General features: G+C 44.3%; 13 protein-coding genes across 25 annotated transcripts; 5 read left to right on the forward strand and 8 right to left on the reverse strand.

Moving 5' to 3' along the window:
• Positions 1 to 33,757: 33,757 nt before the first annotated feature.
• On the reverse strand, positions 33,758 to 44,646 carry znfx1 (zinc finger, NFX1-type containing 1). Its single transcript, XM_047037316.1, has 15 exons — positions 44,556 to 44,646; positions 43,345 to 44,372; positions 43,017 to 43,196; positions 42,694 to 42,800; positions 42,248 to 42,486; positions 41,993 to 42,124; positions 41,595 to 41,743; positions 41,302 to 41,445; positions 40,816 to 40,930; positions 40,383 to 40,609; positions 39,576 to 39,715; positions 38,898 to 39,198; positions 37,078 to 37,188; positions 36,881 to 36,976; positions 33,758 to 36,746 (listed from the first exon to the last, which is right to left on the reverse strand). Exons 1-15 carry the CDS (start codon positions 44,644 to 44,646, stop codon positions 34,305 to 34,307), a joined length of 5,502 nt encoding a protein of 1,833 aa, XP_046893272.1. The 3' UTR covers positions 33,758 to 34,304.
• Positions 44,647 to 45,600: 954 nt separating this feature from the next.
• ddx27 (DEAD (Asp-Glu-Ala-Asp) box polypeptide 27) lies at positions 45,601 to 57,216 on the reverse strand. 2 transcript variants are annotated; one of them, XM_047037126.1, is made up of 21 exons: positions 56,881 to 57,216; positions 56,449 to 56,601; positions 56,115 to 56,174; positions 55,759 to 55,984; positions 55,580 to 55,632; positions 55,400 to 55,486; positions 54,985 to 55,090; positions 54,707 to 54,880; positions 54,390 to 54,540; positions 49,932 to 50,031; positions 49,510 to 49,651; positions 49,017 to 49,170; positions 48,830 to 48,911; positions 47,974 to 48,151; positions 47,721 to 47,827; positions 47,484 to 47,580; positions 47,299 to 47,390; positions 46,785 to 46,905; positions 46,591 to 46,687; positions 46,397 to 46,471; positions 45,601 to 46,021 (listed from the first exon to the last, which is right to left on the reverse strand). In XM_047037126.1, exons 1-21 carry the CDS (start codon positions 56,983 to 56,985, stop codon positions 46,006 to 46,008), a joined length of 2,376 nt encoding a protein of 791 aa, XP_046893082.1. In that variant the 5' UTR covers positions 56,986 to 57,216; the 3' UTR covers positions 45,601 to 46,005. The 2 variants fall into 2 exon arrangements, with proteins under 2 accessions (XP_046893082.1, XP_046893083.1); XM_047037127.1 differs by lacking the exon at positions 45,601 to 46,021 and having other exon boundaries at positions 46,393 to 46,471.
• A 434-nt stretch (positions 57,217 to 57,650) lies between these two features.
• Positions 57,651 to 60,140, reverse strand: snrpb (small nuclear ribonucleoprotein polypeptides B and B1). Its single transcript, XM_047037197.1, has 7 exons — positions 60,014 to 60,140; positions 59,289 to 59,440; positions 59,016 to 59,127; positions 58,711 to 58,863; positions 58,288 to 58,417; positions 57,921 to 58,046; positions 57,651 to 57,818 (listed from the first exon to the last, which is right to left on the reverse strand). Exons 1-7 carry the CDS (start codon positions 60,014 to 60,016, stop codon positions 57,781 to 57,783), a joined length of 714 nt encoding a protein of 237 aa, XP_046893153.1. The 5' UTR covers positions 60,017 to 60,140; the 3' UTR covers positions 57,651 to 57,780.
• Positions 60,141 to 60,693: 553 nt separating this feature from the next.
• LOC124478766 (E3 ubiquitin-protein ligase RNF182) lies at positions 60,694 to 68,380 on the forward strand. 3 transcript variants are annotated; one of them, XM_047037196.1, is made up of 4 exons: positions 60,694 to 61,293; positions 62,702 to 62,815; positions 65,702 to 66,215; positions 66,567 to 68,380. In XM_047037196.1, exon 4 carries the CDS (start codon positions 66,568 to 66,570, stop codon positions 67,357 to 67,359), a length of 792 nt encoding a protein of 263 aa, XP_046893152.1. In that variant the 5' UTR covers positions 60,694 to 61,293; positions 62,702 to 62,815; positions 65,702 to 66,215; position 66,567; the 3' UTR covers positions 67,360 to 68,380. The 3 variants fall into 3 exon arrangements, with proteins under 3 accessions (XP_046893152.1, XP_046893151.1, XP_046893150.1); XM_047037195.1 differs by having other exon boundaries at positions 60,695 to 61,293; positions 66,406 to 68,380; XM_047037194.1 differs by lacking the exon at positions 62,702 to 62,815 and having other exon boundaries at positions 60,695 to 61,293; positions 65,702 to 68,380.
• A 997-nt stretch (positions 68,381 to 69,377) lies between these two features.
• On the forward strand, positions 69,378 to 71,480 carry zgc:109913 (regulator of G-protein signaling 9-binding protein). The gene is made up of 3 exons (XM_047037205.1): positions 69,378 to 69,439; positions 69,854 to 70,061; positions 70,918 to 71,480. Exons 2-3 carry the CDS (start codon positions 69,860 to 69,862, stop codon positions 71,445 to 71,447), a joined length of 732 nt encoding a protein of 243 aa, XP_046893161.1. The 5' UTR covers positions 69,378 to 69,439; positions 69,854 to 69,859; the 3' UTR covers positions 71,448 to 71,480.
• A 175-nt stretch (positions 71,481 to 71,655) lies between these two features.
• Positions 71,656 to 73,645, reverse strand: ube2c (ubiquitin-conjugating enzyme E2C). The gene is made up of 7 exons (XM_047037121.1): positions 73,548 to 73,645; positions 72,840 to 72,971; positions 72,692 to 72,719; positions 72,506 to 72,592; positions 72,127 to 72,331; positions 71,964 to 72,023; positions 71,656 to 71,857 (listed from the first exon to the last, which is right to left on the reverse strand). Exons 2-7 carry the CDS (start codon positions 72,938 to 72,940, stop codon positions 71,820 to 71,822), a joined length of 519 nt encoding a protein of 172 aa, XP_046893077.1. The 5' UTR covers positions 72,941 to 72,971; positions 73,548 to 73,645; the 3' UTR covers positions 71,656 to 71,819.
• Positions 73,646 to 73,943: 298 nt separating this feature from the next.
• Positions 73,944 to 78,276, reverse strand: LOC124478721 (deoxynucleotidyltransferase terminal-interacting protein 1). 7 transcript variants are annotated; one of them, XM_047037115.1, is made up of 15 exons: positions 78,187 to 78,276; positions 77,990 to 78,068; positions 77,768 to 77,858; positions 77,340 to 77,410; positions 76,903 to 76,999; positions 76,565 to 76,663; positions 76,395 to 76,460; positions 76,139 to 76,195; positions 75,964 to 76,025; positions 75,753 to 75,798; positions 75,543 to 75,601; positions 75,383 to 75,443; positions 75,198 to 75,269; positions 75,064 to 75,119; positions 73,944 to 74,887 (listed from the first exon to the last, which is right to left on the reverse strand). In XM_047037115.1, exons 3-15 carry the CDS (start codon positions 77,840 to 77,842, stop codon positions 74,779 to 74,781), a joined length of 930 nt encoding a protein of 309 aa, XP_046893071.1. In that variant the 5' UTR covers positions 77,843 to 77,858; positions 77,990 to 78,068; positions 78,187 to 78,276; the 3' UTR covers positions 73,944 to 74,778. The 7 variants fall into 7 exon arrangements, with proteins under 7 accessions (XP_046893071.1, XP_046893070.1, XP_046893074.1 ...); XM_047037114.1 differs by lacking the exon at positions 77,990 to 78,068; XM_047037118.1 differs by lacking the exon at positions 75,964 to 76,025 and having other exon boundaries at positions 75,753 to 75,800.
• A 312-nt stretch (positions 78,277 to 78,588) lies between these two features.
• pcif1 (phosphorylated CTD interacting factor 1) lies at positions 78,589 to 90,805 on the reverse strand. 2 transcript variants are annotated; one of them, XM_047036778.1, is made up of 16 exons: positions 90,406 to 90,805; positions 89,055 to 89,196; positions 88,750 to 88,874; positions 88,317 to 88,463; positions 88,032 to 88,180; positions 87,781 to 87,935; positions 87,539 to 87,686; positions 87,202 to 87,285; positions 86,758 to 86,857; positions 86,411 to 86,573; positions 82,733 to 82,899; positions 82,247 to 82,333; positions 81,965 to 82,149; positions 81,732 to 81,825; positions 81,211 to 81,386; positions 78,589 to 81,104 (listed from the first exon to the last, which is right to left on the reverse strand). In XM_047036778.1, the coding sequence occupies exons 2-16, from the start codon at positions 89,176 to 89,178 to the stop codon at positions 80,765 to 80,767; spliced, it is 2,244 nt and encodes a 747-aa protein (XP_046892734.1). In that variant the 5' UTR covers positions 89,179 to 89,196; positions 90,406 to 90,805; the 3' UTR covers positions 78,589 to 80,764. The 2 variants fall into 2 exon arrangements, with proteins under 2 accessions (XP_046892734.1, XP_046892733.1); XM_047036777.1 differs by having other exon boundaries at positions 89,055 to 89,201; positions 90,406 to 90,804.
• On the forward strand, positions 89,230 to 99,008 carry LOC124478524 (phospholipid transfer protein). Of its 3 annotated transcripts, XM_047036780.1 has the most exons (16): positions 89,230 to 90,069; positions 92,064 to 92,295; positions 94,959 to 95,085; positions 95,204 to 95,303; positions 95,590 to 95,718; positions 95,939 to 96,094; positions 96,196 to 96,259; positions 96,344 to 96,407; positions 96,498 to 96,589; positions 96,699 to 96,875; positions 96,959 to 97,018; positions 97,121 to 97,285; positions 97,493 to 97,603; positions 97,685 to 97,748; positions 97,864 to 97,940; positions 98,580 to 99,008. In XM_047036780.1, exons 3-16 carry the CDS (start codon positions 94,974 to 94,976, stop codon positions 98,673 to 98,675), a joined length of 1,467 nt encoding a protein of 488 aa, XP_046892736.1. In that variant the 5' UTR covers positions 89,230 to 90,069; positions 92,064 to 92,295; positions 94,959 to 94,973; the 3' UTR covers positions 98,676 to 99,008. The 3 variants fall into 3 exon arrangements, with proteins under 3 accessions (XP_046892736.1, XP_046892735.1, XP_046892738.1); XM_047036779.1 differs by lacking the exons at positions 89,230 to 90,069; positions 92,064 to 92,295 and adding an exon at positions 92,384 to 92,485; XM_047036782.1 differs by lacking the exons at positions 89,230 to 90,069; positions 92,064 to 92,295 and adding an exon at positions 94,275 to 94,435.
• ctsa (cathepsin A) lies at positions 99,009 to 103,918 on the reverse strand. Its single transcript, XM_047036783.1, has 15 exons — positions 103,808 to 103,918; positions 103,437 to 103,597; positions 102,944 to 103,055; positions 102,673 to 102,723; positions 102,465 to 102,551; positions 102,200 to 102,355; positions 101,993 to 102,084; positions 101,470 to 101,554; positions 101,221 to 101,312; positions 101,004 to 101,082; positions 100,671 to 100,819; positions 100,448 to 100,523; positions 100,233 to 100,322; positions 99,989 to 100,090; positions 99,009 to 99,698 (listed from the first exon to the last, which is right to left on the reverse strand). The coding sequence occupies exons 2-15, from the start codon at positions 103,595 to 103,597 to the stop codon at positions 99,615 to 99,617; spliced, it is 1,416 nt and encodes a 471-aa protein (XP_046892739.1). The 5' UTR covers positions 103,808 to 103,918; the 3' UTR covers positions 99,009 to 99,614.
• Positions 103,919 to 104,232: 314 nt separating this feature from the next.
• Positions 104,233 to 107,285, forward strand: LOC124478594 (cytochrome c1, heme protein, mitochondrial). The gene is made up of 7 exons (XM_047036909.1): positions 104,233 to 104,343; positions 105,251 to 105,441; positions 105,536 to 105,662; positions 106,198 to 106,355; positions 106,460 to 106,620; positions 106,744 to 106,844; positions 106,956 to 107,285. The coding sequence occupies exons 1-7, from the start codon at positions 104,260 to 104,262 to the stop codon at positions 107,058 to 107,060; spliced, it is 927 nt and encodes a 308-aa protein (XP_046892865.1). The 5' UTR covers positions 104,233 to 104,259; the 3' UTR covers positions 107,061 to 107,285.
• A 796-nt stretch (positions 107,286 to 108,081) lies between these two features.
• Positions 108,082 to 118,282, forward strand: ergic3 (ERGIC and golgi 3). The gene is given in 17 exon segments (XM_047037026.1): positions 108,082 to 108,235; positions 110,610 to 110,680; positions 111,216 to 111,303; positions 111,410 to 111,438; positions 111,440 to 111,530; positions 111,652 to 111,748; positions 111,963 to 112,128; positions 112,244 to 112,301; positions 113,275 to 113,289; positions 113,665 to 113,696; positions 113,815 to 113,868; positions 113,871 to 113,913; positions 116,382 to 116,446; positions 116,539 to 116,622; positions 116,624 to 116,676; positions 116,978 to 117,033; positions 117,242 to 118,282. Coding segments are annotated over 17 exon segments (1,170 nt in total). The 5' UTR covers positions 108,082 to 108,147; the 3' UTR covers positions 117,322 to 118,282.
• On the reverse strand, positions 113,958 to 114,550 carry romo1 (reactive oxygen species modulator 1). Its single transcript, XM_047037027.1, is given in 5 exon segments — positions 113,958 to 114,234; positions 114,236 to 114,323; positions 114,412 to 114,431; positions 114,433 to 114,513; positions 114,515 to 114,550. Coding segments are annotated over 5 exon segments (246 nt in total). The 3' UTR covers positions 113,958 to 114,213.
• Positions 118,283 to 121,896: the final 3,614 nt, after the last annotated feature.

Raw genomic sequence — 121,896 nt, forward strand, 5'->3', positions numbered from 1 at the left:
GCTGAAATGAAATCCCATTTCACTATCTCTGACTTGAAACCGAGTCCAGTGTTTCGTTGAAAAGTTCATGGCCATGCGGGGGCATTTCTGAAAGCGTATCTACTGACACCTAGAACACATACATTCCACCTAGTGTGTCACATTGCTGCAATAATCTCTGGCCAGATTCCATTACTGAGCCCAGCCAACAGACACTGTGTGAAAGCTGTCTCTGCCACCCTGTGTCTATCAGTCCCCACCTGTCAATAAGCAGCAGCCAGTAGATCAAAGGCTACGCGGTGCTCTGTGTGCTGTCAGATAGAGAGGGGCTCCTCCACCCTGACTGGGAGGTGGAGCTCGCCAGCGCTACTACAGGTACCTCTGCTTATTCAGCTGTACAGGTAGTCCTCCAACTGTCTGATTCACCAGAGCACCAACTCTGAGAAGATCCTGTTACTGCAGTGCAGCAAGCAAGCCAGCTTGAATGAGCCTCATTCGTCTGTTATAATGAAGCCCTCCCCCTCCCCCATCGTGCAGCCTATCAAACAACAGCCTCTGTTGAATTATTCACAGCAACAGTGAAGAGCCACAGGCGACTGGCCCAGTCAGCCAACAGTGGCCAGTGAATGAACATGTTTACCCCCGTGCATTATGTCTAAATTAATGAAAATGCTAGTGGTTACATTGGCTCGATTTTGGCTCCAGTAGCTTGGAAACGGCAGAATTCAGTCAACCTGCTGTATATTTTGCTTATTTGTCTAGAGGCAATCGCAGAAAATGAATCGTGAATTATTTTACATCACCAGGCAGCTCAGATATGTACCATGTGGTGACATCTTAATAATTTGGATTCAACTGTACTATGAACAAGTGTGATAATACATATTATGCTGTCTGTATAATACTAAGAATAAACTTTTAATAAGGCATGGAATTTTTTATGTGTCTGCATCACCAAGTCTGAGGCATAGTCTCAATTAAAAGTAAACTTTAATATGAATGTACTTTTATTTGAGAGAAACAATAATTGGCAAGTATTATACTTATGGTTATATATGTATGTATATATATATATATATGTCCAATATTACAACTGTAAAGGCTTGGTTGGTGATGTGTAAAAATTATCAAACTTTATAATAAATACATTTTAGTAGGATGTGACAAAAGCAGTAATTTTCTTTCTGTTTCAAAATGATCTAAATATTTCATTTGATATTATCTTAAAAGTCAGAGCCTTAGAAGCTAAAATCTGCATTATTGTTTGTGAGTTCCTCCTTTTACAAATTAAACTAGTACAGTTATAGCTCAAATAGGCTTCAGGGTGAATATCTCAAGGTCATCACCAACTAAATCAAAAATCTAAATTTGATACAATACGTCTATCAAACAGAATTGTTTCTCAGTAATCCAGACGTGAATGACCGAGGATGGGTACTACTTTTTGACCAGCGAGGGATCTGTGGGAAAGCTGTCTAAACATATCCAGACTCTCATCAAAGTTCAGACCTACATAATTGCCTTTCATGAAAAAGGGATGACCCCGTCACTCCAGCCTTTCTCCGAACAATTAAATCCAAAAAAGGACCCTATTGCTCAAAGAATCACCGGAATAATGACGCCCGTAATTATTTTCAATTATTTTAATGCTCTAATTGAAGGGAGGGAAGCAGCGTGCAGCTCCCTGGCAGGTCTTTTAGGAGAGGCAGGGAGGCCTGTCGCCTCGATTGCTTCTCAGAATGCTCGCTGCTTTAATTAACTGTGGCGTGGATCTTTGGTGCTCCAACCCCAGCACTCAGTCAGCGGCACCCTTCTCTCTGACCTTGCTTTGCTGAGGCAATGTCCTTATCTTCTGCCATCCTCCATCCTATAAGACTCCAGATGGGTCTAACAACTTACGCTGGTGGCATATAAGACTGCCTAAACTTATTAGTCACGAGAACTTTTAAATCCAATTCTATTTTTCAGGAGCTGGTTGTATGATCTGGTGGAGTCCAGATGGATCATTTTATGTCTACCTCTTTCAGGCAAAATATTGCAAAAGTGCCAACCTTTCGGTTGATTTTATGAATCCCCAGGAAAGCAGTCATCAACAACTATACAATGGGAAACCAAAAGTGAATTGGGATGGTTCCCATTTCACTCCAGTAACAACATCACTTTCAGTCTTACATGTGATATATATGTATAGTAATTACCGTGTCAATACAACGTTTGATTTAAAACAATCATGGCGAGACCGTTGCCAAGATCTGGGATTGAGTTGGTGCCACGCCCCCGTCTGGGCACCAGCGGGGCTGCATGCTTAACCTGGACATTCCCAGTGGTGATACAAAGGCATCTTTACTAGAGTAATTCTAACAAACCTCAAACACAGGCTACATTTAGAGAATCATTAAAGGTGGCAGCGACCAACACCTAATTATTTATGAAGGTATTTCACAAGAAGCAAGTCGATCCTGCCGTGGAGTAGTTTAATGTGTGCTGTTGGTCTTATATCTGGGTCTCAATTATTCAGCAGCCAGCCCTCAGAGAGGAGAGCGCACATCGGGCTTTACATTACCTTTCAGCTGGGGAGCTGTGAGATGGCCACTGTTCACCTGAGCATCTGTGTTGGAGCTGGTTAAAAATGTGGCGAGGCGTCGGGCCCCTAATGACATCATCCATTTCTGGCCTCCTGATAGATGATTATGACTCAGATTGTATCCGTGTCTGCTGTTTGCTTTCTGTGTTGCTGCGAACCTTTAGCAGGCGACCGTAGGTTCCATAATTCATAAGGCTATAAACCACTGGATGAAAAGCACCTTTTGTGAATAGTGCATTTTCCCAACTAAAAGCACATATATGTTTAATTTTTTTTCTCCAACATCAGTCAGGTGCATCCAATATATAAACAGGTCTAAACCACCTTAGTCTGGTTCCTTTCTATGACATATCATGAACCAGGTGTGTTCGACTGACCCAGCTGAGCCAGGGCCATTCTAAACTAAAAGACATGCATGAGATGACCTTCATGTCAATTCTAACATACAATCCAGGGTTTCAATCTGTCTAGATAACATGCATTTGTTTTTCAAGATATCTTTTTTGGGGGCATTGTCCATGCTGTATTGGATGGTTTGTAAGTGTAACAGAAAACGCTTAGAGAGAAAGAAGGGAAGGATTTGAACCTAGGCCGCTACAGTAAGTCCTTTGCCTACATGATGCGTGCACTTATCCGGAGAGCTACCGGGGAAACCGGTAACATGCATTTGTGGCACTGTATCAACCCTCAAAGCACCTGACTCACAATACCATTAAGTCACATCCAAATTGACAGCAGATAGTGCGCTAGTCAAGACGTTCCTCCAAAAGGCAGTTCTAATCAAGACAGCCGTATGTGTGTGTGCGTGTGTGTGCGTGTGTGTGTGTGTGTATGGCTCCAAAATGGCGCTGCAGAGTCATTTGCATGTTGTTGACGGCAGTTGTGGAGTTCACCTTGGGTGACCTCTGCTGTACAGACTAGGGTGGGCCCCGCATCAAGTCTAACGCACAACACACACACACTGGCTCTCGTCCGAGACACCAGGGCCAGTTGGTCGATTTCAATAATCTCCATATCTTTCTCAACACTGGCCAGCTACAGTGCATTACAGTAGGACTGAGTGATGTGTACAGACTTCTGTGGTGCAGAACTAATTTATATTTTCATATTGCGAAGTGGAATGTGAAGGCACCAAGCCTGGGGGTTTAGCAATGAATACCAAATTCATCTGAGGATGTACCTCATTCTGTACACTTATTTCTACTCCCTTATCGCCCTGGCTGGAACTGATTGGTTAAACGGGCGTGCTGACTATACGTTTGGGAAAAGCTGTTTACGGCATGCAGGGAAGCGGCAGGCTCATTTCATTCTCCCCAGACACTCTGGAAGAACACAAGGTTAGAAATGTAACACATGGCCCAGATGAACAACACTAAATGGATAAAGATATTATCAGACATGTGAGTCACACCCAACCTGTCCGTAAGCATTTATCAGCATTCAAGAAGGAGATTGTTTGAAGGATATCCAGGGGATATGGGCAATCATTTTTAAACATTTATTCTACAGCCAGCAATGTCAGGCTGTGTCAGTACAGGACTGTAGGGATTGTTTCACCCTGTTTTAGTCAGCATATAAAGGACCACTTTTGTATCTCCTGAATTATTCTAATAAGAGAGTCATTGTTCAACTCTAAATTGTAGAGGAGGACAGAATTGCGATGACATCACTGCAACACTGTTTCATGTATTCTCTACAAAGTGGCCCTGCCAGGCTACAAAATCTAAAGTTAGGAGATGGATAGCACAGTTCCTCTCAGCCCAGAGTACATGTGTGTACTGTAAGTGTGTGTGTGTGTGTGTGTGCGTGTGTGTGTCAGTAACGGCTGCACACTTCAAAGAGCAGTGGTGGGGCTCAGCAGGGAAATGACTCAGACTCCACAGAGACTGCAGGAGGAAATCAAACAGGCTGGCATTTCCTGTCCAGCCACCCGTACCAGAGGTTGCTTCCCTCTCTCTCCTCAGCCTTGTGGCACCAGTCCCAAACCGAGCATGGCAGATTATCTCCTCAGCAGGGCCCTGTGGAAAATAAACACACCCAACCAGCGGTGAGCTCCAGAGTTTCACATCACAGTAAAAATGGAGGTTAAAAATCATTAGATGCTGTCCTGAAGTCTTCCCTCTGACCTCCCATCAACCCACGAGGGGCTATGCAGCAAGTGATCTTCATCCTGTATAAACCTTCCGGGTTGTTCTGTCATCAATTCCCCATCTGTTTCACTGTATATAACGATGATGATGCTCTCCTCCAGTCGACTTTGACCGCACGCATCCAGCGGAGAAGAGCACAACCCCTCCGTAGATTTCGGCTCCATAGGGGAGGCTCAGGTCGCGCGGCTTTCATCCAGTCTGCTGTGTTTTCGTCAACTAAGATTGGATGAGTCCCAACTAGCTCATTAAAATGCACAGGCATGGCATGCACTGGGAGGTATTCCATTTGAGGAGCTAAATCATTTCTAGCCTTTAATGTCTGGGAACAGGCAGTGCTGTGCCTTTGATCATTGTAAGTGGGACCATGCGTAAATGCCAGCAATAAATGAGGTAAAATTATTTTCTCAAAACATGTATTACATGTCACACAAACTATCCAGGCCTATCTTGTGCCTCGGATATAAATTATTAAGGAGGACTCCTTCAAACATTTAACCTGAACTAAAATATGCATAACTCAAGTGTTCCTTTCATCTTAAAATCGCCAATGGAAAGAACTTTGCTCAGTTGTCTCGTAGAAATAATCAACTCTCTCTCTCTTCTTGGATGTCTCTCTCTTCTTGGATCTCTCTCCCTTTCTCTCTCTCTCTCTCCTCTACCTTGCCTTACATTTTCTATTCTACCTCTCCATTTTGCCAGCCTCTGAACACCTGCCCCATTCTGCCAAAGAGGGCAAAAAAGGATGCACTGGAATTATCTCCGTCAAGCAGATACAATTAGTATTGATAAGAAATATCCACCTGCAGCCCCGGAGTCTCTATTATCCTCAGTTCTCGACGCTCCCTGGTTGTCCCTGTCCTGTCAGAGGCACACAAGGAGTGTGACACGCTGATTGGCCAAATGAAGATAAAAGCCCCGGCAATCATGGAGGGACATTAAAACCTTTTATGGATTTTTAGCATTTTAGTCATATCTGATGGGGGGGGGGGGGGGGGGGGGGGGGGGAGGGGGAAAGGGGGTATCTGAATGGGGGGTGATTACCTCTGTCAGAGCTTGGGAAGCAGAGCTTTTCTTTTTTTTTACTGCATTCAATTGGATAATTTCTCTGTCCTGTGTAGGGTGTCTGTCCCTTCTGTCTCTTGAGGTGAATACTCCAGATACCCAGACAATACTTACACTGACGCCACAGAGCCTGTTTGCTCTCCATTGCTCTAGTAATCCACGAGTAAGTCTGGAGAAAAGCAAACAGAAGTCAGCGCATGAGTAGATTGACTATATTAGAGGTCTCCTGCGAGGCAAATTATTATTCAATTGCACGTTGCCATGGTAGCCATCCCGACACATTTCAAGGATTTTATAATTAGTGGCTTTGAAGAAAAATGTGCTCCCAGGTATAATGAATATAGACAGTATACATATAAATACAGAGTAAATGTTTTTAATGTTTTTATATATATCTCACCCTTTAATTTACCTTTACCTTTCATTTGACAAGCTTGTTCCTTGTAAACCCTGAATTTGAATTTAATTCAAACATGCTGTACTTTATACGTGGATGTTGTGGTAAAAATGAAGGCTGTCTGTGGTGCTGAAATGGGCAGACCATTCAGAATAAGGCAATTGTGTGGTCCGAGTCACTGGACTGAAGCAAAGAACACACTGAGGGGGAATCTAACGGTAGCATCAATAACAGTCAGACTCAGTCACACATCAATGAATGAAATGCCTTTTTGAACTTCAGTGAAAAAATTCTAGGGGGAGGGGTGATTAGGGCACAATTATACTGATTGAGTCTACAATTTTACTCGGAAAAGCAAAGGAAAACACAGCCTTTGACAAGTGACGCGTTCCTTATGCCAGAGCGCCATGTTTCAGTCTTGACATTCCTTTTAAGGCTGGTTGACTAAGATCAAAGTTGTGCTCCTTCTACTCCTGCTCCTTCAGATTCCCAGTCACACAGAGCACAGACAGTCAAGAGACTCCGACAGAACCAAGCTAAGTAGCCGGTCAAACATATTCACAGGCACACAGTCACTCCCTATTACATTATTAACTCCAGAAGATGCATCTTGATGAGATGAGATGAGGGTATTTTTTCCCCCAACAACAAGGTAGTCATGATGAGAATACATGAATTGAATAATAAGAATGCGCTTTCAATGTCAGTAAATTCATTAAACATTCCTCTCCATTGGGTGCTGTCGACATTCCTTTTTCTGCTGTCTCATTCTGTCTCATTAAAGCTGTCAGAATCCCTCATATGTTATCCAGCACTTCAAGTGAAAACCCTGTCTGGATCCCTGTTCAGTGTTACTCTTCTACCTTCTCACCCCCTCTGTGCGCAGACGGCACAGGTTCAACTCTCAGACGGGGGCGTTCTAGACAGAACTCCACCATGCTCCCTCCTCTCTCCCCCTCCTCCCTCCTCCCATTCCTTCTCCCTCTCCAGCCTTGCCCCTCCCTCCCCTCCGCAGTGGGCCCCAACCCACTGATCCATGAGCTGTAATTCCATACGGTTCCTCCATATACATAATCCTCACGCTCCCAAGAGCCCATTCAGGAGGACTGGGGGGGAGACGGAGCTGTAATCTGCGCTGAATGAGCGGGGCTCCTGTGTGTGAAATCCTCAGACACCTCGCGAGCACAAGGGCTCTCTTTATCTCCACCGCAGGGGATCCGACCGCCCGCCGATGCCAGCCAGCCCTTATCAGTGCCTCCTGAGACCTGAGGTCAGCGCCTGACGGTGTCCATCCCCAGATCCACTGGAGGGTTAGGGTTCCAAATGTCACCTATCTGTCAACAGCAGCGTGTCCATTACCACGGTCCTTTCCTTGGCCCTCCATGCCGAGCACCAAGGAGGACGTTCAGGCTGGTGAGGCTGTGGCAGGGGTACCTAAACCCGGGACTGTGCGTCCAAAGCAACTTCGTTCCATTTGGACATGCCAGTGCTTCATTGTGATTTTGATAGCCTCGTTGACTTCACACGGGAAAGATTCACGTCTGTACTTCACCTCATTTACAAGGGAAAAGTTTCCAAAAGTGTAATATCACACAACGCCATAACCTTCTGCAGAATCTGTCTGCTGTGTCTCGGTTTTTAAATGTTTATTGTGTGTCTGACAAAAGGGTTTGTACACCAAAGTAATCTGGGGGGTGTGGAGGGCAGGGTGATGCCATGGTTACGAAACTCTCACATGCGTGGCCCCATGACGCTCCCCAGAGAAGGAACTACTTAGAAGCCATTCGGAGGAAAAAGTTTTAAAACAGTTTTCTTTCCTCTCTCCCACTGAACTCTTTCATTGAAAGTTTACAGGTCACAGACGGAAGGTGAAGAGGTGTGGCGCTGGGTGTGCTGAAGCATATTGCAGACAAATTAGAAAGAGCGGGGTGCTTTTTTTTTTCAAAATAAGGGCGTGAATAGCAACCCACTGCCGAGAAAATATCATTACTTAGATGAGACATTCCTTACCGTCTGTTATCTGACTGCAGCTGAGTATCTGGTAGACACTGGCGTGCGAGCAAGTCGACGTGAGATGATCAGGACTGTCGTACCCCTCCCTCTTAGCCGTCTGAGGGGAATGCACATCACCAGTCGCCCTTTTTTAACACGTTGGGTTCCAGTGGAGCATGCAGAGGGCTCCGGTATCTGGCCAGAGTTTAACCTTTCCATTGTGTGCCCTGGGGCCCACGAACCTGGAGGCACACACACACACACGCATGCACACGTACAGACACAACACACACAGGCTTGCACATACATTCACACGCTCTCTCACAGACACACACCTCAAGGGGGAATACACAGTCACTACAAAGTGATTTTTTGAACCTTGCGAGTGTGTGCAGCCTAAACTGCATAGCCTGGTGTGTGTAGTGGTTCCAACAGTCCCACACGAGGCAGGAAGCCTTCAAAGGCAGCTTCCTGGGAGGATTGGGAAACCCTGTGTACTGCCCAATATCCTTACTTCACATTTCGGCCCACGAAGCTGCAGTTCATTCCAGGCTAAAAGCAAAGCCACTGTGACTCCTTCACTGTGTCGTGTGGCCTGGGACACAGAGCCGAGGGAAATGAAAGGAGTGAATTCTGTCATCTTCCGAGAGATCATCGTCAAACGGAATCTTTATTCATTTGATAAGAATATCCCTCAAGATGGTAACAGTTAGTGAGTAACAGAGTTTCTTTTCTTGTCATGGTAAAGTTTCGAAGGCATCTTCTAGTGACAACTCCTTCTGCTTAAGTTACAGCACACACAACAGAAAAGATTGCCTCCAAGAAGGTTTTGGAGCGAAACATACATTACGACAGAAGCCAGCACTAAGTGAGTTCAACAAGGGTGGAGAATGATATAATTGATCATATTATTAGCTAGACCTCCTGCCATTTCACTCCGATCCATACATCCCGTTCACTGGAAGGTTTTAGACAAATCAATATGAACGATATGCATTTGGACTTCTCAAGGCAGCGAAGCGCCTTGTTTTTTATCGTCAGCATCTCCTCAAGGAGAGCAGGTAGAAAGATCATTCGTTAGCCCTCAATTGCACAGCCAGACAGCCAGTGGAGGGTGGAGGAAGGGGGAGGAAGGGTTAAAGTGGGGATGAGGTATGACGAAGGAAGAGCTTTTAATATCCACACCGTCTGTTGAGAGCTCCCAAGCATACGACGACTCCTAAGATGGATGTTGTTTTCCAGAGATTCAGCTAAATGTGAACAGGCCGCCACCCACCCACCCACCCACCCACTTACTCTCTCGCTCTCTCTTTTTCTTTTTTCTCTCTCTCTCTCTCTCTCTCTCTCTCTCTCTCTCTTCTCTCTCTTTCTCTCTCTTTCTCTCTCTTTCTCTCTCTTTCTCTTTCTCTCGCTCTCGCTCTCGCTCTCGCTCTCGCTCTCTCTCTCTCTCTCTCTCTCTCTCTCTCTCTCTCACCAGGAAGTGATCAGGAGGTCTCATGACGTCCCTCAAACTTTCCGCACCCTCTACAGTACAACAGACAACAGCAAATCTTGATTCTTCCATTGGACATAAAGTAACCTATTGTGAACTTTTGTTTATGTTTGTCTACTGGTGAGTTGTGATAGTTTGGAGTAAAAAAAACTGAGCAGTTCTGTTTGGGTCTAGTTCTGAATGGGGTTAAGATTGACAGATTGACCAGAAATCAAATCAACATTTGATTATATCATATAATCAAATGTTTCTGTTTTCACCTCCAACCACATCCTGTAACTTGACTGCATTTAATAACTGTACAGACCCGCTCTTCAGCTTTTAATCTCACTGAGGCTTGATATTCAAAACACCTGACAATTTAAAGAGTTACAATTTCAGTTTGAAATGACTAACATTTGCCTTCACTGTCTGAGATTGACTATACAGTCCGGTAAATTGGTATGTAAACACTTCAGTATAACAGCAAAGAACTGCTACAGAAGTCTTTAATGCCAGTGAGTGATAATACTGACACGTGAAATAAAGTGACAAATGAGCTGAGTGGCCTTCAGTCAAGCGAGAAGGCAGGTCACAGTTCAAGTGAGGTGAAACACCAACATCAGACATACAGTACAACACACACACACACTCATCCTCATGGACATCTTGTGTAGTTATTACTCTTTAATGCTTTTCAAATGGATGGGATTCTGTTTCTCCCCCTCCAGTCGACACTTCTGTGCTGCATCTCCAATATGTTATAGTGACTCGTAGGAACGAAATAAAATGTCTTACAATGAGTAATGGGAATCCAAAACAAGCAACAAACAATTCGGTGGTGAGTCATTTCTCAGGCCTGGGTTTAAAAGCCTCCATCCGGCCCAGGACACGGCTCTGTCACCTGCAGTTTAATCAGACCTGCAGAGGCGCGCCAAGAGAGAATTCAGACAAATGTCTCAGTTTAGCATGATTGCGAGGAAATCTGCCAGCATCTTTGTCTCAGAGCAACTTCACCTTGTTTCGCTGTTCCGAGGATTAATTAGATGCCCCGTACAAAAGTGAAAGGGAAACGCTGCGATATAAATTACAATCATCCTCTTGCACATCTTGTCATTTATCTTTTCCTTTCAGGGTAAAGCCAGTGCCTGGAGACTCAGTCTGTCCGCGGTGTACCTCAGAAGAACGGCACATGAACACACACGCACACTGTATTTTGTTACTGTATTTGTGCAGTTCATAGTATATACACACATACATACACAGACGCACAATATGTCATCTTCACGCTACATTATTTATTCAATAGAATGAAAAATGTACATGTTATGATTTGGAGTCATGAATATTAGCTCTGGGTGAAAGGAAGCCCCATGAGTGATCAGCATCTACGCTCTCCATAAAGTACTTAAGAGAAGTGCTTAAGAGAAGCATCTCAGGGCATCTATCATTTGGTACTCATCCCCACTGGTTAATTAACAAGATGTAGTCTGATTTACACATACACACTACCATGCACACATAGAGTAAGAACAGTTGGCTGCATGGAAGGATGACTAGTGTTGGCTGTCAAAGCTGCATTGTGACTTTATCCCATACGATATATCAACTCTTCCTGCCTCTCCATCTCCCAACCTGGCCTACTGTGACTAACTCCAGAATCACAGATCTCCTTGGACGACAGAGAACAGATGAACTGTCTCTCGGTGCCCTGCAGACAAACTAGCTTCTGCCACAGCGCTAAGCAGCTCAAAAGCATCTGACTGGCCTTTGTAAAAAAAAAATAACACAAACAAACAAATGCACAACTAACTGGCCCTGCTTTCCTAAGCACATGAGTGCCAACTGCCTCCAGGAGAGGAGGACTGAGGGATTCCCTGGTTGCTGTCAAAGACATCCATCAAGTCTATTTTTAAGGGACTTAGAGCTGAATCTGGGGGGGCCTGAGGGGTTTCCAACAGACAAAGTAAGCAGGGGCAAGAGCACATTGGCAAAGCAGCAAGGAAATGTGAAATGTGTGGCTTTTTGCATTTAGTCTTGCTTTCTTCACCTCTAAGTTAGTTTACTCCCTGTGTATATCTGCTTCAGCTCTACAGTCCCACCCCGAACCCAGACATGTTGTGGTAAAACCAAAGTAATGCCAGACAATACATAAGCAATCTTTGTACAGTATGAATGGTATATTATGATCTCATTTGAGCATAGAAATGTTTACTACCTGTAATGACATACAAATGCTGACCCATGAGCAAAACAATGGAATAATGGAGAGGCATCAAGGCTATACTTCAACCCTGCACATATGTTTTCTAAGCCCGCGGCGACACTTTCTTTTGAGAGCCCTCTATAGAGCAACTGTAGATGCTCAGGTCATCACCAAGTGTGAACAAAATGTCAACTACTGCTCTACTGGTACTCAACAACACGTTAGTGATGGGATTAGTTGATAGTCATTTACTGTTAATTCATAGTTTCTAAAGGATATTTTGTGAAATTTTGGATCATCAACAAATCAACTGAAAGGAATTGTACGGACAAAGTAGTTCTGTTGGAAACGTGCATGGATCTGAGCTACGTTAGACAGGGCCTCTTGATCCATCACTCCATCTGGACAAGTGAGCAGCTTCAAAGAAGGACAGGGTGTCACATCAAAGTTGCCTTCATCTTCTTGAGGTTTGCTCTTCCTTGTATGGTCCGTGGTAAAAGTGTATGTTTTAATCTACAGCCCTGAAATTCTCCATGCTAAGTTCTGGCTAATTAAGGGACTTTTGTGTTTCATTCATTGATATGATGTTCAATCAGAGATTTCATCAAAAAGACCGTTCCCATTTTGACAAGAAACCAAGCATGCACAGTTCTTAGAAATGAGAATCCACATCTGATTAGATAATAATATGAATCTAGGTGTAAATACTACCCCCTGTCCTTCTTGGTTGAATTGGAAGTCATGTCTGTCCTTTGGCAATGTAATTATTTCTGATTTGCATATTAGTGATTATGGAAGAACACGTACTTGTCGAATTGGCTTGTGAAATGAAATATTCAAATAGAATTTACGATGGATAGAACCTGGTTGAAATCCTTTATTGTATTGTCCTGAATAACAAAATAAAAATGCATTTACAAAGCAATTGTAGCAATTCACCCCCAAAAAAGATTGCGAACTAAAACAACAGAGAAAGACATTTACAGCCAATATACATGATAGCACTACGCTAATTCATGCTTAGTTAATGCTTATTTAAACTAATTTGTCATTTGTAATGGTGAACGGTTAAAAGCTTCAAATAAAGCTGAGCGGACAGTCCATGCAATTGCATACAAATTGTGTCCAGATAGCTGAATAGAGACAGTATGTGGATAGACATAAAAGATTCCACCTCCCCTGTATCAAGCAGCCTAAACCACATACTGCTTCTGATAGAATAAGCCTCTCACACAGGCTAAGCATGTTCTTATTTTATCGGTGATTTGGAAAGAAGGCAATCTATGATTTGATAAAGGATGGAAAGTATTCATGTGTATAGCCTACAGATAAGGGGATCAGTATTGTGTTCATAAACGCTAGTTTCCTTTACCACATTACGTCCATGTTTGAGACCTTGAGCGGGCAGGCAATACACATTTAGTTCCTAAATATCTGGTGTCAGAACCTTTTCTTTAATACATAGCAGTTGCAGACAGGGAATAAATCAAACAATAAATTGAACATACTGGTGTCAGGCCATGAACTCATTTTAACACAGATCCAGGTAGATTAGAATTCAACCAGTAAACAAAGAAAACCATGAAGCCACAGTTCCGCAAACAGACTTGACATGTTTACAATAGCTGTTTGTTTCTGTCAAATATTGTGAAGCAACAGCTGGCTGAAGTATTACTGACTGCTAGCTCTCAGGGGAAGTGTCATCCTCTCTTTCCAACATCAAACCAGGAAAAAAAAGATACCATCCGTGGTTGCAGATGGACTAACTGTTCCTTGCGTGGCAAACTTGGATGAACAACAATAGCAAGATGGCTAACTTTACACACAAGTGTAATTGTGTGGCCAAGTATGCCTGCTGTGTCGTACAGTAGGTCTGTCTAACTAGTATGACTGTCCAGTGAAAGGTCTGATCCCGGTGAAGCCTCCCACACTGTAGCAGGACCTAGAGGACTTAGGATCCATACAGGTCTGGCATCCAGTGTTCCCTCAGCTGTCGTACTGGAGGGTATAATACTCCATTATTTCCATTTGAACGCTTGCTTTAAGATGCAGACTCATTAACAGACCCACAGGAGGAAGTCCCTCTGCTTTATATTTGTATTAATATTCAAGAGGCTTTTTACAGGCTCTGCTTGGGTGAACGTGCCAGATAGTCCCTCTCTCCCACTATGAGCCGTACAAAAGAGACATTAATTAATGGAATAAACAAGCTTTTATGGCAGGATATGGCAAAAATAACATTATCTCTATGGGAACAGGCCATATTTTATTATGTTACTGTAGGGGGGAGAGAATGTTTAAAATGAGTGTTCATGAGGTGAACAGTATCGAATGCATGAACGTATACTAATTGATGTATTTAATTTCCAATGTTTTTAGATGTTCATAGACCACTTGATGGGCTATATCAAGTGTCGAGCACATCAAAATTGCATTTCTCCAATCGGCTGAGATCAGCAACATATTCTCATTTGCTTTCTTATACCATAACATATTCTCTGATATGAGCCCTCACCCTCAATGCAGGGCACTTGCATTAGGGAAGCAATATGTGGATATTGCATGAAGACCGGAGGATCGGCACAACCCACTCCAGGCAACAACACACACCATGGGCCCCACCCTCTCCGTAGTGCCAAACCGTTATTACTCCAAGATTCTCTGGGGCCTAAGTGATTTCTGCAGTGTTTGTCATTTCATTGACATGAAATGTCAACACTCTTCACAGTCCTTCTCCGTTCTCCCAGCTCTCCACTGCCGCGTCCCACCCCCCTCACAAGGTCACAGCTCATCCAGTCATCCAGGAGGAAGGAACAGCAGAGTGTGCCCTGGTAAGCAGCCAATCCAGTTAGAGACCCCCTTGTCTTCCAAGCAATTTACCTCTGATTAAGCAATTCATCTCCGGGACCATTTCTGAGCTGTGTATCCCTCCCTGTTCTGCCATTCCAGAGGGGAGGGGGGAGGGGGGGTGGTTAAGTCCTGTTGCCATGAGTAGCTCTCCAGAGAGGTGTTACAGAGAGAGACAGGGAGCCTACCTGGGGAGAAAGGCCCGATTTGGGGGCTTATCTCTGCTCTCCTCCTTCTCCTGGCGGGAGGGAGACAAGCACAACATCCTTGTGCTTGTCTCCACAAGGATGAAACATCCCTCAGCTGTATGGACGATTAGAACTCCAAGTCTCAATCAATTTGCTTCGTCTCCGAGAGACAAAACTTGCGGAAATACCAGTTTCCTCCTCGTGGAACAGTTGCAACTTCCTCTCTCCCTCAGATCTTCTTGGTTGTTTGGGGCAGCTTTTTCCACTTGCAATACATTGCCTATTCACAGCATGACTGTGTCAGTTGTACAAATACTGTTATTTACCTTTTTATGACTTTTGAATTGGGAGTTAATGTTGTGGAGTGTTTTGTGACCCATAAATAAGAATCAGAACAGCTTGAAGATATCATACCAAGACAAGTTAGTGGACTTATATCCCAATAGTATCTTTGCAAGCTGTTCAATAAAACCGGAGTAAAACAAACCAATATTGGAGTAACACTGTGTAGTTATTATAAGAAGATTACCAATATTGGTTCTTTACAGACACTGAACTGTTTCCTGCTGGGAGTGTGGCTTGATACCACATGTGTTGGCTAAGTGGCACACTGTACACATCAACCAGCTGCTAGTCTGCCAAATCCAATCGCTTAGACGAGCCACGGGGAGGCTGAGTGCACAACAAATGTGGACTCGTCCTGCAGCTCCACCGTGTTACCAGCCCTCAGAGAGGAGCCGCAGAATGTCCAAAATGAGGTCGGTATTCTGAACTGTTTTGCGTCTCAGACAACGAAACCAGTCTAAAAACTGTTTTGCAGCTGTAAAAACAAGTGAAAGGAAGTGTACAACAAATTGAACACATCAAATGACTAACAGGGTATTTTTGTTTGCAAACTATTAAGGTTTTTTGGTCAGACAACACTGAACCAAATTGCGTTCTTTTCCTACTCCAGAACGATGGCGCTCTGTACAAGAGGACTTCATCCCCATTTAACAGTTTGATCCTGTGCGTTCAGAGAAGCATGGCCTCGGCTATAAAGAAGCTACCTAAACCCGCGGATCACAGCCAATTCACGAGGGTGGCTTTAAGAAAGCAAACACGTTTAGGTGCATTGACAGCCACTTGTTGGTTTGGGGCGTGCTGTTCTCTCTGGCTGCAGGGCCCACGCGGGACACTGATGAGCTCAACGCTAATTTTCCAATTATGAAAGCAATATCTTAAAAGCTGCTGAGCTCCGTTTAGAAAATCAATACAATGCACTTCCATAGCAGTGTGCCTCACATCACGTCTCACAGTGCTACCCTCGGCAGGAGTCCGTGGTATGTCGGGTAGAGCAGTGAGGGTTGTACGGCTGGTAGGGAGTCCACCGAGTAAGCTATGAGCGCTAGTTGTTGACACTAGACACTGTACTTTGATTTTGAAACAATGTGATACCCCACAACCTGAAGCAAAACGCTAAAGGTTTTCTCTCCAGAGTTGATCACTTTTCAAAAACACCAGCTTAGCCAACCACACTGACAGCTAGTCCTTCATTCATTCATTCATTTCTATTATTATTAATATTGTGTATTGTGGTGTAGTCAGTATGCTGTGGAGCGTGTTTTACTACAGCTTTACATTGTCAGTATTAATGCATGCATCTCTAAACTCATAACTCACATTTAACAATTCATCCATCAATCTATCTATTCATCCGTCCATCTGTAAGGCCAGGTGCTGATTGGTCAGACAACTGCTCATGGTGCCACCATGGCTATAAAGGAAGAATTACTTGAACTGACAAAAAGACAGCAAAAGTAAAACCAAACATTTAAGAATTTCCAGCATCCATCCTTCCGTCCTAACTTTCTTTCATCCATGAACTAATCCATCATCCATCCATGCATCCATCCTTTCATCCATCCATCCATTCCTGAAGAAAAGCATGACCATGATGGGGATAAACCAAACTGTTGAAAACGTGTACATATAGACTTGCCTACAGAAAGGGAATGGATTATACTGGACGGCTTTCGAGGTTTGTTCTGTCCTACTGAGACCGCAGAGCAGTATGGATGGCATTGTCAATACAACCCACTCTTTGTTATATTGCCATAACATCTTCTCATCCATCCTTTGCTAGCAGGTTATTGATCACCATAGAAACAAACTCAACCACATGTGAATGAGCCCTCCTTCAACAGATTGTGTGGAACTATTGGTGGATATCTATTCTGCAAGCCCCAACCACAGTACAGACATATCCAAAGACAGATTGAATATTGATGCACTACAATAATTTAACACGTGTATTTATCCTCTCTGGACCTTTCATACTGAAAGTGTATTTTCTGTCCACTTTTGGGGACTGGTTTGATTATACAGGAGTCTAAAGCACGTGACCCCCCCCCCCCCCCCAAAAGATACTTTTTTCCATCTTTGAAAGCAGCATGTTATGGAGATCAGCTCCACACTGCAGTACAGTGCAGATTCAGCAGATTCAGCACAACAGCCTCAGTCACCTATAAATCACACACTAAGGCAGCTGGTTGTAGGGCCTCTACCAGGCTAGAAGAGAGTCACACACAGGGAGATATGCGCATGCATGCATACAATAAAACCCTGTAAAGTAACAGTCTTGGCTACATCTGTACACGGTGTTGGAACACTGGCTGGTGTGGCCCTCCAGATGGTTACTGTGCCCCAGAGAAACAGCTCGGGCAGGTAACTCAAACTTTTGTGTGTGTGTGTGTGTGTGTGTGAGCCGCGTCACTCAAGGGAACGTGGCGAGGCTGCCACCAAAGGGACCGAACCACCTGTGTGGGCGTGGCCAGGGGGATCCACAGTGATGCGCATGTTGAGATGCACGGCACAACGAATGGGGAATGTTGGCCAAAGCCTCAAACCGAAACAGTGAGAAAACTGCAAAATGTACTGTATGCTTATAATGTATACATATCATATTTGGGGATGGTAACTCTTTCTGTTTGGAGGTGTCATAAATAATGCAACATTCTGGTAAGATTATCTTTTTTTTTTTTTTTACATCTTTATGGATGTGAACAGGATTTCAATTGGTTTGTTATGAGGCCTAATCAGCTCCAAATGAGTGGAGAAACAGAGATAAAACCCAGCACAGAATCAATACACAGTTAATGTTTCAATTAAACTGCAACTATTTGCACACACTACAGGAAGTGAACACAGATGGGTTTTGATAGCTAGGTTTATACAGCTCCTCATCTGAGAATCACACCATGCTCTGTCAGGGAGGAGGAGTGGAAGTTTGGCTTCATTTCAATCCTTCAGTCCACATAGACCTCAGTCCACATAGACCAGCACAAAGAAGGTTCTGTCGTCCTCCTCATCCTCTGCACAAAAAATCACTGAAAGAAAAACGTTCACAGTCAAGGCCCTCTCTTCCTTTCCTCCTTCTCATTCCTTTTCTTGTTTCTCTCTCTCTCACACTTTTCTCTCTCCTTCATTTGTTCGGATAAATGGGGCAGATTAGGGCTACGCTCTGCAAATGTAAATCCGCTGGTAGGGAGATCAAACGTTGAGAGTTGATTTTGCCCTTCGGTCCACACCACTTGCCTCATATCAGAAATGAAATTGTTACAGTTATTCCTCGGTAAACCTCAGGAGAATAAGAAGTGGAGTTGGCTGGAACTCAGAAATCCTAGGGCAGCTATGGTACACTCTTTCTCTCTCTATCTACTGGCAACCCGGCCTCTCTAACTTGAGAGAATGGTCAAAAGAAAAGGGAGGAGAGAGATGGAGAGATTTTGCTTACTTTTATCTGGTTCCCTTAAGTAAAGTATTCTGAACAGAGCGAGGTGAGTTTGTTTGTGCCAAATAGAGTTGGGGTCAAGCCTTCATTCAAAGGGGTAAAAAGTTTTTCGACAACACAAAATGTAGATCATTGTGTGTATAAACTTGCGTGTGTGTATGTGTGCGCATGTACACGTGTGGTTTATTTTGATCTCTCCAGTATGTTTATACTGTGGTTTTACTTTTCTTTTTGCTTCTTACTGTTGGGAGAATTTGATTTGCTGTATTTCTTCCACTGCCATGAGTAGACAACCAATCAATGTGCTCTGAACAGAAACCAGCAGGTGCTGGGCTCAAGCACAGGAGATGTAATGAAATGTGATGCATGGGAATAGAGAGAAATGTGTCATAGGCATGACCTCCATTTACCAGGAGTGTCTTTTTAACAGCATTAAGTGGGGAAAGTCACTAACTGCCAAAACAAATAATCATGAAATATGAAAAACAAGTGCCTCTTTTCATCAACATGAAAAGCATCGTTACTTATGGTTTGTGCAGAGAGATGGGAGAGATAGGTGTGGATGTCATGTGTCTAGGTGAGGTGACTGCCTAAGGAAGTTGCTTTGGCAGTTTTCCATAACTTGGTTGTTCAACAGTCGAGCTGCACCAACAATGGAAGATATTATATTTGAATTATTCTTTCGCCTGAGCAAGTTTTTCTCCGGTCCGGAGTTGCTGGCTTTTTTGTCAATTCAAATGCAGAGAGGGTTGTGAAACACAAAGGTTCAGGGGCCTGGGGGGTTGAATATACACGCACTTCTGCAGTCTGCTGCATTTTACTTTTTTTTTCTTTCGATTTAACTCGGCATGCTTCGGAGTTCTTTCTCTAAAGACCTCGCTCCCAGAGACATTGTGACAGTGGCAGCTTACAGACTTTAATTTAAAATACCTTCAAGGGAAAGTTTTGTCTCAAATTGGGGCTGTGTGTACTCTATTGGTTGAAGGTTGATGGAAGAGGAGAGTCTGCCTTGTGGGTTTTTAAACTGTAGGACCCCATGATAAGCAAATTAAAAGACAGCTGTTTATTTTTTAAACCTATAAACCATGATTTCAGGGGAATAGTGCTGACACAAAAGATCTTCCTTCCCAGCTGGTTACATCTGACTGGTTTACTTGTGCCTAAAACATATCTGACCATTCACAACCATGGCCTGTCTGAGGCCCGATCCCACAGCTGATTAAAACCAATGTGTCTCACCTACAGACGCTTATATTTTCAACATACTTGCACACACAATAAACAGATTGTCTTACGTTGTCCTTTGCTGACAGTGTGTTGTATGTTGGCTACACACAACACACCTGGTTCAGTGTGTAAAGGGCTTTGTCTGCATCATCAGGTGTACTAGCATTGAGATTAAGTACAAATACTAGTACTTGTGTAATCCTTGAAAGTCCTGTAGAGAGACAAGCAGATTTAAAATACTGGCTAACATAGTTCTCCACTGCCTGGGCTAAGTGTGACATTTGGTGCTCTATGGATGTCTGTCTGGTACCTTCTTGACAGGCCCATTAACCTCAGTGTCTTGGCTCGGATTCACTGCACACAGAAAATATGCCTCATGAGAATTACCCCCTTTGGACATTTCAATAATGAATGACCCTCCCCTCTCAACCTCTCCAGTGGGCCAGAAGAAAGCTGATGTATAGTGGCCCAGAGGGGACATATAGGGGGTGCGGCTGGGTTCTGTCCATATCCTTCAGAACATGGAACGGGAACGGATTCAATTCAGAGTAGAAAATCCTCCTCCTCCTCGTCTTTTCAGCACCCTGACATAAAAAGCACCGTTGTGAGCTGTTGTCAAATTTCCATCACACACCTTCCAGTCATTAGGCACTAGCTTTTCTCTGCAGAACAGAACATTTCCAAAGGGGTTTCGTGTAAGCAAGGGATAGGACTCCACTAACATATTTTCTCACTAACCTTTGGACAGCAGTGAAATGTTTCAGTAATCATTCATTACACTCCTCTGTATTGAATTCCTGTTATACTGTGCCTGCTTTGCATGGTGGAGGCCAATTAATCCAACTTGGCTATGGTCCTCTGAGATGCCCCGCTAATGCGATTAATAGGATTGTGGGTAAAGCTGAAGGGGAGTGTGGGTGACCATGTGCACACGGCTCACGCTGCCTCAGCCAGAGACTGCCTTATCTTTGTACTTCAAACCCAGCCCCAATGAGGTAGAAAGAGAGAGATGTTAAGTTGCTTTGAAGATGATCTTAAAACAGAGAGGGGCATAGAGGGCACCGCCATTTTGCTGTAGAAATTTGCAAGCCTTTTGCATGCTGATATTCCTGCTGAGAGTGGATTCACTGAGGCTAGACGTGGTGCCCACAGAACCAAGTTCAATTGGTTCAACTTCTCACCCGAGAACTTACTTCTCACACTTACCAAACAGCCGAGCCATCAAAGAGCTAGCATTTAGTTGGTTTAGCTGGTCAAAGCAGTGTTTACAGAGGTGGTCTTAGATGGGTGGTCAATCAGAGGACCCGAGTCCAAACCCCTGTGTAGGCAACATCGGGAGGAAGCAACACTGACGGGTGATGCGATGACACCTGTGGCACCCCTCCCACTTTAACAGCCACCTAAGCTGATGACGTTTGAACGTTGAACAGTTCCTGTTTTCTCAGTATGACAGGGTAACAGGCTTGCAGTATTATGCTGTAAAATTTGACAGGTGATATGTGACGCTTTCATTCTGAGCAAGTGACATACATGAACAGAAATCTAAGTGCATTTGGGGGAATCCTTTGTGTTTGGCCTTCTCAGTGGTTCCTGTGGAAACATTAGTTGAAGTTTGAGGCATATTTGTTGAGAATTCAGGCCAAACTTTGCCAAATGTCTGTGTGGTGCCAACAGTGCTCAACATCAGCCAAGCAAGACCGTCTCCCAATCAACTGGATTCAGCCTTGGACTTTATAGCAGTAGGCCACTTGAGGTGTCAGTAACAATTGTAGTTGGTATGAGATTACAGTTTACACGTCTTCAACACAGATGTACATTGTTATGGTTTCAGATTAATTTACACGTCATTATCTTTTGTTTTCCACATTCGTCTAGCTTTTCTCAGATGTTTCTGTGAATTGTAGGAAAATAGCTTATCATTAAACAATTTGCCTATCAAGATTTATTACTAAAGATGTATTTGTTGATAAATGACAAAGTAAATAACCCATAGTATGTCATACATAATTTGCTAAATTCTTCAGGAAATAATTTTTTCCTTTTATGTATGTGAAGTACCCCCGAAAGTGTACCATAAAACACAAACACTGAAGGGGAAGAAACTTGTTTCTTCAATTCTGACATTGTGCTTTGTATTGTCACACTCAATTGGGTTTACATCGCCCTACACCCTCCAAACATCAGAATGCACTCTAAGTACAATACTTTTTTATGGTTTTCACAAAACAACAGGGATTTTAGACTCATTCAGATTTAACAGTGCACAGAGTTTTTGCTTCCGGAAATAGACTCAAACTGGGTCCATAAATCCAGAGACAAAGGCAGACAAGTGAGTAATTCACTGCACACATCTTTGTGGAAAGCTGCAGCCCACACAGCCATCCAAAGGGCCCAACACAAGCCAGGATTAAGCTTATCAAGCATCAACTGTTAGCAGACAAAGACTTATTGCTTTGGGACAACTTTAATGGCCTGTGGCTGACCGTCGAGTGTGTCTTTCTTATTAGAGAGCGCAGCGCAGAGAGGTCCTGAAACACTTTTGCCACTGTAGTTATAAATAAAGAAAGTGGAATTATCTTTCTGAAACACAACGAGTGCCAAAATGTGAGCGGGCAAGGGAATGGGAGGCTTTGTTTACTGTTATATTTTCTTCCTTTATATATGATCCTTCTGACAGCACCTACATATGACTGATACTGTTCCTAAACATCCATCAGATAAAGACATTTTGACTGTAATTCAATTTCCAACTGACATGTAAATCCTAGTATTTTTCTCTATCTCCCTTTCTCTCTCTTTCTCTCTTTCTTTCTCTCTTTCTCTCTCTCTCTCTCCCTCTCTCTCTCTCTCTCTCTCTCTCTCTCTCTCTCTCATTTACTCAGTCCTCTTGTCCTGCCGAGATTCCCAATCCACCCTATTCAAGGGTACATAACTGAGTTTGAATAACACAATAACACACCACAGCCCCTCTCCTAGTTTTTTCCTCATATCCGGCTAGTAATGCTACTGCGCAATAAAAGGGAAGACTGCAAATTCTATTGTGTTCTTCGGTGAAAGTATGGAGATGCTGTGCTCCCTCTCATGCAGATCTAAAATAAGATCCTAGGAGCAATTAGTTGCCTGGCACCACCTGCCTTTATCCGGGGTGCACATACGATCCAATGCCATGTACTCCACCCTGATGTTTATTTCATAGTACAGTGTAGAGTGCTGTTGTGTTCGCTCCTATCATTATGAAAAGTTGTTGGCAGAGAGTGTCCCACTGAATCACACACAGGGGCAACACCAACTAGGGAATTTGTCAGTAGACTACGAATGGGTGTCCAGGTGTTAGACCAAGTGAACATCTAACAATATATCAATTTAGATTCATGTGGGTTAATGTATGACGTCGATTCTGTATCTGACTGATCCAGTGGTATTCCAGAAGTAGCTCATGCTGCAGCTTGTCTCCCCTGTTCTTCCTACCCTGTAACAAAACAATATCACCCTTAGGTAGTTCTTAATGTGGCAAACAGCTCCACAGATAGATCTTCTTTGGTGCTGCTTTAACGGGATCCCACAAACCCACACGCCATCAGTAACGGTCGTTATGGTAATATCCTTAGAAATTCCCATCTAAAGACGTTGCTCGTGCGATTCCCTAGCTCTGTGATCCGGATGCGACAGGCTCCACAGTCACAGGCTTGGTTCACCACCAGCCAGCACGCAGCAAGAATGCTCGTCACATCCCGGCTGAGCCAGGCTGGCAGACAAAGAGTGGGGTCGATCTGCTGTTTGTTCCTCTCTCTGCGAACCTCCTGTGAAGCCTGGTGCCTGAATACTAAGGAGGAGTTAAGCCTCAGATGTGAACCGGTGTGCTGGTCTCAATCACGTCCCCAGAGGCACGGCGCCCAGGCTAAGTCTGGACTTTATCCATAGATGCCGCCCACCAAGCTAAAGAGTTTCAAATGGGCAGAATTACAGGATCAATACTGTGATTAGCAGAGGCCTTGTAGCTATTGTGTGTTGTTGGCAATCCATCACATCAGTGCCAAGCCCGGGGGACACAGCTGTACGTTTAGGGCTACAGAGAGGGAGATAAGGGACTGGGGGAGACGGAGCTGTTTAAGGAGACATCGGCAGGTGGCTGGATTGTAATATGTAGCGCCAGTGACTCACTGCATGTAGAAATACTGTGTGTCTTATGGAACGTTGTAACCTTGACTTTGTATGCAATGATATCTTTGACTCAAACAATGCATGGCTGCTGCTTGGCGAAATTAAGCTGTTATAAATTATAAATCATTATGATAATTGTGAATTATAGTAGTGTTTCTGTCTGATCCAGCCAAACACCCATACTGACATCCACAAACCCTTAACCTCAACTCTTACATTGGGGTTTTTAGGGGACTGTGTAGATGAGGTAATGTCCACATTATCATGAACCAAGGCCCAAGCCAATTACCATTCAGACTTCTCTCCTTTATTGACAACCACCACAGATAGGTTTATGAAACATTGGTCTCTTGGGTGCAGTAGAGACAAAAAGTGTGCACTTAATCTAAACATAAACTAGGCCTATAGAGGGGTGTGAAAGGTTATCTGCCTGACCATTGTGGGCTAGTGAGGTTTAAAAAAAAATATATATATATATATATCTTTGGTCCATAGAGTTATGAGTGTCATTTGAGTATAAATCATCAAATTCAGCTTCTTTGTAAAATATGTGTATTTCTAGCCCAGATGACAAAATTAGTTACTTGGCCCCATCATCTCTGGGAACAGACTGCACAAGGACTTCCTCATTCCCAGGATTTGGCATCCTAGCTAAATGTGACAGCCAAAAAACAAATAGTTCTCACAAACAACAGCAGAAAAAAATGGACACTCATGTCCAACACAAAACAGTTTTCCAACCCAACTCAACGGACCTCAAAAAACACATATTTCGCAGGAGGCAGCAGCTTTTAACCCTCATTTAAAGTGGCACGGCCCTGTGCTTCCCCATTGCCTCCCCTCCTGCAGTTTAGCTCACTTCAGTCCTCATGCACTTAAAGCCGCTGGCTCTGACTAGCTGCTGAAATTCATTACTGCATTCCATTACACGGCCAAGCAGTTGGACTGGCCCTGGGATGAGAGGCCAATCAATAGAGTCAGTATCTGCCCCTTCTAATCTCTGTCGCATGTGTCAGGCCTGCTATCTGTAATAGATCTGTGGGATTAGGAGCTAGTCTTAAGACACTGCGCCGTGCTCCAGGGTCGACCCACTGTGCCGCCGGCCGGCCGCTCCACCGTGAGCCGAATGGGGAATGCCGACGGTGAGGAGGAGCTCGCTGAGGCGCTGCTGGAGAGAGAGAGGGAGGGGAGAGAGAGAGGGAGAGAGGGAGAGAGAGAGAGAGAGAGAGAGAGAGAGAGAGAGAGAGAGAGAGAGAGAGAGAGAGAGAGAGAGAGAGAGAGAGAGAGGAGAGGGAGAGGGAGGGAGGGAGGGAGGGAGGGAGGGAGGGAGGGAAGGAAGGAAGGAAGGAAGGAAGGAAGGAAGGAAGGAAGGAAGGAAGGAAGGAAGGAAGGAAGGAAGGAAGGAAGGAAGGAAGGAAGGAAGGAAGGAAGGAAGGAAGGAAGGAAGGAAGGAAGGAAGGAAGGGGTACAGGAGGATAAGCACTGGGCCAGGGCAAGGCGAGAGCCCATGTCATTTCTCTAATCCTCCTGGCATTTATACTTTCACTGGTAGATAATGAAAATGAAAAATAAAATGGAAAACTTCCTTGGCTCCAGTTTTTAATCTGTTGCATGCTTGAACTCTTTTCCTCCCTGGTAAATGACTGCTGAGTCAGTTGAGACATCTTCAGGTGTGTGAGGCGTCCAGCTCCTGGAGGGTTTAAACAGCCATCTGGGACACAGGAGGGTTTTAAATATTGTACCCAGACACCTACTTCCATCATGGCCAATAGTGAATTGTTCCTAGGCTGACTGCATGATTCGCCACATTAAATGGCATGTCCTCTGATAACCGAAGCTGTAAAACAAATGAACAAGTGTCCACAATTGGGTTTAGGGATATGGTTAGGGATATTAATGTTGTGTGGACAGTAAGAGTTGTGAGTTTTAATGCTAGACTCAAGACCCTTATTTTACAAGCAAAGTTTATTCTAATCTCCCCATATCCTTGTGCAGGATGTCTTACTTTCTTATGCATGATGATTGTGCTAGTATTTACTTTACAAGAACAGGCTGCAATACCAGAGCCTTGTTTATAACGGGCTCTGGTATAAAGAAAATAACGTGTTTAAAATTAAAAAGTGTCAAACAGTTAGAGAAATATTGTCTTACCAAAACAAACAACTGTAATCTGTGATCTTTGCAGGCTGAGACACTTGTTCAATACAGACTTAAGATAGAAGAAAGAATTCTGTGTTCCCACATTCTCTCCAACTATTCTCTCACTGCTCAACTATTGATGCCATGTCCAATCAGAGATAACTTGCCAGGGCAAAAGCAGCTCATACATGTCTGCAAGGCATGACCAACTGACAGCAGCCAGCTATTAAAAATGAACTGGTCTTTGAGTGTGTTCAGCTAAATCAGAAATTGACATTGTGGTCATAATCAAGCCTAATGATTAAATTAAAAACTAAACAAATGATACCTTTTGTGGGCAGTTATGGCTTGTGAAAATCTCAACAGAATTTCACAGAAAACACCCACAAAAAAACAAAAGATATACAGTGCCCTCCAAAAGTATTGGAACAGTGAGGCCAATTCCTTTATTTTTGCTGTAGACTGAAAACATTTGGGCTTGACATCAAACGATGAATGTGAAACCAGAGATCAACGTTTCAGCTTTTATTTCCAGGTATTTACATCAGGATCTGATGCACAAATTAGAAAATATCACCTTTTTGTTCGAACCCACCCATTTGTCACGTGAGCAAAAGTATTGGAACATATGACTGACAGGTGTGTTTTGTTGCCCAGGTGTGTCCTATTACATACATTATTCAATCAATAAATACCACTGAATGTCTACACTCAGGTTCAGATTGGGTAAGATAGGTTTTGTCTATGCAGACTGTATTCAGAGGTGAAAACAACATGAAAACCGGAGCGCTGTCTTTGGGTGAAAAACAAGCAATTGTGAGTCTTAGAGAAGATGGAAAATCAATCAGAGCCATTGCAGAAACATTGGCCATAGCCAGTACAACCATTTGGAATGTCCTGAAGAAGAAGAAAACTACTGGTGTACTAAGTAACAGACGTCGAACAGGTAGACCAAGGAAAACATCAGCAGTTGATGACAGAAACATTGTGAGAGCTGTAAAGAAAGACCCTAAAACAACTGTTAGTGAGATCAGCAACAACCTCCAGATGGCAGGAGTGAAGGTATCACTATCTACTGTTCGCAGAAGACTTCATGAACAAAAGTACAAGGGCTACACCAGAAGATGCAAACCACTCATTAGCAAGAAGAATAGGAAGGCCAGGCTGGAATTTGCCAAAAAGTACAGAGATGAACCTCAAAAATTCTGGGACAAAGTTTTATGGACTGATGAGACAAAGATTAACTTTTACCAAAGTGATGGAAAGGCTAAAGTTTGGAGAAAGAAAGGAACTGCTCATGATCCCAAACACACAAGCTCATCTGTGAAACACGGTGGAGGTAATGTCATGGCTTGGGCTTGCATGGCTTCTTCTAGGACGGGCTCATTAATCTTCATTGAGGATGTAACACATGATGGCAGCAGCAAAATGAACTCGGAAGTCTACAGAAACATTTTGTCTGCCAATTTAAGGAAAGATGCAACCAAACTGATTGGCAGAGCCTTCATCATGCAGCAAGATAACGACCCAAAACACACTGCCAAAACAACAAAGGAGTTCATCAGGGGCAAGAAATGGAAGGTATTAGACTGGCCAAGTCAATCTCCAGACTTAAACCCTATAGAGCATGCATTTTACCTGCTTAAGAGGAGACTGAAGGGAGGAACCCCACAAAACAAACAACAACTGAAAGAGGCTGCAGTGAAAGCCTGGGAAAGCATCAAAAAGGAAGAATGCAAAAGTTTGGTGACGTCAATGGGTCACAGACTTGCTGCAGTTATTGAAAGCAAAGGATTTGCAACTAAATATTAAGTCTTATTCACTTAAATATGTTTTAAGTATATCTGTTCCAATACTTTTGCTCACATGACAAATGGGTGGATTCAAACAAAATGTGATATTTTCTTAGTTGTGCATCAGATCCTGATGTAAATACCTGGAAATAAAAGCTGAAACGTTGATCTCTGGTCTCACGTTCATCATTTGATGTCAAGCCCAAATGTTTTCAGTCTACAGCAAAAATAAAGGAATTCGCCTCACTGTTCCAATACTTTTGGAGGGCACTGTATGCACTAACAAGGCTTTTACATCATACAGCTTTGATGCTTGTTACAGCACTGTAGCTTTGATGGTCGACTATACTTCAAACATCATGTACTCACCACTGGGCAGGTCATTTAGGATTTGAACCTCTCAAACAGCCTCATTTATACTGTAATAATGTGTGCTTCTACCCATGATGTAACTAGGACTGACTGTGTGCAGGTGGTTCACAAAACATTTCATAGCACTCGTAATTCCTCATTGATTTTAAATGGAAGTGCCACATCATTGGATGGACATTGTAGATGACTGTAATTATTACCTTTTATATTTACCAGGAAATGTGTTTTATGTATAAAAAAAACCAACAACAGTGAAAAACAAGATGCATTTGACTGCTGCGTCTCACAAAGGCTCTCTGAAACCACCTGACATGAAAACTGTGTCATGGACAAACGTGAGTCCATCAACATGTTTGTCTACCAGCTCCTGAAATACTTAATGACTGCACGAAGTACCTAGATGAAGCGATGAAATGAGTCGGATAAATAAATAATGATGTCAGGCAATTAAAATACAGTCCTTTGCTAACCCATTGGTGAAGCGAGAGGCTACAAGAGGCCTGTCTCTTTGAGTGGGAGATTAGCAGAAGAGAGAATTGCAGTGTGCTATGAGGTACACAAAGCACTTCACTCTCATCACCAACCCTGACACCCCAACAAACCTGTCCCTTTTCCTAAACACATTGCAATTAACCTCCTGCCCTTTCGGGTCAGACAGAAGCGGAAAACATACCGGAGTCAAAAAGTCATTTTGGCAACTCTGATGGCTACGTTGTCCTCATCGCACGACTTGGATCCTGCCCTCCATGTCTGGCCTCAATCCAGTCAATGTTGGATTAATGCATGTATATAACCTAAGGCGAGGAAAGGCAATTTAGTGGGGAAACTTAAGGACAAAATGAATTACTCCAGTCGTGTTTTGTACAGTGGGAGCTTAAATCAAGGTGAGCGTCGAACAGACGTCACAGGTTGTTTATCGCGTGTAACCTTGAACGCGTCCATAAGTGACACCCGAGCTTGGACGTCCTCCACAATTTTCAGGAACCGGACACAGGGTTTTATTTCTTGTTCATTTTCAAAGTGGTTCAGTTCATTTTTCCATATTGTGTCTTAGACTTAGACGGATATAGTAAATAACATGAAAAGTATGACACTATTTACAACCTCCCTGGGAGACAGAGGTCTAAACGGTTGAGCCAGATTCACATTTTCTGACCAGCACACTAGTCACAGTTGGCTTGTGTTGTCTCATTCCTTCCTTCCTTCCCCCCCCCCCCCTCTCTCTCTCTCTCTCTCTGTCTCTCTCTCTCTCTACCCCCCCCGCCCCCTCTGCCCTTGGCTCTTCACAGCCTCAGCCTAAACAAACAGGTGAGAGAGGAGCTGTCACCAGACCGTTTTGATCTGCCACAGTCGCTTATTGTCACCTAGGTTTTAGCAGACGGTGTCACTCGCATGCTAACCGTGTTGCATTCCCCCCCCCCCTTCACCCGTCAGGGTGGTAGAAGGGCCCAGTCAGCTCCCGTGGAGGTGCTGGGGGCAGTGTTGTTGCGTCAGGGAAAGGTCTGACACAAGGGGTTCTTGGGCCCAATTCTGGATCCCAGCTCCCGAGGCTTTCTCAGCTGTTGCCGCACAATGCAACTATCTGTAGCTGTGCAGCTGCTGTCCCAATTCATTCTCTCCGCTTCCTCAAAGCCCGGGGTGTTGAACATTTGTACTTGTTTTTTTTTTTTTCTCCACGAAGGAGGAAGGAAATACTACCTCATGTGGAGGCCTGTGAGAAACGAGCCATGGAGCGGTGGTGGAGTTGTCGTTTGTTATTTTTCCACACCAAGAGATGGTAGCTACCAGTGAGTCTGTCTGCCTCCCAGTCAGAGTGCTCATGTGCAACATTGTGTGTTCATATCCTAAAGAGGTTCATCATCATCAGGTAATCATTTATAATGGCTAATTACGACCACTTACCACACGGATCCTCTCAGCCCTTAGCCAGTCAATGTGTCCGACTTTACATGTCCAAGGTTACCTGTCTGTCAGCACCACTCTGGCTGTCTCCACCCAGCCCAGCCTGGAGAGAGTGGTGGGACAGACCCGGTTAGCCAGCCCTGCTGGAGCTCCCGCTGCTGACAGTAGTAATCATCTCCTCTCTCCCTGAGAGCTTTAGCTGCCTTCAAGCCTGTGACCCGGGCTACAACAACACACTTTAGACAGGCTTAGAGGGTCCACAGAGGTCCACCCACCGGTCTACTAAATTGCTTCATGTGCTTGAAAACGTTAAAACAAAGTGAGGTTCTCAAGGCTACGGTCGGAAATGTGTGCACACCCATGTTACTCCTCTCCCTGCACAACACCCGACCGCCCCCCCCCCTCCCCTCTCCTCCGTGCTCCATCTTTCATCCATCTTTCATCCCACGTTTTTTGCATCCCTCTCGTCTTTTTGGGTACCTTTCTCTGAATAAAATAATCACCTAATGACATCCTGTCAGTGGCAGATCACATTAATCTTGACATAAACAGGCCTATCGACAGAGCCATTTTTAATGAAAGGCAGCGGAAAAAGAAAGCCAGGGCGGCGGTAATTGTTCTAATTTGGATTGGATCGATAGCTTTGGCAGTGTGCAAATCACGCTGCCACACAGGCATACAGAAAGCTGACGATGACCAGCGCGGGGGGGGCCACCTGCCACACAAACACTCATTCAACATCCCCCTGGCAGCCTTCAGCCAGGGCTAAGGTGATGCATCCCAGTTCTAGATGTTTTCTCCAGGTAAAGGCGGCACATCGTTTGTTTGAAGGTTGTTGCCTGTATGTTGGACAATACTTTACAACAGTGTCATAATATGGATTCATAATCGCACAGTGATTATTCCAATGTTAATCATACAGTAATATACCACCTCTGACATGGTAGCCAGCCGGAGGAGAAAATGCATTAGACAAGCTTTATTTCCATTTTCGGGGCCATATTTCATTGGATTTTAGGCCGCCGCAAACCTCAAACCACCACATATTCTGTAAAGCACATATGTTGTTGTATTAACATTTTTTGAATTAAATCCAATGTTGTGAAGCACTTGGAAGCCCAGAGCAGCAAAACAAGTTAATGTCAGTCACTAATCCAGTTGCAGGTGTTCAGAAGCTGAAGCTCAATTAAACTAAATTGGGTTTCAGAGATTTATTCAAATTAGTTTAGAATCATGTACACCAAACACACCGGGTGTCAAAATATGCTTACCTGGGCAGAACACGCTTTTTTCTTTACCACTGTCAGGAGACTCTCATGGAAGAGGTTGAAATAATAATAAATTAACATTTAAAGTAGTTCTTAAAGTAGCGCTGAAACCTGAATGAGAACCTGAACCTGATCAGGGCCTGCTTTTCCCCAAGACTTAATCAAAGTTTGGATGTGTGGTGACGTGTGCTCCACTGGGTGCAGTCTGGCAAGTTCCCCAGGAGAGGGACAAGCTAATGAGTGGTTAATATACTATCCTCACTGTAATTAGGCAGCTATTAGATTCTGACTTCATGCAACAGCAATATCTTAAATGCTGAACCCATCATAACCACTATCGGGCTCTATTGTGTCAGTCTGTAGAGGGCTGTTCTTAGTGTCTCTGCATGAGTGCGTTTACAGGAACACTGTGAAGAGGGGGGACGTATAGCTGTGTTTCCACAGGAAGCACCATGAATCAAACTTTTTACACAGCAAACAGACATAGAGTGGGCACAGGGTCTAAATGAGAGACTAAAAACAGACTGTGTAGAAACCTAGAAAAAGTCCCTGGTGTTATTTTCTGATTGGTTCAACATCTTGTGTTACTGTTTTTTTCATGTGCTAACAGGAAAGTTTATTCTCACACACTTGGCACCAAGAGACTTCTCTGCTTTTGAAATATGCAGTAGAAGCTTAAAATCATAGTTGTACTATTTAATTACATCCTTATTTTTTAGTAAGGACATTAGACATTTTACAGGTCCGTATTTGCGTGTCATCATATGAATTAGTATAAGAAATATATACTGGTAGAGACTGTGACTGTGGGTCTGTTTCTGGAAGGGTAGAGAATGGCCAAATCCAGACCCAGGCCTGTGAACAGAGGGGCTGTAATTCAGTCGTAGCGCTGGGTGTGAAGATCCCATCAGAGGAGCTCAAATGGGGAGCGGAGTACGCCTGTTGATTTAACAAGTGACACTCCTCTCCTTCCTCTCCAAGTCTATCTCCTCTTCACACACATACTTACTCATACACTCACTCACTCTTACAAACACACATGCATACATAAAACACACACCCACACACCAAGCCAGAACGATATGGGGAAGGTTGATGATACTGAGGAATACAATCTCAGCCATCCACAACTGAAGAAATTGCCCGAGCGGCTTTGTATTTACACAGTGGCCCGTTCTTTGATGTTTGGCCTGTAAGAGTTAACTTGAAGGCACAGCTCAGAAGCAAACATTTCTTAAGAGGAGCTGAAATGATAGATGACTCTGTGCACCCTTTAGAATATCCCCAGTCCTCTGCAGTGCCTCCTTCGGTTCAAGTCTGTTTTCTGGAACCCTAACGCCATACAAACTGACAGTGTGGCATCCGTTTCTAGTTTGCTTGTGTTGTTTTGCCTGCTTGGTATTTTGACACGATAGTCCTCTCTTTTTCCCTGCCGAGAGCACAGTTTGCATTAGAGCTGGGTTTGTGACAAGGACACATTCATCATGTACTAAAGTGATGCAAGCTGCTGCAAAACACCCTAAATGAAAGTGGGCCTGTGAATCGGAGGGATTGAGGGTGAATTGTAGCTGTTTAGGCTCAGAGTCAGGCCCTGCCTCACGGCCAAGTATGTTATCTTGTATATTTCGATGACATCCTGTTATTGCCCAGGTGGCAATGAGTGAGAGAGCAGGGGAAAGTTGCTGATCCTACAATGCAGTTTATAACTCTGCAACGCCATGAGTAAATGATGCAGAAAGGATGTTGCAGGATTCTCTCCATCACAAGGCAGACCCTCTTCCTTCAGGGTGTGTGTAGCAACTCTGGTCATGTCTACCTACCTGCAAAGGAATCACAGTATTTTCCACAGGTACAGATAGATGGCCATTCTCTTTACGCAGTCGACTTCCTCCCTCTCTCTCTTTTTCCTTCTCTCTTATTTGACGTGTTTTCTCCCCCAACACACTCTCTAGCGACAGTCCTCCAATCAAGTACTCTGTATTCTCAACACCTGTTTTGGGGGCTGTCTACACCACATTACACTGCTGGGTAGAGTGTTTACTCATGAAGAATGTGTAACTACGTATGCGCTTAGCTTTTCTTTCAAACCTCATCCTGTGAGGGCATTTCAAACTGAGACTGTGCATGTGCCATGTGAGTGTGTGTGTGTGTGTGTGTGTGTGTGTGTGCGTGTGTGTGTGTGCGTGTGTGTGTGTGTGTGTGTATGCATGTCTAAAGGGGGAAAAACACTCTAAAAACTTTAGATCATAAGATAAATCGTTCAGATTTATTCTATTTGTGCAAGATGAAAGAAAGTGTTTCAAGCTAGCGTTTTTGGCCAGGCCGACAACAACACACTACTGCCACCCTCTGGTTTAACACACACATGCAGGATCTCACTGTTGCAATCCTTTATTCATAATTACACCAAAAAACATTAAAAAGAACAATGACAAAAGACACTTACTTGACATTTCACCTGTAAATACCTTGCTGATAGATACAGAGAAAAAAGTTGTTTCATGTGTAATGTCATTGAATATAATTCTTTTAAAACATTCATTTCAGAAATAAATTATTGTTATAACAAACTACAATTATTAACAGCAAGTCAATGCCAACACAGCAAATTAACCATCTTCTATGATATGTTTGATAATAGCTAATAACTGCAATCAATCCATCAACAATCTTAAAGGAGTCTCATTTGACAGCTGACTGGTAATACAGTAACTTACTAGTTGGAGCTGGAAGACCCGCATGCATACAACAGTTTGCTTATGATGATGTTTCTTCATCTCACATATTTCTCTATTTAACCAATGTGATTTAACAAGCCTGGGATGAACATGTTATTTTCATTAGACCAGGCAGCATGTTGTGCACCATCCATCTCTGTTGCTACACTGTTGCCAGCGGACAGGGTGTGTTGCTGTCCACCAATAGTAGCACCACACTCTGGGCATGCCCGGCTGACCATAGCCCCTCCACAGTCACCAATAGCGTAGACATGACCATTAGGACACTTGTACCAATGTCCTTTGGCCAGCTGCATGGCTGAGACGACCATCTTCCTCTCCTGGTCAGAGAGCCCCAGCCCTGTTCGAGGCAGCGTCTTGTCCAGTTCTTTCAGCGCCTGTGTGACCCACTGCTCATCTTTTTGACTGAACGGCCCCGTAGCATCTAGAACTTTCCGTATGGCTGTGACTTCGACCTGCGCCTTGTTAAGGCCAAGCTGGGTATGGTCTGAAGTCTTTGGCCCCTTGCACCTGGCGTTGAGGTCAGCCAATAGCGAGAGCCTGTGCAGTTCGCTCTGCAGGTCGGAGGCTTGCTGATCAGTGAACTTCTGGCGAATGTCCATGAGCCACAGCAGGAACTCGTCTACTCTGGCCTCAAAAAGGACCTTCTCCGTGCTGGACATCTGGCGCCTGCATATCTGAAGCAACTTATCTACCTTTTCAAGGAAAGCCATTTTATTCTCCAAAACCCATAAATCCTTCACATTGAGGTTGGGATTTTTGATCTGATCTCTAATTTGGGAATATTCCACAGGCTTGTTCTCTAGTATTGTATTATTGTTTCGCCACTGTGTGATCAGCACCTCCTTCTTTTCCTGGATGTCAGACTGTTGACCGTTGATCTTCTCCTTCACTTTCTCGATCTCGGCCAGACACTGGTTGATCTTCGCCCCGTAGCGGAAGTTCCTCCGGACGGGGGTGCGACACCTGGGGCACTCCTTCAGTTTGATGTCCTGCCCGTCGTCCTCCATCAGATGGTCCATGGCCGTGAACTCCACCATGTGACCGCAGTCCTCCAGCTGGATGAACCGAGCGTCGGGCTCGTCCTCCGTGCCGAAGAAGATCTCCGTCACCTCCTCGCGGTCGCAAACGCGACACTTGTCCGGGCAGTTACTCCCGCACAGGCCGATGCAGGGGTGGCCGCAGACGAGGGTCTCAGTGCACGGCTCGTTGCACGGCGGCCGGTCGCAGGGCTCATGGCAGAGCCTGCTGCAGCGCTGGTGAGGGCACTGCCGGTCGCAGGGTTCGACGCACAGGGCGCAAGGCTGGCCGCACGCCTTCTTGCAGACGCTGTGGACGCAGCGGTTCTGGCAGGGCAGGCGGCAGGAGGGGCAGTCGCGGGTGCACGGCTCGCGGCACGTGTGGGAGCACACCAGGAGACGCTGGCACCGGTGGACGCAGGAGACGTGGTAGCGGCCCTGGTGGCATCTGTGACAAGTGCCCGCGCAGGCGTGACCACACTTTAGGGCGTTCTTACACGGGACCCTGCAGCTTGGCTGCAAGGTCGACCCCCTGTAATGGCAGGCGTCTTCTTGCCTGTGGCCGCACTTGAGCTCCAGGGGGACTTTGACCGGGCAGTTGATGGTGCAAGGCTCCCCGCACACGGAAGCACACGGGTGCCCACACAGCAGCGTTTTCACGCAGGGTACCTGGCACGCGAACGTATCTGGGTCTTGGTGGCAGGGCACCATCTGCTCGTGCTGGCACTTTGGGACGGTCTTCTTCACCTTGACCGTGCACGCCTCAGGACACTTTTGGTTGCACATTCGAGGGCATGGGTGACCTTGCTCGCAGAGAACCTTCTGGCATGTCTTCGCACACTTGTACTGCTTGTGCTCCTGGTCATAGGGGTGGCACACGCTGGCACACACGTGGCCACAGTCCAGGCGGTGCTCGCAGGGGAGAGTGCAGCCTCCCTCGGGGGCTTGCAGGAAGTCGTCAGGGCCCGAGGCCCGGATGTGTCTCTCGGGGTGGTTCTGACAGCACAGGGTCAGGGCCGGGCCCACTTGGTCTTTCTCCTTCAGCGTGTGGAGGATGTTGCTCCACAGCGGGACCTTGCCCAGCATGGCCATGTTGCCGATGCAGTAGAGGCCCTTTTTGGCTCGCGACAGGGCCACACAGACGCGGTTGGGGATGTTCAGAAACCCTACGCGTCCTGCTTTGTTGCTCCGGACCAGAGACAACAGCACAATGTCATTCTCCTCCCCCTGGTACTTGTCTACCACGTGAACTTTGACCCCTGTGAACTCTTTGGCGGGCATCTGGTTGCGCAGGCAGTGGAGCTGGCCCGTGTAGGTGGTGAGGATGGTGATCTGATGGGGCTTGTAGCCCTGCAGTAGGAGGTAGCGACACAGAGCTACTACAAAGCGGGCCTCGTGGAGGTTCTGGTGACTCTTCCCATCCCTGATCTCCTCCTCATGCTTGTTGTGCTCCACAAAGAACATGTTGGTGAGGAGGCCCTGAGGGAAGCAGGAAAAGATATTCTCTGATTCAGTTTCATCCTCATTTTTTCAAAATAACGTAGGATTCCAGGAGGTCACCTGGACTCATACTTATGTAGACGTAGAATCATAGAAAAAGAAAAAACACACACCTTGATGTTTTCATAGTCCATCACTGAGGGGTGGTTCTCAAGCTCTTTATAGATGTGAGGGGTCAGGAGACGGGCAATGTCGGGTCTCATACGATGCTGCACACACACAGAAAGGACGTGAGTTGGGAGTGAAATATCAGATTCAACCAGCCTGTCTTCAGTTAAGACCCCACTTTGAACTCTCCCTGCCCCCTTACCTGGTAGTTCAGTCTGACGTAGGGAAATTTAATGTTGACCAGCCTCTCAAACATCGACACCTCCAGATTGTAGTTCTTAGCCAGTTCAAAAACATTGGCACTGGGGCGGAGCTACAGAGCAGGCAGACATAACAGAGATCAGTAAGGAGCAAGTATACCTTTACATCACATGGTTAGAAGTGTTCATGTCATGATCACAAGTGACACAACTTCATTATTTCTGTCTTTGATCTACCGTCTACTTTCTTCTGCTCATTAGGTTCAAAGAGAGGCTTGGATCAGGTGATAGTGGAACAAAGACCTGGAGCCATGGTGAATCTGCCCCAGGGGTCTACTACCTTATTTATAACCTCTCTCTACGCTGGCATGGCAACATAAATCTTGTCATTACATCTCGTCTCGTACGTAGCACCAGGATCTGGAGATACACGGTGGTAGAATTGGTGTCTTACTCAGACAGTGTGAGAGTTCCTTATCCTGTCATGTCGTAGTTAGATCTATGCCTTCCATTCCCCATACTGTGGAATCATGAAATAAGTAGGAATGTTCTCATGTGCACAGATCTAGTTCCCCACATACTGTATAGTGGTCCGTAACCAGATCGGTACTTTCTAACTTTTAGGATGGATCACTAGACCGTCTACCTGTGAATCTGATTAACAACACACTGCTGTGTCTGCTTCGGCCTCAACCACAACTGAATACAGAGTAGATGCAAAAAGGCTCCAACTTAGTTTTGCTGTCCTCTTTAGTTTTGTTGGTTTACACTCTTTGTTTCCAAGTGTGTGCTTTATTTAGCTAGAGGACAGAGCGTGTTTGTTTGTGTGTGTGTGTGTGTATGTGTGTATGTGTGGGAGGGATGCGAGGGAGGAGAGACAAACTCCCATACAACGTGAGGTATTGTGTTTCGCCTGATTCAACACCCAACTTGTGATTAATGAACAGCGCTACCAAGCCAAAGCTTGTTACACTCTGAAAGTGTGATCCATCCACCTACATCACATGCCCAGATTCAGGGAATGTGTCTGATATGACAACAAGCACACATCTTGGCACACAAAGGGAAGCCTAAAGTGAACTGAGTGATATCAAGATGTAAGATATAGAGAGATAAAACCAAATTTCCCAACTATCAATACCGAGGATAAATGATCCGCTTAAGCCTAAAGCATAGCTTCAGGTTCATTTCCTTTTAATTCAAGTCGATTGAAAAAAGTAGGAGAATAACCATTGAATTCCAATTGACAAATGACCAACTCACATTACGAGCCATTTTCAAGGGAATCTTGTTCCAGATAAATGATTGTGCTGAGTGGATTTGCAATTACATGGGTCTTACAGTGGGGGATGCTAGGATAGTCCAATGCATGTTAATTTCCATGATGTATTAACTATAAATAATTGATTCAAATCACATGGGTGTTACCACTAGCCTGTCCCATTGACCAGTCTGTACCTCTGTTATGTACCGAAAGCCCTTGGACAGTAACACGTTTGTGTTTTGGGTTCTGTATAATAGTGTTTTGGAAGGATACAATGATATTGTATCCAGTGTCTGCATAAGTGCAGAAACTTTGAACGTTTAAGTATAGTATAGTTTAGTATCAGCTTAAAGGGGACAGCTGTTAAGACACCCAGAACCAGGATCTGAATATCTGTCGGAGGTCAAAGACTTCAGTCAGTCATTGCGTATGAAGGATATCCAACCTACGTTATGGAACATGATACTTTATAGTACGTCATGTTAAACTGCCCAAGAGACTTGGGTCACTGGTGCTAACTGTGTTGCACCAAAGGCCTTGCAGATGTGTGGCCTCTACCTGCTGGTGGTCTCCTATGAGGATGAGGTGCTGGCAGGCCCGGCTCAGCGTGGTGATGGTGTGAGCTTCCAGGACCTCCGCCGCCTCCTCCACAATCACCAGGCGCGGGTGCACCTCCTGCAGAACCTTACGGAGCCTGGCCGCCCCCGTGGTTGTCATGCCGATGACCTTGGCGTCCTTCAGGATGCATATGGTCTGTTGGCGGCGAATATCGGCCAGGCGCTCGGACGCGTCCTGGTAGTTCTCCTCCGATTCCAGAACCTCCTGGCGAAGCTCCAGGCGGTAGCGGCTCACCCACACCCTGCGGAGAGGGAGCGGGAGCAGCGTCTCGTCAGGCCCTGCACCGCGGGTGAAGACCCAAACCCCGTTCATTGACAACATGATGTAGCAGTGCACTGACTGCTAACTCCATGTGGGCAGTATGCAGTGGGATGTTGATGAAACAGTTTGTTTTTCTTCAAAACAACCCTCCCAACGACGACACAGTCGTGTTACCGGGGCGTCTGAACACAACACAGCAAAACCTGGCCTCTTAGGTAAGTGAATCGGTACACGGATATTCTGAGATCCATTTTTCCCAGTGATTAGCTGGTGTAATTATGCACGCTGGGACTAGACGAGCTAGACAGGGGTTGCCTAGGGGATGAAAGAGAGGAGAGAAGGAGGAGGGAGCCCTACCGATACAGTCTCCATCTGTCTGCCAGACTGAGAGCCCAGACATCCCCGATGGCCGCCTCCTCTTCCACGCTCATGGCAGAGCTCTTCCCCAGCTCCTTCCTGGTTCGCTTCTTCATCCTCTTCTTCTGCTTGGACTGAATCTGAACAGCCACACAGAAAAGCGGGAGAATTTCCTGTTACTGTATTGACACACTCACAGTACCAACTAGTTTACAGGTCACCAGAATGATTAATAACGCAATTAATAATGAAAAATGCTTCAAAGTCTAATTTAAGACGGATGCTGCAAAGGCAGCTGTAGTAGAAAGAAAATGGATGCATCAAGCGTAGTTATTCATTAAAATGCAAATCTGGTTTAGTTCAAAAGTCGGTAACACTTTAGATGAGCTCACCAAATTCATAATTTATTAACCAATTTGTTACTTATTAGTTAACGGTTTGTTCACCATTAGTTATTTGTTGTTCATACAAAATGTATCATTAGTAAAGCATTAGTAAAGCTAAACCCTAACCAAAACTTAAACCCTAAACCTAAACCCTAGACCTAAACCCGAACCCTAACCCTAACCCTAACTGTGTGAACAAATGCTTTACTAATGATACATTTTGTATAAACAATGAATAACTAATGGTGAACCAACCGTTAACTAATAGGTAACAAATTGGTTAATAAATTATGAATTTGGTGAGCTCATCTAAAGTGTTACCCAAAAGTCCAATATACTTTCAATATCCCATACTATAACACCATTAAAACCACCCCTTACAGATGGGCACAGGGTAATAACGTGCAACGTGATTGGTTACCTCCCAGCCATCCTGGTCCTGTTGTAGTACCACAGTGTTGTCCAGGTTCATGGCCAGCATCAGGTCTGCCACCATCTCGACGCTCTCGTCCTGCCTCTGCTTGTTCCCCTGTCTCCCCTCGTGGTCCACCTTATCGTCAACATAGCGCTCAGCCTGGATCAGGTCAGCCTCTTCGGCAATTTCAATCAGATCATCCACCTCCATGTCTTCTTCCTCCTCCTCCATGTCTGTCAGGAAGAGAGGTGTGAAGGCATGAAGATGGGACACTGGTGGACCTTCGTATGATGACTTTACTTTGGAATTTAAGACGAATTTTGGTGAACCCCGATTTGTTTTTTCTTTAACCAGGTAAGACACAATTCTTCCTGGCTCTCGGGCACTGATCCTGAGCTCTGGGTTTCAAAATCTCTTTGCTCTGATAGGATCTTCTCACCTGCAAGTCCATACTGAGGTTCTGCCGCCCTCTGCTGGAATCTGGAGCCCATACCCAGCCACTCAACAATCAGTGGCTGCCTCTTCTCACCAAATACCTCAAAGCCACCCATCCCCTGCAGGTCAGACATACATCAAGATGAAATATGGAGCCCTGTACATAAACAAACGTATTACCAGCGCTTGTTTTTGCCACAGTCTGTTTGATCTCTATGTCCTGTGGTGCTGTAGTTCGTCTGGGACAAGGCCCAGTGTAAGACAGTGGGGAGCTGCATGACAGTAGATAAGGAGCCATTGGCTTCTCTGCTGGAGACCTTGACCATCCTCATAACTGAACAGCACCTGTTTCGTTCACCCAGTTTCGCTTTTAACTGCGTCCCATTCTGGCACAAGCTTGGATCAAAACCATTCCAAAGTGTTCACCGTGTCACAATGGAAATGCCTTCTCTTTCTTTCCAGCAGGTACAGACACTAGGTTCGGACTCACCGGTGGGAGGACCAGGCTGTCCCAGTGGGTGTCTGAGATGAACTTCCGTAGGAACTGCTCCCTGAGGACTCCCTTCAGACTGCACTCCAGCTTGGCGCTCTGCTGCATGATACACTCCTCCTCCATGCGTAGCTCGTCGTACATCTGACAGGAACACACCACCCACAACCGTGACCACCACACCCTCAGCCAGGAAAGCTCAGCATTAGCATTCCTTTCACACAATGTTCACGTTCATCATGACGGCTGGCAGGTCGGCCCGGTGGATCACACAGCATGGCTGAGTCTCTTACCTGGGCGATGGCGCGGCGCAGGTGGGGCGGAAATTTGCGTGTGTGCTGGAATCCTTTCGACAGCTCCCTCAGGGAGAAGGGCTTCAGAACCTCGCTGGTGCTGCGGCCTCCGACCCTCACTATGCCCTGTGGCAGAAACTTCTGGATCCCTGTGGAGCCAAGTGGACACAGCAGGTTGGTGACAAGCAGGCCATTCCCATAAGAGTGTGATGGAAGAAACACATAAGCCCTTTGTGACATGCTTGCGTGTAAAAAGGGCTATACAAATAAATGTGATTTGATTGATATTGCATGCCCGATTAGTGATGTGAGTCTTTAATGTGCTGATTACGCAATCTATCATCAAGTACCATACTCCCAAGTTGTCTTGTTTGTCAGTGACAGTAAAGAATCCTTACCCTCTAAGAACTGGTCGAGAGCATGGTTGGTGTAGCACACCACGAGCATCGGGGATTGGTCATCGACATCGTTCCACACATTCCTATTGGTCAAGAGGGCCTGTGCAATCTTCAGACCGACATAGGTCTTTCCTGAGAAGGTCAGCATGGACAGAGAAAGCATTTTCCAATGTGCTGTCTGAGCACACCCTCTTTGGTTCTTCGAATAACATCAAACTATACACTCAGTTCACCTGGGTGCTGCTGCCTACTGACCTGTGCCAGGGGGTCCCTGGATGATGGCCAGCTCCTTGGTGAGGGACATCTGGAGGGCCTTCATCTGGCTCTCATCCAGGCCCAGCTGCTCCATAGGAGGCCAGGCCTCAGGGTCCAAGGTGTTGAAGGGCTTGATGCTGCTCTTAAACTCAGGAGCTGCTATTTCGGCTAGGTTGTAGGTATCGTTCCTGGGCAGGTAGGCTGGGGGGTGCACGTCTAACTGACATTCCACTAAGTATCTGCAGCACAGAGAAGCTTATGTTGACAATTCAAATATGTTGAACATCACAGTATTAATATAAATATATATATATATAGTTATATATATAACTGGTTGTTTATCACCTGTGAGTACTTGAGCACTTGAGGGACTGTTAGAGCGTACAGGACTGACTGGCCTACTGCAGTGATACTGTTGATAAGACAAGATGCCCACACACACACACCTCTGGAACGGCAGGTCTTCTTCCTCCAGCTCCTGCAGGCCCTCCAGGACATATCGGTAGGCCTCAAAGTAGGCCGTGGTCTCCACCATGCAGAACACTTGATCTGTCTGTGGAACAGTTGTGGGTGTTGTTCAGCTTCATGGAATATCAAAGAGCTGGACCAAATTGAGCTGACAGTTGATGGGGCTCTATGGCCACATGCATTTCAGGGATTTCGCAAACGTGTTCATTGTTTTGCCCCACTTATGGACTGGCCAGACGGGAAATCATATTTATTTGCATAGTATGCAATCGAAAATCATCCTAAATGATTAGAACATCACCTCTATTATTGCCAGTGCAGCTCTGCTCTGCTCACAGAAGATGAGCTGAACAAAGCCCTTCTCCAGCTCTGTAGGCTCCCGGTCCGACACAGTGGCAAACAGGAAGTTCTCAAAGTTGTCACAGGACAGACATACCAGGGAGCCATACAGAAGGCGCTTAGAATTCTGCCAGCGAACAAACTGTTGCAGAAGAAAGTAGCAAAGAAATGTTATGATGATATTGACATTTTAAACCAAGTCACATTCCATATATTCAAGGTTAGCCTCAATGAATTCTACTTCAAATGGAGAGTGAAGAATGATTCATCATTTTTCTCAGTCTACCCACCTTGAGGGGCTGTGAGTCAAACTGGACCTTGTACGCCATCCCAGAATGGGTGCACATAGGAACCACCAATCGGGTGTCAAAGTACACTCTGATGTCATCAAAGTGCTTCTTCTGAAGGGCGTCTCCTCTCCCCTGTTCCTGTTGCTCCTGCAGAAGCTGCTGAATCCCTTCACGTAGAGGCCGGACAAAGTCCTCCCTGAGCAGCCGGAAGTGCGTGCCCAGATAAGCCAGCACGCTGGCGTAGCGCTCGGAGATCATGTTGCGTGGGAGTAAGGGCCTCTGTTCCAGGTGGAACTCCTCTAGAGTGGGGAATATAGGGAGGGTCCTGTAGTCCTGCTCCCCAGCCGCAGTGTCCCCTGTGGCGGGTAGGAGGGAGTAGCTGTCCTTGTCCGAGCGGAGGGTGCCATCCCTGGCCTTCTCCTGGAGGTGACCCACCAGGCCCTGTAGCCCCTCCAGGTTCTCCTCCGTCCGCGGCAGGATGTCCACGCCGGACGCCCGCAGCCCGTTGATGGCTGCCTGGAGCAAGGCCACCAACATGGAGACGGCCTGGACGGAGCTGGCAGGGAAAATGCTGAGCACTTCAGAGAGGAAGGTGAGGATGTGGTCCAGTTGATTGGGGTACTGCTGCCGCCTGGCAGGGTTGGGCTCTGATCCCATCCCTGCCACATAGTGGGGCAGGATAGTCCGGGTGAAGCCGGAGTTCTTAACTATCCCAGCCAGGTGTTGCACGGTCCGACGCTCGGTTTTGGCCTGGAAGGCCTTGCACAGGACCTGACAAAGGAGCTGGACCAGGTCCTGGCCCATCGCTGGCTCGTTCAGGAGGTCTGGCAGAGCCGTGCCAGATGATAGGGTGATGGCTATCTCTGATGGCTCTTTACCCAACAGCTGCTCTAAAGATTTAAAACCCAGCCTAAAAACATGAGGGGAACCATTTTCTGTAGACCTTCCTCTCCCTCTCCCCCTCCCCCTCTCTCCTCCTCCCCTTCCTCCCCCTCGTACGTATTCGCGGCCTGCCTCTCCACCTCTTCCTAATCCCCCTCTCTCACCACCTCTTCTCTCCCTTTCCCTTCTCCCTCCACCTCTCGGTCCTCCCCCTCTTCCACCTTCTGCACCCCTCTCCCCACCATCTCCACCAATCCCTGCCAGTGGACCTGGTCCTCTCGGAACTCTTCCACCACCCCTTCCTCTTCCTCTACCTCCAGGATGCAAACCTTCCCTGTCCACTCTCTGGCCAGTGTCTCCTCTCGTTTCTCCCACGGACCTTCCTCTTCTTCTCCTCCTCTGTTGTTCTGGGTTATCCATGGTTTCCTCCCCTTCAGGATTACAAAGTACTTTATAAACCTTTAAGATGAAATACAAACCCTTCTTTTATGTATAGTGAACTTTCATTTCAAGTTTAGAGACTCACACTGCTAGTATCTAGGAAGATTGTGGGTTGGAAGTTGGCTAAAGTGCGCCCCTAGATGTCACAGTGCGCTCCCACCGGAGTCAGTTTCATTTGTCGAGAAATTGCGTCACGGTGAGTGAGACATTGTCGAACTTCCATTTCCTTTATTTATTTATTCATAGGCTACAGTCATAACGCTGTTGTATAAATACATTGCCCTGTGCCCAAAAATTATAGTATTTAAATGTTAAGCTAAATAAAAATGCGCAATACATTTAGCATTATGGAATACAACTAACTGCATTCAGTCCTCTCAAAAGCAGGAGAAGCCTATTGCATGCAGTAGAAAAGTGCGATTTTGCACTAGTCTTTCCTATAGCTTAGATCAAACATCTAATATAGAATCAAGAAAAATGCCACCAAACATTTCGTTTACACTTCATTCAAACTTCATGGGAACCCGAAATGCTCCCACTACCCAATTATAATCCATATAGAAATTGCTAATAAATATTAAGAATCAAGTGGATTTACATTACCTGTTTCTCAACTTCAATGTTATTCAAATATAAAGCCTACGTTTCAGGGGGTCCTTCCCCTTGCTGAATGTCAGTCTTGTATTCCTAATGCAAAAACTTCTAGTCTTTCCTCAGTCAGCTGCTGTGAACGACTGACTCGCGATGCGCTTTTTATATGCCCTGCCCAGTTGACAAACCGCAGTTTCGTTTTCGTTGTTAACGTTGAGATAAACAAAACTGTAACTATGTGCCCTGTGACGGGGAAACTACCGAAGACTGAATGCCACTTACAAAATATCTCGAAAGGTTTCAAATATGCGTCACTGATTAAGAAACCTCTGAAGCTCTAAATAAAAGCAATGATTTAGTTTCTGGATCTTTATTGAGTACATTATAACACCTTATACCTCTGAATAGATCAGTTATACAACAATATGCTCAGCTAATCCAGGCCACTGAATATTAATTCCTAAAGTATTCAATCTTCTTAAAAAAGATAACTTTGCAAGCACTGAATGTGTATGGTGTCCGATAACATGTCATGAGGCCTTAAACCACAAAATAGTTACCTCAGCCAGATACAAAGTAAGACAGGTTTGGTTTGGGTGTGTCAACAACATATCACATCATCATACAGTTCTCTCGTGTGTACGTCTTCTCCACCATGTTTTAGAGACTAAGAAAAATAATTGTGTGAATAATTCATCTTGTGTACTGATGATGAACCCACAGATCCTCAGTCGATTGCCACAGTGCTTACTTTCTCCTGAACCTGAAACGAAGAAATTATATTCGATTGTTCAGGTTCCAGTCCTCTTACAGAATTTCTATCACAATTCTTTCATTGATTCAAATGTAAATTCAACAACAATTAAATTATTGATTAGCTTTGCTGAGTCTGTCAGCTATCTTATCTGGTAAGCATGCTCCCATTCATAGGTCATCCACTCCAGATTCTATTTCATTCAATGAATTAAACCCATCTGAAAGTAATGTTAACTAAATGCATATTAGCCAGAAATATGGCAATGGGATGAATTAAATAATATAATGAAAATCAAATCCATATTCATTTATTACTATAGGACAAATGTCATGAAGTGATCAAAACAGGCAAGGCTATATAATCTACTCTCTTTTCACTTACTTGGCTTGAGACTTGAAGCGGCCTCCCTTTTTGTTGGTTGGAATCCCCAGCCTCTTCTTGTCCTCGAAGGAAGGTCTGAGGGCGACAAAACTCAAGTGAGACTGCAGCAACATATAGGTAGGCCTTCTTTAGACTAGTCTCTCTCTGTCCAACCAGGGCCACGGCCATGTGAGGTCCATGGGAGGCTTGCTCACCCTGCTCTGTACTGCTTCAGGGCTTTCTTGCTGGTGTTGGTGAGCTCCTTGTCAAACACGGACTTCTTGGACGGTTTGTTGCCTTTCTGGTTCGCCGCTGAGTGTAAAGACGGAACAGAATAGAGAGGGTTGAATACGTTCTGAGGGGGCCGTCTGATGACAGTACCGACGTGCACCACAGATATCAAGGTCACCTTTCTGTACTGGCTCGTCTTCGGGCATGGCTCGAGCACGTTTGGGCTTGCGGTCTCTCTTGGCCGCTCGCTCAGCGTACATCTGAGACTTGAGCATCTCAAACTGGGCCCGGTCCTCAGACTGGGGAAAGAGGAGGCCTGTTATTTTAGTGTACATTTTTTAAAATTCTAATTCCACTTAACACTGCTAGTTTATGTACCCTTAGTATAGATAGTCCACATATTTAAATGTTAGGTTCCTATATGTTTATTGTATGCACCTTCCTGCCAAAGCAAATTCCTTGTCTGTGCAAACTTTCATGGCGAATAAATCCCATTCTGATTCTGTTAGAGGTGAATGATACCCAAACTGTGTGTCTATGTGCGTTTGTGCTTGAAACCACGGGAGACCGCATCTGTATTCATAACAGGAAATGGGGTACTGCTGTGTGCAGGTTTGGAACGAGAAAAGCATGTGAACGCTCAATCCAAACCATGCCATTTTGTGAACGACCAAATGCATGGGAGTTCTTACAGAGAGCTCTTTCTTTTTGCCCTCCTTGATGAACTTTTCTCTCTTCTTCTTTCCCCTTAGGGCTAGGTCAAAGTCCTGGAGCGCCTTGGTCACTGTCACACACAGAAACACACACAGGTTAGACGGTCTTGTCTTGATGGGGGGGGGTCAGAAAACGTGCGCGTATCTGCAGGTCCAAAGCTCACTGCGTTCTTTCTTGCGCTCTTCGTGCGTTTGGAACCACGTCCTTTGGGGGTCCCGGTCGTCGGTGTTCTGGGCTAGTCGCTTCTGGGCCACGCTGATCTGCAGAACGCGCGCGCGGAGACAACGAGCGCAAATCAGGAACCTTTCCGTGTTGCTAAAACACACAGAAATGTCTACACACGCACACGCAGAAAGGTCTACCCACACACCCACGGAGGGTGAGGAGAGGGTGTCCCTACCTGGGCCTCGGAAGCGGACATCTCCCTCTCTTCCCTCTCCAGCCTCATCACGGCATACACGTCCTTCTCCAGCTTCTCTATCAAGTCTCTGAACTTCAGGATGACATCTGTGGGAAAACGTGCGACGACAGACGACGGCTTCGTATGAAAAGCAGGAAGGCGAGGCGACGACATCGTACGGTACTTTATGCACCCCGTGTCTGTCACAGAGCTCCCTGGCAGGGGGGGGGGGGGGGGGGGGGGGGGGGTTCACCTTGAGGCAGGACGCGGGCCTTGACGGGGGTCTTGGCCTTCTTGACGATGTCTTTCAGCATTCTCCTCTCCGTCTCTCCCACCAGGGAGACGGAGCGGCCGACCTTGCCGGCGCGGGCCGTGCGGCCCACCCTGTGGACGTAGTGCTTCACCGTGTTGGGCATGGTGAAGTTGATGACCTGGGGAGGAGAGGTCACGTCATATGTATTCATTCGGCCCCACTTTTTTTCCCGGAGCGACGTACTGAGGAAATTTGAACCTGCAACCTCTTGATCTGTCGTTAAAGGCTCTACACCACTGAGCTATATCCCATGATGCAGGTACAATCCTTAATGGGTGGGTAATGCAGTTCGGATACAGGGAAGCTCTGGTAGACAGAGTTGTGGAGGGGAGTATGTGTGAGTCTGTTACTGGCGCTGGGCCTTTTGAAGTACAAGGACAGCCAATCAGAAGGACGAGGGATCAGAATGAAGTCATTGTTTTGCACCTGTTGCGTAAGATTGGATAGGTCTGCCGACTACTGAGAGACACCAAGGCTGTGGAGTCTGGAACATCCTGCAGCTGTGCCATTTAATAAAAATCCTATCCACACAACACTTTATTCAAGAAGCAAAAGCACTCTTTTTATTTGGAAATAAACCTTAGATTCTAACAAGAGATCTAACAGATTACTTAACATTCGCTCCACCCTAGCTGGTCTGTTAAAAATGAGTCACTCCCCTGCTCTGCCAAGATACTGTGGTGCAATTACCTGTTTTGACACCATTCCCACAGGCATGTTTCGACACAGAGAGATAAGAGACATAGGTTATAACTGACCTTAATAACACATAGAAGAACTTGGGTAAGCTCCTTACCGTCTTGACTCCATCAATATCCAGTCCTCTGGCTGCTACATCGGTGGCTACCAGGATATCAATCTGCTCATCCTTAAACCGCCTGGAGAGAAAGAGAGAGGTAGTGTGTGTGTTGTAGGTGTGTGTCGCCGTGTGTGTGTCTGTGTGTGTGTGTGTCCGTGTGTGTGTGTGTGTGTGTGTACTGTACCTGAGACTCTCCAGTCTCTGGGTCTGGGACAGGTTTCCATGCAGCTCTCCCACCTTCAGCCCCATCAGGCCCAGCAGAATGTGCATACGGTGGGCCTGCTTCTTAGTCTGGGTGAACACCATCACATGATCCTGGAATGTCCGCGTAAGGAGAGCTGGCACACACACACACAAAACACACACAATTAGTTTGTGTGTCTACTTCCTGACGAGATCCAATTTTGATTATGTACTAATACAATTTAAAAATTAAAAGCAAGGAAGATCTTTTCCAACAGCATAATCTTCAATGTATAAACACAAAGTCACATGAATGATTGCCAAGAGGTAACTCTCAACACTCCAGAGACTTGTGCCTGTGTGCACAACTGCACGTGGACTAAGAATGACAACACCATGGAAGATAAAAGAGCATTAGAATGAGTCAGGATGAAGCACATGGGAGGTCAATATGGTCAACACACAGAGGCATGGCCTCGGTCTCACAAACTCACCCGCGACGACGGCCTCCCGGTCGCCCTCCCTGGCCGGACGAATTCGGACAAACTCCTGGCGCAGGTACGGCGCCACGTCTGTGTTGCTGTTCACAAAGATCCTGACGGGCTGCTTCAGAGACACAGACGCCAGGTCCTTCACCTGGAGGCCCAGACCACACAAGCCAACACATTCAGACACACGGGGGGACCTTCAGAGAGGCCAGGACATCCCAAAGTCTGACGACAACAGCAAATGTGTGGGAGGGGAACACGGTCAGAATCTGAACGAGGCAGGCCGGCAATACCCAATGATATAAGGCAGTTGGAATGGAGACAAAAGTGACAAACGATGAGGACGTCTGATACACTTGGATACGAGTCAAGATGCACCTGGATATAGGTGGGGGCTCGGGGGGTACCGAGCAAAGCCATAGTCTTACCTCCTCGCTCATGGTGGCAGAGAACAGCATGGTCTGTCGCTGGTAGGCACACATACGGATGATCTCTTTCATTTGCTCCTCAAAGTACTCATCCAGCATCCTGCAAACACACCCATAGACCGTGTCGTTTCGTCAGCATCGAGGAACGGCTGCACAAATGCTTTCGAATCCACTTTATGAGGATGTTTACTAGAAGCATCCCACGTTTCAGAGCCACGGCATTGATATAGCTCCTACAGTTGCAATCAAAATTATTCAACCCCTATTGCGTATTAGGCTTATTGGCAAATTGTAAACAAATTTAGCTGTTTGCACTGAACGAATTAGACAAGAACAGTTGACATTTTCAATAAAACTAACATTACCATGGATTTAATCTAAATTCAACATGGAATGCTACTTTTAATCACAACTGCAGTCTCAAAATTATTCAACCAATTATTCAATGCAAATTGATTGCATGTTAGAAAAATGTCAAGTCAAAAGAATTGTCCAAAAAGTTCAGAAAAGAGATCATTGCCTTGCACAAACAAGGAAAAGGATACAAAAAGATGGCAAAAGCACTGAATGTCCCTAGAGATACAGTTGGAAGCATAGTTCGCAAATTCAAAGTTGAAGGAACATTGGCTACACTACCTGGATGTGGCAGAAAGAGGAAGCTATCAGCGAGCGGCTGCCACCAGATTCCTTTTGTGGTCAAAAACCCTTGACTGACTGAAAAACACCTGCAGCAAGACTTTATAATACATTACAGTACAATTCATGAACTGTCATCACCAGCTGCATCACTGGCACGGCACTATCCATAATTCCAGTTATTAATATTTGTGACATGTTAATCACCGAATGCATCACAGGGACTGTGTACTAGTGAATATAGCAACGGGAACAATGCTCGTACGACTTTATAAAGGATGCATGTATTAAAGTTATGTATTGTGCTTATTAAATTGATGTCTTATGAACTTAGAAGTGTGCTCAGGCTTAAACATGGTGTCTCACACAGGGCGTGGGAAACAGGCTGTATTTTGTGTAGTTATCTCTCCATTTCAGAAGCAACCTTGAAACCAGGCTGAGACGGCACCCGAGCAGGTGGGACGCGTAGGCAAGAACAACTCCCCACTGCACAGGAGAACAAGCTCAACCCTCTTCTTGTTTTTTTGTTTCACTGCACTGTATAATATATGCTGGGGCAGGGACAGATAGTCAGTTGGACTTTGTGAACCAGCCCAAACTCTGTTGCGGGTAGGAAAACGTAGACAACCCCAGAGCTCTGTACTTGTTGATTTCCAACTGCTGCATTAAAGTTGATATTATCGGACCTCTGCGACTCCAGACCACTCTTTCTAGAACGCAGACTTGTGTCATTGAATCCCATTATTACATATTAGAGTAGACACAACAATTTAAGTCCTTTAGTTCCATGCCCGGTTTTCAAGGCGCACACCACTACTGACCCAAAAGCACAAGAAAAGTCGGCTTCAATATGGTGAAAACCATATAAATAAGCCACCAAAGTTTTGGAATTCTGTTCTGTGGAGAGTGAGACAAAACTGGAACTTTTTGGGCCTATGGATCAGCGGTATGTCTGGAAAAAGAAGAATGAAGCATATGCAGAAAAGAACACCCTGCCTACAGTGAAGCATGGCGGTGGCTCAGTGATGCTCTGGGGCTGCTTTGCTGCCTGTGGCACTGGAAACCTGCGGCGTGTGGGGGGCACGATGAGTTCAGTCAAGTATCAGGAAATCGTCATGCCGTCTGTTATGAAGCTGAAGCAACATTGGACCTTCCAACAGGACAATGATCGCAAGCAAACCTCATCGCAACCATAAGTCGACCAAGGCTTGGCTTCAGAAGAAGAAATGGAAGATTCTAGAGTGGCCGTCACAGTCGCCTGACTTGAACCCCATCGAAAATCTCTGGTGGGATTTGAAGAAGGCGGTTGCAAAACGCACACCAAAGAATATTACTGAACTGGAGGCCATTGCCCATGAGGAATGAGCTGAGATTCCTCAGGAACGCTGTCAGAAGCTGGTGCAAAAGGGTGCTCTATTAAGTACTGAAGAGGCTAGTCATGAAGGGGTTGAATCATTTTGAGACTGCAGTAAGTTCATTAAAGTCATTAAAAGTAGCATTTTGTGTTGAATTTGGATAAAACCCTTGTAATATTAGTTTCATTAAACTACATAAACAATTCTTGTGTAATTTATTTATTGCAATCAGCTGATAAATTGTAAATAAACGAATTGTAGATAAACGAATTAGACAAGAACAGTTGACATTTTCAATAAAACTAACATTACCATGGATTTAATCTAAATTCAACATGGAATGCTACTTTTAATCACAACTGCAGTCTCAAAATTATTCAACCAATTATTCAATGCAAATTGATTGCATGTTAGAAAAATGTCAAGTCAAAAGAATTGTCCAAAAAGTTCAGAAAAGAGATCATTGCCTTGCACAAACAAGGAAAAGGATACAAAAAGATGGCAAAAGCACTGAATGTCCCTAGAGATACAGTTGGAAGCATAGTTCGCAAATTCAAAGTTGAAGGAACATTGGCTACACTACCTGGATGTGGCAGAAAGAGGAAGCTATCAGCGAGCGGCTGCCACCAGATTCCTTTTGTGGTCAAAAACCCTTGACTGACTGAAAAACACCTGCAGCAAGACTTTATAATACATTACAGTACAATTCATGAACTGTCATCACCAGCTGCATCACTGGCACGGCACTATCCATAATTCCAGTTATTAATATTTGTGACATGTTAATCACCGAATGCATCACAGGGACTGTGTACTAGTGAATATAGCAACGGGAACAATGCTCGTACGACTTTATAAAGGATGCATGTATTAAAGTTATGTATTGTGCTTATTAAATTGATGTCTTATGAACTTAGAAGTGTGCTCAGGCTTAAACATGGTGTCTCACACAGGGCGTGGGAAACAGGCTGTATTTTGTGTAGTTATCTCTCCATTTCAGAAGCAACCTTGAAACCAGGCTGAGACGGCACCCGAGCAGGTGGGACGCGTAGGCAAGAACAACTCCCCACTGCACAGGAGAACAAGCTCAACCCTCTTCTTGTTTTTTTGTTTCACTGCACTGTATAATATATGCTGGGGCAGGGACAGATAGTCAGTTGGACTTTGTGAACCAGCCCAAACTCTGTTGCGGGTAGGAAAACGTAGACAACCCCAGAGCTCTGTACTTGTTGATTTCCAACTGCTGCATTAAAGTTGATATTATCGGACCTCTGCGACTCCAGACCACTCTTTCTAGAACGCAGACTTGTGTCATTGAATCCCATTATTACATATTAGAGTAGACACAACAATTTAAGTCCTTTAGTTCCATGCCCGGTTTTCAAGGCGCACACCACTACTGACCCAAAAGCACAAGAAAAGTCGGCTTCAATATGGTGAAAACCATATAAATAAGCCACCAAAGTTTTGGAATTCTGTTCTGTGGAGAGTGAGACAAAACTGGAACTTTTTGGGCCTATGGATCAGCGGTATGTCTGGAAAAAGAAGAATGAAGCATATGCAGAAAAGAACACCCTGCCTACAGTGAAGCATGGCGGTGGCTCAGTGATGCTCTGGGGCTGCTTTGCTGCCTGTGGCACTGGAAACCTGCGGCGTGTGGGGGGCACGATGAGTTCAGTCAAGTATCAGGAAATCGTCATGCCGTCTGTTATGAAGCTGAAGCAACATTGGACCTTCCAACAGGACAATGATCGCAAGCAAACCTCATCGCAACCATAAGTCGACCAAGGCTTGGCTTCAGAAGAAGAAATGGAAGATTCTAGAGTGGCCGTCACAGTCGCCTGACTTGAACCCCATCGAAAATCTCTGGTGGGATTTGAAGAAGGCGGTTGCAAAACGCACACCAAAGAATATTACTGAACTGGAGGCCATTGCCCATGAGGAATGAGCTGAGATTCCTCAGGAACGCTGTCAGAAGCTGGTGCAAAAGGGTGCTCTATTAAGTACTGAAGAGGCTAGTCATGAAGGGGTTGAATCATTTTGAGACTGCAGTAAGTTCATTAAAGTCATTAAAAGTAGCATTTTGTGTTGAATTTGGATAAAACCCTTGTAATATTAGTTTCATTAAACTACATAAACAATTCTTGTGTAATTTATTTATTGCAATCAGCTGATAAATTGTATATTTTGCCAATAAACCTAATGTGCAATGGGGGTTGAATCATTTTGATTGCAACTGTATATTATTCAACCTTTCTCAAAGTTCTCTAGATCCCCCTCCGGGGTTTTAGACTTCTTCCAGGGTTCAAACCCCTAGTCCAGGGTTCTAAATGTCCTCTCCGGCATTTCAAATGACCTACGATCTATTGCAGTAATCTAGACCTCCACTGGGATTCCAGAGTTCCCTCAATGTTCAAGATTAGACGTGTTCAGGATTAGACGTGTTCAGGATGACTTCCAGACGTACCTGTCGGCCTCGTCCAGGATGAGGATCTCTATCTGGCTGAGTTCGAAGGACGGTGTGTTGTGCAGATGGTCGATCAGTCGGCCAGGCGTGGCGATGAGGACGTCAGGCCCAGCTCGCAAGGCTGCTTCCTGGGATTTGAGATCCAGGCCGCCTACAGGGAAACACAAGCCACCGTCAACGGTTCACTCGGCGCCCAGGAGAACTCTCTCATCATCATGAGGCAGATTTGAGTGGCTGCGTATCTGTGGCGCCTACGTCCACATACATGTCATCCATTGAGGGCCAGTGAGAGGCATGCTTTATGGCGGTCTACTGACCTACGGCCAAGCAGGTGGTGACGCTGGTGAACTGTGCCAGCTGGCGGGCCACCGCGTGAACCTGGATGCCCAACTCCCTGGTGGGCAACAGGACCAGCACCCTGGTCACCTGGTTCTGTCTGGGTTTATAGACCAGTCTTTCCAGCACGGGCAGCATGAACGCAGCCGTCTTTCCTGAAAGGAGGAAGAAGATGGAGGAACAAGGGAAACGGGTGTGAAAAATGGGAGTTCATGTGATGAGAAGGTGGACAAATTTGAAAACACTGTGTCTTCCTTACCAGTTCCGGTAGCAGCGCAGGCACAGATGTCCTTGCCCATTAGACCTATAGGTACACAGGCTTTCTGGATGGGTGTGGGCTGCTTGAACCCCATGGCTGTGATGGCCTGGTAACATGGTGATGACAGACATAAACATTAAGTTATTAGAAGGGCAATCAGGAAGCATCAGAAGGGCAATCAGGAAACAGGCAATTAGAGAGGTTCCATATCTACAGACCTGACCACATGCAGTACATATTTCCATGACACTGTACAGCCTCACATTCAACTACGTTCTACAATATATATACGGTATCTTTTCATTTGACACACATGCAAACATCTATGATGACTCAAATTTGGTACAAAAGAAAACAGGCTCTTAAAAGATAAAAGGTGTGTGTGTGTGTGTGACTTTGTAAAACAAGAAGCTACCTTTAAAATGGGCCTGGAGAGGTTCATGTCCTGAAACATCAGCTTGTCATCGTAGTTGGAGGCGTCTTCAAAGAACTCTTGAGGAGGCTGAGAGGGAAACCGTATAGAAGAGGAGAGCGGTTTGAAAACGTACTCGATGTGGGCAACGCAAATAACACCAAGCGTTTGTTTCATACTCACTTCCTCTCCTGTCTTCTTCTTCTTGCCTCGTTTTGCTTTCTCCCTTAAGGTATCTGTTAAAAATGGAATCGCATCAGACGAGAGAATTGTCACGCTGGCCTTAAGACAAAGAGCAGAACCTTGGCCCTATGAATCATCCTTAGAGGAAACCACAGCCTCATGTCCAGTGGGCCACCCACCTGCTTTGGTAAGAACCTCCTCGTCTCCTGAGGTGAACTCCTCCCCATCATCATCATCATCATCCTCATTGGAATCCTCACTCCCTGCTCCAACGACTGGTTTCACATCATCACCTTCCTCCCCCTCTTCCTCCCCCTCCTCCTCGTCGTCTTCATCATCATCCTCCATCTCCTTTTCATCAGCAACCGTTTCCTCTGCAGTCCGAGTGACTGTCAAAGCCTTTTCCTGTTTACAGTCAAACAGATACAACATGTCGCCACATTTTAAGTAAAAACGCTTCATAGTACCAGTAAATAACAGTACAGTGAAACTACAGCCATGTTCATATGTCCTCTCAAGTGACTGTGCGTCATACCTCGGTTTTACGTTTCTTCCGAACTTTCTCAATCTTCTCGTCCAATGTGGTGGGGGCTTTCTAAAGCACAACATGAGAGAGCATCACAATGTCAGCTTGGCAACATTAATCAGATGATAGGCATGTTATCTTGCTCACATGGTTACATGATATATCTCGTTATGCTTCTATGGACTGAGATGCAAAAGAGGATGAGAATGAGAAAAACTGATGGGGGGGGGGGGGGACTCAGGATGCAAACTCTTTTAGCATTTGTCTGACAAAGACCTTGAGAGCATCAAAGTATACAACATGATGAGTATGTAAGATTCACTTGTAAAGGCTACCAGCATACCCTCTTTTTCAGCTGAGCCATGACATCAGCCATTGCCCAGTCCTCACTGTAGAGTCCATCTCTCTCTCCAAACTCAAAGTCGGTACTGAAGTCTCCAGAACCTCTGCCCTTCTGTGCGGCCTTTCTCTTCTTGTTCAGGACTATAGGTTGCTCCTGCAACATGGAGAGGAAGCATCACCATATGAGCTGCATGTATCATGAGTCACTGGATACTGGATCAGTTGTTTGAGATATGTTTCAATAGGAATGTCAACATCATGGTTGGCAAATTACAACTCGATACTTCTGTGGTAAGTATGGACAATATTTCTACTTAGCTATAACGCGGACACCCATTGCATTGTTGTATAATATCTACATCGAATCGAGCCTTGACCTTCAAATACATCAGTTTTGAAACATTATTTTCAAAAAAAGATATCCCACACTTACATCTTCGTTGTCTGATTCTGAATCAGGATCTTCTGGCACATCCTCGTCATCCTGGATGGTTCCGATTAGGTCTAAATGAGACAGCATGCTGCCACTGTGGAGCATGGAAACCAGGGTACCTAGCTGGCTAACGTTACTATAATAGCTAAGATTGTCTTGGCAGTCCCTGCATAAGCAGCGAACCCTCTTGCGTTGAACTGTTCGGCGAAACAGCCCGCTCACGGTTTGTCTGTTTGCAACACGTATTTCACAACTTCATTAGCGATAATCAAACTTGAATTGGAGATGCCACTGCTGTAGTGTTCACACGTGTGTTGACGGATGGGACGTCGCTACAGAACTAAGACTTCCGGTTTGTTCGCAGTGTCGGCGTTGCACTGCTGCCCTCTATCGATGTAGCCAGTAAGACCACCGTTTGCTCATGAATCACAAGTATTAAAATTGTTACTGAAGACTGACATCTCATTGCTGCTTATGCAGGGACTGCCAATACAATCTTAGCTATAGTAACGTTACCTAGCGAGGTTCTGACAGCTCATATCAGTCTCTACTAAATTAAACTCAAGGACACTTAAATGCAGTGCCAATCCAAAAGGTTAACTTAAGTGTGATGTGGAGTATAGTAGCAAGCCTTTCAGAAACTTAATGCCGCACGGGATACATTTCTTAGCAGACATTTATTAAACCACCAATCTGTACTGGCCACATTTGAATATGAGGCTCATTTGGCCAGTCAATAAGGCAGGAAATAAATCATTGTTAAAAACAAATTGTCCATCAGACACTTTATTTAAAAAAGCAAAACACAAATACAAAAGTTGGAACTATACAATAGCTCAGTGTGAGAGATCGGGAAGGAAGGGCGACGGAAAAAACAGCCCTTCAGTCCAGTGGATGGGTTCAGGGTCTAGGAGGGCGCATACCTGGGGGTGGGGGACCTAAAACAGAGAGCAACGAGTCAGCAAGTTTAAACTGCACTGGGTGTTTGTTTGGAACACATCTCAGGAGACAAAGCAACACTAGATGAAGGCAATGCTTACCTCTCATGCCAGGGGGGGGTGGTCTCATTCCTGGAGGAGGCATGCCCATTGGTGCACCTCTGCCAGGGGGCATTCCCATTGGTGGCCCCATTGGTGGTCTCATGCCTGGGGGTGGGCCCATCATGCCTAAAATACAAAAAAAAAGTTTACTTTATGTTCGAGTACTTATATTGAGCCTAATTACTCAGGGTGTTGAGTATTGGTTGAGGGGCTCAGAGTAATCCTGCTTTCAAATAGCTTCAACATCATCGTTCAGCTGATGAAAATCATCACAGCCAAATCAACCAAGACTCAAAATCATCAAGTGAGCTCCTTTTCAGAATGTCTAAGCAGACACCAAGGAGGCTTCTGGGTACAAGTGTCTTACCAGGAGGAGGTGCACCACGGCCCATTGGGGGAGGCCCTCCCCTGCCTGGGGGGTACTGTGTCGGGGCCCCAGCAATGCTGGCTCCAGCTGCTGCTGCTGCCACTGTTCCTCTGCCCTGGGGGGTCATCACCTTTGGGGAGAGGGGGAAATTAACACAGACAGAAATGTAATTACAGAAAACCACAAACTCCCATGGGTAATGTCCCAAGTAGTTCATCTTGGCTCAGTGTAATCCTGCTCCAATTGGCTTCAACATCATAGTTCAGCTCAAATGAAATCATCCTCGCCAAGGAAAGCGTCATGACTAAAAAGCCCCATGATCTGAACTCGATCCCCACCACACAAGTTAAACAAAATTGCAACCCAGATTTCAGATCACGTCACTTAAACCTCAGATATGAGAGACGAGTCATGCCAACGTACCTGCTGTGAGGGCCCTCCTACTCCTCTGACGGGGCCTGCGAGGCCTGCAGGAGCCTGGGGCATGGGGGCGCCAGCAGGGACACCTCTGCCAGCTGCCCTGCCCACACCTGGACCTCCTGCCACACCAGCAAGGGGCACGCGGGCAATACCAGTCTAGGGAGAACAGTGGAGTTAGTCGCGTATCTCAATATTCAATTTTGGCCTTCATATCAACTGCATATACACACACACTACAATGGCTACAGTGTTGTGATTTTAAAGAAGCCGTTCTTGTTAAGACATGACAGGAGAGGATCTAGACTTACATCTTTAGGTGGTGGTCCCTCAACAGTCATGGAGACCAAGTTCTCCCCTCTCAGGAGGACCAATCCCAGCACTCTCTTCTCCTCACGTTCAGGCTGCTTTGAGTTTTTAGGCCTAGTTAACACGAGAGGGATTAGGTTATTGCTGACACATTTCAGGGAATTGCCCCTAGAATAATCAAAGATCAACCATCCAAAACTCTTGTATGATGTGTTGCCCAAATGGAAGAACATTTTAACCTTGGAAGCAATGCACCATTTAGATTTCAAACCCACTTGATCTTTCTGAACTCATCACAGTCGCACAAAATGAGGTTCATGTGTTTGTCGAACGCCTTGAATGTCCCAATAAAGATGCGCCCATCCTGCAGAATGCACCGCATTCTGTAGTCGATGTGCTGCAACATCTTGCTACTCTTTCCAACCGTCTGAAAAAAGAACAAACACAAATCATTAACACCATTGAACAAGGTCATTTCCGTGTGTCCACATGCATCCGGATTGATTTTCGGCGACCAACTTGGTGGTTAAATGCATTGTCATTTTAAAACATGGTTCAGGCCTCAGTGTAATCCTGCTTCATTGGCTTCAACATCATTGTTTAGCTCAAATGAAATCATCATTGCCGAGACCAATTTGATATAACCTAGCTACTCATTTGCGAGTAAGCTAATGGGTGCTAGCATCTGGTAGCTAGTTTACGAGTTTACTGGTGTAACTAGTGAACTTGCTAGTTTGTTATTAACCATTCCACGTGTACACACGATCACCATTATGCACATGGCTGTTGTTCACAGAAAACGTAACATTTAAGCTTAGCTTATTGAAAGAATTTGCTAAATGCTTGAGGTAATGGGAATGAATGGCTGCAACAATGGCCCTACGTTGCTCAGACGTTCTCAATCCCACCGTATTTTCCGACATTTTCAACTTTTGTAAAACACAAATAACACCTTAGACAAGACATATATATTTGAATTATGTCACAAACGACGGCTTACCATGGTTGCAGTTCTGATGGCTCCGATGTAGGTCGGATCACGCCACACAAAATCAAAAAATTGACCCGCGAAGCTCCCTGTTTAGGGCTGCCAGGTCCGTCTTTATCGTAAAGTTGAAGGAAATGACGACAGCGGTGCGACCGAACACTAGTCTACACTGATTTTCTCCACACTGCCTCTATGTGGACAAAAGAGTAACCGTTAGATTGGAAGTTAAGAGGGAATACATTTAAACAGGATTTCAGACACTTTTTAGTAAATAATTTGTTAACGGAAAGGGGTCCCTAAAATATATTGACACAGGAAAAACATTTAACCTATCATTCGCTCACATGGTAGGCAATTTTGTTCTGGGCTTGTTCACTCTTGTCCTTTTCCTTAAATGTTTTTTTACCTGCTGAACTGGCATGGCTATAGCCAAGTCTTTGTGGAAGTCTTTGTAGCCAATATTGTGGTAAATAGTTGGTAGGTGTTCATTTCTGGTTTACAGGTTTAAAACAAGGGAAAAGTAGCTCCAATTGTGTTTTTCTTTGAGGAAGTGTTTGTTAGAAATATGTGGGCTACCCTACTGTGAAGGCTACAGGAACAATCTAAATCGCGTTTTGTGGTCAATACAACTTTGTTTATCTGTAAAACTTCACATAAGGGCTGAAGGAGGCTTGAGTATGAGTGAGTTTACTATTTATAACCAGAACATTGAAAATATCCTATTTGGCGTAGTTAATAGGGCAAGTTAATAGGTCTGTTTACTAGAGTGAAGCGTGGGCAGTCCTTTGTTTATATGATGGACCCTAAAATCCATATAGCCTGCTGTTGCAAAGCATAGCCTACGTCGTATTTTCCAGCATGCACAAAAACAGACGGAGGTCTAGCAACATGCACAAAAATGATGAGTGATGGAAAGATATTAAATGAATCAACAGCACACATGCCTGTCTGTGATGTAGGGCCTAAGTAATTAATTGACATTTATTGGGATACCGCAACCATAGGTTGTCCTATAGGTTATGGACTGTTCAAGTCCGTCGCAGCTTGCGCTTGTAACTGTTGCCACAGCAACCACTGAGGAGAAATCTGTGCCGGTCCTGATGCTACCGCGCGCTACCGCATTGAGGGGGATGTAGCAGTCAGACTCGGACAGATGGGACCTCGAGATCGACAGTGACTCACCGACAGAGTGCCACAGGGAGGAGAAAGCGTGGCGGCGACAAGACTCATTTATCTTAGACCTTGACGGAAGACACGATCACACGTTTATCAGGTTGTTCTACGGATCATAGGTGAGTGCAACAAAACTGCGGCGAATTGGTTATTGGTGAATCAAATAGCCTGCTTAATGTTAATGAGGATTGCGACTTTTTCATTAGTGTTGATATTAATTTATCTTAAAGTAACCTTTAGACTAGTTCTGACTTAGCAAAAACCTGTTCTTGTTTTGCAAATAGAGTAACCAGTTCATGCGTCCTATGCGTAGCCTATATGATGTGAGTCTTTTGCGTGTATTTACTAAGGTGTCGAGGAGTAGGCAACAGGCCGCCTGACATTTGTTGGTGAGAAAAATGATATCGTTATTTTGCTTAAAGCAACATAAAACCATGAAAACTTATCTCCAGAGCTACTTTCTTAAATGCAATGCCACATTTCAAGACTATCAGCCTGCATCATGCACGTTTTGTTGGCTAAAGGGATTTGTGAATAAACAACACAGGAAATGTATTATTTTCATATCCTGTTATTTACATTTAAATTGTATGCTACTATTATTTTTTGTTTATCTTCTTTGGCCTCCTTGAGTTTGTTGCTGATTCAATCAAACAGGTCAGAAATAAATGATTTCTTATGGGATGAAAATCAAGTCACAAATTCTAAACCATTCCTTTTAAATTAAATATTTGTATTTAGTTGTCAGTCTATAGCGTAGTTCATAAAGCATAACAGTCAACATACCATATAGCTACAAGCAATTGTCAATTAAAGAGGCCATGTCTGCTTTATGCTTGTAACTTGCATTGTTGTCTATTTTTCAAAAGTTAGATGGATCACTTATGGGGGCCATTTTATTTCCTTGTATCTATATATAACAGAGATTTGAGTTAGTCAAAGGTTGTGATGCAGGATTGGAGCAGAGAGGTTGGTTGACCAGTCCTCCCAGGTGCAGGCCCTATCAACCTGTCACATCACATCAACACAGACATGAGGGTGGTACTCTTGAGGCAAAACAAGAGTGTGTCACATGACATACTGTATGACCAGGATAACTGAAGACTCCAAACCTGTTTCTGTTAGTCCTTTTGTAAACCCACAGAAAAGACTAAAGTGTAGTTGTTTTCATTATTTAGAAATAAACATGGTTTAGTTTCTGATGCAATAAAACTCCACTTCTTAAATATTGTTGACTTTAGCAAAAATTCAAGCATTACTAGAATAAGCCTCCCTATCTTTTGCAGTTTTATATCCAGTACAGTAATTGCTTTGTTAATTTTCCCCTATCGTTTCACAACACTGTCTCTGTCACTGTCGTGCGTGAGACCGGATCTGTGGGGTTCTCCCTTAACGAGGCTGTAGGGACCTGTTATTTCGAAATAGATGAGAATTAAACATCATCATGAAAGATTAATACACAAGGGCTCTCTGTCTGGCATCATTTTTCAAAGCTCCGCTTTGATCGTCCATCTTTTATTCCCTCAGCTCATCGCTCATCTCACACACCATGCACAGGAGTTGTCACAGTAGAGGGAGATGCAGAGGGTACCTTCTCAGCACGGGCTTTCATCAACCCATAGGATTACTTACCAGCAACCTGTGAGCCCATGTGAAAGCATCTTGTGTTTTGTTCTGCATCCCACTGAAGATGACTAACTAACTGTCATTGCATTTTGTCGATTTTAGGAGGAAATGTCACTGTGAAAACGTTTATTGTTCTGTTCCCTTTAACAAACATGCGTCCCTGTACCTGTAGGTAGTACATGGACAGCACAGTGACAGTTGTCAGGGAGTAGCTTGAGAGGAGCCAGGCAGAGAGCACTGGCTGCCAAGTAAAGACCAGGGGCAAAGATAGCATTGTGTTGTTGATCCACCACCACACTGGCTCAGGAGGCCAGTCCCTCCTGAAATAGCAGGCTTCAGGTCAGGCTCAGTACCACCTTGAACATGGAGCAAACACAACGAAAGGAACCGCAGGATGTCATGATGGCATCATGAAAGATGTGATGAGTGATGAAAAAAATGCCTGAGAAGAGGACAGTTATTTTTATGTCGTGGGAAAGGCACACATCAAGGAATTTATTGCTGCTTGACATTTAATTAAACAAAGGTTGATTTTGTCCAGCTTCTAGCTTTATTTGATTTTGTGATATGATAGTATATTTAGGTTTGTTGAAGAGAGCCATTAAATGCAATTATTGCCTGTTTACCTCCTCATAATTCTGCCTGTGTGGAACTCCCCCAAAGAACACAACACATACACAGACCCTCATGCGTAAACATACACACGACCAAAAGGTCAGTTTATCAAATAAAAACACAAATGTGCTTTGTGTCAGCAGGTGCTCTGCAAATAAGTACACCAATGTCAAATGGACGGAGTGAACATCATTATAAGCAACGACGTGACGACAAATTCCTCTCGAGTAGCTCTGTTGTCTACAGCCCTCAAGTCAGTGTACGAGTGTTTGAACACGGCAGACACTGAATGATGGCGGCATTCTTCAACCTGCAGTGTGCCTGCCGTGCGTCCCTCTGTAGTGGGAGACGGTAATCTGTTTGGTGGTTGGGTTTCTCTTAGAGTGGAAACCACATGTTAATGGTAAACCCACAATGTGGTTTTACAGATCTAAAGAGAGCGGGCCTTCTAGGTTCCTATATCCCGTTCTTACCCCACTTCTCATTAAGGCTGACGATAGCCCCGTCCAAATGTTGGCTCATAGAGAATGATCTATAATTACCTCATGTCCGCAACTGAAGCTGTTTGGAACCAGGGAAACTTCTGTTTATGCACAATGATCAGCCAGAGAAATATAGACACAGATACACACTCACACATTAGCACTTTACTTCATTATAGGGATAAATATGGTCAGGCCTGTTACAACGTGTCCCTTCAGGATATGGAGGTAATTACATTACAGCAGTGCCTGTATACAGCCACCTCCATTCCATATTGACCCACTGGCTTTCATTCAAAGAATTGTCTGCATTTATTTATGTAACCTTTAGTTTTTCTCTCCCTAGAGAGACAAACTTGCCACCAAATGTCTTTATCATGATCGGTACTTGTTGCCTGTACCTTTTATCAATCTCTGTCCCTCTCTTCCTCTCTTTTCCCCTCTCTCACTCTTCCTTTCTCCCTCCTCTCCCCCTGCTATCTCGGATGGAAATGGGGGGTGTTATATAAAGCAGCCTGTGTATCCCCAAGCTGTACAGGCTGGCTATTTATAGGCCCAGCTCAGATTCTAACAACCTGTGCTCGGGAAAAGAAACACAGACGGAGTGAAGGAGACGAAAGCGTTAAATAATGAGAGAACAAGCAGCGAGAGAGGTGTAATCTATGTTCTGTTAGCGTGCTGGTGAGCTCCGTCTCTCTCTGCTACCCACTGGTGAAGGCGTTCCTTCCTAAATGACATTCTGATGTGTGAGTCATCGTCTCTGTGAAATAAAGATGAGAGATGGAGAGGGAGGGAGGGAGAGTGAGAAGGAGAGGGAGAGAGAGAGAGAGAGAGAGAGAGAGAGAGAGAGAGAGAGAGAGAGAGAGAGAGAGAGAGAGAGAGAGAGAGAGAGAGAGAGAGAGAGAGAGAGAGAGAGAGAGAGAGAGAGAGAGAGAGAAAGATGCCTTCCTGCCCTGGTTACAGTGGATGCTTGTTGGCCAGCTACCCAACCCGATGTTTTGATACCTAGCCTAATACAGATACGCAAAGAAGCGCGCAGCTTATCGTGTGTTCTTTCTATCTCCAGCCTTGCATGGATCCACAGGCGTCCATCAATCTCTTCTCCCCCTCCCTCCCTTTATCTCTCCCTCTCTTCACACAGGGCTGCCAAGCCCTCGTCTCTATGACGTCAGCATGTGTACATGAAGACCCAGACAGAGAGGGAGAGATGGATGGAGAGAGTATGAATTGAAGGGTTAACTGTAAAGTATGGTGGCTTTGCAGCATTGTCAGCTTGGGGGCCATGTTATTGGAGGGCACAGTTACAGCTTTGGACATGGAGGTCCCCCCTGTGGTCATTATGGGGGAATGAACCACACTAAGAGGATTACTGCCGCAGCATGAATGACATTGGATGACCTACAGCACAAGATGAACATGCTTCTTTATTGAATGAACTCTCATGATCAAATGGAATACTTGTATGATTGCTAAAGCATCATTTGGGGGTTTAAAATAGTGCAGATTAGAAAACAGTAGAAACCAAAGGACATGCAATAACAGTGCAATTTTCCCTCACGATCAATAACGTTTCTGTCTGTCAATCAATTGAATTATGAATCTATCTATATGTATCTATAAATCTATCATTCTAGTGGTATGCACTTATAAATACTTTATTTCTGTATTTCTCAAGATAGACAGGCTAGTTCTAACAATATGAACATCACTACAGTGCATGTCTGCCAGTTGGCAGTACAGTAAAATGCAATTGTTTGTATGGATTTGTTTACCAGTTCAACAGCCCTGTGTGTTTTCTCCCCAGGTGAGAACACAATGCTGGATCTACTCCCCCGATAAGACCACCTCTACACTCTCTACACCCATGGATATCCAAAGGATGCAACATCTTTGTCCTTTGATACTGTGAGAAAGAATTACTGTCTAAGATGAAAATGTTTTTATCTCCTGACACTGTTAATTTCTTTTCGTTGGACTTTGCCTTTAATGAGGACTTTGAAATAAGGGTTGTTGTCTCCATGAAGTGTTGAGATGCATGCTGTGACAAAGATAGTGCCAGATCTGCAGCTGCAAGGATTGCAGAGAAACAATGAGACCAGTCTGTTTTAGGTTGCTTGGCAGAGGTTGGCATAGGTGTGGGGCCAGTGTAACCTGTTAAATTACAAGCTTTGTCTTCCCATTCCTCTGCTGTCAAAAGATAAGCTTGCGCTATTGATATATTCTGCAACAAAAATAACTTTTTACATGTATGCATGAACTGTGAACATAGTGAATTCAGGGTATTCAGGATTTTCCAGGGCTTGCCAAAAAGAAATCAGGTAATTTCATTCAATGTTTTGTTGATAAAATATATTTGTAATTTAATGTGAATGTATTTATCAAATATTTCTGTGAAAAGCTGTAAACTACATTATTATCTGTGACTTGAATTAAGACTACCCAAAATTCTGCCATTTTCCAAGTGGAATAACACTCTAAAAGTATGCTACATATCTTCACTTTTGAAAGAATCTTGAATCAGGGACAAAACCAAGAGAGACCATAAACCGCTGTTGAAACTGCTTTAGGATCACTTTGGAACATTAGCCACATTCCCCAGCTGCCCAATAACTCCCATCCTCACCTACATTCCTTCCTGGCTCGCTGCTGGTCATCACTTCCTCTCTCAGGATGAGCCAGAAGCTGGAGGTGGAGGCAGGGGAGGGCTGCCAATCTCTGGTCTACACTGTGGAGGAACTTGAGTGTAAGATCTGCTACAACCGCTACGACACACGCACGCGCAAGCCCAAGGTGCTGGGCTGCCTGCACCGCGTCTGTGCCAAATGTCTGAAGAAGATAGTGGAGATGGGCGACTCCTCCCCCAGCCTCATCAGCTGCCCCTTCTGCCGCCATGAGACCCACGTCCCAGACGAGGAGATCTGGCTGATGCAGGACGACAGCAACATCCTGGCCATCCTGACCTACCAGGACCGAGCCAGGAAGAGTGGCTCCGCCCCGGCCGGGGAGGTGCTCCTGACCCCCAACAGCCTGGGTGGCGAGGTGGGCGGAGGTGGAGGAGGGGGTGGCTGTGTGACTGGCAGCGGAGACCAATCTCACAGCTCCTCAGACTGTCTGGTCATCACCATCATGGAGGTCCCGGGGGAATCCCAGTCGTCCGACTCCATGAGCATGCTCAACATGGTCCGGCTGTACCGGCCGCCCAGCCTGGACTCACTGCCCTGCCACCTGCCGGTGCAGAAGTGTCGCGCCTGGACCTCGCGGAGCTTCCCCCGCTTCCTGCTGGGTGTGCTGTGTCTCGTCTACTTCAGCTCCCTGCCGCTTGGCATCTACCTGCTGATGATCCAGCAGCTGACCCTGGGTGTGATCCTGGTCAGCCTGGTGCCCACCACCCTGGTCCTCTGTGTCTTCTATGGCTTCTGCCAATGCCTGTGCCATGAGATCATGGAGTCCATAGCCACATAGCACCATTTCTTACAGCAAGGGTTGGGGTCCATTCTAATTTAAATGAAATTTAGCTGATGAGAGGAACTGAAAACAACTTATTTGAATTGGAGGGATGAAAAACCTCATTTAAAAGCAGACTTTAAAAACAAATTATTAACCGAATTCTGAATGTATTAGGATTTAATAGTAATTAGTGTTGACCCCAACCCCGGCTCATAAGGACCCCTTCATCCCGCAACCATAGACCTGGATAGAAATAGTATATGTTTTCACATGCATGAAAAAGATAATGTGCTGCTGATTTAGTTCGCCCAGAACAAAACCATCCCCAAATGCAGACCTTGCACTCAGATCCATCTGGGAAAACAAAATCTGGCACATCCATCTAAAAGAACACATATCCTATTGATACCCTGGTCTTTCCAAGTACTTACAAATCTCTGGACCTAGCGAGCCCTGTAAAACGCCAAATCAATCACCGCTACCCTTTTCTTTGTAAGATACCTCCCTATCCACCCCAATTTTCCACCTCTGAAAATACCAGCACTTAACTGATATGACTGCTCATGGATCTGTCTGTCGGGCTTTTCTTTTGAGCCAGGGAAGTCGAGAGGCAAGCGTGTGTGCGAGAAGGCCCAGCCATCCTGAACGTTTTTCTACAACACAGCTCAACCTGCATCAGACTGCTGTTCGATGTTTGTGTTAATTCTAGTACCCGAACGGGCCTGACTTCTTATTAAGCTGTTAAGATCACTGTCACTATATTGGAGAATATGTTCCTCTATCTTGTACTATTATGGTCCCTTACTGCAGAGAGTGTTTGATCTACTGTAATGGAACCACCATCGGCTACCCTTGGGTACATTATTTTGATACTCCATAGGTAAAGGATGTATTCAGTCATACAGCATAGTTTCCATGTATACTGTTAAAGTTCCTAGTTGCCTTCGTAAGGCATGTCTGTCCTGAAGTAACTAAACGTTGTATAATGAATTTGTCTGTGGCAATGCAATGGGAATGGACAAACCGCCTAAACTGTTACTAGATATTTAAAATAAAGATTCAAAACTATTTTGGGAAAAGGATTATTTGATGATATCACTCTCACATCTAATTTCTCAGGTAACTGACTCCAAAATTAGCAGTGATGTACTCAATGCAACTGATATCCCAATACATGTCTATCATATTAAATTAAACAACTGGTAAACATGGCATCTTGCATCATCCTAACGAGCGTATACAATTAGACCAGTTTAATTAAAATAGTCCCACAAGATTATTGGTACCAAAATATTATTCCCTGGAAGCACATCAATGTTCCATCTGATCCCTGGTGAAAAAGTGGACCATTTGGTAAAGTGTGAGTCACTTGACTAGGTTCCATTGCCACAGGCCTGCTCTGCTGTCATGCTGACGTTTGGCTACCACAAGGAGCTAATTTTAGTGCAGTTGCTCTGGTGACCTGGCACATGGGAGCAAACTCATGGCATTATAGGATCTCCACAGCTTCACAAAGCTTTACAAGTAGTTAAACTGTAATTATCACTTGGAAGTAAAGCAAGAAGCACCGGTCTGGCACACAGCTATTAAAGCCAGATCAAACCGCACATATACTTATAAATGTACAAATCAGACACACAATCAATCACAAAAAACAGCTACACATGATTGATTAACACTGAAGGTTACCATTAGAGTTGCACTGAACAACCTCTTTCAATGTGTGTTATTAGAAGATTGGTCGATTTTTTTCTGAATAATAATGAGGTGTAGAGTAGAGGTCTTCCCTATCAGCCATGTGTAAGAGCAGACTGTAAGAACAGAGGAAGAGGATCCTGGGCAGCTCCATGAGCCTCAGCTGCTGTGTTTGGCCTAATTGAAATGTGTCTCCCTGATGAGCAGCACCTCCCAAGGCTCCAGCCAAGACACACTGCTCATGGCAAGCAGAGGAGGTGCCTAATACTGGGAGGGTGGAGGGATGGAGGGGGGTTATCCTGAAGTTGTTCACTTCGACATTCAGTTGCCCACAGGCCAAACACTTGCCTGTTTGGTACCAGACAGACCATGATGCCCTGAGGCAGCTCTCACCTTGGAGGTAGGACACATTTTTTGTTTGTTTATCAAACAGTCATTTATCTTAATGTGTTTAAGATGTGTTCCAAACAATTTGAGCTTTATTTTCTAAATGCCCTAGACTACTAGTTATTTCTATAGTGGGTGTTAAAGTCAACTCTAAATCTAAAAAAGGGTATGTTTGGAAAGTTATTCAGAAGTCAAAATGATATGGTTTTCATAATTTATCAACAGAAAGGCAATGAACAGACAATAAAGATGGCTTGATTGCTTCTGATCATTATAAAAAGTCTGAAAATTCCCTTATCAAGTGCTTTTGTGAGAGTAGTTTCTATATTATGCTCAAAAGTACTTTGTGGATCTTGCTCTTCTGACCCCGCACTACAGAATTCTGCCCATGCACAGTTTGATCAGTCCCGCCTGACCTCTGTCTTAGCTTCAGATGAATCGGTGGCAGAAGTCCGTGGATGAGATCCAAGCCCGGAGGCGCCAGGTGGCAGAGTGCGAGCGTGCCCAGGAGGCTCTGAGCAAGGTGACTGCCTGCTTCCAACAGTTAGCCAGCTCAGTGGGGAGCAACTCTGATGGCAGCTTCCTGAGGGAGGAGATGGAGGAAACCAGAGGACTGGTGTATAGGATTTGTGCAGGTAAATCAATTTTCCTATTCAAAACAACAGACAATTTCTGTCAATGCCAAAGTTGAGGTGGAGAAGTTATATTCTTTAATGCTTTATTTACTTAAATGATCATCGACCATTGAATGAAATGACCTTTGATCATCCACATCCCTTAAATAAAAGACAATTAGTAACCAGATAAAACTTTTGATCAAATGTCTTTAATTGTTTTATTAATGCACACATATCCTAATCTGTAACACAATCACTAGACCTGTTTATAGTAGATCAATTTTACAATTTATTGTATAGAATTTTTAATTTTTTTCACACGTAGGCCAATATGAATAATGAACAAGAGCTCAAACAACAGAACAGGAACAAAACACATTAAAGTTAATTTTGTGACAAACACAAACAAATCTAAAAGCAGCTTTACCCCCAGGACAGCACGGTAACAAATCGTACCTGCTGATCTTGATCCTAATCATACTGGAGCTTTTCTGGCTTCATCATGGACCTTAACGCCCCCCTCACACTACACCTGTGTCTTGGTCTTCCTTGGATACAAGAATAGAAATACTATTTCGGGTCATAAAAAATTCCGTCATCTGTCTTTCAATCTAGCCAAACTATGAAAATCTATACATTTGCAGACATCTTGCTATGCTAGGCTTGACTTAGTCAACTCAAAACTATTGTTTGCTGGTGGGTGCAGATGAGAGTGCATCGATAATTCTATGCACGTCCTTGCCATTTGCAGGCATCAGAAATGATGCCATCATTAGGATAAATCAACACACTGGAAACTGGTATGACCACTGCATTAGAAACCACAGTATTGCAGTAGTTCTGACAAGTCATTACCATCCCGTGCATGTCCTAGGTCTACATCGCAGACTGGTGTCCCTAATGACAGAAATGGAACGGAGCCAGGAGGACAGGGAGCAGGTGAACCGGCTTTGGGTCATCTTCATCTCAGGCCTGGAGAACATCCAACAGGATCTTCACAAGGCCAGTGACCTCATAAACCTCTTCCCCCTGTCCCAGAAGAAAGACCGTCGGGCACTGGTCAACACAGGGGTGTCAGATAGCGTTTCTGGCGTGGCTGCACTCGCAGCCTCCGTTCAGACGCCCTGGCTGACTGTGCAAGTGGAGCAGAGCCCCGACCTGAAAACACACATCACTCAGGTGGACACTTTGCTCAAAGAGATGCTGCAGAAAGTCAGTGTGCCATTCTGGTCAGTGGAGTCCACACAGCAGGCCTGGGTAGAGTCTGGATGTCAGGAGGACAGCCATGACAATCATGGCACTCTGGAGGAGATGATGGAGGTGGAATCACAAGACTCCAAGATGTCTGCATGTTGTCACCCACCAAACTGTAAACTCAGGTGCATGTTCTGTCTACTACACTGACTACAGATTACCAGAACATTCAAAGCTATTAGAACCGGTCCTTTAGTTCTGAGAAAGACATTTATACTTCAGTTGTTATTTTCTAGCATAAAACCCTTCTAGAGAACAGTGTAACATTTAATAACAGATTGACGCAAACAGTTAGCAAAAAGTTATATAATCTTGAGTACAAAAGTATGGATGTTAAACTGCAATAAAGCTAGACACATGATTGTATCAACATTAAAATCTTTATTCACACATCTCATACAAACATGTAAATACTGTACATACACATACCCAGTATTCAAATATACATAATTAGAAGCTGACACCACAGAGAGAAAGAGTTTGACAGATAACAGAAGAAAGAAAGTGTGGCTGTGGGGCAGCTCAGTTCTTGAAGGTTGAGTGCAAATGGGCTTTGAAGGCTAAGAGGGGAAAAATGCCATTAGATTTTGTTTTGTTCCCCTCACTGAATGGTTTGATCAAGGCACATTACATTTTTTAGATATGGCTGGCAATATGCTTGCTTACCTTCTTGGTTGTCCCAAAGCTCAGCTGCACCAGCATTTAATGGACTCTCATTATTGGGCTCTGGGAGTGTGTAAGGGAGAAAAATAATAAAGATTTTCCATACACATTCGACACAAGGTTCACCGAGATAAGTGTGTGTCGCTAAGTGGCAACAGATACATACCTCCTAGTAAACTTTGGATGGAGAGGAGGATGGAGCGCACATCATACAGGGCTGACCACTTGTCTTTCAAGATGTCCAGACAGATAAAGCCTTGCTCGTCCACGTTAGGGTGGAAACAGGGGGTGATGAACTTCACCCGAGGGGCTTTGTATGGGTAGCCACTGGGAAACTCCAGTGACAGCTTGTACCTCAAGCCTTCATATACCTACAGTATATAGACATACACTGAGCATTCAGGGAGATGTGTCATGCACAATGATTATGTGGGATAAAGTACGAGTATAAGAGTAAGAAATGCCAAATGTATATACACATCCCCGGAAATACCAAGAGAGTGTGCAACGAGGTAAACTGATTTAAGTGGAAATGAGCCATCTACCGTTGCTGGAGCGCCATGTATTGTTCCGATCCACTTGAAAAGATTGTCTGATTCTGGAAAGGCAGATATTCCCTTGTCTCCGGACATCTACAAAAACAATGCTACTATAAGAATGTGCAGTGTTTTGATGAATAGACGTTAGACAATGTAACAAAGGAAGCATGCAAACGTAAGCTACATCCTTACCATAAGTGTCATCAGTTCTTGTTGAAGTCTGTGAGAGAGAAATACATTTAGTTTCGAGGCTAACATGAGGTGCAAGACGTTGCTAGTTTAACTGGGTTAATCATAAACGCCCATAGGTCATGTAAAACTCGCTAAACTAATCACCCACCTCTTGGAGACGGAGCCCTTGGCCGCACTGCCACCGGTTTCGTTGCCTTTCCGAGAGGTTGTTGATGAGGCTGCTGCGGGATCCATATTCTGAGAGGCCATAGCTAGCTAGGTACAGTGCCGTAATTAAATTCTATGGAAGCAATGAAATCAAGATGAGTCACGAATGTATATCATTTAGAGCAAAGTTACTTTTATTTACCCGAGTTAACTTGCATTACAGTTGGGTTTGCTAGCATGCATTTAACTGTCTAGGTGCAGTGCTAGCTAGCTACAGTACTGTAAAAACTAGTGCTAGCATTGTCAGTGTTAGTGATGGCTAGCTAGCTAGCTAGCTAACACAGCACAGTTAGTAGTACCTTGGCTGGGGTTTTTTAGAACACATTTAGTAACTACTAGCTAGAAAGCTGTCGTTTCAACGGTAACAAAGGGTTGCTAGACATCTGAAAACGCCACAACATATCTATCTAAACAACACATCCTAACCAATGTCGGAAAAGTAAATCGAGTCACTCAACACCGGCTAGCTAGCTCTAGCTAACACCGTACAATCAATTCCAAGATCCCTTTTGCTGTTTGTTGGTTGTACGCATGAGCTAGTAAAGCAGTGCTTGCTTTAACAAATCTGCAGCTACATTTTTATAGTTAATTTCGGTTTCATAGATTAAATAATCTGACACCGTATCTTTAATTCAGATGTAATACTTGCCTAATAAATCTGATCAGACGTCACCTCCCGAGTCCTGACTGTTGCAGTAAAAATTTCAAACTGAGTTTATCCCGCCCCCCTGTTTAAACTTGCTTTCAGAAAACGGTCCCTCCAATCGCAACATCAGGTTTGAACAAAGCACAGCCTTGGCAACCATTTGGGAGAATGCGGTTAACTACACAACTTCCATGATTGGTGTAAACTCAACTCACGAGTCAGAAGTTGCTGCATGTCTTAGAAGGTGTCTTTGGAGGATTGATTTCAACATATTCATAATAATTTAATTTATTATGTCTATGGATTTCCAATCTGATTTAATGAAGCGTATCCAGGAAACTCGATCTAATCTGCAACATGTCTGCCGAATCAAATAATCTGGCAGACAAATGAATGAAACAAATTTAAAGGAGTCTTTAATTGTTTTCTATTAGTGGTTGCCAGCGTTCAACCATTATTTGCGATATTTGCTCTCTAAAAACTGGAGCTAGCATAAATGTTGAAAAATACAATTCATATAGCTACAAGTGATTAAGTTACAAATCAATTATCAATGTACAGATCATTTATCATATCAGGCCCTGGAGAAAAAAAGTTATTACAAAAAACCCTACATCAATGACAACAAATGGTTTTACACTCAAGGGGTTAGGGACACACTTCCATGCCAGACAAATGTGATTACATTCTATTTCTGTAAACAATAGAATAACTTTAATATTCTTGATAAATTCTCTGATCTGGCACACAAACTCAACATAATACAATCCCACAACCGTCTTTTGAACATAGCCAATACAAATAAAGTTCCAAATTTGATACATTCCATTTTGGAGTTTTAAGTCACTGCAAATAATAAAGCACCTTATATTGTTTAGACAGATGTACTACACGACTGCTAGGCTGCAAAGAACATTTTAAGTGGACTTAAAAATTAAATAAAAAAGCAAAATAAAAGAGACATTATTACTGGGTACTCTCATAAACATGCAGACTGAGGAATAGGCACAACATTTTACAAATGACAAAGGGCCAATAGCACCCTCTGTTGCTGCTACAGTACCGTGGTCTGTTAGTATGAGGTGATGGACGACAATGTGCACATTATGGCTCTGATCACTGGCTGTATACGATCCACCACAGTATCCAAAGCACTACCTACAGATAAGACTAGACAATGTTGTTCCTCTTTGTGACTTAATAGGATCCAGCTTCAGTTTGGTTCTCTTTGGATCTATTCCTTCTCTGACCTCTGGGCGTCCATGGCCTTCTGCATCTTCTCAATCATCCACCCTGGTACTGTAAAAGGCTTCAGCTCATCCATTTTCAGGTCAGGACCGTCTCTGAAATTTGCAGAATTTTTGATTATCTGAAATTCACAAAATTTGAGAGACTACAATGCTGTCATGACTATGATTTGACTTCTGGGAAACAGATGATACGTGTATGTTTTTTTTAAAAACATACACGTATCATCTGTGTATTGCAGAAGGTCAAAAGACCAACGTGTTTTACTCACTTGTAGTCGTCACTCCGAGACAGGTCTTGAACATCGTCTTCAATAAGGAGGTAGGCCTAAAACAATGTCGAGGGCAGATATTGTTGAATACGCCTGAATGGCTCCACTAGGTCGTTGTAAGGCTGAGCGCTTACCATCTTTCCCCCTGTGGCTCTCATGTGCTGCCTCTCTGCTAGCCAGTGTTTGTCCTGGGCATCGGCAGCATACTGAAACAGCCAAACACAAAACAGTTGACCAACAGCAAACCACTGCTTGACATCCAAACACCTGAACGTCCTGTGGGTTGTATATGAATCAAAGGCGCTAGCCAGGTGTCTACCTTGAAGAGATCAGCATGTTTAATGTAGATTCTCCCCCTGGTGCCACCCATTCCTAGAGCCCTGCATGAGAACAAAGATTAGGCCGTGCTGTCAGAAACGACAAGCACACATGGTGTTTGTAGGTTGTGCACAATAGAACACCACCAGTAGTGAACCTACTTATTAGCCCGTGACCCAAGAACAAATGTGCTGCCATCGTTCAGTCGTGAGGGGTCCCACTACAAAACAGGATACCAGACAGTGTCACGGGGGGGGGGAAAAAGGCTATCAGGACGATCATGTCCCGTTTCCAAGGTCATTTATGAAGAGCTATGCCATTTACCCAGCGGCACAATGACAAGGTAATAACACAATAAGGACAACACAAACCTTTGGTCCGTCACGCTTTACTGGCTCTGAGGTCTTAGGTTTAGGCCTACAGGAGAGGAAAACAGGCTTGGTAAACATGGGAGTCAGGGGGCAGGCACGGTACTGCTGCCTATTCTTACAACAGCATCAGTCACACTATAAACGTGAACGTAGACATTCCAGACAGTGTTTTGATGGGGTAATGAAGACTTCCTTTTGAGGAAATACTAACGCGTTACTAAATGTGGCAGGTCTGTCATAAGAAACTGTGGGTGCATTTGGACGTCCTTTCCTCTGAAATTGAAACACAAGACAGGGCCATAAGTTTTAGTTGCTTTGGATTCCAGACAATAAATAATCTATTCGACAGGGTGAGCTGGTCAGTTTAGCTTGTCTAACAGACCTACCTTTTTTAGAACGGGGCTGCCCCTCTGACTGGAGTCATCCTCTATTGGTCGTGGACGCTTTCCAGAGAAGAGAAGAGGGGAAAAAAGACAAAATGATTAGTGACGCGAAAGTAATAACAGTACCACTCAATTACTCTCCAGAAAGAGTATTATTGTACTGTATTTTCGTTCCAGTCTTAGGGCACAACACCGGTTTTACAACTATTTCTAAGATTTTTTTAAACAGAACAATAGTTATTTTAAATATTGAACCTACTTTAACTGAGGGCTCCAGACCAGGTTTTGCAGCTGGCTTCTCCCCATCTGAGAAAAGCTGCTTGGCCTGAAGATGCACAGGAAACGAGCATTACTCACAACTTCTCCTGATGTTAACCACACATAATCACACAAGAGTGACATCTAAAAGAGCCCATGTATCACACTCACATTTTCCAGACAATTACGACAGGCTTCTTTTATCAGATGATCCGTCTGCACGTCCTCTCCAACGTTCTCTTTTACGTTGCTGGCTGCTTTCTCAAAGAACTGTAAAAGACAAGGCAATACTGTAAAAAGAAAGACACATCGGCATGAATGTGAAGCATACTAGATTATTTGGCCATACAGGGCACCTCTTGCTTTTCAGAAGGGATGTCATTACAGTATAATACAGCAACCAAAATCACACTTTACACCAAAAATATGGGCTTCCCTACTCGGTTAAACATTTTTACGCAATGCATATATTTGTATCTTTATCTCAGCAGACAAATCCAACTACTCACCCTCATGTATTTCCTGAAGACTGCCATGATATCCTCATTAAAGCTGGGCTGTAACACTGTTCTCAGCAGGTCCATAGATATGACAGGATCTGTGTAACTTGAGGCACAAAAGGCACACACTCCTTCAAGACATCTTCAATACCCTAAATCTGATTTAGATGTAAATCCTTATGATTAAAGCATCTCACTTCAACATTGACTAAATTTACTTGCACAAAATGTTCCGTTTTTGCCCATATTCCCAAAAGGCCAGTATTCCTACTTTAAATGGCAAATGAAAAGGAATATTCAAATTGTACCGTTTAAATGCAGCCATGCACACTCTGATTAACTTAATGTACTAGACTTTTATGTTTAGAAAGGCTACAATAGTGTGCATGTAAATATATGTTGGTCCATTTGCATCAATAAAGCAGTTTGTCAGCCAACTAATTTACCTTACAGTCATCTGAGATCGCCGCCCCCTTCGATGAACCTGTCTGTGTTTGATCATGATATTCCAAGGATTCTGCAAAGGGATAAAAAAACATTGGCTAAATAGTTCAGTTTAAATACTCATCATTGCTCTGTGGCATAGTATTGCTATTTCATAAGCTTCATTAAATGCAGTGATAATCTTCACTCAGTCTAACTAGTACCCCAACTCCGTCAATAGCGAAAGTCTACGGTTTTACCAACACTTCTGGTAGATCTAACCACATCATACAGGATATGAAGGCCGGAGTTGACACTAGCTAAATGTGATGTTAACGTCTGATGCTTCGTGGCTCGGTGCACGACTTACTATCAGAGATCATTTACAGGTAGCCAGCCTAGTGGCCAGTTCAGTGTTTTGGGTATCAAACCAGGATGACAGCGCACTCACCATTGCTTGTATCGGCTGTTCAACAGCATCTTGCTGGAGCCAGTCCCTGCGTCCCTCACTTCGATGGGCACCCATTTGTTGTGGACTGAGACTATATGGTAAATAAAAGTAAAAGCACTGATCGACGTCTGTCAACCAGCTTAGATACCAGCCTAAAAGTGGATCGCTAAATGTACACGTATAGAAAACAACACAAGCTAGCTAGCTAGCTAGCGCACCTACTTTAACGTGGGGTTCCTGATGCTGAAGTTTAGTCAGCGCGAGCGGGCAGGTAGCTAGCTAGCTATCTAGCCCTGTTGACCTATCAAAAATCACTTACAGTTTACGCTTATCTGATCGTATCCTATCAAAATGCTTTTTTATAACTTTGGAGAGAATGCAATCCAATTTTGCAATATTCAAGCAGTTAACTAGATTACCTGTTACAGGAAAATTGTTTACTAGAGCAGTGAGTACTGTACACGGTTTAGGAAAACCTGTTTAGTTGACATGCAACTCTGGCAGTGTCAAGAAAACGTCTAAGGCGCATGCGCAACGAGAAAGTGGGCATGTCCTGCAAGCAAAGATTTGTGAACCAATATTCAGCCATCTTTGTAGAGGCATCAGTGTGGCATGGTGCAATAAAGGCTAAATCATTTTTATTCTTACGTCTCTCAGCATTAAGGAAAACATTTGGACTAATCTTAACATTATTAAAATGATTATTTACTATATCAGACAGTAAAGTGAATTATTAAATGTCAAATGTTTCTAAATATCAAATTCCCCCCCCCCCCCCCCCCCCCCCCCCCAGATTTCAGCAGGTCGGATAGACTAAAAACTACAGTAAGCTAGTTTATTAGAAACTCATTTGACACATTTTACTGGGAGCAAATGTGATCCAGTGAATCGTTCTGCAAGTTTGAAAAGAGAATGCCACAACATTGATCATCTACGGAGAAGACCAAGGATATGAATTCAATGAGCACAGATAGTATATTTACATTCACTTTCTTCTTGCCAATAAGAATAACATTTAAAAAAAACATTCATGGTATAACAAAAGATAATAAATGACCATTAGAGTTTAAACAGATATAATGAAGGATAAATAAATGTCATACTGTATGAAAAACTGTATGAACTGATTCAGCAATAAAAACATTTTATGAGTGTCAAACGTATCATGCAAAACAAATAATTCAAAGACAAAACTGATTTTTTTTTTACAAAAAAAAAGATAATTATAAAAATAAATTTGAGGAGTAATTTGTAACCTTCTGCATTACTGATGCAATCATACATAATTCTACTTTTAGGTACTAGAGATTTTTAATAACACTTTGGTTTAGTTTAAAACAATTTCTATGTAATAAACTGTATAATACATAAACAGATTTATTTTTAAAAGTTATGTTAAATTAAATCAATTTTAAAAAGCATTGATGAACATACGACATACAATTAATTGTTTTTATCATCAGAGCTCAATCCTATTGTGTAGCATTGAGGAAAATTAACACATACTTCATACCAATTCTCTGTACAATATTTACAATAGTTTGCTGGTGACAGAAATTCACTAACATCTGGGCATGTGATTTGTTCTCAATGATAATATGGAGAAGCGTGAGTGGCTAAAGGTTATAGGGCACAATGCCTTATCGACCAATCGGACCAAGACAACCATCATAACACAATTTCAACAGTACCACACTAATCCAAATCTCTCCTGCACCATGCTAGTCATTCTAGTTCTGAACCTCACTTGTCAGTATGGGGCAAAGGCAAAGAGATGATGTTTTCTGTGAAACTACATCTAAGCTCATTATACACGCACTCAGGCTATAGATGACTGTATGCAGAGTCTGCTTTGCATGGAATAGTAGTTTACTAGAACAAAGCCGAAGTTTAAATACAATGTAATGATGGAAGAATTGTACAAATAGAGGTTTTGTATTCCCCCCCACCCAACATAAATATTTTCTCAACTCACTAAAGTCTCCAGACCAACCATGTTGTCATTTACTCTCAATTCTACATTCATTGTGCTGCCCAGTGATGCGTTCGAATCTCATACTGGTGTAAACATCGGAAACAAATACAAATTTGAATGGATGGATTAGAAAATGCCACTACTTAACAAACTAGTCTACTCAACAATGTGACAACCAACATCGGCTGAAAATAATCACATTTAAGCATGTTTGCTACCGGTGGCTTAAGAGCATTTCATAGCTTAACACTCTCTAGAGTTATTGAAGCCTGTTCATCCTTTTACAAACTGTCCACAGAAACAATAAAACACATAAAGCAACATCATGCCAGGGGTACTGGACTCAGCCTTCCTTAATCAACTGCAGATATGGAGGTTCAAGGATGACTTGGCCGATGTGAAATTCTCCAAATCTAGTCTACAGTAAACGTGACCTGCATAGCATAATAAATCTAGCGATGTCTTCCATCTTAGATTGCTTCGACTGTAACAATGGGCCTAGACGTTACATGTATGTACAAGGATCACAACTAAAAGTGTTTGTAGGCTTAAGGGGGTAGAAACATAGCTGCCTTATCACCAAACACTACAACTCCCTTCTGTACCAAGGTATCATAGGATTGAGGGAATTTGAGCAAAACAATGACAAACAATTCCTCTTTTTACCAACAGAAAAACACAACCTCCAGCAAGCATTGCACTGTCAGAAGGCCAAAGAAGGAGGACCAGAATTACCCAATTATTACCGACTACAACAGCAACATATACCAAAATAACCTTAGCAAACCGCTACAACTACGTTATTAAAAGCAACAAGAACTACCACAGTAAATAACAAGGAGAATCTGTAAAACCCAGTATAACTATTTTTAAATAGTCGAGGCAGAGAAAGTAAACAGATTAAAGAGGGGGTCCCCCTACTTTGTAGGCCACCCTTTGAAGGCAGTCCAGGGCTGAACCCTCCCCCCCCTCCCCCCGTCAGCACCAATACAGAGGCTCACCACTTAACCCCCCCCGGCTTCCTAGACGCTAGCTGCTTCAGGTGCAGTCTTTTCTAAAGGACTACTGCTACAGCTGTTGTCCTGGCTTGCAGGTGAGTCCAAGCTAGCAGGCAGCTCTGGAGTTGCAGTCTTAGAGCAGTCTTTGTCGCCCGCAGCCCCAGGAGTCCCTGTGCTGGCCTGGGATGGTGTGGTGGGGGTTGAGGAGGAGGGCCCAGGAGAGGACATGGTTCGACCAGACACCTGGTAAGCTGCCAGGAACTCTTGGATGCGCTCGGCAGTGGGCTCCCACTTGGCAAAACCCGCGGCGTTCTGGAGGAATAAGACCGCCGTGCCGTGGACGGCTTTGTAGTACATCTCCTCCCTGAAAGAGAACGAGGGGAAGCAGGGAGGGACCGGGTTGGAGAAACATTTGTGAGTAATAAGTAATAACTATAAACATGACAGTGTGTCCTGGCACTGATACTCACTTTTTGCAGATGTGTTGCGAGCCACTTCGGTACTCGTGCTCAAAGGCCGGCACGATCATCTGATGGCGCCGATAGATGCTGACCTCCATACGGGTGAGAGCCGGAGTTGGAGGGTCCCGCCACTCTGGGACGAAGATGATGAAAGACAGGGGCTCGCTGGAACGTTCCAAGAGCTCCTACAGGTTAAACAAGGGTTAACTGCTTGCCTTGATATATATTCCTATTTCTACTTTTGAATAGGGCTGGGACACATACTGCAGTTATTCTCCACAGGCACCCTCTTTGGTATTTTAAGAATTATTGCTCACTCAAGTGTTAAACCAATAATACCTGCTCTCTCTCATCAGAGAAAGGGAAATTTAGCCTAACCACAATTTCCCCCTACTATCTCAGACAGTTTAGTACTGGCAAAAGCCAAAGGTTATGTCCGAAATTTAAGTGTTATTGTGTCTGCTTGACAACATATTCTTCAGCTGTAGGATATTCGGATTAAAATACAGCCCATGGTTACCGTTACGCACCTCAAAGTGTGTCACCATGGCATCCATCAGCTCCTCACAGAACGGAGGGTTGGCCTCAAACGATCCACTGGCTGGAGAGAAGTTCAGAAAGGGCCTGGGGGGGGGGGGGCATTGTCCAATGGTTCAAACTGACAAACATGTGCCAACAAACACACGGAAAGATAGAACCAAACACACCACATAGTTCACATGAACAGCTTTGTTAAGAATGTTTCCCACTTGATTGTACTTACCCTCTCGATCCAAAGAAACCGTCTGTATCGGGGCAAGCCGAGCAGAACTGCTTGAAGTAGGAGTTGAGCGGAGAGGCAAAGCACTCGAAGCTGACTCCGAACTGCTTGTTGAGAGCCTCGAAAACAGGAACAGGGAGAGCCCCCTGTAGACCCGTGCCTTCGTTGATTCCAGAGCCAAACATCACCTGAACACAGAGCCATGACATCGGTCACAGTCAACCGACTTGGTGGGTGCGGGTGTTGAGGACATTACCGCAGCAAAGGTTCCCTGCCATGGTTTACCTGGTATCTCTTTATAAGGCACCACACTCGTGACAGGAACTTCTCAAACCGAGGATCGTCTATGCAGCTGTACCGGTACAGGAGCTCCTGAGAGACAGGCAGGTGGACGAAAGGGTGAGACAACTACATTCTTGTGGAAGAGGTATTTTTCTGTTGGTCAAGATCATTAAAAGGAATCTTGCTGTTCGTTTAACTAACTAAATCAATCTCCACCCTCCTGAATGGGTCACTTAAATGATGGTGTGATTCACTTTAAGTGAATCACTATCTCTAACCATTCACGTAGGTCGCCTGTAAAATGTTTCGATTGTATTAAGTTAAGTAAGGTATCACCACTACTGGAGAAGAACAGGGAATGTCTTTGTTGTGGTCTTAAGTCACACATTGAATGAGGTGTTCAACTAGTTGTGCACGTGATGGTCTATAACTATATACATACACTATACATACACACACAAGAAGTGCACAAACACACAGATTTCTTACCAGCTTGTTGAAGTAGCCACGGTTCACCTTGACCATCTCGCCTTTATAGCGGAGGCAGGCAATGTCGTTCTCAAAGTGCAGCTCCACGCGAGGCTGTGGCGGCGAGGCCATAGCCAGTCTGACAGGGTAGCAGTATACCAGCCTGTCCTGCACCTCTGCACTTGTTTCTGTTCCAAACACACACACACATACACATGAACTACTGGCATACCTTCACATATGAACGTAATCCATTAAGTAGAGCATATGGCGTCCTGCTGAAGTGAACATCGAGACCGCCGCATTGACTGCGAGTGATCAAGGCTGTAGAATAATATTGAGTTTAGCTAAAACTTAGTCTCTTGGGTAGAGCTGAAGGGTCAGCAGTTAGATAACCAGTTTAAACTGGTCAAAAAGTAGCTAGCCAGTGAGTCATTTTCGGTTTACATTTTACATTTAGTCATTTTAGCAGACGCTCTTATCCATAGCGACTTACCGCAAGTACAGGGACATTCCCCCGAGGCAAGTAGGGTGAAGTGCCTTGCCCAAGGACACAACGTCATTTGGCGCATTTGGCACTGGCGACCTTCAGATTACTAGCCCGATTCCCTAACCGCTCAGCCACCTGACTCCAGGTTTCAGGGTATTCAGGGTATTATTTTGTTTGACAGTAATTGGGGGCCAAATATTGTATGTTTAACATGCAAATCATCAGAGCGCGCTTATCATTGCCTGAAAACTTGCAGCATGCAAATTTACGTAGAAGCTAAGTGGGGAACGTTGCAACAGAGAAAGATTTTGTCTTGGCCGGAGAAGATAATGTCATTCGATTTGGATGTGATTCTTATAATAGGCATATTGCTTTTTCAACCCAGCGCGTTAGCATGAGTGAAGTAGGGCTAGACCTAGACTTACGTTTTTCAGGTGGTAGGCTACATCATTTTCGACGTCGAACTATGAAAAATGAACCGTTGTTGGCAGAGTTTGCATTCAACGTTTTTCGAGTCACCCGGTACTTTGTAAATGTACTTTAATGAAATGCTGCAATACCACAGATGTATTTGCCATTTTGACTAATAACACCGACAAAGTAGGTTATGGCAGAGTTTGTAGTTCTGCAGCCAATTGTGCTCGTTCCGTGTGCAAAATACCAAACCAAAACGCAGATTAATAAAAGGGAAAACAGTAATACCTTTTCTTTTAAATTATATATTTTTTGAGTTGGTTTATTTGTCTTAAATAATATAATCTACAATTTCTGTTGAACATTTCGTTAATTCAGCAATGATGACACATGAGGGAATCAGATCTCACACTGCCATATGGCAGCTCGACTAAAACAATCTTTGTCGACCAAGAGCATATCGACCAGAAAGTCGACTAGTCGACCAAGTGGGGACAGCCCTAGCTGGCAGAGACGTGGATCCGCCCAGAGAACACTGCAACTCCAGCTGCTCTCTCCGTCAACAACTCCTTCACTCACTCACCCCGCTCAACCGGGCGGGGTGGTGGGACAGGTTTGCTTCTTTCCCCACATATTAAATACACATCCACACCACTCTCTGTTACTGCCAAATCATTTGAACACCATTATGTGATGCTAACTGATCCTATCAAAGCATGCTTAAATTGTTCTTTATCGCCCACCAGGACCGCTAGCCGACTTTGTGGAGTAGCTGGACATGCTCCTCAGCGTCCTCCCGGATGACGGAACCCCCCTGATAGTCCTTGGGGACTTCAACATCCACCTCCAAGGAACGCAGGCTGTCGACTTTTTGTCTCTCCTGACCTCCTTCGACCTGACGCTGCTGAGCACACCGGCGACCCACAAGGCAGGCAAACAGCTAGACCTCATCCTGACACGTAACTGTATCACTGACTTAACCTCTGTAACCCCACTGCACATTTCTGATCACTACTTTGTCCAATTCTCTGTCTCTATCCCTCCAACTCCTCCTACCTCCCCTCCCCTTGTAACTTTCCGGCGCAACCTCTGCTCCCTATCCCCCTCCCATTTCTCCTCTATTGTAACATCCTCCCTCCCTCCCTCCCATTGACGAGTTCTCGTCCCACCCCACTAACACTGCCACCGACACCCTGTTAACCACTTTAACTGCATCACTTGACTCTCTCGGTCCCGTCAACCAGGCCTGCGCGATCGTCTCCCTCCTGCCCGTGGCTTACGGATGTTATTCGTGAAGAACGGTCCACCCTTCGAGCAGCTGAGAGGAGATGGCGCAAGTCCAAAGACGGTCTGGACCTGGATAAGTATCACTCCCTTCTTAAATCCTACTCTTCTCACATAACTGGTGCTAAAACCCTCTACTTTCTGAACAAAATTAACTCTGCTTCAAACCCCCACAAACTTTTCTCTACCTTCTCCACCCTTCTTAACCCACCTCCCCCATCTCCCCACCCCCACCACCCTGACAGCAGACGACTTCTCCTCCTTCTTTGAGGAAAACATCTCAGACATTAGCAGTCGGTTCCCTAAACCCACCTTTCCTACCCCCTCACCCTCCATGACTGACCCAACTAAATGTCTAAACTCTTTCTCTCCACTGTCCGAGTCAGAGCTCTCTGACCTTATTCTCTCTCATCGCCCCACCTCCTGCCCCCTTGATTCTGTCCCCTCCCCTCTCTTTCAAACCAACTCCCCCTCCATCATAACTTTTCTGCTCCATGTCCTAAACTCCTCTCTTACCTCTGGCACCTTCCCCTCTGCCTTCAAACAGGCCAGACCCTGTCGTCCTCCAGAACTACAGACCGGTATCACTGTTACCCTTCTTTTCTAAAACAATTGAACGTGCTGTATCTAACCAATCGGGCTTCAAGACTGGCCACTCCACAGAGACTGCCCTCCTTTCAGTCACCACTGCCCTCCAGTCTGCCAGAGCGGCTTCGAGGTCATCCGTCATCATTCTGCTGGACCTTTCAGCAGCGTTTGATACGGTTAACCACCAGATCTTGCTCTACAGACTTTCTGAGATGGGCATCACCCACCACCTATGGTCTTCTTTAGACAACCGCCTGGTGGTCCCACCGCTCAAGACCGCCCAGTCCCAACACAAGCTCTTCTCCTGCCTGGCCCCCCAGTGGTGGAATCAACTCCCCACCTCCATCAGAGACACAGACTGTCTCTCCACCTTCAAGAGAAGGCTCAAGACGCACTTGTTCCGGGAGTACAACGGTACTTAGGAATGGTTTGCTGAACCCAATGCTAGTTTCCTCAAGGATCACAATGACTCTTGCTTAGAGACTTGTTGCTCTTGTTGGTTAGTGGTAACTGATTTAAACTTGTGTTCGCTGCGAAATATTCTATTTTAGTTCATCTTATTTTTTACTGTTGCTTGCTTTTTCTACAGGTACACTTGCACTTAGAGATTCAACTGCATGCTCTTATGGTTCTTCCCGTTGGCACTTATTTTTTGGTTGTTCACAAAGTGTGCTGTTTCTTTTGGCTACCCACAATGCTTTGGGGCTATCTTGTTGTTATCATCAGTGACCCATGCACTTTGTAAAGCTCTGTCTTGGAAGTCGCTTTGGATAAAACTGCTAACTGAATAAATGTAAATGTAAGTGTGACATCAACCAAAGTGCAATTCCCACAGTAGATGTTGTACAGGTCGGGACTGGTCGTTGACTTCCTTCATCACGCCAAGAGGTCGGTATGACCTCACCTCACCAGGGCTCACTCACCTGTGATGTTGCAGTCTTTGAGCAGGGCCTGGTGAGCCTGGCGTATGCGGCGGACGTACTCAGCGGAGATGTGGTAGATTTTGGTGCAGATGCCCTCCACAGAGTCCTTGGCCACCGCCGTCACATGGGGGCCACACTGCTTCCTCAGGTGGTCCAGGCGGTCCTGGGAGACGGGAAGGGAAACAGGAAGTTGTCGTTTTAACATGCACACTTGAATCATTCCGGTTTTTGTAGACGAACATGACTGCGGCAAGAATGTTCACAACGGGCGAGATCCCCAAAAGGAGAGCCATCACATGCACACATGAGAACATTGTTTATTGTACCACATGTACCAACACACGTACCATGTAGTCCTCTTTACTGGCCGAGTGGTCTCTCCGTAGCCAGTTCATTGTGTCCTCTGCGTTCCACTTCACCACCTTGCGGCTCTCTGGTGTGGCGTTTCTAAGATGTTAAGCAAGGAGTCAGGGGGGAAAGACCACACACCAGAAGACCATATAGACACTGGGGTAGAAAACATGTTGGATCCAGGACACTTAAACTGGTGATATAGGAACTGTCTCCTGCAATACAAGTCAAGCCCTGATCTGCCCCTAAAATGCAGAGGAAGTGATAGAGCAGCAGAGATGTCTGCTGGGATTAATTTACTAAAATGCTGAAGTTATAATGCCTTACATTCCGTCTTAAGAGACTGCTCTGACCTCATGCTTGGAGAGAGTTCAAGAAATAGCCTGCCACATAAAGAGGTAATATGGCTTATTATGCTGAAGACTGCCAAAAACACCTACCTAGAGTCGATCATTTTCTTGGCCGCTTCTGCATATTTGAATAAGAGCTTTCTGGCCTCTTCCTTATACTTGATGCGGGATAGCCTGTCACGGGGATGAAGAATAGTGTTCAGTGATAACAGCCAATAACCAAATGCAGAACAAAGATTAAGAGTTAATGAATAAACACTCAGCAAAAACACCACATTACTGTCAAATCCCTTTTCAAGTAAGGCCCAGGATCATGTTATGCAACATTCCTTATCTCACTTCCTCGTGCTCAGGAGAGTACGTATGGATGGGAATTGAGACGAGGAAACAACGTCTTTTTAGACCGTAGGGTTCTGTGCGTCCTGACCTTATGGGAATGTCGTTCATGACCTCTCGGAACATGGATGGGGAGATGACAGGTTCACACTCGCTGGGAAGCAGGGGGTCAGGACCTTTGTCTATCACCTTCCGTTCTAGTAGCCAGCGGTTGAAAGACTCCCGTGGGGGCTCAATACCTAGAGAGAGTGCGTGTGTGTGGGGGGGAGGGGTTAGGGTGTGCATTGGTACATAACCACTGGCTTGGTCTAGACGGTCAGAAACACAGCCTACCTTCTCGTTGGTAGCAGAGCTCGTGGTAGTGTTGCCTCAGCTTGGTGACCAGCTGGGCTCGCAGCAGCTCCATTTCAGGGTGCGGGGGCAGGTGGTCGCCCGGGGATCTCTCTCTGATCACTGCGTTCGTCTGGATGTCCAGGTCCCAGTACACGCTGGGACGAGTCACAGCACAAGGTTTTAGTTCTAAAAGCAGTTACGTCGTGGCAGCAGATGGATACATTGATGACAGGGCTGGAAGGTGTGCTTACATGGTGGGACGGTATGGTGCGGGGGTGGGGGTGGAGGGGGTTGCTGGCTGCCCTGGTTTCTCCTCGGCGGTCGAGTTCCATGGCTTCACACCTGGGGTGCTGGGAGAGATGGGGACTGTAGGGGTCGTTGGGGTGACTGGGATTTCAACCTGTGAATCACAAATCAAAAAGTTACAGAAACCATCTCAAGTTGAAAGGACGACATTGAAGCGTCACAGCGGATGCACTCACTCTACAGATGAACGCCAGTGAGCTTTTGACGTGACCCGTCACATAAAAACTTGCCTTTGGCCTTTTAAAACTGTTAGGCCCCCCTTGTGCTGCCTCTTCCGATGGGCGTCTCTTGCGCTGCCCGTTGCCCAAGCCTGCGTCCCCAATGCCTGCGTCCCCCGCGCCTTCCGCTGGGGCAGCATTGAGACCCAGAGGGTCAGACTACAGAAAGAATACATGAGGGCAGATGTGACATCAGAAAACTGTAATATGGTCGTTATTCACACCTTACTAATGGTTTTCTTCATTGAAAAACTCAATTTAAGGGCAGACATGAGAACATAAGTTTGCAGTAGTGATGTACTGAAGGAAGAACAAATGACAGAAACATTTTCAGAGCTGAGTCCATGAGAACATGTTATACTGACTGATGGGCTGACATGATCCTGCCTGAATCAGGAATTTACAGACACATTCCATCCCTCTGTTTCTACTTTTTTACACTCACAATGACATCATGCTGCCCAAGAACGGGCATCTCCCATAGCGACTGGTTGGTGAAACGGTTGAAGTAATATGGCCGGTTCTCTCTTTTGCTCCAGCATTTGGACCAGCCAGCCTGGATCAGCTCATCTGTACAAACAGACGATGCATTCGAATATTCTACCATCAACTGAAATTCAGCCCATAGACACACAGTGCGACATACAAGGGACGCATCTTGCACTCTCTCCCTCACATCATCCTCATTCTTGAACTATTATCCTGATGGGTTGGGCACCATATAAGAATGTCATATTACAGGTGTTTTACCTGGTAGCTCCTGGATGGGTTTACTGGTTGAGGGTGAAGAGGGAGAGCCCTCTGTGGCAGAGCCTGAGGGCGACATCACCATGGTGGTGTCCCCCTTCACTGTTCCATGATTCTCACTTGACATCTCTCCTCATCTGTCCTCCTGTCCTGGGGAGACATGGGAGGGGGGGGGGGGGGGGCAATAGCGACTCATTCTCTGTCAGGTGCATTTCTTGAAGCCACAATTGGTGATCTGTAGCATTGATGACCTTCTCCCTCATTATGCAAATATGATGCATTTAAACAAACTTTTTTTTGTACTTAAAGACCAGCCACATTAATCGGTTGTCCACTTTGCTAATGGGAAGGATCTGAGTATTTTGTTTGACACCATTTCATTCATTAACCTCATGTGAAATCGACCGGGTGGGTTGGCTGCTGACTGTACTCGCGCTTTGGCAGGCAAGTAAACAATTCCCCGCGCCAAAATGCATTGCTAGATTCACAACACATTGACTAAACTCTAGGCCAAAACATTGGAGACAGCGTTCTTGCACTAAAGGGTAAAAACTGTACCTACAAAAACACCTTCCCTCAAATAGGCAAAATAAACAGTTCAAATAATTAGAATGGGGTTACAGATTGGCTAACTTGCTGGATAGCTATGCTGTGGGATTGCTAAAACTAGCTAGTAGTAGCTAGCTATAGCGTTGGCTCGTTGTTAGCCTTGGTTAGTGTTGTAGTGCATAGTTGGTCTGGCCATCTTAAGTTCGGTATTTTTATTTGAATAATGTAGATTCCCACATGAGCTGAATAAGAAATTGACATCAATACGGTGCGTTTTCTGTCAATCTCACAGATAATTCAAATGAACAAACGATGTAGGGGCACGCATGCGCCCCATCACCGCCCACCCCAGCTTGAGCCGCCCGAAAACAAACACGAAGGAGGAGGGGAAAACGTCGGGTAGCTGCGCTACACAACAAAGACAACGGCAGCATCTCCAAACTCAGGCGGGGGAGTCTTGGTAAAACAGGTAATATACGGAGGAATACGGCACTAAACTGGACTGTTAAGACATAAAAATGATCAGAATTAATACATGCACACGAGTCAGCTGGCAAACTAGGCAATCGTGGTGTGCCAGAGGTAGCTGATCCCTCAAATTTTCAAACATACTGCGCGCACTTTGAATGTGACAAGATGGCGCGAGCTCTTGAGCCATAGCCGCTGCGCACCTTGCAGGCATTATTTTTTGTTTATTACGTGCATTGGTCAGATATGTACAATCTGGGTGAATAATATGACTCTCTGCACATTCCGCCGTATGTTTATATTCTTGCGGGTGCGCTAATTTGTTAAGTTCCCTTACCTTGCAGAGGTTTGATTGGAATCCCGTATAGGCTTTGCTCTATTCAATCCGGACCCGCCTCCGCCTCTCCCTCCCCACCTTTTCAGCCATCTTGTATCAGGGACTCGGGCCTATGTATTGCGCATGCGCCAACTTTGCCTTCGCTCGCTAAAATTTGACACTGTAAAGCAGCCATATGCAGAGTGTCGCTTATGAGTTGTCTGTGCAACCAGCTTGCTGATGGAGTGTAAATGTTCTTCGCAATTGTTATCATGGAAAAATATATATGGCAATTGCACATCATATTAGTAGGTTGAAGTGTATGAGAAACATCCTTTACAACGGAAATAAACCCGATTCATTTTTAACATTAAATCTAAAGCGTCAAAAATCACATTGAGAAAACGTATTCAATAAATATATATTACCTTTGATCGAAGTGTCTTTCATTTTTTTATTTGTGAAAAGTATTCCCACACATATGTTGTAATGTAGCTGAGGTGAACTGTATGACTGAAGTGATAAGCGTTCCCAAATTGATCAAGGAGGTGAGGATCTCAACCACAATAACAAACAAACGCTTTTAGTCTTCCTCCTTTCCTATGTGGTCACACTTTTCTCACAGATGCAGTCTGTGTTCAACTAAGCAAATTATCACATTACAGACATTGTTCCCACAGGACTTCCAAGAATTCAGCCGTATGAGGATCTTGTGGAAAATTGGTGTAGAGGTTTTCTCAATGCCACGTAATGTCCCTCTGTCCACCCTCCATGAACCAACATCTTAGCAAGGGAGTTAAGAAGCATTTCTCTGTGATTTACAGACTTCAAGGGATCCAGAAGTATCAAACTGCCCTGCCTGGCTCTTTATGTGCTGTGTATTCCAGGCCCATGCAGTCCTCTGCCCAATTTGTGAAATACCAAAAAAGGATTGGCACCTTATATACAATGTTTTATAAATATATATATACATTAACAGGAGAACAAAGTTGTTGGTATTTAGGGATGTTGGCTTGAGGAGTGTGTTAATGGGGTCGTCAATAACCTGTTTCCTCCCCAATCACATGACCATGAGTGACTTGGAAGTGAAGAGACAAACGAAATGTGTGGAGGGGGGACATGTCCTTAAAGAAAAGATGCCTCACCAAGTGTGTTAACTCTTAAATGTCTTGCTTTCTAAGCACATGATGCAATCCCCACTCCCTTACTCTTTGAAGATTGTGTATGTGGTAGGTTTAATTAGCATTTTAGGACTGTGGCTTTGGAAATGTTTAGTCAAACCTATTATTTATCAAATCACATAGTGTGGAGTTACTCCATATAACCTTATAATAATTATACTTTGAAGGCTTCTTATACGTCCTGAAACCCTCTTTCAAGCGTGTAAGATAATTCTGTGTAGTTTAAGGACAATGGATAAAGGGGAAATCAGCTTGAGTGTCAATGCAAACCTTTGTAAAAAATTTACAACAATAATAATAATAATATAGTATAATGTAATCATTATAATTTAGCATTTGTGAAAGTTAAATGTAATGTTAATGTAATGTTTTTTCTTTCCCAAAATATGATGTTTCCACATCTATCTTCTTTTGAACTAATTGCCTGGACTTACATTTTCCACATTGAGTTGTTTCTGGAATAATGCCTAAAATAATGTTTTATTTTACACCACACAGAATAATACGACTCACATAGAGAAGTCACTCCCCTTTCGTGTCAACCTGCCTCCATAAATACTGACATTCAGACCCCTGGGGGAAAGTTAAAGAGAGATGTGTATGTATGCATGAGAGCGAGAGGATCACAGGAACACAGAGACAGCACCGTCTTCAAAGTAACTGAAGTTTAACACAGGACAAAGGACTGATCTGCAGTGAGCTGTCCCTCCACCACATTTCAAGTTACACCGTAAGTATTGCAGTTTATGGTGAAAGCCTCATTGGGGAGAAGGGTGTAGAGAAATCTAACTGTCATGTCATGTGGAGATAAGTCTGCTCAAAGGTTAGACAAAGCAGGCTCAGAATGTACCCAGTTTCTGCTGAAATGAATTAGCAGGACACTGAAGACCCTATGCCCTCCCAGCCATGGCACACGAATGGTGAGTGGTAAACACATTCAGGCTTTGTTCAATTAATTGATTGAAATTGCCACGGTTCTTAAATCTAAGGCTTATTGTAACATAGTGAGTAGGAATTTAATCAAAGTTAGGAACTTGATATCCTGTTGAGTTTGTGCAATATGTAACAGTGGAGGTTCAGTTCTGCTTGGGGAATTTCTGTTCATTTTAATCTCAGGGGTTCTATCACAGTCATTTGAACATTTTAAGTTGTACTTTTTGTGCACAATGGATGGAATAATAAGGGAGTGATTACTGGTTGGGCTGTCGGTATTTAGATTCTGTTAGGAATACCTTAATACCTGTAAATTGAAATGATTCTTTAAAGCCATAAGCTTGCATACAGTTAGCTTTCCAGATTCAATGTAATGTGCTTACAATATTGCTAAGTGCTAAATTAGGTGACTATTGCTGTACGAGTATGAATCACAGATGACAAAATGAAAATGACCCCTTACCCCAATGAGATGTGCAATGCGTCTGTAGCTAAAAGTCACGCTCAGCCAAGTCATAATTTGTCCTGCAAATTACAGGGGTTTGATCATAAAATGACTGCAAATAAATTGCTTTGAAATAGCTTGAGGCAATTTTGAACCCATTTTTCAAGGCCGGCTCACACTCAATCAGCCTACAGGAGGGCAGGTGCCCTGGAGGGCAGTAATATGTTTAACTCCTGCGTAGCAGCTCAAAGCTACAGGGGAATTACTCCTGAAAAATCCCAATTTTGGATTGTTAGCTAGCCCTCCTCCCTCCTCTGCCTCCTGTATGCATAGTTCTCTGGCAGTCATTGACCTGGATGTGACCACAATGCTGTGCTGCTGAAATGCAGTACCCTCGCCTTAATCCCTTTCCAAAAACATCAGCTCAGTCTCACAGCAGACAAAACAGTAGCCTGACGACATCCACCCTAAACGGGGCTCAGAGAAGGAGGATGTGCAAGAACATGGGATGTTTATGTTTTGACAGGAACAGAAGTAGCCTGTGGTTTCAGTGTGAGTCTTGTTTAAACAAGAAAAAAACATAATAGTTTTGAGCACATGGACAGATTCTATGTTGGTGATTGTGATGATTGATTGCCAGGATTCCACCACAGTGACAAACATTCAGTCGTAAATCCGAGCCACTCAGGAAGCTCTCTATCTGGCACCAACATGATATAGTGTTGACTGTGAAGTGTAAGAGAAAGCCACGTGCAGAGACACGTGTGGTCAGACCATGTTGACCATTTTGGACTGTTTATGATGCCCAAGTAACACAAAGAGTTTGCCTCTGGGGAACCCACAACCCTTGACCCAGCACTAATTCTCAGAAAAAGCCATGAAAAAAAGCACGCTGTTTGTCCAAGAGGAAAAGCTTTTCAGATGTATGTGAGGTTAAGTGGTCCCTGTAGGGTCAATAACCAGCATGGGCCAATTGTTGATCCTATTTGTTTTGTTTTAGCATCCACCAAATGTTAAAATTACTCATGCCTTCTACAGGAAATGTACACACACAGAGACACTCACATACTTTATGAGTGTCGAGAACATTAATTAAATGGAGTTGGCGGGGGGTGGCATGTCTTTTGGGCCCTCCTAAAATCTTGCGGTCATGAAACCTCCAGCTCTCCCAACCCTGGAGTTCCTCTGTGGTAGGTTACTATAGCGATCACTACTCTCCCTGCTGTTCCAGGAAACAAAAGGCTATGGAGACATGAAGTATAGAGTCAAACCCTCTTCTCTGGGTTACCCCTCCCACTTACCCCCCGTCTCCCCCACGACACATGCACTCAGCCCACTCACTCGTTGCTCGCTCGCTCAGCAACAGTTCATGCTGCTGGGAAACGATTTCAGACTGCAGCATTTAGGTGCACTTAGAGCAGACTTTTGTAACATTTGAAATATTTAGTGCACACTTCTACGTTTTGGATACTACACATCCTGCACTGGAAAGGTAGGACAGATTTTGATGGTTCACTTTCCAAGGAATAATGATGTTCTCTTGCAACGAGAGAGACCTCATGGGCAGAAATGAATGACTGCATTGATTCTATTGTGGTTACTTCACTTCTAGAATCCTAGTTTTTCAAAAACATTCGAGGACAAGGAGTAGGGCACAGAAAAAGGGCAATATAAAGTATAATATTGTTGTTCAAGGATTATGGAAGGTCTGATTTGTCACTTTTAGGCCCAATGCATTTTATTGAAGGATGATGATACTTCAGCTATTTATTACATGACAACCAAGGTGAATAATAATAAACAGTGCCATCATCCCCTTTTCTGTGTGATACTGCACTGATGCCATGTGTGGTCCTAGACCTACACTGTCCTATTATGACAATAAGTCTCCTCAAATATCTCTGCCATCAAATGTGCTGTGATGGCTGTAGGCATGGAAGACTTCTTGAAAATGTTTCACAAGATAAGCATATTTCAAACCAAATTTACGATTGGATGATTTGTTTATTGTCAAGGTTTGTCAAGTTGTGATGGCTTCCAGTCTGCTGTCCTTCGTCCTCCTGGTTCTTCTCACCTGCACGGCCATGGCTGCCGAACCCCCCGGCTGCAAGATCCGCATCACCAACAAGGGCCTCCAGATGTGTAAGACACACATTTTAGTCGACCGAGTTGTTCACCCAATGATCAATAATGTCGCCATATTGTAATTGCAAACACAAAAACACACTTCATTTTGCAATCATTTTCATGCGTATTCCAGTGAAGTATGAGACTCAGAAGTTTGTGGAGGAGGAGCTCAGCAACATCACCATGCCCGAGATGAAAGGAAAGGAAGGCCGCTTCCAATACACCATCAAGGAGTGAGGAACTCTCTGTTGTCATGACACCTAGACTGAATGTAGATCCCTTCAGGCCCATTGACACTTATTTAAGATCACACCACTTATTTAAGATTTACTCCTATATGTTGAATGTATGTACCCTCCTGCCAAAGTAAATTCCTTGTCTGTGCTAACTTTCATGGCGATTAAAACCCTTTCTGATTCTGATTACATGTATTAGTGTCTTGTCCAACCACAGTGCTCACCACTGGGACCAACACTGTCTTTCTTCAGGCACTAATCTCACATTCTCCTGACTGTTTAGAGTGAAGATCACCGAGCTAAACCTGACTCACGCTGACCTCAGGTTCCAGCCCGACCTGGGCCTGCTCTTTGAGGTGCAGAACTCCTCCATCGCTCTCAGCTTCGAGAGACGCATCCTCTACTGGTTCTTGTAAGTCATCCGCATTATATGCCCATTAAGCTGGCTTCCCACCGATTTGCCAGGCTAAAGGGTGAGGTGCAGCTGGACGCCTAGATGAACAACACATGAGTATAGGACATTCATTTCCAGTTCACTTAGAAATGTAGATGACAAAATTCCTGTGTCGACTTCGGTGGCTTATGAACGTGTCTGAAGATGATCATCACTATGTGTTCTGGTGTGGTCCCAGCTTTGACACAGGCTCCATCAACGCTTCTGCAGAAGGCGTGAACATCCACACGGCCCTCCACCTCATCAGAGATGAGCAGGGACGCCTCAAGATCAACAACATCACCTGTGACGCCTCCATTGCCAAAATGCGCGCCAAGTTTGATGGCACCTTAGGGTAACCATACCACATGTACATTTACACATGCACTTGTAAGATTTCATCTATTGGGTTTTAAGGAGCACAGGTGTTCACAGCTTGTCTGTATTGTTCCTCAGGAGGGTTTATGACTTCATAGCAACTTTCCTAACCACAGGAATGCGCTTTCTTCTCAACCAACAGGTACGGGCATATAATATTGTCCTCTGGCTATAAGTAAGTACACGGTATGTGATGTTTAAAGTTGTTACCTCTTCTTCTCTACAGATCTGTCCTGCCCTGAATCATGCCAGTTTGGTTTCGATCAACACTTTGTTGGAGACAATTCCAGGTGAGCACAGCAATGATGCAGAAGTCAGCACCGTACTGTTCACACTGGAATGGGTTTCAACATGTCATATTTTTGCTTTCTACCCACTAGTGCGAACTGAAGTGGACAGTTATATCGGAATTGACTACTCACTTCTGAGTGATCCTGTGGTAACCTCGAGGAGTCTTGACATGGACTTCAGGGTGAGTGTGTCACTTACCAAAGCAGACACAAGTGCATTCACAACGATACAAGTCACTTTTTTTGTATTTTATTCTCTCCTTCTCCCCCCTACACTTTAACGCCACACAGGGCATGTTCTATAACCTGAAAGATGAGAACAACACTCTGGTCAACTACGCCGTCGACCCTGTCATGAGGGAGTACGACCGCATGGTGTACATGGCTCTCTCCGAGTACTTCTTTGACAGTGGCATGTTCTCCTACTACAAGGGGGGCGCCTTCCAGATGCTGCTTGCCAATGACAGGGTAACTACGAGGCCTCGAAACCCACTTTAACCCTAACCCCCCATTCAACACCAACCACTTGAACTGAGCGAATGTGTTTCCAGATGTCAAAGGACCTAGAGTTGCTCCTCAGGACTACCTACTTTGGCTCCATTATGATGATGGTGAGCATACTCTGACCGTAACAGTTAGATTGCGGTTCGTTCAAGGATATTCCCTTATCTACCTCCAATTATTAACTTGTGTCCCTTTAATCTGTCTCCTAGAACCCAGCTCTGGTGGACGCGCCTCTCTCCTTGCATCTGGCCGTGACCTCAGCGCCCCGCACCACCATCAAGACGTCGGGAGCAACCGTTGTCGTGAACGCCATTGTTAAGGTGATGCTGCTGCCGCCTGGCCTGCCACCTGTTCAGCTCACCAGCATGACCATGGTAAGGATAAGTAATACGCCTTAATCTACTTAGGCAATCCTTCTCACTCTTTCGATCTCGTTTGATTGGTTATGTCTGATTTACCTTGCATTTAAATGCAGGTATGCCCCATTTTGGGTCTGTTCTGCTGGCTTCAGTGCCCCACAAGATACCAGCAGTAAGGAGACTAGTCCATTGTCAGATTCTGTCTGTCGTCACTCTTCACAGGAGGCCAAGTTCAATGCCAAGGTGTCAATGAAAGGCAAAAGGCTGGCGGTTAATGCTGACTTGCGGAAGTTTAAGATCTTCTCCAATCAGTCTGCTCTGGAATCACTGGCAGTAAGTTGGCCTCCTTTATCTTTCTTTCTTTCCTTTGTATCAGTATGTGGTTCAAACCCTCACGTGTGTTTGTTTCTGAAGCTCATTCCCCTACAAGGTCCTCTGAAGACCATGCTACAGATCTCTGTGGTACCACTCATCAACAGTAAGTGCTGCATGATGACTCTTCGGTGATGCTCATAATGTACCTTGATTATTACTTTGACATTATTTCACTGACCACCAGAGACTTTAATTCTTCATTTGTGGTTCTGCTTCAGACTGGACCAAAAAAGGGGTCCAGATACCTCTGGCAGATGGGATTGACTTCATAGAGGAAGTGGTGGAGTACCACAATGTAAGTTTCAATCACAACCTCTATCCTTAAAATGACTGAATAGACAGAACATTAGAATCAGAATCAGAATGGGATTTATTCGCCATGAAAGTTTGCACAGACAAGGAATTTACTTTGGCAGGAAGGTGCATACAACAAACATATAGGAACCAAAAATGTTAATATGTGGACTATCTAAGGGTACATAGGGTACATAAACTACCAGTACTAAATGGAATTAGAATTAAATCAAATGTACAATAAAATAAAATCTAAGTTGTCATCAAATAAAATATAAGTTACCACTTACAATATAAAAATACAAATATTATAGAAAATACAAATGTGCAAGATACAATTGTGTAATGTAATGTGTTTTAAGTAGACATTAGAGTCAGTGTGGACCCTTGGCCTTGTTGAAGAGGCCAACAGCTGAAGGGAAAACATTTTTTTTGTGGCGTGAGGTATTGGTCCTGATAGACCACAGCCTTCTGCCGGAGGGCAGTTACTGAAACAGGGAGTGTCCATGGTGGGAGGAGTCGGCCACAATCTTCCTCGCCCGCCTCAGGGTCCTCGATTATGCCCTTATGAACATAATAGTGACGAGGAAGATCATTGTCGTACCCGTTCGCTTTCTAAGTCCTCGACCTCTGACCCTAGGGTTACCTCATCATCGGAGCCAACCTGCACTTCAGCCGAGGTCTGAGGGATATGATTGAGAGGAAGATCCAGGAAAAAAAAGATGAGAGCGTCTAGACAGAATTCTGACAGGCACCAAGTAGAGAGCACAGCAGCACTCCTGTACCCTGATGGGTTTATGTGGTCCAATGATGTGTTGTTTTTTTTTACTATGTCTCACATGTATAGCACATTCTACTGTAAGAATAAATGATGCAAACGTTTCGTGTACTTTACCATGTCGATCTCCAACCCATAAGTACGAACAGTTCAGTGACAATCATGCTAATGTAACGATGAATGTAATGCAACCTGGGAACCTTAGTGATTACTGCACAACTGTTTTAAACCTCAGTCATGCATTTATGTAATGTCATTCTGTAAGAAGAACCAATTAAAGTGTCAACTAAATACAAAATATCAAGTGTTTTTATTTCCAACAATCATTAGATCATTCTTGGGAACACAGCGAAAGCATAGACATGTTCCCTTGTAATCATTGTGTCTACAAATGTTTCTATGGAGGCACAATCCTTTCAGATTGCAGTTCGTCTTAAAACCTGAACAGATTTACATGTACAGAAAAAGAAAACAAAAAACATAATCCAGTGCGTACAGATCCCTTTGATTTTTACATGTAGTTAAAAAGGCCATTACAAGAGCACAGAAGACATTTTCCTGTGCAAATCAAGGCAGTCAGTAAACAAATTGTCAATCAGTTTCTCTCTATCACGATTAAAGAAGGCTTTAAAAAAATCTGCTGATCTATTACAGCAGCATGTGTACTTGTCACATTAGAGAAAGAAGCAGACAAGTTTCAAGATTCCTTGCTTAATAGCTCACCTACATATGACCAACAGTGATGGAAGAGTATACCAACAATACACCATATTGTTCCATCAAGATGTTGACAAGCCAAAGTGCCAAGTGGGGTCTAAAAGTCAGTCTGTTCTACTGCCAAAACAGAGTGCAAATCAAAGGACAGAAGGAGGGAATAGGTATTGATGTAGTTTCATCTCAGTAAGGCTGCTTCTTCAGAAAGCGTGTGAACATGCTGAAGGCAGCGATGGGCTTGTCTGAGGGGACCATGTGGCCTGAACCCTGGGGGTGGATAACACAGGCAACGTTACTGAATATTCTAGAAAGCAAATGAAAGCGGGGTCTGTCATGTTCAAATCAAGGGAGCTCAAAACATAGTAATCCGAAAAGCAGGGATGGTTTCACCTGATTTAATACAACTACATCCTTTAAATTGTTTTACACGATACAAGTGTGGGGGGGGGGGCAAGCTGTTTGGATGTTCAGACTATGAAATATTTGTTTTCTTTTTTTAAGGATCAGATTATTGTGGCTGTGTTTATTGGTGGTGGTGATGATTTAGGGAGTCTTACCTTAACGGTGAGGAAAGCCAGGTTGGAGAACTCCTTGACAAAGCCTCCCACCTGCTGGCTCTCTCCTGTGTTATAGGTCCAGTGCCTCCGATTCACCTGCACCTGGAGAACCACACAGCCTGGAAGTCAGCACACACACTGGCCCAGAGCCACCCACCCCCCCCTTCCCCTCCCCCCCAGGCTCAGCCACAAAACAGCTGAAATATCAACATCCCAATAAGTTTACTGAGGGAAGTGACCTTACCTGCTGGTGGAGAGACTCCACAAACCACTCGTCCCCGAGAAAGTTACAGGCCATGTCCACATCTCCGTTGTACACCAGCACTCTGTACTTCTGGGGACACACACACCACAAACAGCCTACGGCTTGAGTGCTGCCACTTTTACGTAAACAGGTGCTGCGTTCATCTTCTTCAAAAGCACAGAGGATCTTAAGTCAAATAAAAAATAAACCCTCACCATGGCCCCCAGCAGCTTCAGGTACTGCTTCTTCACATCCATGTAGAGACGCTTGTAGTTCAGATTCACTTCAGCACTGCAACAACACCAGGATCACACTCAGAACGTTCTCAGACGAGCCACGAGACACAGTGAACCCAGGCTCCCCGGTCCACTGTGCGAGCAGCGGGACCACGGCTCGGGAGAGGGTTCTACCTTGGTGTGTGCGTGTGTGTGGACCCACCTGCAGATCTGCCACTCCAGGGCTTTGGGGGAGATGTGGAGGGCTGCTTTGACGTAGGGGTTGTTCAGGTACAGGGTGGAGGGGGTGGAGTTGGTGCAGGGAGGGTCCAGTTTCACACGCTTGTGCAGAGATGCCACAACCTTTACTTTCTACAACATGAATAACAACACTGTTAAAAAAGAACTCTGGCTTACTGACATATGATTCATTTAGGAATTGACAGACTTAACGATAAACCAGAAATGTATACATGATCAGATTTCTGAAGGACCTTTAAGACTTCTCCTGAAAAAGTGTTCTGTTGTCCCGGAGGGTCCACTCTTCTGTGCTTACCTTGCTCCACAGCTCTGTCCACTCGTGGTTCAAGAAGCTGTTTCCCATGTCCCGGATCACCAGGTTTCCATTGTCAATGCTACAACCACAAACCCAGACGAGGGCAGTCGACAAGTCAGGAATGGATGGATGGAATTGAACCAAGAAGTCTCGACCAAACAGTTCCTTACACCAGACATCGTGTAAGCTAGATAGCCCAGGAAGATCGTTATCTGACCTGACTCTGTGGCCGACTCCTCCGGGACAGGGGGCGTACAGGTTGTACATGTTGAGTCCAGAGCTGTACACTATGTACTGCACTTCAGCTAGCTAGAGGAGGGAGAGAGTGGCATGAATGCATTTCCTCTTTAAAAGGAAACAATACTTTTACAGGGTCAGCATGCAGTGTTCCAGTCAAAGTCCAGCTGAAGCTTTTCTTGTCAAATCTACAAAGGGAACGTGGAAGCTGTAGGTAACAGGGACTCACATTTTTGGAACAGGTGGGGTCATGGTTGTTGTAGAAGTCACATTTACCACCCTTGCAGCAATATGTCTGTAGGTCAGCCCATAGCCTGTCAGATAATTAAATGTTTTTACTCATTCTGCATGTTTGTTTCTAAAGATGATTAACACATGACAGGTGTTATGACCCCTCTGTTTAGGGTCAAAGAAGGACCTAACACAATTTGAGTCTGCCAACCGTGTGGGTGCATTGCAATACAAATGAAAGAATATGTATCCCCTTGTCCCTGCAAGGAGAACCAAAACAAAGCCCTTTACCTCTTACAGGTCAGCTTATAATATGAATACACAACCAGTGGCTCGCTTACAACAATTGAAATGAACACAACAAAACTACAACACCCAATCACACAAAGCCTACAAAGACGGGTCCAGAACAGAGGACAGGTGGGCTCATGGTTTGGAGACACGGTGGGAAGACAGAACACTCATGCATTGAGGACGAGGGACATAACACAGGCCGAGGGACATAACACAGGCTAAAATACCTTGTTCCAAGAAGCCCGTGGTAGTAAGCAAAGTACACCAGGGAGTTGTCATTCATCTCATAACTGGACATTCCATTACCAACAGCAATCCCCTGGGAAAGACAGAGCCCCATTTACTCAGTCTCCTGATGGAAGTCGTACATTTCGGGGTACTTGCCCCAACTCAGGAACAGATTCATGTTCAGGTCGGGAGCTCTGCCCCCTTACCTGCAGGTTGATGCTGTCGTCCTCCATGACTCGCTCAGCCAGGGTGGGGATGTAGATCCCTCCGTAGCTCTCTCCAGTCAGGTAGAACTCATTCTTGCTGTACTCTGGGAAGAGCCTGAAGAACTCCTTCAACGCCAGATAGTTGTTCATGGACACCTGCCGATGGACAATGTTGAGTCACTTGAACAATTACATCGCAAAATAATTTCTCTTATAAAACCATCTCTCTTTTTTTGGAGCCACAGCAACAACAATGATCATTCACCTCTGTGTCATTGGTTATATACTTCTTATCATCAGAGTAGGAAAAGCCGACCCCTGCAGGTGACTCCAGGTACAGCATGTTGGCAATCTAAAAACAAAACCTCAGTTAGACAAATGCGAAAAAGTGAAAATGAATTCAATTTTATTGACTACAAGTGGGATCATGTTTTCAAAGGGATGAACGGGGAGGAAAGGCAGAATAAGCCAACCATGTTCCATGAGTAGGGGTTGTACTTCAGTGATATACCATCATCTTGAATCTGAAAAGACAGCATCACATTATTGAACATGACTCAAATCTTATCTTGTCTTGTAAACAAATCAGTATCCAGTTTAAGTGCACTGTTACGGTAGCCTACATAAACCAAACAAGGTAGCCTGCCATCACTTTTCACAACATAGCCAAATGTGATGTAAATATTTTGTCCCATCAGTGTTCGGTGTTATAACAAGTCATAGCAGTCAGGCCCTTCTCCTCACCAAGAAGGGGCCATGCTCAGTGAGCAAGCCATCCAGAGAGCTGCAGCCAGGGCCTCCGTTCAGCCAGAGGACCACAGGACTGCTGTCCGGATTCTTCTGAGACTCCACAAACCTGCACAAACACAAAGACTTCACATGGTCACACATGGTCACACATGGTGTGGGGAGCAGTTAGGTATCTGAAACACGAAACGCTTATTGGTTAGAAAAAATGAGCCGTCACCCGAAGGTGCTGACAATACTTTCTAGTTTCAGTTGGCCTGCTTCCTACTTCCTCAAAGAATCTAAAAACTAGTCTAGGGAAATTCTTAACCAGGAAGTTAGGCCACTATATACAATAACAGTTGCAAAGTATGTTTGGAGCTGAACCAGCAGTTTTACATACCAGTGGGTTCAAACAACCGCTTCTACTTTGGACCAAGTAAACTATGAGCTCTTTGGTTGCGGATTTACAAACATAAGTGTATAATGTGGTACAAAAACAACAATATACCAATAGTGAAGATGTTTGTTTTCAGCAACGTTGAAGTATCCGGAATACTGCTTGAAGCTGGGCTGCTTGGGAAGACCGGGGAGGAACTTGATCTCATCTGAGTCAGGAGCTCCTATAACCCCAAGTGCTCCCAACAACAAGGCCAACACCTCACGAAACATCTGAAAAGACAACAATTGTTACCAAATGTTAAGTGATTGTTCTAACATGAAAGCTTAAAATTAAAAATCCAGCCACAACTGCAGTGGCATCGTTATTTGCTCGTGCTCGAGGGGTTACAATGGCACACAGATTATAACATTGGCTACAAATATAACCTACATATACATTGTTGAAAGTCATTAAAGATAAGGAGTGCATCGGTTACTTACCTTGGGAACAAGCTAGCTACCTTTTTCACAGTCAAACCAAGACCTTGCCGACTCTGACAGCGGAAGAAAGAATCATGTGCTGTTTGCATGAATGCTGTGGTCATATGACCAGGGTGCGTTCAGCAGCCAGTCACGTTGGCAACATTTTGTAGTTTGTTGCATTAGGATGCAATAATATCATCCGGCCTTTAGATGGCGCACGACAAGTTGTCCGTCACAACCTTTCCGTAATAAAACGTAAAAAGATTGCTGAAATGTATTTGCATTTACGTCGAACCAATAATTATTTAGAAACGACATGCATTCCATACTAAATGTAATAAGTAAATTAAAATCAAAAAGATATTGTGTTTTATAAGCACTTGTGTAATTTTTCTGTTGGGGAGGGGGATGCGGGCCTGGATCTCTGCATCCTCGCCCGTGTTCCGGTCTTTGAAGGCAAAAAAGAGAAGATGGCGGCGTTACGAGCGGTCGTGCAATCTGGGAGTGGGAGAGCCCTACTGAATTCTCCCAAATGTGGCCAAACTGTCTCAAGGGTAGGATTACTTATTTACTTCACATACGTTTGGTATCAGAATATGTGCTCAGCTTTTTCTTAAAAAACATGGCTTCATACAGCAACCCTGTGTCAGCTCGCATGTTAGCCCACCCGGCGCTGCTAGCTATCGTGGTGGGGTAAGACAAGGTCAATTGTGCAAATCTGATATTTGTAGCCTAAGTGTCACACTGATGCCAGTTCATGATTTGGGGATGAGTCTCACATTTGTATTCTTAGCGACAGTTCGTTCGTTTCGAGAGTGTTTGCTAACCTTGACAACATTTTTATGGAGTTCAATGTACTGGCAGATTACTGTACCTTCTTACTGCTAATCTAGATAACATGGCAGAAGTCATGTTAGTCCGCTCAACACCGTCTGGCATTGTTTGTCACATTTGGTTTTGGTTACTAGTTTGTAACATAAAAAATATAATTTGAGTTGTCTTGTCTGTTAAGTGGAATTGATGGGTTTGTGTGCCCGCTAACTGTGCTAGCAAATGCTCGAAAATTACCTTACGAGCTTCCGTACACTTATTCAATGACTATGCTGTCAAACTCGAGTTAAATAATGGTGTAGCTGGCCCGTTGTCTCAAGTCATCTGACTCTTGCCGTTATGAAAACTGTCTGGAAAGGCAGATTCATAAATACAGCTTGCCAACATCAACATTGCGCACAAGAGAAGATATCTTGATCAAACCACATTATTCTTTACAGTGAATAAATAAATATGAAATAATAATAAACAGATATAAATAATAGACATGAACACTGGCATACCAGGATAAATAAAACACTGGTGATTTTGTCTACATTTTAATTTGAATTATTCCCCATTGAAAATGATTGCAGCTACTCTAGCACCTACGTAAGGCTCTCCTCTCATACTGTGTGTGTCCCCCTCCAGGCCAACATGTCGTTCGCCAGTTTGCCGAAGGGGAAGAAGGTTATGCTGACCACACTGGGGGTGTTGACTACTGGTGGAGCTGGGATGGCTCTGATGCTGCAGCAGTCTGTCAAGGCCTCGGATCTGGAGCTGCATCCTCCCTCGTACCCCTGGAGCCACAGTGGCATGGTGTCTTCCCTCGACCACGCCAGGTCCAACTTCAAACAAACACCCACATAGCCTTTAGAAAACCCATGTGAGTGTAGGTCTCATGTTCCTGTTTGTGTTTTGTGCATGTGATTGCAGCATCCGTCGTGGGTATCAAGTATACAAGCAGGTGTGCTCGGCCTGCCACAGCATGGAGTACCTGGCCTTCCGTAACCTGGTCGGCGTGTCACACACAGAGGCTGAAGCCAAGGTCTTGGCTGAGGAGGTGAGGACTGTAACTTACCTGGATGGGTCATAATGTAGAGCAGCACCCTCTGCTGATGGTTCCATCTAAAAATACCTCCGGTCTTTGTCTGACCTCATGTAAGTAGGTACAGATTTAGTAGGGGTGGGAATCTTTTGGTTCTTGGGGACTTGGGGTCACGATTAGATAATAACCTGACCTTGAGTATTTTGAAAAGCGCTATATAAATAAAATGTATTATTATAATACATCAATTCACGATTTTTTATCAAATTTCGACTCAATATTTGCTTATATTTGATTCCAGTTTGCTTATTAGTGTTCCTTGTTTCTATTTGACTCTGATAGGCAGTTAATTGTTGCATCAAAACCTTGAAATGTATGGCTTTTCTTGCAGTTTACTAAACTCATTGTCATCATTTATTTAATTTAGTATCGATTTTTGACATTTCTGTATCTAAATGAATCGCCAGAAGACTGAATTGCGAATCGATTCCCCCCCACCCCCACCCCTAAGATTTAGTAACCAACCTGTTGTGTTTACTTTCCTGGTCAGGTCGAGGTGGTGGATGGTCCTGATGACACAGGGGAGATGTTCACCCGTCCAGGGAAGCTGTCAGACTACTTCCCCAAGCCCTACCCCAACCCTGAGGCTGCCCGCGTGGCCAACAACGGAGCCCTGCCCCCAGATCTCAGCTACATTATCAACGCCAGGTAGCTCAAACCTCAACCCCACCTCTATATCTGTTGGAAAATATTTCACCCCTGTAACATCTCTTCTTCCTTTTCCAAGTAAAACATTTGAATCTCTCTCTCAGACATGGAGGTGAGGACTACGTGTTCTCTCTGCTGACTGGCTACTGTGAGCCCCCGGCAGGTGTGGATGTGAAGGAGGGTCTTTACTACAATCCCTACTTCCCTGGCCAGGCCATCGGCATGGCTCCACCCATCTACAACGAGGTGTTGGAGTATGATGATGGTCAGTACATCTGTTTCCCCTCCAGATCTGGTCCACCCTGTTGAGTTATCAGGCTAGCTGGACCAGCACCCTAGGATGTAGAAGAGTGATGGTCTCTTATATTCTCCTGTTGCTGTTTGACAGGAACCCCTGCCACCATGAGTCAGGTGGCCAAGGACGTGTGCACCTACCTGAGGTGGGCATCGGAGCCCGAGCACGACACACGCAAACGCATGGGACTGAAGGTGAGTCGCTGGCCTGGCCACACCTGTAGACTTAGAATCTGACTGCATCTCCCTAACGCCATCTCTCTCTCTCTGTCTCTCTGTCTCTCTCTGTCTCTCTTGCCTCCCTAGTTTTTGATGGGTTCCGCAATCCTTTTGCCCCTCGTCTACTACATGAAGAGACATAAGTGGTCTGTGTTGAAGAGCAGGAAGATCGCCTACAGGCCACCCAAATAAACCCATGACCCGTTTTAACTGACCTTCCCGTGGATGCCTCTGGGCTCAAACTCTGATCTTCTCTGCAATTGTCGATCTTCTGTAAACCTCACTTGTGCTACGAAATGGTTGCCCTAAATCATTAACTTGCTTCTTCTTCACACACACCATTTCCTCAGTGAGGATCTAAGCAAAGAACGCAACCTCTATTCTGTTTTACTGTACAAAATAAATTATGGAAAGATGTGTGTCTGGGTTGTGGTTAAGTTGTTGCTTCAGGGTAGGGATGCATCATCTTCCTTCAAACTTATGTTGCTTGCTGTGAGTTCATCTACCCATTTTACTGGGGGCTCTACACTTGTTGTGTAAATATTTAATAAAATAGTAAACTAAAAAAATAAAACCTTGTTATAATCTATTGTCCCTGATGAGAACGTTATTCTGCATGCTGACAGAACTTCCTTGACTTGAATATGAAGATAAGCAATATAAATGTCCACAGCAACTAATACCAACTACGGTTTTGTAAAGGGAGAGATATACTATATTTGAAAGCAGTGGCGATTTTAGACCCTTTTAAGGGGTGTTTCACTGCTATAGTTAATCTCAGCATCCCTAAAAATAAGTATTATTGTTTATTATAATTTGATGATGGTAGTTCATGAAGAACAGGACATCCTTAGTTTTTTCATTCATTCAATATTTTGCTGAAAAATACTCAAATGTATTAATTGTTATCCAGTGAAATTAGATATATCAGCAAGGGGGTTTAGCACTTTTGCAAGGCACTGTATTCATGTTTCATTCTCATTGGGGGCTGAGCACCCCTAAAGGTCTGATCCTAGAGTCGCCCCTGTTTGAGAGTATGGTATGATACAGGATGTGATGGCCCGATGTGTACTGAATACACCCTTAAAATAGGTGACAAGAAAAAAGGTGTGCAATCACTGAGCGCATCTCACGTACTGGACAGTCAAGTCTGATCGGGTTGCTTACGCGGTGGGCGCTGATTGGCTCTTAACGCACGCCTTGTGTACCGGAAGTGATCCTTTTCCAGTACCGATGTGTTTCGCGATCAAGAGTGTCCTTTCCGGCAGATTGACAGACGATGGACACGTTAAATAAACTAAAGCAATTTGATGCATATCCCAAAACACTAGAGGATTTCAGAATTAAAACATGGGGTGGAGCAACCGGTGAGTTTTCGTTTGAAATATTTCTGTAGTTAGCTAGCGATATCACCCGTGAACCTCCTGCCATTCATACTTGCCATACTAGCTAGCTAGCCAACAAACTATCTAAACTATGCTATCCAGGACTGGGTAGTTCTTTCTAAATATTTGGCTGGCAAACAAGTTACTCGCAGTGATAAAAAATGAAGTGTAATCACTCTCCTCTTTGTAATGACAATTTATTTTACGGCTGAGCAACAGACGTAGACCGGCAGTAACGCAAAGCTATCGCTAGCTAGCCATACACTCTGTGTCAGTACATACAATACAACACAGTGCAGCATAGTAGGGAGGACAAACGTTCTGCTCTCAATGTAATCACAACGGAGAGTTCCAAGCGTCAACAAATGCCAAACTGAACTTACTCCTCATTTGACATTGTGATAAAAAACACAATTGTGATATTTAATGTACAGTACGATGTACGCTGATATTATCAGTACATTTACTTTCGAAAACAGTAGTCAATTTTCGTTTGATGACTGAGTCGTTAGCGTAATTAGCCTCTGTTTAACGACATATACGATAGCGGTCTGTGATACATCCGTTTTCGATCGTTAAAATAATAAACATGCCTCACATATCGATGAACCTTTTATGATTTATTATGACATTATATTACTAGTAAACAATTCATGGGTACAATTGTCCTTATATACCTGTAGTTTTAAACCAGTGTAGCTCACTGTAATGCTGTACGCGACGCGGTTTAGAAAAACTTGTAATTCTACTGCTGTTTAGGAAGCCAAACGGCGACAGTAAAATCTCGGCACTCCCCTTACAAAAATCAAAATTCCCAGATGAGTTTTTCAATTGGTGAATCAACCTGTCACTCAAATTAGAGCCAATCCCTGTGTGAATACCATCCCGTATGTGGCACAGAGGTTTTCCCATTTTAAGAGGTCTGTAAATGGCTGAGAGCACTTTGAGCCATTGCCTACTAACCTGAACTTCAATGCCACAGCCTCAATTTGATGTCATTGTGTTCATGAAGGTCTCCTCTACAGGACTGTGAAAACCGCGAACATTTCCCAGCTGGGGGATTTTTTATAATCGAGCTTATGTCCTAGGAGTGCCCCTGTTTAAGAGCTACATTTTGAGTGCTAACAAACTCCCTATCGCTCTACCCAGCCAGTTAGCTTGCCACGAGCATTCCTCTCCCTGCTTCACTAACAAAATATGGACAGATGTGCCTTGTTTTCGCTCATTTAATCCGATCGCCCTTAAAATCGGTTAACATATAGTGGAAACGTACATCTACGAATCTGTGGTCTCAAATATACATAAAGATGAACATTTTTTTATTCCAGCGCGTTCAAACAGTCCCCTCAGTAAAGGTTGGCTAGCAACTTACAGCAGCAGCCTGGCCCAGACAGGTGGGGGGAGGGGCGCAAAGGGCACACTTAATAGTGGTATTTTGTTCCAACTCATTTTTTAGACAACTCATTCATTTGTAGCAGATAAACATCTAAAAACATTCGAGCTAGTAGGCCCGAAAACTAGGATTGATCCAATGCCTGTGTGAATACCGTCCCGAATGTGGCACTGGCGTTTTAACAGTTTAAGACGTCTGTAATTAGCCGAGTGGTCTTTACACCCTTGGCTACTAACCTGAACTTTAATGCCACAACCTTAACTTGATGTCAATCTGTTCAGAAAAATGTCCTCTACAGGACTGTGAAACCGCAACATTTTTCCAGTTGGGACATTTGAGTTATTTGAGTTTAAGTCCGATGAGTGCCTGCAACCATTCACTGCAACGCTTCATGGAACTCGACTCGGAATCTGAGCTTCAGGGACGCTTGTCAAAAAAAGACAACATTTGGCGTGTCAAGCATTTTAGAATTGTTAATGTGATGTGTTCCCTTCGTATTTAAGACAAAATACTTCACAAGCAAGAGGTTTGTTAATGTAACTGTATACATATCTCACTCATATTGGCTAATCAGCTAACATGTTAAAGTAGTTTACATCCAAAGTCGCTGTTGTAAAACTAGCCTCTTTTTCACAAACTGCTGATTAACGGAAGTAGCTTCGAGGTAAAATTCAAAACCTTTAAAAACGTCTACATTTAGCAAATATTGTTGATATTATTGTGCACACGTATTTTAATATCGTAAATATGTCATTTAATTCCATAATTTCACCAGGAATAACTAATAAAAACGTATTTCAGGAAAAACGCTCAAACGGGTTTGTCCTCCCTAAGCATAGTTCACAGCAACATTCTGGATATTGTGTACGTCGTACACAATACGTTGCCTGAACACCCAATTGAATGGACTTGGTTGCCTCACACCACGAGAAACGCTCTCATGTGTTTCTCTTACTCCTCCAGTCACCATCATCAGTGGGCTCATCATGCTGATCCTGTTCTTCTCTGAGCTGCAGTATTATCTCACAAAGGAGGTGGGTTTTACACACGCCGTTATCATAAGGTTCTTAGTGAGGTTTGCTTGTAGACTGGAAGGTCTTGTGTTCATGGAAATGGTTCGTTTAAGGTTCACTTCATCTCAGCTTCTCTTACACGTACAGTTAATGAAAAATAAATGTTGTTTAACTTTACCAGTCCCACCAGTTGCTCCAGTGGCTCACTGGTTAGAGTGCGTACTTAACGCAGGGGCCCGGGTTAGATTCTGGGCCATTCCTTCATGTCTTCCCCCCCCTCTCTCTCCCTCCCTGCCTGCCTTCCCTGTCACTCTCACTTTGTCAAATGAAAAGCAGAAGAAAACAAAAACATTACCAGTCACCAAAGTTCAACAGTTGGTCAACAACTCTTTCCCCTCTGATATAAGATACTCTACATATCTCTGGCTAGAATACAAAGATGTAGTTTCTGGGTTGTACATCTGAGCTGTCTACATCGTATCATCAGTCATAGCAATCTGAGTGGAGATGTAACTTTGTTACCGGTGTAACCGATATGTCTCCATCCTCTCCACAGGTCCACCCTGAGCTGTTTGTGGACACATCACGGGGAGACAAACTGAAAATCAACATCGACGTCATATTCCCTCACATGCCCTGTGCCTGTAGGTAACAAACAGAAGTGTGACTGCATCATTCCTACCAATTCTCCAGATAGGTAGGATAGTATATAGAGGGAGACCCAACACGGATGTGGTTTTACTCATTCAGACCTCAGTATTGATGCCATGGACGTAGCAGGGAGAGCAGCAGCTGGATGTGGAACACAACCTGTTCAAACAGAGACTGGACAAGGATGGCAAACCTGTCACCACAGAAGCTGAGAAACATGGTAGGTGGCTAGCTCCCAGAGCTCAGGCTCGATAGGACCGCTACACTGGAAAAAGCCAACCCTCTCTGTTCGTTTTGACATTAGTTGTTGATTGGTTGGTTGTTGTTGTTGTTTTGTGTAGAGATGGGTAAAGAAGAAGGGGGGGAGGCGTTTGACCCCAGTAAATTGGACCCAGAAAGATGTGAGAGCTGCTATGGTGCTGAAACGGAAGATCTGAAGTGAGTGCTACTGGGCGATGCCTGGAACAATACACACATTCTTTGTTAGTTGTAATTATGTACAGCAATGTTCTCTGCCATGGTCAATTGTCTCCTCCTCATTGCCTGATATTAGAGTAAAGGCATACAAACATATGGTTTTGATGTTTGGCCCATTGGCTGTGTAGGGTTCTGTCTGTTTGTGTAATATGAGACGGTTGTCTCCATTGTCCAGGTGTTGTAACACCTGTGATGACGTGCGGGAGGCGTACCGCAGACGGGGCTGGGCCTTCAAGAACCCAGACACCATCGAGCAGTGCAAGAGGGAGGGCTTCAGTCAGAAGATGCAAGAGCAGAAGAACGAGGGCTGTCAGGTCTATGGATTCCTGGAGGTCAACAAGGTAACGCGCGCACACACACACACACACACACACGCCAGTGAGGTGGGGTCTGAGACTCAAATGCCATTTGCTCTAACCGACTTCCCTTGTGTCTTCTGTCTGTTTTTCCAACCAGGTGGCTGGGAACTTTCATTTTGCCCCAGGAAAAAGTTTCCAGCAGTCTCATGTCCATGGTAAGAGCTGGGCCCCTGACTGAGCTTCCGTTTTTTTGGTCATGTGGTCTGTGTAACAAGTCAATGGAACCAGCCTCCCCTTGTTTGATAGGGTAGGCATTACAAGATTGAAAAATATAGGATTTTGATTGGTTGCATTCAAAATATTTCAGCGTATCCATATGGGTTGTTGTTTAAATATAGCCTGATATAAATATGCTCGGTGCTTTACAGACTGTGTTTATCAGACCACATACAGCCAGAGACTTTTGTGTTGTGTGTAAAATTGTATCCTAACTTCCATTCATGAGACAGGCAAAGGAAAACCGGTAAGTCCACTTATTGTAGTTGCTAGTCACAAAGACTAGTACTTACTTCCTTGCCATTTTCTTGAGTACACTTCCTTCTTACTCTGTTTAATTTGTAATCCTAATTGTAAACTTTTTGTAACCTAGTATATTTCCTAAATTATTTTATGTGCACTGGAACAGTAGTATTGCTTACAATCTTTGCCACTCACTAGTGATTTATACATTAGATCTTCCTAATCTTAAAAATAACATCCAAATAATGTATATTATAATAAGATTAATATTCAAAATAACATTTAAAATGAAATTGGTATTAATTAACTCATTAACTAATTATCCATTAACACCAATTCTGTAGTTGATTTCATACTAATCAGTACAGCACTAAGTAACATGACATAGTACATTTAAACATAAAGCTGTGAGCACAAAGATCTTTCCCCTTCCTGCATTGTCTCACAATGTCCCAATCTGGATAACAGCAGAAACACGAGACAAGAATCCCTAGTGATGTCAATAAGGCTGAAGTTACCATGATGAAACTGCTTATCGTGTTTACTCTTGGGGCATAGGACAGGGTTCACAACCAAAGCTGTAGTTGAAAACTATCCATAGTACTGTAGTTGTGTATTTGTGGCCCTTATTCCTCGTCATATAGTGACTCTTCTCTCTTCTTTCTGCAGTGCACGCTGTGGAAAGTAAGTCAATTTGTTTTGTAGTTTTGTTTTTGTAGACCCCAAACCCTTACATCTCATTCTTTTGTAAATTATCCGGTGACATATCGGAACTTCTATCTCATTTCAACACTCACAGCTTCCATTTACTTCAAAAAACATAATCTTTTACCCGGTGTGTTGTTGAATGCATTTTTTTAATTGGGGTGGTACAGTTTGGATAATCGGTAAATCATTGAATAATTGATAAATCACATTTCTGAGGGCCATTTCTTCAACAATAACTTGGAAAAGGGAATGTCAGGTTTTGAGACATGAGAGAACCTCCATTTACTTTACAATGACATGTAGTTTCACATATCCAAAGTTCTACTAACAATCTGTCTTGTTTATTTTCAGTTCATGATCTGCAGAGTTTTGGACTGGACAATGTAAGGACACAGGAGAAACCGAATTTTGAACACTTATTTCCATATGAACTTCCAAGAGGAAGCGATAAAATACTTTTCAGACAGATCTGTTGAATCCTGCTTTGTGTCTGTGTTACAGATCAACATGACCCACTTAATCAGGCACCTGTCTTTTGGGAGGGACTACCCCGGGCATTTGTAAACCCTCTGGATGGCACGGACGTTGCAGCTCCGCAAGGTTGGCTAACTCTCCCAAAAAAACAGCCTCAAATACATACTAAAGAATTTGAAATCACAGCTTTTATTTGACAAACTTAGCCCATCACAGAGCCACAAAGACTCTGTTCCAGCAGATCTACAGAGATAGTGACATTGTCAGGCATTTCCCAAGATATTGTTTAAACTGAACTAAAAAAACAGCTAGTGTGGAGTTCCCCAATCATCTTTAATCAAGAATTAATCTTAATCTCAGAGACGCCATGCTCTGTTATAAAAGTCCCATTTTGGAAGTTCGATAAGTGACAATTGGAGACAATCTTCAGCAGCGGATTCCCATCCCAAATGGACATGAACGTTCCAAACGTCCCCCCGCTTTGCATCATGGTCTTGCCCACTCCTCCCATCAGTTCACGGCCCCTCATTCCGATCCTGGAGAGAGGGAGACAAACCAGTCAATTCAGACACTGACATCCACGGTAAAATTACCAAACTTGTTCTGTTGTATTTGAACCCTTACCTTAAACAAGAGAAGGTCCCCAAACATGGCACCTGCTGCCATACCAACCGCAAAGCCCATCATGAAGCCCATTTTGACTCTGTCAAAACAGCTGGGCTGGCCCCTGGCCCTGTCCATATGGTCCTACTGCCACAGGCATCTAAATAAGATCCCAGTCAGATATAATGCCATTCTAAAAATCCACATGCGTTGCATAATCAGGTCGTTTGCATATTTCGGTGACCCTACATTATTCTATAATAGTAGATCTAAGATTTTAAACCAGGCATAACAGTTCGCGCAGTTACGCTTGTATATGATACCACGTCCTTGCTAGGCTAATTAGCTTTTGGGTTTGGAGACCTACTCAGAATCACAATTAGCTAGTGTTATTGACCGGCTTGCACGAGTTTAGTAATCTAGTTTTTTTGTGTCTTACCGGTTATAATAAAAACGCATTTTGCCCTGTAATGGTTTAAAAAGTATTTTGTTTTTACAATTCTAGCTGGTTGTTCTACTAGCTAGTAGCACACCATCTACAGCCTGTCACCTACGGCTGGCCTTGAAAACAGTAAGACTCGATACTCTCGACTGCCGACAGTCGGTACACCAAGTACGACATTGATGAGCAGTCACGTTGACTACCGTAGTTGAATAGTTTACGTAATGTGTTTTTAAATGTAAGAAAACGATTACGTGTGCTTTCTAGACGATGCTAATCTCAGCTACCCTTCTAGCGCAACTTCATAGCAGGCAGACAACTCTCAATGCTGTACACTCATGTTCCGGTCAAATGCTTAATAATCTTCAGAATAAAGGTACATTTTTCAGTTACTGTTCTGATCCCGCTCACACTGCTGTCCATAAAACAATGTTGTTGAAACAGAACATTCTCCGTTTTTTCAACTTTCATATTTCACAGAAAATGTACATTTCTCGCAAAGAACTCGCAAAGGTCAACTAAATAGCAAGGACGATGTGCAGATGTCATTTACATTTCTAAAACTCCAGGCTTGTTCCGCATCATCCTATTTCTCAAATTCAGGGACATTACCGATCTTATTTTGAAGGCGAATGATCAAAACCGGAAATGCCGTCGACGTCTTTCAAGGCCCAGACGACTGCCAGACGCTACTTTGCTCCCATTACTTTTTACTGTTGAAAATATACAGCGCCCCTTGTGGTCTCAGTGCCATTGACGCTTTGTTATAACAGGTATTCTCATTTTTTTCAGATCAATGATGTACCAGTACTTTGTGAAAATAGTCCCAACTATTTATGTCAAAGGGAGCTGGCAAGAGGTGAGAATATTGATTGCATAAAAAAGTTCACTCATGCAGCAAATGCCATCATGGGAAATGTTTACATGTTGAGATGCTGCATTTATTCTCTAGGTGGTGAAAAACAAACCAGTTTTCTGTGACCAGGCATGAGAAAGTGGCTACGACGACTAATAGGAGACCAGGGTCTACCAGGAGTGTTTGTGTTGTATGAACTCTCCCCCATGATGGTCAAGTTCACAGAAAAGCAGCGGTAGGTATTGTACCTATGGAAACAGAAAACAATATTTGACCCTTTACTGTAAGTTTCACAGTCCCATTCTATGTAAACTACCCTTCAAAAATGTTGGGTCGCTTAGAAATGTCCTTGTTTCCGTTTTTTCAACTTTCATATTTCACAGAAAATGTACATTTCTCGCAAAGAACTCGCAAAGGTCAACTAAATAGCAAGGACGATGTGCAGTGTCATTTACATTCTAAACTCCAGGCTTGTTCCGCCATCCAATTCTCAAATTCAGGGACATTACCGATCGTGCTCTTATTTTGAAGGCGAATGATCAAAACCGGAAATGCCGTCGACGTCTTTCAAGGCCAGACGACTGCCAGACGCTACTTTGCTCCATTGACTTTTTACTGTTGAAAATATACAGCGCCCCTTGTGGTCTCAGTGCATTGACGCTTTGTTATAACAGGTATTCTCATTTTTTTCAGCATCAATGATGTACCAGTACTTTGTGAAAATAGTCCCAACTATTTATGTCAAAGGAGATGGAGAGGTGAGAATATTGATTGCATAAAAAAGTTCACTCATGCAGCAAATGCCATCATGGGAATGTTTACATGTTGAGATGCTGCATTTATTCTCTAGGTGGTGAAAACAAACCAGTTTTCTGTGACCAGGCATGAGAAAGTGGCTAACGGACTAATAGGAGACCAGGGTCTACCAGGAGTGTTTTGTGTTGTATGAACTCTCCCCCATGATGGTCAAGTTCACAGAAAAGCAGCGGTAGGTATTGTACCTATGGAAACAGAAAACATATTTGACCCTTTACTGTAAGTTTCACAGTCCCCATTCTATGTAACTACCCTTCAAAAATGTTGGGTCGCTTAGAAATGTCCTTGTTTTCGAACGACGGTGTACATATTCAACGGGTTGAGATGACAACAGTGTGACACTTAATGCCAAAAACATTGCGTCTTCGGTGAAGGGGGGCCTTATTGGAATTTTCGTTTGATATAGATTTGACCAATTCTGATTGGTAGTATGTGTGTATTTTGTCTGATGTGGAATCTGATGATCTCTTCAGATCGTTCACACATTTCCTGACAGGAGTATGTGCCATCATTGGGGGGGTGTTCACAGGTGAGTGAATCATGTGTAGTTCATCTATCTTGGTTATCTATAGTGTATTGTGTGTATTATGTTCAAAGCTGTATTGTACTGATAGTTCAGTTCAGATGATTCAGGTGTGTTTTAATTGTCTGCCCCCCCCCCTCCTCCCCTCTCTCTCTCTCTCTCTCTCTCTCTCTCTCCTCTCTCTCTCTCTCTCTCTCTCTCTCTCTGTCGACAGTGGCTGGCCTAATAGACTCATTGATATACCACTCAGCCAAAGCTATACAGAAGAAGATTGAGCTGGGCAAGGCCTCCTAGTGGTGGAATTCTATGGTGCTGGAGTTAGCGCAGCCTGTGGTGTGCCCCAATCTCCGGAAGGCTCTCTTGGATAAAGGAAGTGACTACAAACAGACTCACTGCTTCCTACTTAAGCTGACAACACACTAGGAACTTTTCACATATTTCCCAGAATGGATGAATCTGTCTGAACTCTCTCACATCTCAACCTCTGAGATTCTGCTGTTTTCTTCAGTTTCTTTGTTCCACAAACAAAAGTGCATTTTCCACAATCCCCCTCGAAGCCCCACCCCCTATGCGTTTGTGAAGTTCAGAAATGATCGGACTCGCATTAGCAATTTGCTGTCAATCTGTACCAGCCAATCACAGAACATGGGGTTGGGAGTTATTGCCATGTATTGCTGACTCATGTCCAATAGTTTGAGATCTGAGTAAACACCCAAAGGGAGTCTGAGATGCCAGTCTAGAGAAAACTAAGGACAACGGCTTTTCCCCAAAGTGTTGGTAGTGATTCACAGTCGATTCCGTTTTGAAAACAGATTCCGATCGTTTGTTTTCTTTCATCTCGCCACTTTATCTTACTTGCCAACTATTCTTCTGTGTTGCAGTGGACATATCCTCGACCATCACGCTTTCTTTACTTAATAAAAAGTCATTTGTAGTGTGTTGTTTCCCAACAGACAGAGTGTCTGTGTCGCTCGGTGAATGTGCGTGATGTGTGGAATCCCACTGGATGAGAGTGCCACTCAAGGAGACTGGGTTGGCTGTTTTGGATGTGATGGCACCTTTGACATCCAGTTCAGGGGGCAGGGGAAGTCACGCGTAGGTGTGAGTGTGTGAATGTGCAAGGGTGTGTGTGAGGAGTGTGTGTGTGTGTGTGTTCATCTGGTGCTGTGAACAGCCTATTTTGCAGGTGGGAAAGATGTATTTATATTGTCCAAAACCGTTTTTAAAATTATGAAAATAAATGTTGAATAAACCAGCTTCTTTACATGTCTCAACACATCAATCCGCTTAGTCTTTGAATAATATACCCAGCTAGCTGAGCACTTAAAAGAGAATGTTTAAAGGAGTCTTTGCAAAGTCTTTGCACACGTACAGAATGTGAAGGTCAACACTTCACTGGTGTTTAATAGTATTATGGAGTGCATTCCCTTAAAGAGAAACAGGATTGTGATCTTCCATGTGAAAACTCCGTCTCTTCAATAATTGCCCAGTGATCACTGAGGGTAACTGTTGCCGTTGGGTTGTGCTGGTGTGCATAGAATGCCATTGATACAGTATGACCTCAGGAAAGCTACATTGAGATTCCTGGATGCTAATAAATAAATGAAAAAATATCATGTGACTCGTGACTAACCCGCTGACATTGTTTAAATATAAATGTACTTCAATGCCTTCTTTGTCAGTTTGCCTTTTTTGTCCTCCATTGTGGAGTTCCTGTTAAATCAAGACCACAAGGGGGCGCCCCAGACTTCCATTGCGTTCAATAGAGCACAATATTTGTGGTCAAATAAAGCAAAGGAACAAAACGGAATGAGTGCCGTAAAATCCAAGCCAGCTGAATATCATCAATGTGAGCAATATCCTGTAAGTGTGTCACAGCCACGTACTTATGAGGCATCATGTTTTGAGAGACTCGTTTTTGTACCAGGCTTGATTTCTTGGACAGGGATGTGAATCCGTGTAAATGCATTATTTCCTAGTTAGACTCAGACAATAGTAATTCCCCTGTGAGTCCACAGCTGGAAGTGCTTTCTCCATGGCCTGTATTCACTGGTACCTCAGCCTTAACTCCCACATCCTGCTCTTGAATTGTGAAGCAATCATCCACACACTGTTGGAGGGAGACTAAGACAACAGCTTTGGGAGTGTGACAGCGGATGTTTTTTTTTAGCGTAGCCGGGAGTAGAGTGACTCCCGCGTCTGGTGAAAAGGAAAGGCAGTGTCAGTGAATCATGACCAGACCAATGGTTGAATTTGCGTGTGTATGTCTGTGTCAGGGTTCACATTCATGCTCAACCTAACTTTAGCCAGTTTCACTTCAGAATGATCTGGTTTTCTCTCACAAGAATGTTCACTCGTAGCTGTTAGAAGCTTCAGAATATTCCGGAAGAACTGAGTACATACAGCAAGAGAGAACGATAAAAGCATAGATGCATAGCATAGATTTAAAGACGCGAAAAAGATGTGAACGTTTGACACCCCTCTAATGCTTTACCACCCATGGCCCCTTGAGGCAGCTGCTGAACTGAGGTCAGGTCAAGTGTTGTTCTTCGGTTAACTGTCATATTAGATTCACATAAAATGATTTATGTGTTTCCTTTTCACACACTAGTTTCTACTTTTTGGAAGTCAGAAACTCATTGTGCATTGAACTGACTGATGAGGTACCGTCTTTATATAGGATCCAACAGTATACTATTCACACAGAAAATGTGTAAAACATTCACTCTTGAGTGGAGGCCGTGTTCAGGCCATGAGAACAGCAGCTGCAGGAAGAAGGTTAGAATGTGGACCAGAGCTCCATGTGAAAAGCCGACATCATTGGAAATCTATGGCCAGGGTCAAGAACCATGTCAGGAACTCCATGGCCAAGGATTTCTTCAGGAGAATCGAATTTCATTTAAAGTGCTATTTGACTCAGTGCAGCCCAATAATCTATGAACCTAATCTTTGATTAATCCCAGAATGATGCCCCTATCAAGGACCACACCAAAAATGACTCAATCTTCACCTTTCTGAGATGAGGGCAGAGAAACAGGGAGAGGGTGGGGGGTTAAACATTTGAAAACAGCCTACTTTACCCTTCACTCTCATTGTGTTGCTCATTGATTGCTAACCTGTCTTGGGGCTCTTTCAGACATGCAGAAGGTCACTCAGGTCAACAATGAAAGGCTGGGAGAGACAATACTTCAGTGATCAGCTAACGGTCTCTGATATGCGCATGGGAGGAGGTGGCAGGTGTGGGGGGTTACATGCCAACCTGACTCACCTGATAGTTTGTTACGCATCACCATCTGGGAAGTTGTGTTTGGACGAGGGCAGGCACTTGGTAAGTGATTAGATGAACCATCTGCATCTCACTGTCCACCTCGGGCTAACTTCAACCAAGCCCATTAGCTGCCAGTTCCTCAGAGAACCCTGATTGGTCTGAAATTGATTACGTTGATCTTGGCAAAGTGGATTCTCGCGTGATTGTGATCTCGCGAATCCAGCTGCCTTGCAAAGTTAGTTACATACAGCACCCTGGCATGATAGGCATGTATGGGTGGGAGGAGTAGGAGTGTGTGTGGGGGGGGGGGGGTTACGGTGGTGGTATTTGGGCTACCCTGGGGTGGAATGGAGAGTCATGAGATGGTGAATGGCTGGAGGAGACTGCCATGATTACTTCCAGTGATTGCACATATACAGGCCCCATCATCACATGCCCTGATCTGGTGCTTACATAGAACTCGTGATCTTCTCTATCACACCATCACTCTGATATCAGCCCTCATGAACTGGGAGGAGCTCCAACTGGCCTTGCATCTTGTCATGATGCATTTGACTTTTAGCGTGCATGGTCTCACTTACATGTAGGGGTTAAACGTGAACTTGTCCATCAGAAGCACTATGCATAGTGCATAGACCCATAGGGAGTTTAATGTTGGCTGACCGCTACTCTTAGTACTGCTGGTACCGTGTTCCACCTCATAATAGGTGACACAGGACCACCATATACTGTGTCTGTTTGGGTACATGAGTGTGAGAATGAAGTTGTGAATGCCAGCATCGGTGGGTTCCGTATGGGAATCTGAGCTAGTTCTTATAGGACCTCTGGTGATCTCTCACCCTAAATATCCATATGTCGTTTTTGCCGTTCCTGCTCTCCATATGTTCTGGCTTCCAATTCCGAGGAAGAGTTCAGGAGAATCTCTGTGGTGTTGCTCCTGCACTTGGTCTTGACAGTATGGGCTCATTGCAACAGACAGGCGTTTTCATCTGGCCCAGTACCAATGAGTGTGATGGTATTTGCTTATGCCAGCACCTATGGTCTTGCCATATAAGTCTAGAGACAGTTCTTCTTAGAAGTTCACCCAGAGAGCCAGGGAGGTCGTGAATGTTTCTGGCATGCGTGGTGTCAGGTTGTGTGTGGTTCAAGTGCTGGCACCAACTGATATGTGGTCATGCCAAGGATCTGCCCTAAATGGAGAGGACTCATACCGGCCTGCTGCTTTGCTCCACCCCAACCACCAGACATGAGAGTCCAGTGGCATCTGGAACAACTCTCCCAGTCCTATCCTCTTTCCTTTCCTCCCCTCCCTCCGATACACTCTCCAACCCTCATTCTCCCTCTCTCTCTCTCCCTCTCTCTCTCTCCCTCCTCTCTCTCTCTCTCTCTCTCTCTCTCTCTCTCTCTCTCTCTCTCTCTCTCTCTCTCTCTCTCTCTCAGGACAGCCTAAAATAAATAATATGGTAATGCTCTACTACTGACCTCAATATTCTCCCTCCCATTTCTCTCTCTCGTTCCCTCTGTCACTTTTCTTCTCGTGCCTCCCTCTCACACAGTTCCTAGAAACATTCCCTGTTAGATGCGTGGAATGTGCCCTTGAA

This window comes from Hypomesus transpacificus, chromosome 16, assembly GCF_021917145.1.
Source record: "Hypomesus transpacificus isolate Combined female chromosome 16, fHypTra1, whole genome shotgun sequence".
Taxonomy (NCBI): domain Eukaryota; kingdom Metazoa; phylum Chordata; class Actinopteri; order Osmeriformes; family Osmeridae; genus Hypomesus; species Hypomesus transpacificus.

What these genes read in the sequence shown, in the direction of transcription:
- znfx1 (XM_047037316.1), bottom strand. Translation starts at nt 44,646, where the DNA reads ATGGATAACCCAGAACAACAGAGGAGGAGAAGAAGAGGAAGGTCCGTG. An exon ending in GAAGACCTGCCGTTCCAGAG is followed by an intron (nt 42,487 to 42,693) that starts GTGTGTGTGTGT and finishes TCTGTGCTGCAG; the next exon opens with ATACTTAGTGGAATGTCAGT. An exon ending in TCATAGGAGACCACCAGCAG is followed by an intron (nt 37,189 to 38,897) that starts GTAGAGGCCACA and finishes CCTGCTCTGTAG; the next exon opens with CTCCGCCCCAGTGCCAATGT.
- ddx27 (XM_047037126.1), bottom strand. Translation starts at nt 56,985, where the DNA reads ATGCTCCACAGTGGCAGCATGCTGTCTCATTTAGACCTAATCGGAACC. An exon ending in CACCACCTGCTTGGCCGTAG is followed by an intron (nt 54,541 to 54,706) that starts GTCAGTAGACCG and finishes GTTTCCCTGTAG; the next exon opens with GCGGCCTGGATCTCAAATCC. An exon ending in ATCCTGGACGAGGCCGACAG is followed by an intron (nt 50,032 to 54,389) that starts GTACGTCTGGAA and finishes GTGTGTTTGCAG; the next exon opens with GATGCTGGATGAGTACTTTG.
- snrpb (XM_047037197.1), bottom strand. An exon ending in AGGGACCACCACCTAAAGAT is followed by an intron (nt 58,864 to 59,015) that starts GTAAGTCTAGAT and finishes TGTTCTCCCTAG; the next exon opens with ACTGGTATTGCCCGCGTGCC. An exon ending in CCGTGGTGCACCTCCTCCTG is followed by an intron (nt 58,047 to 58,287) that starts GTAAGACACTTG and finishes TTTGTATTTTAG; the next exon opens with GCATGATGGGCCCACCCCCA.
- LOC124478766 (XM_047037196.1), top strand. Translation starts at nt 66,568, where the DNA reads ATGAGCCAGAAGCTGGAGGTGGAGGCAGGGGAGGGCTGCCAATCTCTG.
- zgc:109913 (XM_047037205.1), top strand. Translation starts at nt 69,860, where the DNA reads ATGAATCGGTGGCAGAAGTCCGTGGATGAGATCCAAGCCCGGAGGCGC. An exon ending in GGTGTATAGGATTTGTGCAG is followed by an intron (nt 70,062 to 70,917) that starts GTAAATCAATTT and finishes TGCATGTCCTAG; the next exon opens with GTCTACATCGCAGACTGGTG.
- ube2c (XM_047037121.1), bottom strand. Translation starts at nt 72,940, where the DNA reads ATGGCCTCTCAGAATATGGATCCCGCAGCAGCCTCATCAACAACCTCT. An exon ending in TACATGGCGCTCCAGCAACG is followed by an intron (nt 72,332 to 72,505) that starts GTAGATGGCTCA and finishes TATATACTGTAG; the next exon opens with GTATATGAAGGCTTGAGGTA. An exon ending in GCTTTGGGACAACCAAGAAG is followed by an intron (nt 71,858 to 71,963) that starts GTAAGCAAGCAT and finishes TTCCCCTCTTAG; the next exon opens with CCTTCAAAGCCCATTTGCAC.
- LOC124478721 (XM_047037114.1), bottom strand. Translation starts at nt 77,842, where the DNA reads ATGGGTGCCCATCGAAGTGAGGGACGCAGGGACTGGCTCCAGCAAGAT. An exon ending in AACAGCCGATACAAGCAATG is followed by an intron (nt 77,411 to 77,767) that starts GTGAGTGCGCTG and finishes ATCCCTTTGCAG; the next exon opens with AATCCTTGGAATATCATGAT. An exon ending in GTCGTAATTGTCTGGAAAAT is followed by an intron (nt 76,461 to 76,564) that starts GTGAGTGTGATA and finishes GTGCATCTTCAG; the next exon opens with GCCAAGCAGCTTTTCTCAGA.
- pcif1 (XM_047036778.1), bottom strand. Translation starts at nt 89,178, where the DNA reads ATGTCAAGTGAGAATCATGGAACAGTGAAGGGGGACACCACCATGGTG. An exon ending in ACCCATCCAGGAGCTACCAG is followed by an intron (nt 88,875 to 89,054) that starts GTAAAACACCTG and finishes CTGTTTGTACAG; the next exon opens with ATGAGCTGATCCAGGCTGGC. An exon ending in CCAGTAAAGAGGACTACATG is followed by an intron (nt 86,574 to 86,757) that starts GTACGTGTGTTG and finishes CCCGTCTCCCAG; the next exon opens with GACCGCCTGGACCACCTGAG.
- LOC124478524 (XM_047036779.1), top strand. An exon ending in AAGTTTGATGGCACCTTAGG is followed by an intron (nt 96,095 to 96,195) that starts GTAACCATACCA and finishes ATTGTTCCTCAG; the next exon opens with GAGGGTTTATGACTTCATAG. An exon ending in GTCTTGACATGGACTTCAGG is followed by an intron (nt 96,590 to 96,698) that starts GTGAGTGTGTCA and finishes AACGCCACACAG; the next exon opens with GGCATGTTCTATAACCTGAA.
- ctsa (XM_047036783.1), bottom strand. Translation starts at nt 103,597, where the DNA reads ATGTTTCGTGAGGTGTTGGCCTTGTTGTTGGGAGCACTTGGGGTTATA. An exon ending in ACGACAGCATCAACCTGCAG is followed by an intron (nt 102,085 to 102,199) that starts GTAAGGGGGCAG and finishes TGTCTTTCCCAG; the next exon opens with GGGATTGCTGTTGGTAATGG. An exon ending in GGACAGAGCTGTGGAGCAAG is followed by an intron (nt 100,820 to 101,003) that starts GTAAGCACAGAA and finishes TTCATGTTGTAG; the next exon opens with AAAGTAAAGGTTGTGGCATC.
- LOC124478594 (XM_047036909.1), top strand. Translation starts at nt 104,260, where the DNA reads ATGGCGGCGTTACGAGCGGTCGTGCAATCTGGGAGTGGGAGAGCCCTA. An exon ending in TCTTCCCTCGACCACGCCAG is followed by an intron (nt 105,442 to 105,535) that starts GTCCAACTTCAA and finishes ATGTGATTGCAG; the next exon opens with CATCCGTCGTGGGTATCAAG. An exon ending in GCAAACGCATGGGACTGAAG is followed by an intron (nt 106,845 to 106,955) that starts GTGAGTCGCTGG and finishes TTGCCTCCCTAG; the next exon opens with TTTTTGATGGGTTCCGCAAT.